Genomic DNA, 130583 nt, shown 5'->3' on the forward strand with positions numbered 1-130583 from the left:
TGGTACAGTATACTACATTATACTGGTATAGTATACTACATTACGCTACATTATACTGGTATAGTATACTACATTATACTGGTACAGTATACTACATTATACTGGTACAGTATACTACATTATACTGGTACAGTATACTACATTATACTACATTATACTGGTACAGTATACTACATTATACTGGTACAGTATACTACATTATACTGGTACAGTATACTACATTATACTGGTACAGAAACCTACATTATACTTGTACAGTATAGTACATTATACTACATTATACTGGTACAGTATACTACATTATACTGGTACAGTATACTACATTATACTGGTACAGTATACTACATTATACTGGTAGAGTATACTGCATTATATTGGTACAGTATACTACATTACATTTGTCTAGTATACTACATTATACTGGTATACTATACTACATTATAGTACATTATAATGGCACAGTATACTACATTATACTACATTATATTGGTACAGTATACTACATTATACTGGTATAGTACACTACATTATACTACATTATAATGGTACAGTATACTACATTATACAGGTACAGTATACTACATTACACTACATTATAATGGTACAGTATACTACATTATACTTGTACAGTATACTACATTATATTGGTACAGTATACTACATCGTACTGGTATAGTATACTACATTACACTGGTACAGTATACTACATTATACTACATTATACTGGTACAGTATACCAAATTATACTACATTATACTGGTACATTATACTACATTACACTACATTATAATGGTACAGTATACTACATCATACTGGTACATTATACTACATTATAATGGTACAGTATACTACATTATACTTGTACAGTACACTACATTATATTGGTACAGTATACTACATTACATTGGTACAGTATACAACATTATACTACATTACATTGGTACAGTATACTACATTATACTGGTATACTATACTACATTATAGTACATTATAATGGCACAGTATACTACATTATATTGGTACAGTATACTACATTACACTACATTATGTTGGTACAGTATACTACATTATACTGGTATAGTATACTACATTATACTACATTATAATGGTACAGTATACTACATCATACTGGTACAGTATACTACATTATACTGGTATAGTATACTACATTCTACTGGTACAGTATACTACATTATACTGGTATAGTATACTACATTATACTGGTATAGTATACTACATTATACTGGTACATTATACTACATTACACTACATTATACTGATATAGTATACTACATTACACTACATTATACTGGTACAGTATACTACATTACACTACATTATACTGGTATATTATACTACAGTATACCACAGTATACTGGTACAGTATACCACATTATACTGGTGCAGTATACTACATTACACTACATTATACTGGTATAGTATACTACATTACATTGGTACAGTATACTACATTATACTGGTATAGTATACTACATTATACTGGTACAGTATACTACATTATACTACATTATACTGGTATAGTATACTACATTATACTACATTAAACTGGAACAGTATACTACAGTATACTACATTATACTGGTACAGTATACTACATTAGACTACATTATACTGGTATAGTATACTACATTACACTATATTATATTGGTACAGAATACTACATTATACTGGTACAGTATACTACATTACACTACATTATACTGGTATAGTATACTACATTATACTGGTACAGTATACTACATTATACTGGTACAGTATACTACATTACACTACATTATACTGGTATAGTATACTACATTATACTGGTACAGTATACTACATTACATTGGTATAGTATACTACATTATAGTACATTATAATGGTACAGTATACTACATTACACTACATTATACTGGTACAGTATACTACATTATACTGGTATAGTATACTACATTATACTGGTATAGTATACTACATTATACTGGTATATTATACTACATTATACTGGTACAGTATACTACATTATACTGGTACAGTATACTACATTATACTGGTACAGTATACTACATTATACTGGTACAGTATACTACATTATACTGGTACAGTATACTATATTACACTGGTATAGTATACTACATTATATTGGTACAGTATACTACATTACACTACATTATACTGGTATAGTATACTACATTACACTACATTATACTGGTACAGTATACTACATTACACTACATTATACTGGTATATTATACTACAGTATACTACATTATACTGGTACAGTATACTACATTATACTGGTATAGTATACTACATTATACTGGTATAGTATACTACATTATACTGGTACAGTATACTACATTATACTGGTACAGTATACTACATTATACTACATTATACTGGTACAGTATACTACACTATACTACATTATACTGGTACAGTATACTACAGTATACTACATTATACTGGTACAGTATACTACATTATACTGGTACAGTAAACTACATTATACTACATTATACTGGTACAGTATACTACAGTATACAGAATCATAAAACACGGGACGAGATGTTGAAACTGTCCATTGTGCCAATAGATGGTATGCACTCACTTGAGATTTGCCGTGATGTTGACAGAGTGGCATGGGAGGTCTATTTCTTAGACAGGGTTAAGATGTCAATTTTGGGACACATCCTCAGTAGTGTGCCTTCGAATCAGTGTGTGTTTCAGCCTTTAATCACTAAACACCCTCATCCAAGGTGGCCAGCTAAAGGGTGGTCAAGCCTTAGCTTGTGTCCCATGCCCAATTAAGATTTCCCACGGGACTATGCAAGGCAGGGGCATCCTCTTCCCTGAGCCAGCCCTACAGCTGACCGCATACCTACATTATACTGGTACAGTATACTACAGTATACTACATTATAATGGTACAGTACACTACATTATACTGGTACAGTACACTACATTATACTACATTATACTGGTATAGTATACCACATTATACTGGTACAGTATACTACATTATACTACATTATACTGGTACAGTATACTACATTATACTGGTACAGTATACTACATTACACTACATTATACTGGTACAGTATACTACATTATACTACATTATACTGGTATAGTATACTACAGTATACCACATTATACTGGTACAGTACACTACATTATACTACATTATACTGGTATAGTATACCACATTATACTGGTACAGTATACTACATTATACTGGTACAGTATACTACATTACACAACATTATACTGGTACAGTATACTACAGTATACTACATTATACTGGTACAGTATACTACAGTATATCACATCATACTGGTACAGTATACTACATTATACTGCTACAGTATACTACAGTATACCACATTATACTGGTACAGTATACTACATTACACTACATTATACTGGTACAGTATACTACAGTATACTACATTATACTGGTACAGTATACCACATTATACTGGTACAGTATACCACATTATACTACATTATATTGGTCTGGCCTGGTGGAGGTGGGGAGGAGGGGGGGGTAACAGGCCAAGACATTAACATTACCCTGGCCTGGTGGAGGAGGGGGGAGGGGGGGGTAACAGGCCAAGACATTAACATTACCCTGGCCTGGTGGAGGTGGGGGGAGGGGGGGGGTAACAGGCCAAGACATTAACATTACCCTGGCCTGGTGGAGGTGGGGGGAGGGGGGGGGGTAACAGGCCAAGACATTAACATTACCCTGGCCTGGTGGAGGTGGGGAGGGGGGGGGGGGGGAACAGGCCAAGACATTAACATTACCCTGGCCTGGTGGAGGTGTGGAGGGGGGAGGGGGGTAACAGGCCAAGACATTAACATTACCCTGGCCTGGTGGAGGTGGGGAGGGGGGGGGGGTAACATGCCAAGACATTAACATTACCCTGGCCTGGTGGAGGTGGGGAGGGGGAGGGGGGGTTAACAGGCCAAGACATTAACATTACCCTGGCCTGGTGAGGGTGGGGGGGGGGGTAACAGGCCAAGACATTAACATTACCCTGGCCTGGTGGAGGTGGGGAGGGGGGGGGGGAGGGAACAGGCCAAGACATTAACATTACCCTGGCCTGGTGGAGGTGTGGAGGGGGGAGGGGGTAACAGGCCAAGACATTAACATTACCCTGGCCTGGTGGAGGTGGGGAGGGGGGGGGGGGGGAACAGGCCAAGACATTAACATTACCCTGGCCTGGTGGAGGTGTGGAGGGGGGAGGGGGTAACAGGCCAAGACATTAACATTACTATGCTCTGGTGGAGGTGGGGAGGGGGGGGGGGGGGTAACAGGCCAAGACATTAACATTACCCTGGCCTGGTGGAGGTGGGGAGGAGGGGGCGGGTAACAGGCCAAGACATAACATTACCCTGGCCTGGTGGAGGTGGGGAGGGGGGGGTAACAGGCCAAGACATTAACATTACCCTGGTCGGGTGGAGGTGGGGAGAGGGGGGCGGGTAACAGGCCAAGACATTAACATTACCCTGGCCTGGTGGAGGTGGGGAGGGGGAGGCGGGGTAACAGGCCAAGACATTAACATTACCCTGGCCTGGTGGAGGTGGGGAGTGGGAGGGGCGGTAACAGGCCAAGACATTAACATTACCCTGGCCTGGTGGGGGTGGGGAGGAGGGGGGGAGGGGGTAACAGGCCAAGACATTAACATTACCCTGGTCGGGTGGAGGTGGGGAAAGGGGGGCGGGTAACAGGCCAAGACATTAACATTACCCTGGCCTGGTGGGGGTGGGGAGGGGGAGGGGGTAACAGGCCAAGACATTAACATTACCCTGGCCTGGTGGAGGTGGGGAGGGGTAACAGGCCAAGACATTAACATTACCCTGGCCTGGTGGTGGTGGGGAGGGGGGGGGGGGGGTAACAGGCCAAGACATAAACATTACCCTGGCCTGGTGGAGGTGGGGAGGGGGAGGGGGGAGGGGGGGGTAACAGGCCAAGACATTAACATTACCCTGGTCTGGTGGAGGGGGAGGGGGTAACAGGCCAAGACATTAACATTACCCTGGCCTGGTGGAGGTGGGGGGGGTGGTAACAGGCCAAGACATTAACATTCCCTGGCCTGGTGGTGGGGAGGGGGGGGGGGGGTGGTAACAGGCCAAGACATTAACATTACCCTGATCTGGTGGGGGGGGGGGGGGGGGTGTAACAGGCCAAGACATTAACATTACCCTGGCATGGTGGAGGTGGGGAGGGGGGGGTAACAGGCCAAGACATTAACATTACCCTGGCCTGGTGGAGGTGGGGAGGGGGAGGGGGTAACTTGCCAAGACATTAACATTACCCTGGCCTGGTGGAGGGGGGGGGGGGGGGGGGGGGGGTAACAGGCCAAGACATTAACATTACCCTGTCCTGGTGGAGGTGGGGAGGGGGTAACAGGCCAAGACATTAACATTACCCTGGCCTGGTGGTGGTGGGGAGGGGGGTAACAGGCCAAGACATTAACATTACCCTGGCATGGTGTAGGTGGGGAGGGGGTAACAGGCCAAGACATTAACATTACCCTGGCCTGGTGGAGGTGGGGAGGGGAGGGGGGGTAACAGGCCAAGACATTAACATTACCCTGGCCTGGTGGAGGTGGGGAGGGGGAGGGGGGGGGGGTAACAGGCCAAGACATTAACATTACCCTGGTCTGGTGGGGGGGGCGGGGGGTGTAACAGGCCAAGACATTAACATTACCCTGGCCTGGTGGGGGGGGGGGGAACAGGCCAAGACATTAACATTACCCTGGCCTGGTGGAGGTGGGGAGGGGGAGGGGGTAACAGGCCAAGACATTAACATTACAATGGCCTGGTGGAGGTGGGGGGGGAGGGTAACAGGCCAAGACATTAACATTACCCTGGCCTGGTGGGGGTGGGGAGGGTAACAGGCCAAGACATTAACATTACCCATGGCCTGGTGGAGGTGGGGAGGAGGGGGGGGAGGGGTAACAGGCCAAGACATTAACATTACCCTGGCCTGGTGGGGGGGGGGGGGGGGGGGTAACAGGCCAAGACATTAACAATACCCTGGTCTGGTGGAGGTGGGGAGGGGGGGGTAACAGGCCAAGACATTAACATTACCCTGGTCTGGTGGAGGTGGGGAGGGGAGAGGGAGGGTAACAGGCCAAGACATTAACATTTCCCTGGTCTGGTGGAGGTGGGGAGGGGGGAGGTGGTAACAGGCCAAGACATTAACATTACCCTGGCCTGGTGGGGGTGGGGAGGGGGGGGGGCGGGGGTAACAGGCCAAGACATTAACATTACCCTGGCCTGGTGGAGGTGGGGAGGGGGTAACAGGCCAAGACATTAACATTACCCTGGCCTGGTGGAGGTGGGGAGGGGGAGGGGGTAACAGGCCAATACATTAACATTACCCTGGTCTGGTGGAGGTGGGGGGGGGGGGTAACAGGCCAAGACATTAACATTACCCTGGCCTGGTGGGGGTGGGGAGGGGGGGGGGGCGGGGGTAACAGGCCAAGACATTAACATTACCCTGGCCTGGTGGAGGTGGGGAGGGGGGGGGTGGTAACAGGCCAAGACATTAACATTACCCTGGCCTGGTGGAGGTGGGGAGGAGGGCGGGGGGGCTAACAGGCCAAGACATTAACATTACCCTGGCCTGGTGGAGGTGGGGAGGGGAGGGGAGGTAACAGGCCAAGACATTAACATTACCCTGGTCTGGTGGAGGTGGGGAGGGGGGGGGGGTAACAGGCCAAGACATTAACATTACCCTGGCCTGGTGGAGGTGGGGAGGGGGAGGGGGCAACTTGCCAAGACATTAACATTACCCTGGCCTGGTGGAGGGGGGGGGGGGGGTAACAGGCCAAGACATTAACATTACCCTGTCCTGGTGGAGGTGGGGAGGGGGAGGGGGCAACTTGCCAAGACATTAACATTACCCTGGCATGGTGGAGGTGGGGAGGGGGTAACAGGCCAAGACATTAACATTACTCTGGCATGGTGTAGGTGGGGAGGGGGGTAACAGGCCAAGACATTAACATTACCCTGGCCTGGTGGAGGGGGGGGGGGGGTAACAGGCCAAGACATTAACATTACCCTGGCCTGGTGGAGGGGGGGGGGGGGTAACAGGCCAAGACATTAACATTACCCTGGCATGGTGGAGGTGGGGAGGGGGTAACAGGCCAAGACATTAACATTACCCTGGCATGGTGGAGGTGGGGAGGGGGTAACAGGCCAAGACATTAACATTACTCTGGCATGGTGTAGGTGGGGAGGGGGTAACAGGCCAAGACATTAACATTACCCTGGCCTGGTGGAGGGGGGGGGGGGGGGTAACAGGCCAAGACATTAACATTACCCTGGCCTGGTGGAGGGGGGGGGGGGGTAACAGGCCAAGACATTAACATTACCCTGGCCTGGTGGAGGGGGGGGGGGTAACAGGCCAAGACATTAACATTACCCTGGTCTGGTGGAGGTGGGGAGGGGGGGTAACAGGCCAAGACATTAACATTACCCTGGTCGGGTGGAGGTGGGGAGAGGGGGGCGGGTAACAGGCCAAGACATTAACATTACCCTGGCCTGGTGGAGGTGGGGAGGGGGAGGGGGGGTAACAGGCCAAGACATTAACATTACCCTGGCCTGGTGGGGAGGGGGAGGGGCGGTAACAGGCCAAGACATTAACATTACCCTGGCCTGGTGGGGGTGGGGAGGGGGTAACAGGCCAAGACATTAACATTGCCCTGGCCTGGTGGAGGTGGGGAGGGGTAACAGGCCAAGACATTAACATTACCCTGGCCTGGTGGCGGTGGGGAGGGGGGGTAACAGGCCAAGACATTAACATTACCCTGGCCTGGTGGAGGTGGGGAGGGGGAGGGGGGAGGGGGGGTAACAGGCCAAGACATTAACATTACCCTGGTCTGGTGGAGGTGGGGAGGGGGAGGGGGTAACAGGCCAAGACATTAACATTACCCTGGCCTGGTGGAGGTGGGGGGGGGGGGGTAACAGGCCAAGACATTAACATTACCCTGGTCTGGTGGAGGGGGGGAAGGGGGAGGAGGGGGGGTAACAGGCCAAGACATTAACATTACCCTGGCCTGGTGGAGGTGGGGAGGGGGGGGGGGTGGTAACAGGCCAAGACATTAACATTACCCTGGCCTGGTGGAGGTGGGGAGGAGGGCGGGGGGGGGGTAACAGGCCAGGACATTAACATTACCCTGGCCTGGTGGAGGTGGGGAGGGGAGGGGGGGTAACAGGCCAAGACATTAACATTACTCTGGTCTGGTGGAGGTGGGGAGGGGGAGGGGGTAACTTGCCAAGACATTAACATTACCCTGGCCTGGTGGAGGTGGGGAGGGGTAACAGGCCAAGACATTAACATTACCCTGGCCTGGTGGAGGTGGGGAGGGGGAGGAACAGGCCAAGACATTAACATTACCCTGATCTGGTGGAGGTGGGGAGGGGGAGGGGGTAACTTGCCAAGACATTAACATTACCCTGGCCTGGTAGAGGGGGGGGTAACAGGCCAAGACATTAACATTACCCTGGCCTGGTGGAGGGGGGGAGGGGGTAACAGGCCAAGACATTAACATTACCCTGGCATGGTGTAGGTGGGGAGGGGGTAACAGGCCAAGACATTAACATTACCCTGGCCTGGTGGAGGTGGGGAGGGGAGGGGGGGTAACAGGCCAAGACATTAACATTACCCTGGCCTGGTGGAGGTGGGGAGGGGGAGGAACAGGCCAAGACATTAACATTACCCTGATCTGGTGGGGGGGGGGGGGGGGGTGTAACAGGCCAAGACATTAACATTACCCTGGTCTGGTGGAGGTGGGGAGGGGGGGGGGTAACAGGCCAAGACATTAACATTACCCTGGCCTGGTGGAGGTGGGGAGGGGGAGGGGGTAACTTGCCAAGACATTAACATTACCCTGGCCTGGTGGAGGGGGGGGGGGGGGGGTAACAGGCCAAGACATTAACATTACCCTGGTCTGGTGGAGGTGGGGAGGGGGGTAACAGGCCAAGACATTAACATTACCCTGGCATGGTGGAGGTGGGGAGGGGGTAACAGGCCAAGACATTAACATTACCCTGGCATGGTGTAGGTGGGGAGGGGGTAACAGGCCAAGACATTAACATTACCCTGGCCTGGTGGAGGTGGGGAGGGGGGGTAACAGGCCAAGACATTAACATTACCCTGGTCTGGTGGAGGTGGGGAGGGGAGGGGGAGGGTAACAGGCCAAGACATTAACATTTCCCTGGTCTGGTGGAGGTGGGGAGGGGGGAGGTGGTAACAGGCCAAGACATTAACATTACCCTGGCCTGGTGGGGGTGGGGAGGGGGGGGGGGGGGGCGGGGGTAACAGGCCAAGACATTAACATTACCCTGGCCTGGTGGAGGTGGGGAGGGGGTAACAGGCCAAGACATTAACATTACCCTGGCCTGGTGGAGGTGGGGAGGGGGAGGGGGTAACAGGCCAATACATTAACATTACCCTGGTCTGGTGGAGGTGGGGGGGGGGTAACAGGCCAAGACATTAACATTACCCTGGCCTGGTGGGGGTGGAGGAGGGGGGGGGGGGCGGGGGTAACAGGCCAAGACATTAACATTACCCTGGCCTGGTGGAGGTGGGGAGGGGGGGGGGTAACAGGCCAAGACATTAACATTACCCTGGCCTGGTGGAGGTGGGGGGGGGTAACAGGCCAAGACATTAACATTACCCTGGCCTGGTGGGGAGGGGGAGGGTAACAGGCCAAGACATTAACATTACCCTAGCCTGGTGGAAGTGGGGAGGGGGGGTAACAGGCCAAGACATTAACATTACCCTGGCCTGGTGGAGGTGGGAGGGGGGAGGAGGGGGGGGTAACAGGCCAAGACATTCACATTCCCCTGGCCTGGTGGGGGTGGGGAGGGGGAGGGGGGTAACAGGCCAAGACATTAACATTACCCTGGCCTGGTGGAGGTGGGGAGGGGTAACAGGCCAAGACATTAACATTACCCTGGCCTGGTGGCAGTGGGGAGGGGGGGGGGGTAACAGGCCAAGACATTAACATTACCCTGGCCTGGTGGAGGTGGGGAGGGGGGAGGGGGGGGTAACAGGCCAAGGCATTAACATTACCCTGGTCTGGTGGAGGTGGGGAGGGGGGGGGGGTAACAGGCCAAGACATTAACATTACCCTGGCCTGGTGGAGGTGGGGGGGGGGGGGGGGTAACAGGCCAAGACATTAACATTACCCTGGCCTGGTGGGGAGGGGGAGGGTAACAGGCCAAGACATTAACATTACCCTAGCCTGGTGGAAGTGGGGAGGGGGGGGTAACAGGCCAAGACATTAACATTACCCTGGCCTGGTGGAGGTGGGAGGGGGGAGGAGGGGGGGTAACAGGCCAAGACATTCACATTCCCCTGGCCTGGTGGGGGTGGGGAGGGGGAGGGGGTAACAGGCCAAGACATTAACATTACCCTGGCCTGGTGGAGGTGGGGAGGGGTAACAGGCCAAGACATTAACATTACCCTGGCCTGGTGGCGGTGGGGAGGGGGGGGGGGGGTAACAGGCCAAGACATTAACATTACCCTGGCCTGGTGGAGGTGGGGAGGGGGAGGGGGGAGGGGGGGGTAACAGGCCAAGGCATTAACATTACCCTGGTCTGGTGGAGGTGGGGAGGGGGAGGGGGTAACAGGCCAAGACATTAACATTACCCTGGCCTGGTGGAGGTGGGGGGGGGGGGGGTAACAGGCCAAGACATTAACATTACCCTGGTCTGGTGGAGGGGGGGGAAGGGGGAGGAGGGGGGGTAACAGGCCAAGACATTAACATTACCCTGGCCTGGTGGAGGTGGGGAGGGGGGGGGGGGGTGGTAACAGGCCAAGACATTAACATTACACTGGCCTGGTGGAGGTGGGGAGGGGGGGGGGGGGTGGTAACAGGCCAAGACATTAACATTACCCTGGCCTGGTGGAGGTGGGGAGGAGGGCGGGGGGGGTAACAGGCCAAGACATTAACATTACCCTGGCCTGGTGGAGGTGGGGAGGGGAGGGGGGGTAACAGGCCAAGACATTAACATTACTCTGGTCTGGTGGAGGTGGGGAGGGGGGGGGGGGGGTAACAGGCCAAGACATTAACATTACCCTGGCCTGGTGGAGGTGGGGAGGGGGAGGGGGTAACTTGCCAAGACATTAACATTACCCTGGCCTGGTAGAGGGGGGGGGGGGGGTAACAGGCCAAGACATTAACATTACCCTGGCCTGGTGGAGGGGGGGAGGGGGTAACAGGCCAAGACATTAACATTACCCTGGCATGGTGGAGGTGGGGAGGGGTAACAGGCCAAGACATTAACATTACCCTGGCATGGTGGAGGGGGGGGGGGGGGGGGTGGTAACAGGCCAAGACATTAACATTACCCTGGCCTGGTGGAGGTGGGGAGGGGGGGGGGGTGGTAACAGGCCAAGACATTAACATTACCCTGGCCTGGTGGTGTGGAGGTGGGGAGGAGGGCGGGGGGGGTAACAGGCCAAGACATTAACATTACCCTGGCCTGGTGGAGGTGGGGAGGGGAGGGGAGGTAACAGGCCAAGACATTAACATTACCCTGGTCTGGTGGAGGTGGGGAGGGGGGGGGGTAACAGGCCAAGACATTAACATTACCCTGGCCTGGTGGAGGTGGGGAGGGGGAGGGGGTAACTTGCCAAGACATTAACATTACCCTGGCCTGGTGGAGGGGGGGGGGGGGGGTAACAGGCCAAGACATTAACATTACCCTGGCCTGGTGGAGGTGGGGAGGGGGTAACAGGCCAAGACATTAACATTACCCTGGCATGGTTGAAGTGGGGAGGGGGTAACAGGCCAAGACATTAACATTACTCTGGCATGGTGTAGGTGGGGAGGGGGTAACAGGCCAAGACATTAACATTACCCTGGCCTGGTGGAGGTGGGGAGGGGGTAACAGGCCAAGACATTAACATTACCCTGGCATGGTGGAGGTGGGGAGGGGGTAACAGGCCAAGACATTAACATTACTCTGGCATGGTGTAGGTGGGGAGGGGGTAACAGGCCAAGACCTTAACATTACCCTGGTCTGGTGGGGGGGGGGGGGGGGGGTGTAACAGGCCAAGACATTAACATTACCCTGGTCTGGTGGAGGTGGGGAGGGGGGGGGGGGTAACAGGCCAAGACATTAACAATACCCTGGCCTGGTGGAGGTGGGGAGGGGGTAACAGGCCAAGACATTAACATTACCCTGGCATGGTGGAGGTGGGGAGGGGGTAACAGGCCAAGACATTAACATTACCCTGGCCTGGTGGAGGTGGGGAGGGGAGGGGGGGTAACAGGCCAAGACATTAACATTACCCTGGCCTGGTGGAGGTGGGGAGGGGGAGGGGGGGGGGGTAACAGGCCAAGACATTAACATTACCCTGGTCTGGTGGGGGGGGGGGGGGGGTGTAACAGGCCAAGACATTAACATTACCCTGGCCTGGTGGAGGTGGGGAGGGGGAGGGGGTAACAGGCCAAGACATTAACATTACAATGGCCTGGTGGAGGTGGGGGGGGGAGGGTAACAGGCCAAGACATTAACATTACCCTGGCCTGGTGGGGGTGGGGAGGGTAACAGGCCAAGACATTAACATTACCCTGGCCTGGTGGAGGTGGGGAGGAGGGGGGGGAGGGGTAACAGGCCAAGACATTAACATTACCCTGGCCTGGTGGGGGGGGGGGGGGTAACAGGCCAAGACATTAACAATACCCTGGTCTGGTGGAGGTGGGGAGGGGGGGTAACAGGCCAAGACATTAACATTACCCTGGCCTGGTGGAGGTGGGGAGGGGAGGGGGAGGGTAACAGGCCAAGACATTAACATTTCCCTGGTCTGGTGGAGGTGGGGAGGGGGGAGGTGGTAACAGGCCAAGACATTAACATTACCCTGGTCTGGTGGGGGTGGGGAGGGGGGGGGGGGGCGGGGGTAACAGGCCAAGACATTAACATTACCCTGGCCTGGTGGAGGTGGGGAGGGGGGAGGTGGTAACAGGCCAAGACATTAACATTACCCTGGCCTGGTGGGGGTGGGGAGGGGGGAGGGGGCGGGGGTAACAGGCCAAGACATTAACATTACCCTGGCCTGGTGGAGGTGGGGAGGGGGAGGGGGTAACAGGCCAAGACATTAACATTACCCTGGCCTTGTGGATTTGGGGAGGGGGTAACAGGCCAATACATTAACATTACCCTGGTCTGGTGGAGGTGGGGGGGGGGGTAACAGGCCAAGACATTAACATTACCCTGGCCTGGTGGGGGTGGGGAGGGGGGGGGGGCGGGGGTAACAGGCCAAGACATTAACATTACCCTGGCCTGGTGGAGGTGGGGAGGGGGGGGGGGGGGTAACAGGCCAAGACATTAACATTACCCTGGCCTGGTGGAGGTGGGGAGGGGGAGGGTAACAGGCCAAGACATTAACATTACCCTGGCCTGGTGGGGGTGGGGAGGGGGAGGGTAACAGGCCAAGACATTAACATTACCCTAGCCTGGTGGAAGTGGGGAGGGGGGGTAACAGGCCAAGACATTAACATTACCCTGGCCTGGTGGAGGTGGGAGGGGGGAGGAGGGGGGGGTAACAGGCCAAGACATTCACATTACCCTGGCCTGGTGGAGGTGGGGAGGGGGGGGGGGGTGGTAACAGGCCAAGACATTAACATTACCCTGGCCTGGTGGAGGTGGGGGGGGGGGGGGTAACAGGCCAAGACATTAACATTACCCTGGCCTGGTGGAGGTGGGGAGGAGGGCGGGGGGGGTAACAGGCCAAGACATTAACATTACCCTGGCCTGGTGGAGGTGGGGAGGGGAGGGGGGGGTAACAGGCCAAGACATTAACAATACCCTGGTCTGGTGGAGGTGGGGAGGGGGGGGGGGGTAACAGGCCAAGACATTAACATTACCCTGGCCTGGTGGAGGTGGGGAGGGGGAGGGGGGGTAACAGGCCAAGACATTAACATTACCCTGGCCTGGTGGAGGGGGGGGGGGGGGGTAACAGGCCAAGACATCAACATTACCCTGGCCTGGTGGAGGGGGGGAGGGGGTAACAGGCCAAGACATTAACATTACCCTGGCCTGGTGGAGGTGGGGAGGGGAGGGGGGGTAACAGGCCAAGACATTAACATTACCCTGGCCTGGTGGAGGTGGGGAGGGGAGGGGGGGGGGTAACAGGCCAAGACATTAACATTACCCTGGTCTGGTGGGGGGGGGGGGGGGTGTAACAGGCCAAGACATTAACATTACCCAGGCCTGGTGGGGGGGGGGGGGGGGAACAGGCCAAGACATTAACATTACCCTGGCCTGGTGGAGGTGGGGAGGGGGAGGGGGTAACAGGCCAAGACATTAACATTACCCTGGCCTGGTGGAGGTGGGGGGGGGAGGGTAACAGGCCAAGACATTAACATTACCCTGGCCTGGTGGGGGTGGGGAGGGTAACAGGCCAAGACATTAACATTACCCTGGCCTGGTGGAGGTGGGGAGGAGGGGGGGGAGGGGTAACAGGCCAAGACATTAACATTACCCTGGCCTGGTGGGGGGGGGGGGGGGGTAACAGGCCAAGACATTAACAATACCCTGGTCTGGTGGAGGTGGGGAGGGGGGGGGGATGGTAACAGGCCAAGACATTAACATTACCCTGGTCTGGTGGAGGTGGGGGGGGGTAACAGGCCAAGACATTAACATTACCCTGGCCTGGTGGGGGTGGGGAGGGGGGGGGGGCGGGGGTAACAGGCCAAGACATTAACATTACCCTGGCCTGGTGGAGGTGGGGAGGGGGGGGGGGGGGTAATAGGCCAAGACATTAACATTACCCTGGCCTGGTGGAGGTGGGGAGGGGGAGGGTAACAGGCCAAGACATTAACATTACCCTGGCCTGGTGGGGGTGGGGAGGGGGAGGGTAACAGGCCAAGACATTAACATTACCCTAGCCTGGTGGAAGTGGGGAGGGGGGGTAACAGGCCAAGACATTAACATTACCCTGGCGTGGGGGAGGGGGGAGGAGGGGGGGGTAACAGGCCAAGACATTCACATTACCCTGGCCTGGTGGAGGTGGGGAGGGGGAGGGTAACAGGCCAAGACATTAACATTACCCTGGCCTGGTGGGGGTGGGGAGGGGGAGGGTAACAGGCCAAGACATTAACATTACCCTGGCCTGGTGGAGGTGGGGAGGGGGGGGGGGGGGGGTAACAGGCCAAGACATTAACATTACCCTGGCCTGGTGGAGGTGGGGAGGGGGGGTAACAGGCCAAGACATTAACATTACCCTGGCCTGGTGGAGGTGGGGAGGGGGGGTGGGGTAACAGGCCAAGACATTAACATTACCCTGGCCTGGTGGAGGTGGGGAGGAGAGGGGGGGTAACAGGCCAAGACATTAACATTACCCTGGCCTGGTGAGGTGAGGAGGGGGGGTGAGGGGGCGTTGGGAACAAAGGGCAGACAAACTGGTGATAAATAATGCCTGAATCATTTATGGGAAGTCCTGCTCCTCACACGATGTGTCAGATGCCACGTGCCCATCTCCTCTGCTCAGCCCTTGGAGGTTTCCCTGCTAAATGTATGTGCATATCTTTTCATAGTAAGTCGTATTAGAATTTCCTCCCCATCCAGGCAGGGAACATGAAAGGACTTGAGAGAGCATCAATGCTGCAGAGTGATCAACCCCTCAGAGGCCTGGGGGTCCCGGGGACACAGTAATGAGGACAGCTTGGTGAAGTACTACTAGTCCACTACTACTAGCTAGTAGTCTTTAATAATCTCTCTTAAGGAACGAGAAGCTGTCTGCTCCTCCAGTACTCCAGTACTACTAGTCCTCTACTACTAGCTAGTACCCTTTAATAATCTCTCTACTCATCTAGCTGCTACAGTAGTCCAGTACTACTAGTCCAGTACTACTAGCTAGTACTCTTTAATATTCTCTCTACTCATCTAGCTGCTACAGTAGTCCAGTACTACTAGTCCACTACTACTAGCTAGTACTCTTTAATATTCTCTCTGTCCCTTTATGGAGGGAGCAGCTGTCTGCTCATCTAGTACTCCACTACTACTAGTCCACTACTACTAGCTAGTACCCTTTAATAATCTCTCTTAAGGAACGAGCAGCTGTCTGCTCCTCCAGTACTCCAGTACTACTAGCTAGTACTCTTTAATATTCTCTCTAAGGAGCGAGCAGCTGTCTGGTCCTCCAGTACTCCACTACTACTAGCTAGTACTCTTTAATATTCTCTCTTACCCCTTTATGGAGCGAGCAGCTGTCTGCTCATCTAGTACTGCTAGTCCACTACTACTAGCTAGTACTCTTTAATATTCTCTCTACTCATCTAGCTGCTACAGTAGTCCAGTACTACTAGTCCACTACTACTAGCTAGTACTCTTTAATATTCTCTCTACTCATCTAGCTGCTACAGTAGTCCAGTACTACTAGTCCACTACTACTAGCTAGTACTCTTTAATATTCTCTCTGTCCCTTTATGGAGCGAGCAGCTGTCTGCTCATCCAGTACTCCACTACTACTAGCTAGTACTCTTTAATATTCTCTCTTACCCCTTTATGGAGCGAGCAGCTGTCTGCTCATCCAGTACTCCACTACTACTAGCTAGTACCCTTTAATATTCTCTCTACTCATCTAGCTGCTACAGTAGTCCAGTACTACTAGTCCACTACTACTAGCTAGTACTCTTTAATATTCTCTCTAACCCCTTTATGGAGGGAGCAGCTGTCTGCTCATCTAGTACTGCTAGTCCACTACTACTAGCTAGTACTCTTTAATATTCTCTCTAAGGAGCGAGCAGCTGTCTGGTCCTCCAGTACTCCACTACTACTAGCTAGTACTCTTTAATATTCTCTCTAAGGAGCGAGCAGCTGTCTGGTCCTCCAGTACTCCACTACTACTAGCTAGTACTCTTTAATATTCTCTCTAACCCCTTTATGGAGGGAGCAGCTGTCTGCAGTACTACTAGCTAGTACTCTGGCCTTCTCTACCACAGAGACCTCTCTACCACAGAGACCTCTCTACCACAGAGACCTCTCTACCACAGAGACCTCTCTACCACAGAGACCTCTCTACCACAGAGTCCTCTCTACCACAGAGTCCTCTCTACCACAGAGACCTCTCTGCCACAGAGTCCTCTCTACCACAGAGACCTCTCTACCACAGAGTCCTCTCTACCACAGAGACCTCTCTGCCACAGAGTCCTCTCTGCCACAGAGTCCTTTCTACCACAGAGACCTCTCTACCACAGAGACCTCTCTACCACAGAGACCTCTCTACCACAGAGACCTCTCTACCACAGAGACCTCTCTACCAGAGTCCTCTCTACCACAGAGTCCTCTCTACCACAGAGACCTCTCTGCCAGAGAGACCTCTCTACCACAGAGACCTCTCTACCACAGAGACCTCTCTACCACAGAGACCTCTCTACCACAGAGACCTCTCTACCACAGAGACCTCTCTACTACAGAGACCTCTCTACTACAGAGACCTCTCTACCACAGAGACCTCTCTACCAGAGAGACTTCTCTACCACAGAGACCTCTCTACCACAGAGACCTCTCTACCACAGAGACCTCTCTACCACAGAGACCTCTCTACCACAGAGACCTCTCTACCACAGAGACCTCTCTACCACAAAGACCTCTCTACCACAAAGACCTCTCTACCACAGAGACCTCTCTACCACAGAGACCTATCAATGGCCTTCTCTACCACAGACACCTCTCTACCACAGACACCTCTCTCAACACTTCACCTCTGTCAAACACTATCACAGACTGACTGGCTTAATTAATGACTGTCCTCTGCAATAACACTGATAATGGGATTTCCTACCACTAGAGGGTGTAGTGATGCTGTTGATGAACACACTACCATAAACCTACCACTAGAGGGTGTAATGATGCTGATGAACAGACAATACCATAAACCTACCACTAGAGGGAGTAATGCTGCTGATGATGAACAGACACAACCATAAACCTACCACTAGAGGGTGTAGTGATGCTGTTGAACAGACACTACCATAAACCTACCACTAGAGGGTGTAATGATGCTGATGATGAACAGACACTACCATAAACCTACCACTAGAGGGTGTAGTGATGCTGTTGAACAGACAATACCATAAACCTACCACTAGAGGGTGTAGTGATGCTGTTGAACAGACACTACCATAAACCTACCACTAGAGGGTGTAGTGATGGTGTTGATGGACAGACACTACCATAAACCTACCACTAGAGGGTGTAATGATGCTGCTGATGAACACACTACCATAAACCTACCACTAGAGGGTGTAATGATGCTGTTGATGGACAGACACTACCATAAACCTATCACTAGAGGGTGTAATGATGCTGATGATGAACACACTACCATAAACCTACCACTAGAGGGTGTAATGATGCTGTTGAACAGACACTACCATAAACCTACCACTAGAGGGTGTAGTGATGCTGTTGAACAGACACTACCATAAACCTACCACTAGAGGGTGTAATGATGCTGATAAAGGACAGACACTACCATAAACCTACCACTAGAGGGTGTAATGATGCTGTTGAACAGACACTACCATAAACCTACCACTAGAGGGTGTAATGATGCTGTTGATGAACACACTACCATAAACCTACCACTAGAGGGTGTAATGATGCTGTTGAACAGACACTACCATAAACCTACCACTAGAGGGTGTAGTGATGCTGTTGAACAGACACTACCATAAACCTACCACTAGAGGGTGTAGTGATGCTGTTGATGGACAGACAATACCATAAACCTACCACTAGAGGGTGTAGTGATGCTGTTGAATAGACACTACCATAAACCTACCACTAGAGGGTGTAATGATGCTGTTGATGAACACACTACCATAAACCTACCACTAGAGGGTGTAATGATGCTGTTGAACAGACAATACCATAAACCTACCACTAGAGGGTGTAATGATGCTGTTGAAAAGACACTACCATAAACCTGCCACTAGAGGGTGTAATGATGCTGTTGAAAAGACACTACCATAAACCTGCCACTAGAGGGTGTAATGATGCTGTTAATGAAGACACTACCATAAACCTACCACTAGAGGGTGTAATGATGCTGTTAATGAAGACACTAACATAAACCTACCACTAGAGGGTGTAGTGATGCTGTTGATGAACACACTACCATAAACCTACCACTAGAGGGAGTAATGATGCTGTTGATGGACAGACACTACCATAAACCTACCACTAGGGGTCCTGGGTTGGTTCTGAGTTAGGAGGGGTCCTGGGTTGGTTCTGAGTTAGGAGGGGTCCTGGGTTGGTTCTGAGTTAGGAGGGTCCTGGGTTGGTTCTGAGTTAGGAGGGGTCCTGGGCTGGTTCTGAGTTAGGAGGGTCCTGGGTTGGTTCTGAGGTAGGAGGGGTCCTGGGTTGGTTCTGAGATATGAGGGGTCCTGGGTTGGTTCTGAGGTAGGAGGGTCCTGGGTTAGTTCTGAGATAGGAGGGTCCTGGGTTGGTTCTGAGGTAGGAGGGGTCCTGGGTTGGTTCTGAGTTAGGAGGGGTCCTGGGCTGGTTCTGAGTTAGGAGGGGTCCTGGGCTGGTTTTGAGTTAGGAGGGGTCCTGGGTTGGTTCTGAGATAGGAGGGGTCCTGGGTTGGTTCTGAGGTAGGGGGGTCCTGGGCTGGTTCTGAGTTAGGAGGGTCCTGGGTTGGTTCTGAGGTAGGAGGGGTCCTGGGCTGGTTCTGAGTTAGGAAGGGTCCTGGGTTGGTTCTGAGGTAGGAGGGGTCCTGGGTTGGTTCTGAGTTAGGAGGGGTCCTGGGTTGGTTCTGAGGTAGGAGGGTCCCGGGTTGGTTCTGAGGTACGAGGGGTCCTGGGCTGGTTCTGAGGTAGGAGGGGTCATGGGTTGGTTCTGAGGTAGGAGGGGTCCTGGGTTGGAGGGCCCTGGGCTGGTTCTGAGTTAGGAGGGGTCCTAGGTTGGTTCTGAGTTAGGAGGGTCCTGGGTTGGTTCTGAGATAGGAGGGTCCTGGGCTGGTTCTGAGTTAGGAGGGTCCTGGATTGGTTCTGAGGTAGGAGGGGTCCTGGGCTGGTTCTGAGTTAGGAGGGGTCCTGGGTTGGTTCTGAGTTAGGAGGGGTCCTGGGTTGGAGGGCCCTGGGTTGGTTCTGAGGTAGGAGGGGTCCTGGGTTGGTTCTGAGTTAGGAGGGTTCTGGGTTGGTTCTGAGTTAGGAGGGGTCCTGGGCTGGTTATGAGGTAGGAGGGTCCTGGGCTGGTTCTGAGTTAGGAAGGTCCTGGGTTGGTTCTGAGTTAGGAGGGGTCCTGGGTTGGTTCTGAGTTAGGAGGGGTCCTGGGTTGGTTCTGAGATATGAGGGGTCCTGGGCTGGTTCTGAGGTAGGAGGGTCCTGGGTTGGTTCTGAGATATGAGGGGTCCTGGGCTGGTTCTGAGGTAGGAGGGTCCTGGGTTGGTTCTGAGGTAGGAGGGGTCCTGGGTTGGTTCTGAGATATGAGGGGTCCTGGGTTGGTTCTGAGGTAGGAGGGGTCCTGGGTTAGTTCTGAGATAGGAGGGTCCTGGGTTGGTTCTGAGGTAGGAGGGTCTTGGGTTGGTTCTGAGGTAGGAGGGGTCCTGGGTTGGTTCTGAGTTAGGAGGGGTCCTGGGCTGGTTCTGAGTTAGGAGGGGTCCTGGGCTGGTTCTGAGGTAGGAGGGTCGTGGGTTGGTTCTGAGATAGGAGGGTCCTGGGCTGGTTCTGAGGTAGGAGGCTAATCTCTTAGGAGGAAAACATCACCACATTCACTGAGAATACAGAGCATAGATAAAGAATACTACAAGCCACAGCTTCATACTACATGTCAAACAGAGAAAACTGATACTGTACACTGGGGTGGGCTTAGTTTGGGGGTTTGGGGTGGGCTTAGTGTGGGGGTTTGGGGTGGGCTTAGTGTGGGGGTTTGGGGTGGGCCTAGTGTGGGGGTTTGGGGTGGGCTTAGTGTGGGGGGTTGGGTTGGGCTTAATGTGGGGGTTTGGGGTGGGCTTAATGTGAGGGTTTGGGGTGGGCTTAATGTGGGGGTTTGGGGTGGGCTTAATGTGAGCTTTTGGGGTGGGCTTAGTGTGGGGGTTTGCTTAATGTGGGGGTTTGGGTGGGCTTAGTGTGGGGGTTTGGGGTGGGGCTTTGGGGTTTGCTTAATGTGGGGGTTTGGGTGGGCTTAGTGTGGTGGTTTGGGGTGGGCCTAATGTGGGGTGAGGCGTGGGCTTAATGTGGGGGTTTGGGGTGGGCTTAGTGTGGGGGTTTGGGGTGGGCTTAATGTGGGGGTTTGGGTGGGCTTAGTGTGGGGGTTTGGGGTGGGCTTAGTGTGGGGGTTTGGGGTGGACCTAGTGTGGGGGTTTGGGGTGGACCTAGTGTGGGGGTTTGGGGTGGACCTAGTGTGGGGGTTTGGGGTGGGCTTAATGTGGGGGTTTAGGGTGGGCTTAGTGTGGGGGTTTGTGGTGGTCTTAATGTGGGGGTTTGGGTGGGCTTAGTGTGGGGGTTTGGGGTGGGCTTAGTGTGGGGGTTTGGGGTGGGCTTAGTGTGAGGGTTTGGGGTGGGCTTAATGTGGGGGGTTTGGGGTGGGCTTAATGTGAGGGTTTGGGGTGGACCTAGTGTGAGGGTTTGGGGTGGGCCTAGTGTGAGGGTTTGGGGTGGGCTTAATGTGGGGGTTTGGTGTGGGCTTAATGTGGGGGTTTGGGGTGGGCCTAGTGTGGGGGGTTTGGGGTGGGCTTAGTGTGGGGGTTTGGGGTGGGCCTAGTGTGTGGGTTTGGGGTGGGCTTAATGTGGGGGTTTGGTGTGGGCTTAATGTGGGGGTTTGGGGTGGGCCTAGTGTGGGGGGTTTGGGGTGGGCTTAATGTGGGGGTTTGGGGTGGGCCTAGTGTGGGGGTTTGGGGTGGGCCTAGTGTGGGGGTTTGGGGTGGGCTTAGTGTGGGGTTTGGAGTGGGCTTAATGTGGGGGTTTGGGGTGGGCTTAATGTGAGGGTTTGGGGTGGGCCTAGTGTGAGGGTTTGGGGTGGGCTTAATGTGAGGATTTGGGGTGGACCTAGTGTGAGGGTTTGGGGTGGGCTTAATCAATCAATCAATTTTATTTTATATAGCCCTTCGTACATCAGATAATATCTCGAAGTGCTGTACAGAAACCCAGCCTAAAACCCCAAACAGCTAGTAATGCAGGTGTAGAAGCCCGTGTGAGGGTGAGGGTTTGGGGTGGGCTTAGTGTGGGGGTTTGGGGTGGGCTTAATGTGGGGTTTGGGGGTGGGCCTAGTGTGGGGGGGTTTGGGGTGGGCCTAGTGTGGAGGGGTTTGGGGTGGGCTTAGTGTGGGGGTTTGGGGTGGGCCTAGTGTGGGGGGGTTTGGGGTGGGCCTAGTGTGGGGGGGTTTGGGGTGGGCCTAGTGTGGGGGGGTTTGGGGTGGGCTTAATGTGGGGGTTTGGGGTGGGCTTAGTGTGGGGGTTTGGGGTGGGCTTAGTGTGGGGGTTTGGGGTGGGCTTAGTGTGGGGGTTTGGGGTGGGCCTAGTGTGGGGGGGTTTGGGGTGGGCTTAGTGTGGGGGTTTGGGGTGGGCTTAGTGTGGGGGTTTGGGGTGGGCTTAGTGTGGGGGTTTGGGGTGGGCCTAGTGTGGGGGGGTTTGGGGTGGGCCTAGTGTGAGGGTTTGGGGTGGGCTTAGTGTGGGGGTTTGGGGTGGGCTTAGTGTGGGGGTTTGGGGTGGGCCTAGTGTGGGGGGGTTTGGGGTGGGCTTAGTGTGAGGGTTTGGGGTGGGCTTAGTGTGGGGGTTTGGGGTGGGCTTAGTGTGGGGGTTTGGGGTGGGCTTAGTGTGGGGGTTTGGGGTGGGCTTAGTGTGAGGGTTTGGGGTGGGCTTAGTGTGGGGGTTTGGGGTGGGCTTAGTGTGGGGGTTTGGGGTGGGCTTAGTGTGGGGGGGTTTGGGGTGGGCTTAGTGTGGGGGTTTGGGGTGGGCTTAGTGTGGGGGTTTGGGGTGGGCCTAGTGTGGGGGGGTTTGGGGTGGGCTTAGTGTGGGGGTTTGGGGTGGGCCTAGTGTGGGGGTTTGGGGTGGGCCTAGTGTGGGGGGGTTTGGGGTGGGCTTAGTGTGGGGGTTTGGGGTGGGCTTAGTGTGGGGGTTTGGGGTGGGCTTAGTGTGGGGGTTTGGGGTGGGCTTAGTGTGGGGGTTTGGGGTGGGCTTAGTGTGGGGGTTTGGGGTGGGCTTAGTGTGGGGGGGTTTGGGGTGGGCTTAGTGTGAGGGTTTGGGGTGGGCTTAATGTGGGGGGGTTTGGGGTGGGCTTAGTGTGGGGGTTTGGGGTGGGCTTAGTGTGGGGGGGTTTGGGGTGGGCTTAGTGTGGGGGTTTGGGGTGGGCTTAGTGTGGGGGGGTTTGGGGTGGGCTTAGTGTGGGGGTTTGGGGTGGGCTTAGTGTGGGGGGGTTTGGGGTGGGCTTAGTGTGGGGGGGTTTGGGGTGGGCCTAGTGTGAGGGTTTGGGGTGGGCTTAGTGTGGGGGTTTGGGGTGGGCTTAGTGTGGGGGTTTGGGGTGGGCCTAGTGTGGGGGGGTTTGGGGTGGGCTTAGTGTGAGGGTTTGGGGTGGGCTTAGTGTGGGGGTTTGGGGTGGGCTTAGTGTGGGGGTTTGGGGTGGGCTTAGTGTGGGGGTTTGGGGTGGGCTTAGTGTGAGGGTTTGGGGTGGGCTTAGTGTGGGGGTTTGGGGTGGGCTTAGTGTGGGGGTTTGGGGTGGGCCTAGTGTGGGGGGGTTTGGGGTGGGCTTAGTGTGGGGGTTTGGGGTGGGCTTAGTGTGGGGGTTTGGGGTGGGCCTAGTGTGGGGGGGTTTGGGGTGGGCTTAGTGTGGGGGTTTGGGGTGGGCCTAGTGTGGGGGGGTTTGGGGTGGGCTTAGTGTGGGGGTTTGGGGTGGGCTTAGTGTGGGGGTTTGGGGTGGGCTTAGTGTGGGGGGGTTTGGGGTGGGCTTAGTGTGAGGGTTTGGGGTGGGCTTAATGTGGGGGGGTTTGGGGTGGGCTTAGTGTGGGGGTTTGGGGTGGGCTTAGTGTGGGGGGGTTTGGGGTGGGCTTAGTGTGGGGTTTTGGGGTGGGCTTAGTGTGGGGGGGTTTGGGGTGGGCTTAGTGTGGGGGTTTGGGGTGGGCTTAGTGTGGGGGGGTTTGGGGTGGGCTTATTGTGGGGGGGTTTGGGGTGGGCTTAGTGTGGGGGTTTGGGGTGGGCTTAGTGTGGGGGTTTGGGGTGGGCCTAGTTTGGGGGTTTGGGGTGGGCCTAGTTTGGGGGTTTGGGGTGGGCCTAGTTTGGGGGTTTTGACCATTTGTTTGGATTCCTCACATATTTGTCATTGTTAAGAAGAGGTCTGGTCCAAATTGGATGTTGTTACTCCCAAGTTCCCCAATGTACCACAAAATAGAGAAACATCCCCAAAGCAACATTAAGCAGATTACAGTATTTAAACAACATAATTTATTCTCAAGTTAAAGTAAAATAGGCAGAATAGTTAGATCCCCAATCATTGTAGATTAGGTTAGCAACATTAAGCAGATGTGACAATAACAGATGATAGTATATGAACAAGATGTTTAACTCTCAATAACAGATGACAGTATTGGAACAAGAGGTTTAACTCTCAACAACAGATGACAGTATTGGAACAAGAGGTTTAACTCTCAATAACAGATGACAGTATATGAACAAGATGTTTAACTCTCAATAACAGATGACAGTATTGGAACAAGAGGTTTAACTCTCAACAACAGATGACAGTATTGGAACAAGAGGTTTAACTCTCAATAACAGATGACAGTATATGAACAAGATGTTTAACTCTCAATAACAGATGGCAGTATTGGAGCAAGATGTTTAACTCTCAACAACAGATGACAGTATTGGAACAAGATGTTTAACTCTCAACAACAGATGACAGTATTGGAACAAGATGTTTAACTCTCAATAACAGATGACAGTATTGGAACAAGAGGTTTAACTCTCAATAACAGATGACAGTATTGGAACAAGATGTTTAACTCTCAATAACAGATGACAGTATTGGAACAAGATGTTTAACTCTCAATAACAGATGACAGTATTGGAACAAGATGTTTAACTCTCAACAACAGTATTGGAACAAGATGTTTTACTCTCAATAACAGTATTGGAACAAGATGTTTAACTCTCAACAACAGATGACAGTATTGGAACAAGATGTTTAACTCTCAATAACAGATGACAGTATTGGAACAAGATGTTTAACTCTCAACAACAGTATTGGAACAAGAGGTTTAACTCTCAATAACAGATGACAGTATTGGAACAAGAGGTTTAACTCTCAATAACAGATGACAGTATTGGAACAAGAGGTTTAACTCTCAATAACAGATGACAGTATTGGAACAAGATGTTTAACTCTCAATAACAGATGACAGTATTGGAACAAGATGTTTAACTCTCAATAACAGATGACAGTATTGGAACAAGAGGTTTAACTCTCAATAACAGTATTGGAACAAGATGTTTAACTCTCAATAACAGATGACAGTATTGGAACAAGAGGTTTAACTCTCAATAACAGATGACAGTATTGGAACAAGAGGTTTAACTCTCAATAACAGATGACAGTATTGGAACAAGAGGTTTAACTCTCAATAACAGATGACAGTATTGGAACAAGAGGTTTAACTCTCAACAACAGATGACAGTATTGGAACAAGAGGTTTAACTCTCAATAACAGATGACAGTATTGGAACAAGAGGTTTAACTCTCAATAACAGATGACAGTATTGGAACAAGATGTTTAACTCTCAATAACAGATGACAGTATATGAACAAGATGTTTAACTCTCAATAACAGATGACAGTATTGGAACAAGATGTTTTACTGTCAACAACAGATGACAGTATTGGAACAAGATATTTTATTGTCAACAACAGATGACAGTACATGAACAAAATCTATAGGATTGCAGGATATTAGCTTGAAAACTGGTCATTTCTATCTGTGATGCCTTTAAAATGTTCCTTCCTAGGGACTTGGTTTGTCCGGCAATGCACTGCCAAAGTCACAGTAAATTTACTCACACCAAAAGGGGTCCCAGGCCCCAAACAGTCTGAGAACCCCTGTTCTAACTAATGATCAGGGACTTCTGCTGCTCAGAAGATACGCTCTACTATCATCTCTGTTAAATCTGAAGTCCAGCAGTTCAGTCTTATTCACCAAGAAGTCTCCTCTTACAGGTGTGAAGCTAGTGTCTCTCTCCTCTATGTCTTACGTCAGGGCTCGTCATCGCTGTCTCTCTCCTCTGTGTCTTACGTCAGTGCTCGTCATGTCATCGCTCTCTCTCTGTGTGTGTCTTACGTCAGGGCTCGTCATGTCATCGCTGTCTCTCTGTGTCTTACGTCAGGGCTCGTCATGTCATCTCTGTCTCTGTGTGTGTCTTACGTCAGGGCTCGTCATGTCATCGCAGTCTCTCTGTGTGTGTCTTATGTCAGGGCTCGTCATGTCATCGCTGTCTCTCTGTGTGTGTCTTACGTCAGGGCTCGTCATGTCATCGCAGTCTCTCTGTGTGTGTCTTATGTCAGGGCTCGTCATGTCATCGCTGTCTCTCTGTGTGTGTCTTACGTCAGGGCTCGTCATGTCATCGCTGTCTCTCTGTGTGTGTCTTACGTCAGGGCTCGTCATGTCATCGCTGTCTCTCTGTGTGTGTCTTACGTCAGGGCTCGTCATGTCATCGCTGTCTCTCTGTGTGTGTCTTACGTCAGGGCTCGTCATGTCATCGCTGTCTCTGTGTGTGTCTTACGTCAGGGCTCGTCATGTCATCGCTGTCTCTCTGTGTGTGTCTTACGTCAGGGCTCGTCATGTCATCGCTGTCTCTCTGTGTGTGTCTTACGTCAGGGCTCGTCATGTCATCGCTGTCTCTCTCTGTGTGTGTCTTACGTCAGGGCTCGTCATGTCATCTCTGTCTCTCTGTGTGTGTCTTATGTCAGGGCTCGTCATGTCATCGCTGTCTCTCTCTGTGTGTGTCTTACGTCAGGGCTCGTCATGTCATCACTGTCTCTCTGTGTGTGTCTTACGTCAGGGCTCGTCATGTCATCGCTGTCTCTGTGTGTCTTACGCCAGGGCTCGTCATGTCATCGCTGTCTCTGTGTGTGTGTCTTACATCAGGGCTCGTCATGCCATCACTGTCTCTCTGTGTGTGTGTGTCTTACGTCAGGGCTCGTCATGTCATCGCTGTCTCTCTGTGTGTGTCTTACGTCAGGGCTCGTCATGTCATCGCTGTCTCTCCTCTGTGTCTTACATCAGGGCTCGTCATGTCATCGCTGTCTCTCTGTGTGTCTTACGTCAGGGCTCGTCATGTCATCTCTGTCTCTCTGTGTGTGTCTTACGTCAGGGCCCGTCATGTCATCTCTGTCTCTCTGTGTACTCTAATGTGTGTTTCAAGGCCTGCATGTTTTTATAGCTGTTGCTCATGACAGAAGAACATTTCTCCCTGCATGTGAACAGCGATCTGATGTCTCCTCAGCCTGACCATGGTGATGAATCCTTTCTGACAGTCAGGACAGTGGTAAGGTCTCTCCCCTGTGTGGATCATCATGTGCTGCGTCAGGTTGCAGCTCACACTAAACCCTTTACCGCAGACAGTACAGTGGTAGGGCTTCTCCCCCGTGTGGCTCCTCATGTGTGTCTGGAGATGACCCAGGACAGAGAAACACCTTCCGCACTCAGTACAGCGGTGGGGTTTATACCCCGTGTGGATCCTCATGTGATTGGTTAGATTGGTTGCTCCTGCGAACCCTCTGCAGCAGACAGTACACTGGTAGGGCTTCTCTCCTGTGTGGCTCCTCATGTGTAACCTCAGAGCATTACTCTTAGTGAAACATTTACTGCAGAACTGACAAGTAAACTGAGCATCAATGTGAGCTTGGACGTGATCTTTTATAGCCTCTAACTCAACCTGTTTTCCACACACCCCACAGACACGTTCTCTCATCTTGGTGTGCATTGTCACGTGTTTAAAGAAATAGCTTTTCATCAGAAACGTTTTCCCGCACACCTTACAGCGACTCTTAGAGGGAGAACTAGGACGGATGGACTTCACTGCAGAGACGGGCTGAGAAGCCCTGGGTGTCTCTAATAGTTGATGCTCTTCTCTAGTTTCTCTTTTCAACGGTTCATACGAGGTGCTGGTACTCTGTGTCTGGTAGAGATGTGAGGGCTGAGGTCGGTCCTGATTACAGTCACTTTGCACACAAGCAGAAGTGAATATGAACTCTGTGGTGTCAGACTCCTGACCTTTCCCCAGACTGGTCCAAAGTTCCTGCTGTTCCTCTTTAATGTGGACGGGCTGTGGATCCTCCTGGCCCAGACTGTGGATCCTCCTGGCCCAGACTGTGGATCCTCCTGGCCCAGACTGTGGATCCTCCTGGCCCAGACTGCGGATCCACTCCTGCTGCTCAGAGGGAACCTGTTCTTCACAGGCTGGCAGCTGCTGGGTGTCTGGAAGGAAGGAAACACATGAGACAGAGACCAGAACATACACTAGGCCAGGTATTCCCAAACTGAGATACGCCAACTCAAAATATGTGATTCACATTTTCAAACAGTCCATTTTTATTTTCCAATGGGGCTATACATTTGGTTGAGTTTTTTCCCCCACTCGCCTGAGTCGCCTCGTTTCACTGCCAAAAATAAAATGAAACCATCTAGTGTTCCCGTGAAATAACAACACAATGTCAAATACAGGAAGCCTCGTCAAATAATTATCATCCAATCACATTAACCGTTACTCTCTCGTGGGAATTCCACTAACGGTCCGTTCTGGACACTACAGTGAAAATGGTTAACTTGGTTAAAGCAAGGCCCCTGAACTCTCGTGTATTTTCTGCACTGTGCAATGATATGGGCAGCGACCATGTAACACTTTTACAACATATAGAAGTGCGTTGGTTATCAAGGGGCAAAGTATTTACAGGTTTTTTAAAAAATTGTGCGATGAGCTTAAAGTTTTCTTTACTGACCATCATTTTCACTTGTTTGACCGCTTGCATGATGACGAGTTTCTCACACGACTGGCCTGTCTGGGTGAGGTTTTTTCTCTCCTGAATCATCTGAATCAAGGCTTACAGGGACTCTCCGCAACTATATTCAATGTGCAGGACAAAACTGAGGCTGATTAAGAAGTTGGAGCTTTTCTCTGTCTGCATTAACAAGGACAAGAGACAGGTCTTTCCATCATTGTATGATTTCATGTGCAAATTAACTCAAGCTAACGGACAATGTCAAATGTGATCTATCGAAGCGCCTGAGTTGGGTGCGCAATTTCGCAGGTACTTTCCCGAAACAGACGACACAAACTGGATTCGTTATCCCTTTCATGCCCTGCCTCCAGTCCACTTTCCGATATCTGAACAAGAGAGCCTCATTGAAATAGCAACAAGCGGTTCTGTGAAAATGTAATTTAATCAGAAGTCAGATTTCTGGATCGGGCTGCGCTCAGAGTATCCTGCCTTGGCAAATCGAGCTGTTACCTCACTGATGCCCTTCGCAACCACGTACCTATGTGAGAGTGGATTCTCAGCCCTCACTAGCATGAAAACTAAATACAGGCACAGACTGTGTGTGGAAAATGATTTAAGACTGAGACTCTCTCCAATACAACCCAACATTGCAGAGTTATGTGCATCCTGTCAAGCACACCCTTCTCATTAAGCTGTGGTGAGTTATTCACAATTTGATGAACAAATAAGGTTTTATATGTAAGATGGTTAAATAAAGAGCAAAATTATTGACTATTATTATATTATTATTTGTGCCCTGGTCCTATAAGAGCTCTGTCACTTCCCACGAGCCGGGTTGTGAGAAAAACTCACACTCATTCTTCTGTTTAATAAATGTATCGTAGTGTGTGTGTGGCAGGCTTACAATGATGGCAAAAAACTACATTTGAGAGTCCGCTGACCCTGGTGCTAGAGGGGGTACAGCTGGAGTGTGCTGACCCTGGTGCTAGAGGGGGTACAGCTGGAGTGTGCTGACCCTGGTGCTAGAGGGGGTACAGCTGGAGTGTGCTGACCCTGGTGCTAGAGGGGGTACAACTGGAGTGTGCTGACCCTGGTGCTAGAGGGGTTACAGCTGGAGTGCGCTGACCCTGGTGCTAGAGGGGGTACAGCTGGAGTGCGCTGACCCTGGTGCTAGAGGGGGTACAGCTGGAGTGCGCTGACCCTGGTGCTAGAGGGGGTACAGCTGGAGTGCGCTGACCCTGGTGCTAGAGGGGGTACAGCTGGAGTGCGCTGACCCTGGTGCTAGAGGGGGTACAGCTGGAGTGCGCTGACCCTGGTGCTAGAGGGGGTACAGCTGGAGTAAGCTGACCCTGGTGCTAGAGGGGGTACAGCTGGAGTAAGCTGACCCTGGTGCTAGAGGGGGTACAGCTGGAGTGCGCTGACCCTGGTGCTAGAGGGGGTACACAGCTGGAGTGCACTGACCCTGGTGCTAGAGGGGGTACAGCTGGAGGTTGAATGTTTGAAGGGGTACGGGACTATAAACAGGAACCAATGCACTAGGCCAACAATGTACTCTAAAGGAGTGTAGGCCAGCCTACCAGTACTTCTTAAGGGCCAAGGACCTGGTTAGTGGTACTCTAAAGGAGTGTAGGCCAGCCTACCAGTACTTCTTAAGGGCCAAGGACCTGGTTAGTGGTACTCTAAAGGAGTGTAGGCCAGCCTACCAGTACTTCTTAAGGGCCAAGGACCTGGTTAGTGTCAGAAGTAGACAGGCTCTGGCAGACAAAACAGACAAATACTCCATCCATATGGTTCTAAATACATAGCCCTTTCATATCACATCAAAACCCATTCACAAAGATATACACCTACTGGTCACTGTTTTAACAGCTTTATCAGTTGCAGCTGGCAGTATTTTTCAATTACATGTTTCTGACAGCGTTCCGTTACATACAGTCACTCAGAGCATCCTAGACAGGTAGTTAGTTCCATTACAGTCACTCAGAGCATGCTAGACAGGTAGTTAGTTCCATTACAGTCACTCAGAGCATGCTAGACAGGTAGTTAGTTCCATTACAGTCACTCAGAGCATCCTAGACAGGTAGTTAGTTCCATTAGTCACTCAGAGCATCCTAGACAGGTAGTTAGTTCCATTACAGTCACTCAGAGCATGCTAGACAGGTAGTTAGTTCCATTACAGTCACTCAGAGCATCCTAGACAGGTAGTTAGTTCCATTACAGTCACTCAGAGCATGCTAGACAGGTAGTTAGTTCCATTACAGTCACTCAGAGCATGCTAGACAGGTAGTTAGTTCCATTACAGTCACTCAGAGCATGCTAGACAGGTAGTTAGTTCCATTACAGTCACTCAGAGCATGCTAGACAGGTAGTTAGTTCCATTACAGTCACTCAGAGCATGCTAGACAGGTAGTTAGTTCCATTACAGTCACTCAGAGCATGCTAGACAGGTAGTAAGTTCCATTACAGTCACTCAGAGCATGCTAGACAGGTAGTTAGTTCCATTACAGTCACTCAGAGCTTGCTAGACAGGTAGTTAGTTCCATTACAGTCACTCAGAGCATGCTAGACAGGTAGTTAGTTCCATTACAGTCACTCAGAGCATGCTAGACAGGTAGTTAGCACAGGTGGTCTCCTCTGTCTAATGTAAACACCAGCTGTAACATGGAGATATGGCGGTGTGGGAACACTTACCTTATAAAAAGTGTGTGGTAATAGAGCTCCACAGTGGAGGTGTCATAATACCCATAAAACCTAGCGGTCAAACATGGGAAATTTCATTTTACTACCATTCATTTTTCCCCCATAGGGGATTTTTTTTAAACACTTAAAATGAGGGCTGTGTTTCGTGTGTCCTTACCCTGGCTTGACGTTCTGATGACCGTGTAAATCGCTCTCGGAAGAGGTGACTCTTATCAATATATTCAGCTCTATTTACTCTCACATTCTAAAACGCTAATTAGCGTCAAAGTAGACATCATTGAAGACTACAAATCCCTGCAGGTCATCTCTAGCTGACACCTAACAGGTATTGTGTCCATTTAAAACTTGCACAAGACAATTCACAGGATTGTCACTTGAAAAGAAATGTAGGTAATTTATTCACTACTACATTTAGCCAACATTAGAAGGTTAATGATTGTGGACGACAGGAAAAGGAGGAACGAGCACGCCCCCATTCTCATGGACGGGGCTGTAGTGGAGCAGGTTGAGAGATTCAAGTTCCTTGATGTCCACATCAACAACAAACTAACATGGTCCAAACACACCAAGACAGTCGTGAAGGGGGCACGACAAAGACAATTCCCCCTTAGGAGACTAAAAAGATTTGGCATGGGTCCTGAGATCCTCAAAAGGTTCTACAGCTGCACCATCGAGAGCATCCTGACTGGTTGCATCCTTGCCTGGTACGGCAACTGCTCGGTCTCTGACCGCAAGGCACTACAGAGGGTAGCGCGTACGGCCCAGTACATCACTGGGGCTAAGCTGCCTGCCATCCAGGACCTCTACACCAGGCGGTGTCAGAGGAAGGCCCTAGAAATTGGCAAAGACCCCAGCCTCCCCAGTCATAGACTGTTCTCTCTACTACCGCATGGCAAGCGGTACCGAAGTGCCAAATCTAGGACAAAAAGGCTTCTCAACAGTTTTTACCCCCAAGCCATTAGACTCCTGAACAGGTAATCAAATGGCTACCCGGACTATTTGCATTGTGTCCCACCCACCAACCCCTCTTTACTTTACTGCTACTCTGTTCATCATATATGCAAAGTCACTTTAACCATATCTATATGTACATACTACCTCAATCAGCCTGACTAACAGGTATCTGTATGTAGCCTCACTACTGTTATTTTTCACTGTCTTTTTACTGTTGTTTTATTTCTCTACTTACCTATTGTTCACCTAAAACATGTTTTGCACTGTTGGTTAGAGCCTATAAGTAAGCATTTCACTGTAAGGTCTACTACACCTGTTGTATTCGTGGGACGTGACAAATAAACTGTGATTTAATCAAGAAATTCTTGCCTTTGCCTGGATTAAACAGTCTCGTCGAGATCATCAAGGCATTTGTGCTTCTTAATGATAGCCACATTATCAGCTAATTAGCGTTTCATTTGGTGGGGGGGGGGGTAGATAAAGACAAGTCACATTGTCTTAGAGATTGACACTTATCAAAATGTTACCCCGGGGTAAGCCTACACGACACACAGCCCTTATTTTAAATGTTTCTAAAAATCCACTATGGGGAAAAACTTGTGGAAAAACGATTATGACTCATACTGTGGTAATCTATTTAACCTTTTGCTTTTTGAATAGGTATATATTGCTGATATAAAATATAAATTCCTCGTTTCCAAACCGTATCACAAGCAATGCTTGTTGTCGTTCAGACCGAGCAACAAAATTCACCGGGAAGATGATACATCCATCAATAGGCGCTGAAGGTAACTAGCGTCTATGAACGGAGTAACGCTACATTAGCTCTGGACACATATACACGAAGCATCACAGAGTAGCAGTGTCTATGAACGGAGTAACGCTACATTAGCTCTGGACACATATACACGAAGCATCACAGAGTAGCAGTGCTAGGTTCTGTCGATATAATCTTATAACACAACTGATCCTAGATCAGAACCTCTACTCTAAGATGCTTTGTGGATAAGGGCCCTGGTCCACTGCACAAGACGCGGTCAAACGAAGAGACGACGTCCTGGACCAGCGCTAGAAGCGAACTAAAACAGCTAAATACTTAGCTAACTCTCAAACTTAGCTACCTACTAACAATGCAAACATATCTAGTAAATCATTCACAAACCTGCTCTATACAACTTTATTTCTGGTTTAATGGTGATATCAAGCAGCTTCTGTAGCCGGCTGTTCTTCTCTTCCGAGCGGGACATTTCGTCCTGATACTCTGCTATCGTTTTTTCCACGACCCCGAATATCTCTTCGGCAGCAGCTGCTAATCTCTGGTTGAAAAACGACCTTAAGAGTTGTATTCTAGACATTTTAAACTTCGTAGTGAACAGCTAAAGAAAGCTTTTAAACTAGCAGTGTATTCTATGCGTTTAGAAAACAGGACGTAGAGTCAACGTCACTTCCGGTTTTGGGCTTCAAAATAAAAGCACTCATCGGAAAATTATGTAAAATAGAGACAGTAATGTCAAATTATAAGCAATGGCTGATATTATTATATAATACGCAATTAAAATAGATTAAATAATTATTTTAACACTAACATTTCAGTACAATTGACTGTTATTAGCTGTCACACAATACAAGTGGAGTGATTGGCAAGGTGGTCTAAGTATCTCAATCCTGTGACTTTGAGTGGGGAAATGTTTTATAGTAGTAAAGATGGCAGCTACTTTCTGTGCACGGTGGTTGTATTGACATTTAGACGCTTCATTAAGTGTACAGAGAAGGACGCAGCAAGGAAGTATAGAGAGCTGTGGCCAAGCCCTCGGTGGAGCTGCAGAGAGGCTGTGGTCTGTCAGACTGCCCCCTGAGAGGGTTAAAATAGTGGATTAAGGTCTGTCCTTTCAGGTCGTTGGCCTGGGGTAGGATCAGATGGGGTTAAAGTAGTGGAATAAGGTCTGTCCTCTAGTGGAATAAGGTCTGTCCTCTCAGGTCGTTGGCCTGGGGTACGATCAGTTGGGGTTAAAGTAGTGGAATAAGGTCTGTCCTCTCTAGTGGGATAAGGTCTGTCCTCTAGTGGAATAAGGTCTGTCCTCTCAGGTCGTTGGCCTGGGGTAGGATCAGATAGGGTTAAAGTAGTGGAATAAGGTCCGTCCTCTAGTGGAATAAGGTCTGTCCTCTCAGGTCGTTGGCCTGGGGTAGGATCAGATAGGCTTAAAGTAGTGGAATAAGGTCTGTCCTCTAGTGGAATAAGATCTGTCCTCTCTAGTGGAATAAGATCTGTCCTCTCTAGTGGAATAAGGTTTGTCCTCTCTAGTGGAATAAGGTTTGTCCTCTCTAGTGGAATAAGGGCTGTCCTCTCTAGTGGAATAAGGTTTGTCCTCTCTAGTGGAATAAGGGCTGTCCTCTCTAGTGGAATAAGGGCTGTCCTCTCTAGTGGAATAAGGTCTGTCCTCTTTGGTGGAATAAGGTCTGTCCTCTCAGGTCGTTGGCCTGGGGTAGGATCAGTTGGGGTTAAAGTAGTGGAATAAGGTCTGTCCTCTCTAGTGGAATAAGGTCTGTCCTCTAGTGGAATAAGGTCTGTCCTCAGGTCGTTGGCCTGGGGTAGGATCAGATAGGCTTACAGTAGTGAAATAAGGTCTGTCCTCTAGTGGAATAAGATATGTCCTCTCTAGTGGAATAAGATCTGTCCTCTCTAGTGGAATAAGGTTTGTCCTCTCTAGTGGAATAAGGTTTGTCCTCTCTAGTGGAATAAGGGCTGTCCTCTCTAGTGGAATAAGGTTTGTCCTCTCTAGTGGAATAAGGGCTGTCCTCTCTAGTGGAATAAGGTCTGTCCTCTTTGGTGGAATAAGGTCTGTCCTCTCAGGTCGTTGGCCTGGGGTAGGATCAGTTGGGGTTAAAGTAGTGGAATAAGGTCTGTCCTCTCTAGTGGAATAAGGTCTGTCCTCTCAGGTCGTTGGCCTGGGGTAGGATCAGATGGGGTTAAATTAGTGGAATAAGGTGGTGGGTTTAATGAGGGTTAGTTGGTACCATCATGGCCACCTAATCATCCCCAACTTCCAATTGGCTCATTCCTCCCCCCCTCCTCTCACCTGTAACTATTCCCCAGGTCGTTGCTGTAAATGAGAATGTGTTCTCAGTCAACTTACCTGGTAAAATAAGGGTTAATTAAACAATTTAAATATATATTCTATTTTTCCCGTTTCCCCTTTTTCCGTCACACAGTTGAATGGATTTACACTGTAGTCCAGTTGGTGGCGGTAACGCAACATATTTGATGCCAACCGCCGTTAAACTCCACCGAAGAAGAAGAACATCCTGCTTGGTCTTCTCTGACAGGAAGAGGCGACGCTGGGCTCAAAATCTGTCTTCTCCAGTAGGTGGCGTTTTTTCCGCTCACCAAGCGAGGAGTTTTTGTATGGAAATCAAAAATGTACTGGCTTATTTGCTACGTGTGGCTTATTTAATCGAATAGACGTATCGTAATGATTAGGTTGCTATGCGTGTACTGATATAAGTAGGACACGTGACATCCCGTTAACTTTGAGGGAAAAAAACACTTGATATCGAAGTTGTGCCTGCTCGTCCCTAGTTACCACAGCCACAAAGTCATAAACCTCACTGATCAATATAATGGATAATATAATGGATAATATGTGGTCTACCTCCCAAGTGTTCACACAAGTCTCGCAATGTAGGGTTTAGAAACTGATTTTAAAAATGCAAAGGTCTGGCGGTTACGAAACATTGTGAAGCGCAAGGTCTTATTTTTATTTGCTAATGTAACAGTATAACTTTAAACCGTCCCCTCGCCCGACACGGGGTGACGTAACTGATTGAAACGCTACTAGCGCGTACCCGCTAACTAGCTAGCCATTTCACATCCGTTACACTAAACTAAGAAAAAATATTCTTTTTTTTTAGGAGTCGCGTTCAATTTCTGCTGATTATAACTACTGGAAGTCCCATGGCTCTGAACGCTCCGCTGGGGTCATTACAATGACAAATACCTGTGGTGGTAATATTCTACACTCGGACTGTGACACCTTTGGTCACTTTATTTATCTTGTGATCAGTTACAATGACATTACGCTCATTACTGTCAACTTCTAGGGGTACAACACCAAACATGAGAATGATGAGTTGCTTGAATCTGTACAGAAACATATACTTCATTGGTTATCAGAATGTCCCAATTAGTTATTATTGATAGGAGGGGACTTTAACATTACTATAGATAATTCATCTGATAGATGGCCCCCAGGAAGGCCAACCAATCAGAATTTGGGTTTAATACTTTTTATGGAAAGAATTTGATCTTACTGATATATGGAGAGAGAGGTTTCCGGCTGACAGATCATTCACTTGGAGTAACAAACCAGGTTCCAGACATTATAATGACTTCAAGATATTAGCCTTACTACTTGCACAAATAATTAAAGAAGTCCTGGATGCAATCATTGCTGAAACACAGTCTGGCTTTATGAGGAACAGACATACTTCTAACAATATCAGACTAGTATTAGACAAGCTTGACTAGTCAGACCTAATAACAGAGGATAGCTTCGTATTATCTTTATTGACTACTCAGACCTGATAACAATCAATTTCAATCAATCAATTTTATTTTATATAGCCCTTCGTACATCAGATAATATCTCGAAGTGCTGTACAGAAACCCAGCCTAAAACCCCAAACAGCTAGAATGCGGGTGTAGAAGCACGGTGGCTAGGAAAAACTCCCTAGAAAGGCCAAAACCTAGGAAGAAACCTAGAGAGGAACCAGGCTATGAGGGGTGGCCAGTCCTCTTCTGGCTGTGCCGGGTGGAGATTATAACAGAACTATGCCAAGATGTTCAAAAATGTTCATAAGTGACAAGCATGGTCAAATAATAATCATGAATAATTTTCAGTTGGCTTTTCATAGCTGATCATTAAGAGTTGAAAAACAACAGGTCTGGGACAGGTGGCGGTTCCATAACCGCAGGCAGAACAGCTGAAACTGGAATAGCAGCAAGGCCAGGCGGACTGGGGACAGCAAGGAGTCACCACGGGCGGCAGTCCCGACGCATGGTCCTAGGGCCCAGGTCCTCCGAGGGAAAGAAAGAGAGAAGGAGAAAATTAGAGAGAGCCAAGATTTTCAAAATGTTCATAAATGACAAGCATGGTCAAATAATAATCAGGAATAAATCTCAGTTGGCTTTTCATAGCCGATCATTAAGAGTTGAAAACAGCAGGTCTGGGACAGGTAGGGGTTCCATAACCGCAGGCAGAAGAGTTGAAACTGGAATAGCAGCAAGGCCAGGCGGACTGGGGGCAGCAAGGAGTCACCACGGCCGGTAGTCCCGACGTATGGTCCTAGGGCTCAGGTCCTCCGAGAGAAAGAGAGAAGGAGAAAATTAGAAAGAGCCAAGATTTTCAAAATGTTCATAAATGACAAGCATGGTCAAATAATAATCAGGAATAAATCTCAGTTGGCTTTTCATAGCCGATCATTAAGAGTTGAAAACAGCAGGTCTGGGACAGGTAGGGGTTTCGTAACCGCAGGCAGAAACAGTTGAAACTGGAATAGCAGCAAGGCCGGGCGGACTGGGGACAGCAAGGTGTCAGCATGCCCGGTAGTCCTGACGTATGGTCCTAGGGCTCAGGTTCTCAGAGAGAAAGAGAGAACGAGAGAATTAGAGAGAGCATACTTAAATTCACACATGACACTGGATAAGACAGGAGAAGTACTCCAGGTATAACCAACTGACCCTAGCCCCCCGACACATAAACTACTGCAGCATAAATACTGGAGGCTGAGACAGGAGCGGTCAGGAGACACTGTGGCCCCATCCGAAGAAACCCCCGGACAGGGCCAAACAGGAAGGATATAACCCCACCCACTCTGCCAAAGCACAGCCCCCACACCACTAGAGGGATATCCTCAACCACCAACTTACAATCCTGAGACAAGGCCGAGTATAGCCCACAAAGGTCTCCACCACAGCACAACCAAGGGGGGGCGCCAACCCAGACAGGAAGTTCACGTCAGTAACTCAACCCACTCAAGTGGGGGCAGCAAAGGTCCCCACCCCTCCTAGGGACGGCATGAAAGAGCACCAGCAAGCCAGTGACTCAGCCCCAGTAACAGGGTTAGAGGCAGAGAATCCCAGTGGAGAGAGGGGAACCGGCCCTGGAGAGACAGCAATAACAGAGGATAGCTTCGTATTATCTTTATTGACTAGTCAGACCTGATAACAGAGGATAGCTTCGTATTATCTTTATTGACTATTCAGACCTGATAACAGAGGATAGCTTCGTATTATCTTTATTGACTATTCAGACCTGATAACAGAGGATAGCTTCGTATTATCTTTATTGACTATTCAGACCTGATAACAGAGGATAGCTTCGAATTATCTTTATTGACTAGTCAGACCTGATAACAGAGGATAGCTTCGTATTATCTTTATTGACTATTCAGACCTGATAACAGAGGATAGCTTCGAATTATCTTTATTGACTAGTCAGACCTAATAACAGAGGATGGCTTCGTATTATCTTTATTGACTACTCATACCTGATAACAGAGGATAGCTTTGTATTATTTTTATTGACTATTCAGACCTGATAACAGAGGATAACTTCGTATTATCTTTATTGACTATTCAGACCTGATAACAGAGGATAGCTTCGTATTATCTTTATTGACTATTCAGACCTGATAACAGAGGATAGCTTCGTATTATCTTTATTGACTACTCAGACCTGATAACAGAGGATAACTTCGTATTATCTTTATTGACTACTCAGACCTGATAACAGAGGATAGCTTCGTATTATCTTTATTGACTACTCAGACCTGATAACAGAGGATAGCTTCGTATTATCTTTATTGACTACTCAGACCTGATAACAGAGGATAGCTTCGTATAATTATTTTTGTTTTTAGAATATTGGTTCTGAAATAATATCCTATTGGTGAGCCAACTTGTAAATGCAGAGGGTCTTTTACTTCATTAGAAGGAATTCTTATCAATTTACAAGATCCCTGTATCACCTAAAAATGTTGCAATTGTTTTAGATGCCATTCCCTCATGTGTTGCTTTATTATTCAGGAACGTGTCAAGACCTGACCCTCAGAACATACCTTAGTAAGAAAGATGAGTTTTTATTTGGTCCATTCAACAACAACAGAGCGATACGAACCTTGTTTCAACAGGATGTTGTCATTATGTCATGTTGGTCCATTCAACAACAGAGCGATACGGACCTTGTTTCAACAGGATGTTGTATCTATACCTTATCATACCTTATTGGAATGGTTTTATTGATAATGTCTTTTGGAAAAAAGTGTGGATGTTGCCACCCACATACCTACTTGTTAACAAAATTAAGGAAGTTTCTTTTAAAATTATTCATAAATATTATCCTGCCAACCACGATATTATGAAAAAGTTAATAAAAACGAAATCAAATTGTACCTTTTGTAATGACCACCCAGAAACAGTGCATTGTATGTATGTATTCATGGCATTGTATTCATGTAAGGAATCTGGCAAGACATCAGTAGATTTATAATCGAACACATTTATGAAGATTTTACACTATTATGGAGACATGTACTGCTTGGATTCTTTACCTACAATAGAAATAAGCTGAAACAGTTAATTTCTTTTGGCCAAATTTCATATTCACAAATGTGAATTTACAAACAAAACACCACATTTTCTTACATTACAAAAATAAATGGAACTTTATTTTAAGACAATTAAATACAACAAAAAAGCTGTTAGAATGATAAATGTGTATATGCCCCTTAATTAAGGTCCTTGTGTAATGTGATAATTGTACCCCCTAGTCCAATTGTCCTTTGCATATTCTTTATATATGAATGTGTTCCCCCATGTACTTTTTGTATTGATTTGTTGTTTATAATAATAATAATACAAAAATGTAATAAATAAAAAATCTGAAAAATATAACGCGATGGTCTGACATTTTCAGACCGGCATTTCTATAGACAACCCCGGCTATATTTTTGGGTCCTGAGTCAACGTGGGACAGTGCGTTTGTGTCATGCCGAATTTGTCGTCAGGTGTCTTGTGTTTTTAATGTCTGTAGTTCTATTTGGACATATTTTTGCATGACTAGTTTGGGATATTGGACAGTAACTGACTACTTCTCATGATGCCGGGGGAGAATCATTCCAAACTCGCGTCAGGAGCAACTACCGGAGCTTGTCACAACTGCACAGTGCTTCACCAGGTGAGTTGAGAAAGGCTCTACTGTTGTATACTTGCTTCAGACCTGGAGAAAAGATAGTTAGATCATATTTCACCAAACTATACTGACGGACAATCCATCCTCTCTCATTGTAGAACCTAAACGAATATGTTGCAGCTCTGCTGGTTTTGAAACAGAGAAGTATTGACTCCGAGTAAGTAACTAACGTTATTAGACTTGTGTGATGAGATGATACTGTACAGGTCCCCAAAACACAGCTAGCTACACACGTACATATATACTCAGAGAGGGGGGGGGGGCTATTCAATCAAACAGCTAACTACACGACGTTAAAGCCATATGCCTGTATGTTACAGGTCACAGAGCAGCAGCCGTGTTGTCATTGACCTGATGGCTGGTTTGACTGAATATGACCCCTAGACTCTATCTAGACTCATCTGATGTAGCTTGGTTTGACTGATTATGACCCATAGACTCTACCTAGACTGAATATGACCCCTAGACTCATCTGATGTAGCCTGGTTTGACTGAATATGACCCATAGACTCCACCTAGACTGAATATGACCCCTAGACTCATCTGATGTAGCTTGGTTTGACTGAATATGACCCCTAGACTCATCTGATGTAGCCTGATTTGACTGAATATGACCCCTAGACTCTACCTAGACTCATCTGATGTAGCTTGGTTTGACTGAATATGACCCATAGACTCATCTGATGTAGCTTGGTTTGACTGAATATGACCCATAGACTCTACCTAGACTCATCTGATGTAGCTTGGTTTGACTGAATATGACCCATAGACTCCACCTAGACTGAATATGACCCCTAGACTCTACCTAGACTCATCTGATGTAGCTTGGTTTGACTGAATATGACCCATAGACTCATCTGATGTAGCTTGGTTTGACTGAATATGACCCCTAGACTCTACCTAGACTGAATATGACCCCTAGACTCATCTGATGTAGCTTGGTTTGACTGAATATGACCCATAGACTCTATCTAGACTCATCTGATGTAGCTTGGTTTGACTGAATATGACCCATAGACTCTACCTAGACTCATCTGATGTAGCTTGGTTTGACTGAATATGACCCCTAGACTCTACCTAGCCTCATCTGATGTAGCTTGGTTTGACTGAATATGACCCCTAGACTCCACCTAGACTGAATATGACCCCTAGACTCCACCTAGACTGAATATGACCCCTAGACTCATCTGATGTAGCTTGGTTTGACTGAATATGACCCATAGACTCCACCTAGACTCATCTGATGTAGCTTGGTTTGACTGAATATGACCCATAGACTCATCTGATGTAGCTTGGTTTGACTGAATATGACCCATAGACTCATCTGATGTAGCTTGGTTTGACTGAATATGACCCCTAGACTCATCTGATGTAGCCTGGTTTGACTGAATATGACCCATAGACTCATCTGATGTAGCTTGGTTTGACTGAATATGACCCCTAGACTCCACCTAGACTGAATATGACCCCTAGACTCCACCTAGACTGAATATGACCCCTAGACTCTACCTAGACTCATCTGATGTAGCTTGGTTTGACTGAATATGACCCCTAGACTCCACCTAGACTGAATATGACCCCTAGACTCTACATAGACTCATCTGATGTAGCTTGGTTTGACTGAATATGACCCCTAGACTCTACCTAGACTGAATATGACCCCTAGACTCTACATAGACTCATCTGATGTAGCTTGGTTTGACTGAATATGACCCCTAGACTCCACCTAGACTGAATATGACCCCTAGACTCTACCTAGACTGAATATGACCCCTAGACTCATCTGATGTAGCTTGGTTTGACTGAATATGACCCATAGACTCTATCTAGACCAGGGGTGTCAAACTCATTTCGCATCGTGGGCCACATACGGCCTAGGGAGATGTCAAGTGGGCCGGACCATTAAAATTATACCATACTCTGCTATAAATAACCAAAATATCATGTCTTTCCTTTGTTTTGGTGTAAAGAAGCACAAGAACATTAGGAAAATATTGAAATTTAATGAACTATCCTTTTACAAAACATTTCATGAAACACCTCATATTTCCTTAGACAAATGTGCAATTTACTTTTATCATTCACAAATATGCATTGCAACTGATCCCACTGATTGTACAAAGGCACAAAACTTTAATTGGTGCTGAAAAATATAGTAATGCACTTTAAGATTAAATGAGACTTTTAAAGAAAGGAATTTTTAAACCACTTACACATACGCATATAAAATCTAAATGTAATCCCTGCGTACACCTTACAAACTAAGGAGAGTGATTTTAAATGTGTAATGAAGAAAGTGTTCGCCTGTAAATCTGTAAACTTCATACATGAAACATGTTGCAAACACAACAAGCACGAAGGTTTTCCGTGCATCTCTGTAAATAAAATAGGACGTGGTCCATTTTTCTTTGAAAATTCTACACTCCTTATCTACTTTTCTCCGTTTTGGATAACGACATTTTGGCTAATGAGGGTGTAGCGGAGAGGTAGAGACCAAGGTATTAACAACGTCGTAACAAGCAGCAGATGGCGCATTGATACCGTCTGCTGTTTTCAGTCTGTCTCAGTGATGCGGCTTGTCTTCTACTCTGATGGAAAGAGTGCGCCCCTTAGCGGATAATCCATGAATTGCAGCGAATTAAAAATATTAATTCCATGTCTTTTATGCATTTTTTCCACTTTCAAATTATCCTGCGGGCCTGATCGAACCTCCTTGGGGGCCGGTTCCGGCCCGCGGGCCGTATGTTTGACACCCCTGATCTAGACTCATCTGATGTAGCCTGGTTTGACTGAATATGACCCCTAGACTCCACCTAGACTGAATATGACCCATAGACTCTACCTAGACTGAATATGACCCCTAGACTCATCTGATGTAGCCTGGTTTGACTGAATATGACCCATAGACTCATCTGATGTAGCCTGGTTTGACTGAATATGACCCATAGACTCATCTGATGTAGCCTGGTTTGACTGAATATGACCCATAGACTCATCTGATGTAGCCTGGTTTGACTGAATATGACCCATAGACTCTACCTAGACTCATCTGATGTAGCTTGGTTTGACTGAATATGACCCATAGACTCCACCTAGACTGAATATGACCCATAGACTCTACCTAGACTGAATATGACCCCTAGACTCATCTGATGTAGCCTGGTTTGACTGAATATGACCCATAGACTCATCTGATGTAGCCTGGTTTGACTGAATATGACCCCTAGACTCATCTGATGTAGCCTGGTTTGACTGAATATGACCCCTAGACTCTACCTAGACTGAATATGACCCCTAGACTCATCTGATGTAGCTTGGTTTGACTGAATATGACCCATAGACTCTACCTAGACTCATCTGATGTAGCTTGGTTTGACTGAATATGACCCCTAGACTCATCTGATGTAGCTTGGTTTGACTGAATATGACCCCTAGACTCTACCTAGACTGAATATGACCCCTAGACTCTATCTAGCCTCATCTGATGTAGCATGGTTTGACTGAATATGACCCCTAGACTCTACCTAGACTGAATATGACCCCTAGACTCTATCTAGCCTCATCTGATGTAGCTTGGTTTGACTGAATATGACCCATAGACTCTACCTAGACTCATCTGATGTAGCTTGGTTTGACTGAATATGACCCATAGACTCTATCTAGACTCATCTGATGTAGCTTGGTTTGACTGAATATGACCCATAGACTCTACCTAGACTCATCTGATGTAGCTTGGTTTGACTGAATATGACCCCTAGACTCTACCTAGACTCATCTGATGTAGCTTGGTTTGACTGAATATGACCCATAGACTCATCTGATGTAGCTTGGTTTGACTGAATATGACCCCTAGACTCCACCTAGACTGAATATGACCCCTAGACTCCACCTAGACTGAATATGACCCCTAGACTCCACCTAGACTGAATATGACCCCTAGACTCCACCTAGACTGAATATGACCTCTAGACTCCACCTAGACTGAATATGACCTCTAGACTCTACCTAGACTGAATATGACCTCTAGACTCCACCTAGACTGAATATGACCTCTAGACTCATCTGATGTAGCTTGGTTTGACTGAATATGACCCCTAGACTCATCTGATGTAGCTTGGTTTGACTGAATATGACCCCTAGACTCATCTGATGTAGCTTGGTTTGACTGAATATGACCCCTAGACTCATCTGATGTAGCTTGGTTTGACTGAATATGACCCCTAGACTCATCTGATGTAGCTTGGTTTGACTGAATATGACCCCTAGACTCCACCTAGACTCATCTGATGTAGCTTGGTTTGACTGAATATGACCCATAGACTCCACCTAGACTCATCTGATGTAGCTTGGTTTGACTGAATATGACCCCTAGACTCCACCTAGACTCATCTGATGTAGCTTGGTTTGACTGAATATGACCCCTAGACTCCACCTAGACTCATCTGATGTAGCTTGGTTTGACTGAATATGACCCATAGACTCCACCTAGACTGAATATGACCCCTAGACTCTACCTAGACTCATCTGATGTAGCTTGGTTTGACTGAATATGACCCATAGACTCCACCTAGACTCATCTGATGTAGCTTGGTTTGACTGAATATGACCCCTAGACTCTACCTAGACTCATCTGATGTAGCTTGGTTTGACTGAATATGACCCATAGACTCCACCTAGACTCATCTGATGTAGCTTGGTTTGACTGAATATGACCCCTAGACTCCACCTAGACTCATCTGATGTAGCTTGGTTTGACTGAATATGACCCATAGACTCCACCTAGACTGAATATGACCCCTAGACTCTACCTAGACTCATCTGATGTAGCTTGGTTTGACTGAATATGACCCCTAGACTCCACCTAGACTCATCTGATGTAGCTTGGTTTGACTGAATATGACCCCTAGACTCTACCTAGACTCATCTGATGTAGCTTGGTTTGACTGAATATGACCCATAGACTCATCTGATGTAGCTTGGTTTGACTGAATATGACCCCTAGACTCATCTGATGTAGCTTGGTTTGACTGAATATGACCCCTAGACTCATCTGATGTAGCTTGGTTTGACTGAATATGACCCCTAGACTCCACCTAGACTCATCTGATGTAGCTTGGTTTGACTGAATATGACCCATAGACTCCACCTAGACTCATCTGATGTAGCTTGGTTTGACTGAATATGACCCCTAGACTCCACCTAGACTCATCTGATGTAGCTTGGTTTGACTGAATATGACCCATAGACTCCACCTAGACTGAATATGACCCCTAGACTCTACCTAGACTCATCTGATGTAGCTTGGTTTGACTGAATATGACCCATAGACTCCACCTAGACTCATCTGATGTAGCTTGGTTTGACTGAATATGACCCCTAGACTCCACCTAGACTGAATATGACCCCTAGACTCTACCTAGACTCCTCTGATGTAGCCTGGTTTGACTGAATATGACCCATAGACTCTACCTAGACTCCTCTGATGTAGCCTGGTTTGACTGAATATGACCCATAGACTCTACCTAGCCTCCTCTGATGTAGCTAGCTGTGTGTTGGAACTGTAAATGACAAGGTAAAACATATATCTAGCTAGGCCTACCATGTTTAATGTAACAGGAGGAGTGAATGACTAGTCTGTTTGAGAAACGGTAGACTACTAATGTAATCTGTTTAACTGTCTTTCAGTCACCTGCTGAGGGAATATCAAGGAAAGTGTGAAGATATCCTTTCAAAAGTCCATTCACTCTCTTCACTTATTAGGTCTCAGCCATTCACTCTCTTCACTTAGGTCTCAGTCATTCCCTCTCTTCACTTAGGTCTCAGTCATTCCCTCTCTTCAATTAGGTCTCAGCCATTCCCTCTCTTCACTTAGGTCTCAGCCATTCCCTCTCTTCACTTAGGTCTCAGCCATTCACTCTCTTCACTTAGGTCTCAGCCATTCACTCTCTTCACTTAGGTCTCAGTCATTCACTCTCTTCACTTAGGTCTCAGTCATTCACTCTCTTCACTTAGGTCTCAGTCATTCACTCTCTTCACTTAGGTCTCAGCCATTCACTCTCTTCACTTAGGTCTCAGCCATTCACTCTCTTCACTTAGGTCTCAGTCATTCACTCTCTTCACTTAGGTCTCAGTCATTCCCTCTCTTCACTTAGTTCTCAGTCATTCCCTCTCTTCACTTAGGTCTCAGTCATTCCCTCTCTTCACTTAGGTCTCAGCCATTCCCTCTCTTCACTTAGGTCTCAGTCATTCCCTCTCTTCACTTAGGTCTCAGTCATTCACCACCTTCACTTAGGTCTCAGTCATTCACTCTCTTCACTTAGGTCTCAGTCATTCCCTCTCTTCACTTAGGTCTCAGTCATTCCCTCTCTTCACTTAGGTCTCAGTCATTCCCTCTCTTCACTTAGGTCTCAGTCATTCACTCTCTTCACTTAGGTCTCAGTCATTCACTCTCTTCACTTAGGTCTCAGTCATTCACTCTCTTCACTTAGGTCTCAGTCATTCCCTCTCTTCACTTAGGTCTCAGCCATTCCCTCTCTTCACTTAGGTCTCAGCCATTCCCTCTCTTCACTTAGGTCTCAGCCATTCCCTCTCTTCACTTAGGTCTCAGCCATTCCCTCTCTTCACTTAGGTCTCAGCCATTCACTCTCTTCACTTAGGTCTCAGCCATTCACTCTCTTCACTTAGGTCTCAGCCATTCACTCTCTTCACTTAGGTCTCAGCCATTCACTCTCTTCACTTAGGTCTCAGTCATTCACTCTCTTCACTTAGGTCTCAGCCATTCACTCTCTTCACTGAGGTCTCAGCCATTCACTCTCTTCACTGAGGTCTCAGTCATTCACTCTCTTCACTTAGGTCTCAGTCATTCACTCTCTTCACTTAGGTCTCAGTCATTCACTCTCTTCACTGAGGTCTCAGCCATTCACTCTCTTCACTTAGGTCTCAGCCATTCCCTGTCTTCACTTAGGTCTCAGCCATTCCCTCTCTTCACTTAGGTCTCAGCCATTCACTCTCTTCACTTAGGTCTCAGCCATTCACTCTCTTCACTTAGGTCTCAGCCATTCACTCTCTTCACTTAGGTCTCAGTCATTCACTCTCTTCACTTAGGTCTCAGCCATTCACTCTCTTCACTGAGGTCTCAGCCATTCACTCTCTTCACTGAGGTCTCAGTCATTCACTCTCTTCACTTAGGTCTCAGTCATTCACTCTCTTCACTTAGGTCTCAGTCATTCACTCTCTTCACTGAGGTCTCAGCCATTCCCTCTCTTCACTTAGGTCTCAGCCATTCACTCTCTTCACTTAGGTCTCAGCCATTCATGCCCTTCAGCCTCTCTTCAGTTATTAGGTCTCAGTGCCTCCCTTGGAATGAACAGAACAGAAAACTGTTCTTTATTTTATTTATTTATTTTACCGTTATTTTACCAGGTAAGTTGACTGAGAACACGTTCTCATTTGCAGCAACGACCTGGGGAATAGTTACAGGGGAGAGGAGGGGGATGAATGAGCCAATTGTAAACTGGGGATTATTAGGTGACCATGATGGTTTGAGGGCCAGATTGGGAATTTAGCCAGGACACCGGGGTTAACACCCCTACTCTTACGATAAGTGCCATGGGATCTTTAATGACCTCAGAGAGTCAGGACACCCGTTTAACGTCCCATCCGAAAGACGGCACCCTACACAGGGCAGTGTCCCCAATCACTGCCCTGGGGCATTGGGATATTGTTTAGACCAGAGGAAAGAGTGCCTCCTACTGGCCCTCCAACACCACTTCCAGCAGCATCTGGTCTCCCATCCAGGGACTGACCAGGACCAACCCTGCTTAGCTTCAGAAGCAAGCCAGCAGTGGTATGCAGGGTGGTATGTTTAAAAGGAGTCAACAACTAAAGGATCTGAATCAGCAGTGGTATGCAGGGTGGTATGCTGCTGGTAATTGGCTCTGGTGCTGATTTAACTTCACTTTACACTTTACACTTTACACTTTACAATATAACACCATCATTACAATATAACACCATCATTACACTATAACACCATCATTACACTATAACACCATCATTACACTATAACACCATCATTACACTATAACACCATCATTACAATATAACACCATCATTACACTATAACACCACCATTACACTATAACACCACCATTACACTATAACACCACCATTACACTATAACACCACCATTACACTATAACACCACCATTACAATATAACACCATCATTACACTATAACACCATCATTACAATATAACACCATCATTACAATATAACACCATCATTACAATATAACACCATCATTACACTATAACACCACCATTACACTATAACACCACCATTACACTATAACACCACCATTACACTATAACACCACCATTACACTATAACACCATTACACTATAACACCATCATTACACTATAACACCATCATTACAATATAACACCACTATAACACCATCATTACACTATAACACCACCATTACACTATAACACCACCATTACACTATAACACCACTATAACACCATCATTACACTATAACACCATCATTACACTATAACACCATCATTACACTATAACACCACCATTACACTATAACGCCACCATTACACTATAACGCCACCATTACACTATAACACCATCATTACACTATAACACCACCATTACACTATAACACCACCATTACACTATAACACCATCATTACACTATAACACCATCATTACACTATAACACCACCATTACACTATAACACCATCATTACACTATAACACCATCATTACACTATAACACCATCATTACAATATAACACCATCATTACACTATAACACCATCATTACAATATAACACCACCATTACACTATAACACCATCATTACACTATAACACCACCATTACACTATAACACCATCATTACACTATAACACCATCATTACACTATAACACCATCATTACACTATAACACCATCATTACACTATAACACCACCATTACACTATAACACCATCATTACACTATAACACCATCATTACAATATAACACCATCATTACAATATAACACCATCATTACAACACCATCATTACACTATAACACCATCATTACAATATAACACCACTATAACACCATCATTACACTATAACACCACCATTACACTATAACACCACCATTACACTATAACACCACTATAACACCATCATTACACTATAACACCATCATTACACTATAACACCATCATTACACTATAACACCACCATTACACTATAACACCATCATTACACTATAACACCATCATTACACTATAACACCACCATTACACTATAACACCATCATTACACTATAACACCATCATTACACTATAACACCATCATTACACTATAACACCATCATTACACTATAACACCATCATTACAATATAACACCACCATTACACTATAACGCCACCATTACACTATAACACCATCATTACACTATAACACCATCATTACACTATAACACCATCATTACACTATAACACCATCATTACACTATAACACCACCATTACACTATAACACCACCATTACAATATAACACCACCATTACACTATAACACCACCATTACAATATAACACCACCATTACACTATAACACCACCATTACACTATAACACCACCATTACACTATAACACCATCATTACACTATAACACCATCATTACACTATAACACCACCATTACACTATAACACCACCATTACAATATAACACCACCATTACACTATAACACCATCATTACAATATAACACCATCATTACAACACCATCATTACACTATAACACCATCATTACACTATAACACCACCATTACACTATAACACCATCATTACACTATAACACCATCATTACACTATAACACCACCATTACACTATAACACCATCATTACACTATAACACCATCATTACACTATAACACCACCATTACACTATAACACCATCATTACACTATAACACCATCATTACACTATAACACCATCATTACACTATAACACCATCATTACACTATAACACCACCATTACACTATAACACCACCATTACAATATAACACCACCATTACACTATAACACCACCATTACAATATAACACCACCATTACACTATAACACCACCATTACACTATAACACCACCATTACACTATAACACCATCATTACACTATAACACCATCATTACACTATAACACCACCATTACACTATAACACCACCATTACAATATAACACCACCATTACACTATAACACCATCATTACAATATAACACCATCATTACAACACCATCATTACACTATAACACCATCATTACACTATAACACCACCATTACACTATAACACCATCATTACACTATAACACCATCATTACACTATAACACCACCATTACACTATAACACCATCATTACACTATAACACCATCATTACACTATAACACCACCATTACACTATAACACCATCATTACACTATAACACCATCATTACACTATAACACCACCATTACACTATAACACCATCATTACACTATAACACCATCATTACACTATAACACCATCATTACACTATAACACCACCATTACACTATAACACCACCATTACAATATAACACCACCATTACAATATAACACCACCATTACAATATAACACCACCGTTACACTATAACACCATCGTTACACTATAACACCACCGTTACACTATAACACCATCGTTACAATATAACACCACCATTACACTATAACACCATCATTACACTATAACACCATCATTACACTATAACACCACCATTACACTATAACACCATCATTACACTATAACACCATCATTACACTATAACACCATCATTACACTATAACACCACCATTACACTATAACACCATCATTACACTATAACACCACCATTACACTATAACACCACCATTACACTATAACACCATCATTACACTATAACACCATCATTACACTATAACACCATCATTACACTATAACACCATCATTACACTATAACACCATCATTACAATATAACACCATCATTACACTATAACACCATCATTACACTATAACACCACCATTACACTATAACACCATCATTACACTATAACACCATCATTACACTATAACACCACCATTACACTATAACACCACCATTACACTATAACACCATCATTACAATATAACACCACCATTACACTATAACACCACCATTACACTATAACACCACCATTACACTATAACACCACCATTACAAGAGTTCATTTTGTTAACTTCACTGGTTACAGTGGGATGAATGGTTAAAGGTGATTATGTATTGTACTGACCTCATCCTTAGTGGGAGTCACCATTTAGAATTCTATGGGAGTCACCATTTAGAATTCTATGGGAGTCACCATTTAGAATTCTATGGGAGTGACCATTTAGAATTCTATGGGAGTGACCTTTTAGAAATCTGTGGGAGTGACCATTTAGAAATCTGTGGGAGTGACCATTTAGAATTCTATGGGAGTGACCATTTAGAATTCTATGGGAGTGACCTTTAGAATTCTATGGGAGTGACCATTTAGAATTCTATGGGAGTGACCATTTAGAATTCTATGGGAGTGACCATTTAGAATTCTATGGGAGTGACCATTAGAATTCTATGGGAGTGACCATTAGAATTCTATGGGAGTGACCATTAGAATTCTATGGGAGTGACCATTAGAATTCTATGGGAGTGACCATTAGAATTCTATGGGAGTGACCATTAGAATTCTATGGGAGTGACCATTAGAATTCTATGGGAGTGACCATTAGAATTCTATGGGAGTGACCATTAGAATTCTATGGGAGTGACCATTAGAATTCTATGGGAGTGACCATTAGAATTCTATGGGAGTGACCATTAGAATTCTATGGGAGTGACCATTAGAATTCTATGGGAGTGACCATTAGAATTCTATGGGAGTGACCATTAGAATTCTATGGGAGTGACCATTTAGAATTCTATGGGAGTGACCATTTAGAATTCTATGGGAGTGACCATTTAGAATTCTATGGGTGTGACCATTTAGAATTCTATGGGTGTGACCATTTAGAATTCTATGGGAGTGACCATTTAGAATTCTGTGGGAGTGACCATTTAGAATTCTGTGGGAGTGACCATTTAGAATTCTGTGGGAGTGACCATTTAGAATTCTGTGGGAGTGACCATTTAGAATTCTGTGGGAGTGACCATTTAGAATTCTGTGGGAGTGACCATTTAGAATTCTGTGGGAGTGACCATTAGAATTCTGTGGGAGTGACCATTAGAATTCTATGGGAGTGACCATTAGAATTCTATGGGAGTGACCATTAGAATTCTATGGGAGTGACCATTAGAATTCTATGGGAGTGACCATTAGAATTCTATGGGAGTGACCATTAGAATTCTATGGGAGTGACCATTAGAATTCTATGGGAGTGACCATTAGAATTCTATGGGAGTGACCATTAGAATTCTATGGGAGTGACCATTTAGAATTCTATGGGAGTGACCATTTAGAATTCTATGGGAGTGACCATTTAGAATTCTATGGGAGTGACCATTTAGAATTCTATGGGAGTGACCATTTAGAATTCTATGGGAGTGACCATTTAGAATTCTATGGGAGTGACCATTTAGAATTCTGTGGGAGTCACCATTTAGAATTCTATGGGAGTGACCATTTAGAATTCTGTGGGAGTCACCATTTAGAATTCTATGGGAGTCACCATTTAGAATTCTATGGGAGTGACCATTTAGAATTCTATGGGAGTGACCATTTAGAATTCTGTGGGAGTCACCATTTAGAATTCTATGGGAGTCACCATTTAGAATTCTATGGGAGTCACCATTTAGAATTCTCTGGGAGTCACCATTTAGAATTCTATGGGAGTGACCTTACTGAGGTAAAGTATTTGTCATTATTACATTTTTGCGAATCACGTGACTGCGAGGCGTGTCTCCACACGGGGAAAGGTGCTGTGGCAGATGATTGGTTGGTAGATTAAGCCAATGCCGATGCGCAGGGAGTTTCTCCTGGCCTTTCTATTTGCTAACGAAGTCCTAGTTTGACACATTGGTCGACCGGACTCTTGGCTCATTTGGGCTGACGTGTCTGGGAAGGAGGTTCTGGGAACAACAAGGTTCTGGGAACAACGAGTGACTGGGAACAACGAGTGACTGGGAACAACGAGGTTCTGGGAACAACGAGGTTCTGGGAACAACGAGGTTCTGGGAACAACGAGGTTCTGGGAACGAGGTTCTGGGAACAACGAGTGACTGGGAACAACGAGTGACTGGGAACAACGAGGTTCTACGAGGTTCTGGGAAGGAGGTTCTGGGAACAACGAGTGACTGGGAACAACGAGTGACTGGGAACAACGAGGTTCTGGGAACAACGAGGTTCTGGGAACAACGAGTGACTGGGAAGGAGGTTATGGGAACAACGAGGTTCTGGGAAGGAGGTTCTGGGAACAACGAGGTTCTGTGAACGAGGTTCTGCATTGTATCTGGTGATGTGGTTTCAGTGTTAAACGGTCTGTCTGGTCGTGTATTAGAGAGAAGAGGAGATACCTGGTCAGTTACACAACTGAATGTATTCAACCCAGATGTGGCTTCTGCATTTAACCCAGAGTTGGGGGGGGGGGGGGGCTGCCTTAGTCAACATCCACGTCATCGGCGCCCGGGGAGCATTTAGTGTTGAGGGGTTAAATGCCTTGCTCAAGGGCAGAACGACACATTTATTTTTCCACCTTGCCGGCTCGGGGATTCGAACGAGCGACCTTTCAGATACTGGCCCCAACAGCCTTATCCACAAGGCTACCTGCCACCCCCTTTGGCCCAACAGCCTTCCCCACAAGGCTACCTGCCACCCCCATTGGCCCAACAGCCTTATCCACAAGGCTACCTGCCACCCCCATTGGCCCCAACAGCCATATCCACAAGGCTACCTGCCACCCCCATTGGCCCAACAGCCTTATCCACAAGGCTACCTGCCACCCCCATTGGCCCCAACAGCCATATCCACAAGGCTACCTGCCACCCCCATTGGCCCAACAGCCTTATCCACAAGGCTACCTGCCACCCCCATTGGCCCAACAGCCTTCCCCACAAGGCTACCTGCCACCCCCATTGGCCCCAGCAGCCTTATCCACAAGGCTACCTGCCACCCCCATTGGCCCCAACAGCCTTATCCACAATGCTACCTGCCACCCCCATTGGCCCCAACAGCCTTATCCACAAGGCTACCTGCCACCCCCATTGGCCCCAACAGCCTTATCCACAAGGCTACCTGCCACCCCCATTGGCCCAACAGCCTTATCCACAAGGCTACCTGCCACCCCCATTGGCCCAACAGCCTTATCCACAAGGCTACCTGCCACCCCCATTGGCCCCAACAGCCTTCCCCACAAGGCTACCTGCCACCCCCATTGGCCCCAACAGCCTTATCCACAAGGCTACCTGCCACCCCCATTGCCCCAACAGCCTGCCCCACAAGGCTACCTGCCACCCCCATTGGCCCCAACAGCCTTCCCCACAAGGCTACCTGCCACCCCCATTGGCCCCAACAGCCTTATCCACAAGGCTACCTGCCACCCCCATTGGCCCCAACAGCCTTATCCACAAGGCTACCTGCCACCCCCATTGGCCCCAACAGCCTTATCCACAAGGCTACCTGCCACCCCCATTGGCCCAACAGCCTTATCCACAAGGCTACCTGCCACCCCCATTGGCCCAACAGCCTTATCCACAAGGCTACCTGCCACCCCCATTGGCCCAACAGCCTTCCCCACAAGGCTACCTGCCACCCCCATTGGCCCAACAGCCTTATCCACAAGGCTACCTGCCACCCCCATTGGCCCCAACAGCCTTATCCACAAGGCTACCTGCCACCCCCATTGGCCCCAACAGCCTTCCCCACAAGGCTACCTGCCACCCCCATTGGCCCCAACAGCCTTCCCCACAAGGCTACCTGCCACCCCCATTGGCCCCAACAGCCTTATCCACAAGGCTACCTGCCACCCCCATTGGCCCCAACAGCCTTCCCCACAAGGCTACCGGCCACCCCCATTGGCCCAACAGCCTTATCCACAAGGCTACCTGCCACCCCCATTGGCCCAACAGCCTTATCCACAAGGCTACCTGCCACCCCCATTGGCCCCAACAGCCTTATCCACAAGGCTACCTGCCACCCCCATTGGCCCCAACAGCCTTCCCCACAATGCTACCTGCCACCCCCATTGGCCCAACAGCCTTATCCACAAGGCTACCTGCCACCCCCTTTGCGCTACTGTCATTGTTGTTAGAAGTGGTCGTCCAGCTCAGTTGATAGAGCGTAGCGCTGCCAATGCTAGGATGGTGTGTTCGATTCCCAGGACCCCCCCCCCCGTACGTAAAATGTATGCACGCATGAATGCTTTGGATAAAAGGCTTAATTCATTATTATGAAGTGTTTTCCTTGACAGTTTGTTTACAGCTCCAGAGATCCCAGAGGTATGACATTTCAGTTCTCTAATTCTCTCTTTACTAAATGCTCTTTTATGTCTTTGTAAGTATTTGACATGTGTTTGGAAACGTATATGGTTTGGCAACATAAAGTTGTTGATTATTTCTGTCACACAACATTGTTCCAGGGAGACCAATAAGCTGCGTATACAACTTGATGATCTGCAGTTGAAAGTAGCTTCTCTGGAAAAGCAACATGCAGGGTACGAAGCCATGCGGGCAGAGCTGGAGGCTAAGCAGGTAAGAGATGTGAAATGCTTCATTCTACTCATCATGACCGTGTTTTGTCCTGGAGAGCTCTAACAGAGTTGTGTCCTATTGTCCTGGAGAGCTCTAACAGAGTTGTGTCCTATTGTCCTGGAGAGCTCTAACAGAGTTGTGTCCTATTGTCCTGGAGAGAGCTCTAACAGAGTTGTGTCCTATTGTCCTGGAGAGCTCTAACAGAGTTGTGTCCTATTGTCCTGGAGAGCTCTAACAGAGTTGTGTCCTATTGTCCTGGAGAGAGCTCTAACAGAGTTGTGTCCTATTGTCCTGGAGAGCTCTAACAGAGTTGTGTCCTATTGTCCTGGAGAGCTCTAACAGAGTTGTGTCCTATTGTCCTGGAGAGCTCTAACAGAGTTGTGTCCTATTGGCCTGGAGAGCTCTAACAGTGTTGTGTCCTATTGTCCTGGAGAGCTCTAACAGAGTTGTGTCCTATTGTCCTGGAGAGCTCTAACAGTGTTGTGTCCTATTGTCCTGGAGAGAGCTCTAACAGAGTTGTGTCCTATTGTCCTGGAGAGCTCTAACAGAGTTGTGTCCTATTGTCCTGGAGAGCTCTAACAGAGTTGTGTCCTATTGTCCTGGAGAGCTCTAACAGAGTTGTGTCCTATTGGCCTGGAGAGCTCTAACAGTGTTGTGTCCTATTGTCCTGGAGAGCTCTAACAGAGTTGTGTCCTATTGTCCTGGAGAGCTCTAACAGTGTTGTGTCCTATTGTCCTGGAGAGAGCTCTAACAGAGTGGTGTCCTATTGTCCTGGAGAGAGCTCTAACAGAGTTGTGTCCTGGAGAGCTCTAACAGTGTTGTGTCCTATTGTCCTGGAGAGAGCTCTAACAGAGTTGTGTCCTATTGTCCTGGAGAGCTCTAACAGTGTTGTGTCCTATTGTCCTGGAGAGAGCTCTAACAGAGTGGTGTCCTATTGTCCTGGAGAGAGCTCTAACAGAGTTGTGTCCTGGAGAGCTCTAACAGAGTTGTGTCCTATGGTCCTGGAGAGAGCTCTAACAGTGTTGTGTCCTATGGTCCTGGAGAGAGCTCTAACAGAGTGGTGTCCTATTGTCCTGGAGAGAGCTCTAACAGAGTTGTGTCCTGGAGAGCTCTAACAGAGTTGTGTCCTATGGTCCTGGAGAGAGCTCTAACAGTGTTGTGTCCTATGGTCCTGGAGAGCTCTAACAGAGTTGTGTCCTATTGTCCTGGAGAGCTCTAACAGAGTTGTGTCCTATTGTCCTGGAGAGCTCTAACAGAGTTGTGTCCTATGGTCCTGGAGAGCTCTAACAGAGTTGTGTCCTATGGTCCTGGAGAGAGCTCTAACAGAGTTATGTCCTATGGTCCTGGAGAGAGCTCTAACAGAGTTGTGTCCTATTGTCCTGGAGAGAGCTCTAACAGAGTTGTGTCCTATTGTCCTGGAGAGAGCTCTAACAGAGTTGTGTCCTATTGTCCTGGAGAGCTCTAACAGTGTTGTGTCCTATTGTCCTGGAGAGCTCTAACAGAGTTGTGTCCTATGGTCCTGGAGAGCTCTAACAGAGTTGTGTCCTATTGTCCTGGAGAGCTCTAACAGAGTTGTGTCCTATGGTCCTGGAGAGCTCTAACAGAGTTGTGTCCTATGGTCCTGGAGAGAGCTCTAACAGAGTTGTGTCCTATGGTCCTGGAGAGAGCTCTAACAGAGTTGTGTCCTATTGTCCCGGAGAGCTCTAACAGAGTTGTGTCCTGGAGAGCTCTAACAGAGTTGTGTCCTATTGTCCCGGAGAGCTCTAACAGAGTCGTGTCCTATTGTCCTGGAGAGAGCTCTAACAGAGTTGTGTCCTATTGTCCCGGAGAGCTCTAACAGAGTTGTGTTTCTGTCCTGTAGAGCGCTGAGAAGTTGTCCCAGCAGCTTCTTGAGGAAGTGGAGAGGCTGAAGGAGCAGAACAACAACACAGAGACTCTGTAAGACTCATCAAGAACATTTACAGCATTTAGTTTGGTTCTTGTTCCACTGACATCTTCTCTCTGTTCTCCAGAAAGAAGAGACTTGAGGGTTCTTGTTCCACTGACATCTCTGTTCTCTCTCTGTTCTCCAGAAAGAAGAGACTTGAGGGTTCTTGTTCCGCTGACATCTTCTCTCTGTTCTCCAGAAATAAGAGACTTGAGGGTTCTTGTTCCACTGACATCTCTGTTCTCTCTCTGTTCTCCAGAAAGAAGAGACTTGAGGGTTCTTGTTCCACTGACATCTCTGTTCTCTCTCTGTTCTCCAGAAATAAGAGACTTGAGGGTTCTTGTTCCACTGACATCTCTGTTCTCTCTCTGTTCTCCAGAAAGAAGAGACTTGAGGACCAGCTGAAGATGGTAGCAGGTATTGTCTCTGGTTATAATTCTACCTTCTGTAAACCCTTCAACCGCTGATATACCCACATTGTAATAGTCTACTGTCTGATGTATGTAAACTCAAGTCTTTCCTGTGGAACTGTTTATTATGAAGAGACAACAGAGAAGCAGTGTGTGGATAATGTCCAGCTGAGACGGGAGAAGACGGCGCTGGAGAAAGACCTGCTGAAAACACAGGTAACAGTATTATCTAACGGGACAACAAATCCTCATTCTTGTCTGCCTGGTTTCAACCCACTCAACTAAAACCATTTTGAAGTATTGGTGTCAAAGTGTTTTTAGTACGGTGATGATTTGACGTGTGTTTATCTTCTCAGGCGTCGTTGAAGACATGTCAGAAGGTAGCAGAGGAAGTGCAGCAGTTGAAAGAGGACAACGCCAGGACATCCGTTCTGTAAGGGTTTCCCCGAGCACTAAAACAACAAGTGGATGGTATAAGTCACGGTGTTACCTGTACTCATGTTTCTACTTTCTGATTTCACCCAACAGGAAACACAACCTGGAAAAACAACTTGGACTGTTTCAAGGTTACTATTATTATCTGCTAGTCTGTGAGGAACATCATTTACATGACCTATAAAACAACACTAGTCCTATTGTGATATGTCACACAGCCTGACCTGCCTCGTCTTACTGGCGATGTGCCTGGGTTATTCTGTTTTAGATTCTAAACTCAAGCAAGAGCGTGACGTAACCGGGCTGAAAACAGAGAAGATTCTACTGGAGAACAAGCTTCTACATCTTCAGGTTTGCATGTTCTCCCTACTTCCACTCACGCTACAACCTTCTCCCTACTTCCACTCACGCTACAACCTGCACTGCTGCGTGTTCTCCCTACTTCCACTCACGCTACAACCTTCTCCCTACTTCCACTCACGCTACAACCTGCACTGCTGCGTGTTCTCCCTACTTCCACTCACGCTACAACCTTCTCCCTACTTCCACTCACGCTACAACCTGCACTGCTGCGTGTTCTCCCTACTTCCACTCACGCTACAACCTTCTCCCTACTTCCACTCACGCTACAACCTGCACTGCTGCGTGTTCTCCCTACTTCCACTCACGCTACAACCTTCTCCCTACTTCCACTCACGCTACAACCTGCACTGCTGCTAAATGTTTCCCCTTAAACTTCTCTGGAATATGTGGGATGCTAGCGTCCCAACTTTATGTCCAAAAACCTCATTTGAAATTGGTGCGTTATGTTAGGAAATGCATTGTCTCAAACAAACATCCGGTGAAAGTGCAGAGAGCCACATCAAATTACAGAAATACTCATCATAAACATTGATAAAAGATACAAGTGTTAAACATACGATTAAAGATAAACTTCTCCTTAATGCAACCGCTGTGTCAGATTTCAAAAAGGCTTTACGGTGAAAGCACACTTTGCGATTATGTTAGGTCAGCGCCTAGTCACAGAAAACCATACAGCCATTTTCCAAAGAAGGAGAGGTGTCACAAAAGACAGAAATAGCGTTAAAATGATTCACTTACCTTTGATCTTCACCGGATGGCACTCCCAGGTCTCCATGTTTTGACAATAAATGTTTGTTTTGTTCGATAAAGTTCATCTTTATGTCCAAATACCTCCTTTTTGTCCAGTAATCCAAATGCACAAGGTGCGATCACTAAGTCCAGACGAAAAGTCAAAAAAGTTATATTACAGTTTGTAGAAACATGTCAAACGATGTATAGAATCAATCTGTAGGATGTTATTATCATAAATCTTGTATAATATTCCAACCGGACAATTCCTTTGTCTTTAGAAATGAAAGGGAACAGAGTTCGCACGTGACTAAACTGAAGGCTTTCAGCCTGACCACTGATTCAAACAGCTCTTATTCGCTCCCCCTTCACAGTAGAAGCCTGAAACAACATTCTAAAGACTGTTGACATCTAGTGCAATCTGACCACATAGACGCTGTATATTGGATAGGCAATCACTTTAAAAAAAATTACAAACCTCGGATTTCCCACTTCCTGGTTGGATTTTTCTCAGGTTTTTGCCTACCATATGAGTTCTGTTATACTCAGACATTATTTTAACAGTTTTGGAAACTTTAGTGTGTTTTCTATCCAAATCTACTAATTATATGCATATTTTAGCTTCTGGGCCTGAGTAGCAGGCAGTTTACTCTGGGCACCTTATTCATCCAAACTACTCAATACTGCCCCCTGTTCCCAAAGAAGTTAAACCACTCGAGTGTTGCTTTAGCAGTATGCTTAGGGTCATTGTCCTGCTGGAAGGTGAACCTCCTTCCCAGTCTCAAATCTCTGGAAGACTGAAACAGGTTTAGTACAATTTCCCTGTATTTAGCGCCATCCATCATTCTTTCAATTCTGACCAGTTTCCCAGTCCCTGCCGATGGAAAAACATTCCCACCTCATGATGCTGCCACCACCATGCTTCACTGTGGGGATGGTGTCCTCGGGGTGAGGTGTTGGGTTTACACCAGACATAGAGTTTTCCTTGATGGCCAAAAAGCTACATTTTAGTCTCATCTGACCAGAGTACCTTCTTCCATATGTTTGGGGAGTCTCCCACATGCCTTTTGGCGAAAACCAAACGTGTTTGCTTATTTTGTTCTTTAAGCAATGGCTTTTTCTGGCCACTCTTCCGTAAAGCCCAGCTCTGTGGAGTGTACAGCTTAAAGTGGTCCTATGGACAGATACTCCAATCTCCACTGTGGAGCTTTGCAGCTCCTTCAGGGTTATCTTTGGTCTCTTTGTTGCCTCTGATCAATGCCCTCCTTGCCTGGTCTGTGAGTTTTGGTGGGCGGCCCTCTCTTGACAGGTTTGTTGTGGTGCCATATTCTTTACATTTTTTAATAATGGATTTAATGGTGCTCTGTGGGATGTTCAAAGTTTGATTTTTTTTTTATAACCCAACCCTGATCTGTACTTCTCCACAACTTTGTCCCTGACCTGTTTGGAGAGCTCCTTGGTCTTCATGGTGCCGCTTGCTTGGTGGTGCCCCTTGCTTAGTGGTGTTGCAGACTCTGGGGCCTTTCAGAACAGGTGTAAATATACTGAGATCATGTGACAGATCATGTGACACTTAGAGTGCACACAGGTGGAATTTATTTAACTAATTATGTGACTTCTGAAGGTAATTGATTGCACCAGATCTTATTTAGGGGCTTCATAGCAAAGAGGGTGAATACATACAGTGGGGAGAACAAGTATTTGATACACTGCCGATTTTGCAGGTTTTCCTACTTACAAAGCATGTCTGTAATTTTTTATCATAGGTATACTTCAACTGTGAGAGACGGAATCTAAAACAAAAATCCAGAAAATCACATTGTATGATTTTTAAGTAATTACAATTCACTTCACTAATTTGGACTATTTTGTGTATGTCCATTTACATGAAATCCAAATAAAAATCCATTTAAATTACAGGTTGTAAAGCAACAAAATAGGAAAAACGCCAAGGGGGATGAATACTTTTGCAAGGCACTGTATAATGTATTGGGCCTATAGCCTACTGCTCAAAACTCATTGCTACAGAACTGTTTTTAATTGGTTACGTTTTCTTAAGTCTTGTTTAAAAATAATCCGAGCGGTAGATCTCAGCTTGCATTTTGACTCAGTGATCTTGACTCAGAAAAGGTTGGTGACCACTGTTGTAGAGTGTTAGAGACCGTCTCATTGGCTGTAGTATCAACTGTAAAGTGTTTTGAAACAGTCTGATTGGACCCTCTTTCTATTCCAGGAACGACTAGAGAAACTGGAGACGGAGAAGAATAAAGGTAGCAGTAGCAGTAGTAGTAGTAGTAGTTGTAGTAGTAGTTGTAGTAGTAGTTGTAGTAGTAGTTGTAGTAGTAGTTATAGTAGCAGTAGTAATAGTAGTAGTAGCAGTAGTAGTTATAGTAGTAGTAGCAGCAGCAGTAGTAGTAGTAGCAGTAGTAGTAGCAGCAGTAGTAGTATCAGTAGTAGCTGTAGTAGTAGTAGTGCCTGTAGTAACTGTAGTAGTAGTAGTAGTAGTAGTAGACATAGTAGTAGCATTATCAGTAGTAGTTATAGTAGTAGCAGTAGCAGCAGTACTTATAGTAGCAGTAGTACTAGCAGTAGTAGTTATAGTAGTAGCATTATCAGTAGTAGTTGTAGTAGGAGCAGTAGTAGCAGCAGTTGTAGTAGTAGTGCCTGTAGTAACTGTAGTAGTAGTAGTAGTAGCAGTAGTAGTTATAGTAGTAGCATTATCAGTAGTAGTTATAGTAGTAGCAGTAGCAGCAGTACTTATAGTAGCAGTAGTACTAGCAGTAGTAGTTATAGTAGTAGCATTATCAGTAGTAGTTGTAGTAGGAGCAGTAGTAGCAGCAGTTGTAGTAGCAGTAGTAGTAGTAGTAGCAGTAGTAGCAGTAGTAGTAGTATCAGTAGCAGTAGTAGTAGTAGTAGCAGTAGTAGTAGTAGTAGCAGTAGTATCAGTAGCAGTTGCAGTAGTAGTAGTATCAGCAGTAGTAGTAGCAGCAGTAATAGCAGCAGTAGTAGTAGTAGCAGCAGTAGTATCAGTAGTAGTAGCAGCAGTAGTAGCAGCAGTAGCAGTAGTAATAGTAGCAGCAGTAGCAGCAGCAGCAGTAGTAGTAGTAGTATCAGCAGCAGTAGTAGTAGCAGTAGTAGCAGCAGTTGTAGTAGTATCAGCAGTAGACAGTAGTAGCAGTAGTAGTAGTAGTAGTAGTAGCAGCAGTAGTAGCAGCAGCAGTAGTAGTAGTAGCAGTAGTAGTAGTAGCAGCAGCATCAGTAGTAGTAGTAGCAGCAGCAGCAGCAGTAGTAGTAGTAGTATCAGCAGCAGTAGTAGTAGTAGTATCAGCAGCAGTAGCAGTAGTAGTAGTAGTAGTAGCAGCAGTAGTAGTATCAGTAGTAGCAGCAGTAGTAGTAGCAGTAGTAGTAGTAGCAGCAGCAGCAGTAGTAGTAGTAGTATCAGCAGCAGTAGCAGTAGTAGTAGTAGTAGTAGTATCACAGCGTTTGTTAATTAAGTTCCATCATGTCTTTGTTCAGTATTAAAGAGCACATCAACTCAAGCAACGGCACCTGAAGAAACAACGGTGGATAAAGGTAGGTTTTTACAGCACTATAACCCAAGTTCATACCACACACTAGTACCTTTGTGGCGGCAGTAGGTACTACACCCCACCGTGACGACTGTAGGTACTACATATTTACTGTGTAGTACCTACAGTCGTCACGGCGGGGTGTAGTACCTACAGTCGTCACGGCGGGGTGTAGTACCTACAGTCGTCACGGCGGGGTGTAGTACCTACAGTCGTCACGGCGGGGTGTAGTACCTACAGTCGTCACGGCGCGGTGTAGTACCTACAGTCGTCACGGCGGGGTGTAGTACCTACAGTCGTCACGGCGGGGTGTAGTACCTACAGTCGTCACGGTGTTGATACGGTGGGGTGTAGAACCTACAGTCGTCACGGCGGGGTGTAGTACCTACAGTCGTCACGGCGGGGTGTAGTACCTACAGTCGTCACGGTGTTGATACGGTGGGGTGTAGTACCTACAGTCATCACGGTGGGGTGTAGTACCTACAGTCATCACGGTGGGGTGTAGTACCTACAGTCATCACGGTGGGGGTGTAGTACCTACAGTCATCACGGTGTTGAAAGGGCGGGGTGTAGTACCTACAGTCATCACGGTGTTGATACGGTGGGGTGTAGTACCTACAGTCGTCACGGTGGGGTGTAGTACCTACAGTCATCACGGTGTTGATACGGTGGGGTGTAGTACCTACAGTCGTCACGGTGGGGTGTAGTACCTACAGTCGTCACGGCGGGGTGTAGTACCTACAGTCGTCACGGCGGGGTGTAGTACCTACAGTCGTCACGGCGGGGTGTAGTACCTACAGTCGTCACGGCGGGGTGTAGTACCTACAGTCGTCACGGCGGGGTGTAGTACCTACAGTCGTCACGGCGGGGTGTAGTACCTACAGTCGTCACGGCGGGGTGTAGTACCTACAGTCGTCACGGCGGGGTGTAGTACCTACAGTCGTCACGGCGGGGTGTAGTACCTACAGTCGTCACGGCGGGGTGTAGTACCTACAGTCGTCACGGCGGGGTGTAGTACCTACAGTCGTCACGGAGGGGTGTAGTACCTACAGTCGTCACGGCGGGGTGTAGTACCTACAGTCGTCACGGAGGGGTGTAGTACCTACAGTCGTCACGGAGGGGTGTAGTACCTACAGTCGTCACGGAGGGGTGTAGTACCTACAGTCGTCACGGTGTTGATACGGTGGGGTGTAGTACCTACCGTCATCACGGAGGGGTGTAGTACCTACAGTCGTCACGGTGGGGTGTAGTACCTACAGTCGTCACGGCGGGTGTAGTACCTACAGTCGTCACGGCGGGGTGTAGTACCTACAGTCGTCACGGCGGGTGTAGTACCTACAGTCGTCACGGCGGGTGTAGTACCTACAGTCGTCACGGCGGGTGTAGTACCTACAGTCGTCACGGAGGGGTGTAGTACCTACAGTCGTCACGGAGGGGTGTAGTACCTACAGTCGTCCCGGTGTTGCGTAGTACCTACAGTCGTCCCGGTGTTGCGTAGTACCTACAGTCGTCACGGTGTTGCGTAGTACCTACAGTCGTCACGGTGTTGATCTGGTGGGGTGTAGTACCTACAGTCGTCACGGCGGGGTGTGGTACCTACAGTCGTCACGGAGGGGTGTGGTACCTACAGTCGTCACGGAGGGGTGTGGTACCTACAGTCGTCACGGAGGGGTGTGGTACCTACAGTCGTCACGGAGGGGTGTGGTACCTACAGTCGTCACGGAGGGGTGTGGTACCTACAGTCGTCACGGAGGGGTGTGGTACCTACAGTCGTCACGGAGGGGTGTGGTACCTACAGTCGTCACGGAGGGGTGTGGTACCTACAGTCGTCACGGCGGGGTGTGGTACCTACAGTCGTCACGGCGGGGTGTGGTACCTACAGTCGTCACGGCGGGGTGTGGTACCTACAGTCGTCACGGCGGGGTGTGGTACCTACAGTCGTCACGGCGGGGTGTGGTACCTACAGTCGTCACGGCGGGGTGTGGTACCTACAGTCGTCACGGCGGGGTGTGGTACCTACAGTCGTCACGGCGGGGTGTGGTACCTACAGTCGTCACGGCGGGGTGTGGTACCTACAGTCGTCACGGCGGGGTGTGGTACCTACAGTCGTCACGGCGGGGTGTGGTACCTACAGTCGTCACGGTGTTGAAAGGGCGGGGTGTGGTACCTACAGTCGTCACGGTGTTGAAAGGGCGGGGTGTGGTACCTACAGTCGTCACGGCGGGGTGTAGTACCTACAGTCGTCACGACGGGGTGTAGTACCTACAGTCGTCACGGTGTTGATACGGTGGGGTGTAGTACCTACAGTCATCACGGAGGGGTGTGGTACCTACAGTCGTCACGGCGGGGTGTAGTACCTACAGTCGTCACGACGGGGTGTAGTACCTACAGTCGTCACGGTGTTGATACGGTGGGTGTAGTACCTACAGTCGTCACGGTGGGGTGTAGTACCTACAGTCTTCACGGCGGGGTGTAGTACCTACAGTCGTCACGACGGGGTGTAGTACCTACAGTCGTCACGGCGGGGTGTAGTACCTACAGTCGTCACGGCGGGGTGTAGTACCTACAGTCGTCACGGCGGGGTGTAGTACCTACAGTCGTCACGGCGGGGTGTAGTACCTACAGTCGTCACGGCGGGGTGTAGTACCTACAGTCGTCACTGTGTTGATACGGTGGGGTGTAGTACCTACAGTCGTCACGGAGGGGTGTGGTACCTACAGTCGTCACGGCGGGGTGTGGTACCTACAGTCGTCACGGGGGGGTGTGGTACCTACAGTCGTCACGGTGGGGGTGTGGTACCTACAGTCGTCACGGTGTTGAAAGGGCGGGGTGTGGTACCTACAGTCGTCACGGTGTTGAAAGGGCGGGGTGTAGTACCTACAGTCGTCACGGTGTTGATACGGTGGGGTGTAGTACCTACAGTCATCACGGTGGGGTGTAGTACCTACAGTCGTCACGGTGGGGTGTAGTACCTACAGTCTTCACGGCGGGGTGTAGTACCTACAGTCGTCACGACGGGGTGTAGTACCTACAGTCGTCACGGTGTTGATACGGTGGGGTGTAGTACCTACAGTCGTCACGGTGGGGTTTAGTACCTACAGTCGTCACGGTGGGGTGTAGTACCTACAGTCTTCACGGCGGGGTGTAGTACCTACAGTCGTCACGACGGGGTGTAGTACCTACAGTCGTCACGGTGGGGTGTAGTACCTACAGTCGTCACGGCGGGGTGTAGTACCTACAGTCGTCACGGTGGGGTGTAGTACCTACAGTCGTCACGGCGGGGTGTAGTACCTACAGTCGTCACTGTGTTGATACGGTGGGGTGTAGTACCTACAGTCGTCACGGCGGGGTGTAGTACCTACAGTCGTCACGGAGGGGTGTAGTACCTACAGTCGTCACGGCGGGGTGTAGTACCTACAGTCGTCACGGCGGGGTGTAGTACCTACAGTCGTCACGGCGGGGTGTAGTACCTACAGTCGTCACGGCGGGGTGTAGTACCTACAGTCGTCACGGAGGGGTGTAGTACCTACAGTCGTCACGGAGGGGTGTAGTACCTACAGTCGTCACGGAGGGGTGTAGTACCTACAGTCGTCACGGTGTTGATACGGTGGGGTGTAGTACCTACCGTCATCACGGAGGGGTGTAGTACCTACAGTCGTCACGGTGGGGTGTAGTACCTACAGTCGTCACGGCGGGTGTAGTACCTACAGTCGTCACGGCGGGGTGTAGTACCTACAGTCGTCACGGCGGGTGTAGTACCTACAGTCGTCACGGCGGGTGTAGTACCTACAGTCGTCACGGCGGGTGTAGTACCTACAGTCGTCACGGAGGGGTGTAGTACCTACAGTCGTCACGGAGGGGTGTAGTACCTACAGTCGTCCCGGTGTTGCGTAGTACCTACAGTCGTCCCGGTGTTGCGTAGTACCTACAGTCGTCACGGTGTTGCGTAGTACCTACAGTCGTCACGGTGTTGATCTGGTGGGGTGTAGTACCTACAGTCGTCACGGCGGGGTGTGGTACCTACAGTCGTCACGGAGGGGTGTGGTACCTACAGTCGTCACGGAGGGGTGTGGTACCTACAGTCGTCACGGAGGGGTGTGGTACCTACAGTCGTCACGGAGGGGTGTGGTACCTACAGTCGTCACGGAGGGGTGTGGTACCTACAGTCGTCACGGAGGGGTGTGGTACCTACAGTCGTCACGGAGGGGTGTGGTACCTACAGTCGTCACGGAGGGGTGTGGTACCTACAGTCGTCACGGCGGGGTGTGGTACCTACAGTCGTCACGGCGGGGTGTGGTACCTACAGTCGTCACGGCGGGGTGTGGTACCTACAGTCGTCACGGCGGGGTGTGGTACCTACAGTCGTCACGGCGGGGTGTGGTACCTACAGTCGTCACGGCGGGGTGTGGTACCTACAGTCGTCACGGCGGGGTGTGGTACCTACAGTCGTCACGGCGGGGTGTGGTACCTACAGTCGTCACGGCGGGGTGTGGTACCTACAGTCGTCACGGCGGGGTGTGGTACCTACAGTCGTCACGGCGGGGTGTGGTACCTACAGTCGTCACGGTGTTGAAAGGGCGGGGTGTGGTACCTACAGTCGTCACGGTGTTGAAAGGGCGGGGTGTGGTACCTACAGTCGTCACGGCGGGGTGTAGTACCTACAGTCGTCACGACGGGGTGTAGTACCTACAGTCGTCACGGTGTTGATACGGTGGGGTGTAGTACCTACAGTCATCACGGAGGGGTGTGGTACCTACAGTCGTCACGGCGGGGTGTAGTACCTACAGTCGTCACGACGGGGTGTAGTACCTACAGTCGTCACGGTGTTGATACGGTGGGTGTAGTACCTACAGTCGTCACGGTGGGGTGTAGTACCTACAGTCTTCACGGCGGGGTGTAGTACCTACAGTCGTCACGACGGGGTGTAGTACCTACAGTCGTCACGGCGGGGTGTAGTACCTACAGTCGTCACGGCGGGGTGTAGTACCTACAGTCGTCACGGCGGGGTGTAGTACCTACAGTCGTCACGGCGGGGTGTAGTACCTACAGTCGTCACGGCGGGGTGTAGTACCTACAGTCGTCACTGTGTTGATACGGTGGGGTGTAGTACCTACAGTCGTCACGGAGGGGTGTGGTACCTACAGTCGTCACGGCGGGGTGTGGTACCTACAGTCGTCACGGGGGGGTGTGGTACCTACAGTCGTCACGGTGGGGGTGTGGTACCTACAGTCGTCACGGTGTTGAAAGGGCGGGGTGTGGTACCTACAGTCGTCACGGTGTTGAAAGGGCGGGGTGTAGTACCTACAGTCGTCACGGTGTTGATACGGTGGGGTGTAGTACCTACAGTCATCACGGTGGGGTGTAGTACCTACAGTCGTCACGGTGGGGTGTAGTACCTACAGTCTTCACGGCGGGGTGTAGTACCTACAGTCGTCACGACGGGGTGTAGTACCTACAGTCGTCACGGTGTTGATACGGTGGGGTGTAGTACCTACAGTCGTCACGGTGGGGTTTAGTACCTACAGTCGTCACGGTGGGGTGTAGTACCTACAGTCTTCACGGCGGGGTGTAGTACCTACAGTCGTCACGACGGGGTGTAGTACCTACAGTCGTCACGGTGGGGTGTAGTACCTACAGTCGTCACGGCGGGGTGTAGTACCTACAGTCGTCACGGTGGGGTGTAGTACCTACAGTCGTCACGGCGGGGTGTAGTACCTACAGTCGTCACTGTGTTGATACGGTGGGGTGTAGTACCTACAGTCGTCACGGCGGGGTGTAGTACCTACAGTCGTCACGGAGGGGTGTAGTACCTACAGTCGTCACGGCGGGGTGTAGTACCTACAGTCGTCACGGCGGGGTGTAGTACCTACAGTCGTCACGGCGGGGTGTAGTACCTACAGTCGTCACGGCGGGGTGTAGTACCTACAGTCGTCACGGCGGGGTGTGGTACCTACAGTCGTCACGGTGGGGGTGTGGTACCTACAGTCGTCACGGTGGGGGTGTGGTACCTACAGTCGTCACGGTGTTGAAAGGGCGGGGTGTAGTACCTACAGTCGTCACGGCGGGGTGTAGTACCTACAGTCGTCACAGTGTTGATACGGTGGGGTGTAGTACCTACAGTCATCACGGTGGGGTGTAGTACCTACAGTCGTCACGGCGGGGTGTAGTACCTACAGTCGTCACGGTGTTGATACGGTGGGGTGTAGTACCTACAGTCATCACGGTGGGGTGTAGTACCTACAGTCATCACGGTGGGGTGTAGTACCTACAGTCGTCACGACGGGGTGTAGTACCTACAGTCGTCACGGTGGGGTGTAGTACCTACAGTCGTCACGGTGGGGTGTAGTACCTACAGTCGTCACGGTGGGGTGTAGTACCTACAGTCGTCACGGCGGGGTGTAGTACCTACAGTCGTCACGGTGGGGTGTAGTACCTACAGTCGTCACGGCGGGGTGTAGTACCTACAGTCGTCACGGCGGGGTGTAGTACCTACAGTCGTCACGGCGGGGTGTAGTACCTACAGTCGTCACTGTGTTGATACGGTGGGGTGCAGTACCTACAGTCGTCACGGAGGGGTGCAGTACCTACAGTCGTCACGGCGGGGTGTAGTACCTACAGTCGTCACTGTGTTGATACGGTGGGGTGCAGTACCTACAGTCGTCACGGCGGGGTGTAGTACCTACAGTCGTCACGGCGGGGTGTAGTACCTACAGTCGTCACGGCGGGGTGTAGTACCTACAGTCGTCACGGCGGGGTGTAGTACCTACAGTCGTCACGGCGGGGTGTAGTACCTACAGTCGTCACGGCGGGGTGTAGTACCTACAGTCGTCACGGTGGGGTGTAGTACCTACAGTCGTCACGGAGGGGTGCAGTACCTACAGTCGTCACGGCGGGGTGTAGTACCTACAGTCGTCACGGCGGGGTGTAGTACCTACAGTCGTCACGGCGGGGTGTAGTACCTACAGTCGTCACGGCGGGGTGTAGTACCTACAGTCGTCACGGCGGGGTGTAGTACCTACAGTCGTCACGGCGGGGTGTAGTACCTACAGTCGTCACGGCGGGGTGTAGTACCTACAGTCGTCACGGCGGGGTGTAGTACCTACAGTCGTCACGGCGGGGTGTAGTACCTACAGTCGTCACGGCGGGGTGTAGTACCTACAGTCGTCACGGCGGGGTGTAGTACCTACAGTCGTCACGGCGGGGTGTAGTACCTACAGTCGTCACGGCGGGGTGTAGTACCTACAGTCGTCACGGCGGGGTGTAGTACCTACAGTCGTCACTGTGTTGATACGGTGGGGTGTAGTACCTACAGTCGTCACGGAGGGGTGTGGTACCTACAGTCGTCACGGCGGGGTGTGGTACCTACAGTCGTCACGGGGGGGTGTGGTACCTACAGTCGTCACGGTGGGGGTGTGGTACCTACAGTCGTCACGGTGTTGAAAGGGCGGGGTGTGGTACCTACAGTCGTCACGGTGTTGAAAGGGCGGGGTGTAGTACCTACAGTCGTCACGGTGTTGATACGGTGGGGTGTAGTACCTACAGTCATCACGGTGGGGTGTAGTACCTACAGTCGTCACGGTGGGGTGTAGTACCTACAGTCTTCACGGCGGGGTGTAGTACCTACAGTCGTCACGACGGGGTGTAGTACCTACAGTCGTCACGGTGTTGATACGGTGGGGTGTAGTACCTACAGTCATCACGGTGGGGTGTAGTACCTACAGTCGTCACGGTGGGGTGTAGTACCTACAGTCTTCACGGCGGGGTGTAGTACCTACAGTCGTCACGACGGGGTGTAGTACCTACAGTCGTCACGGTGGGGTGTAGTACCTACAGTCGTCACGGCGGGGTGTAGTACCTACAGTCGTCACGGTGGGGTGTAGTACCTACAGTCGTCACGGCGGGGTGTAGTACCTACAGTCGTCACTGTGTTGATACGGTGGGGTGTAGTACCTACAGTCGTCACGGAGGGGTGTAGTACCTACAGTCGTCACGGAGGGGTGTAGTACCTACAGTCGTCACGGAGGGGTGTAGTACCTACAGTCGTCACGGCGGGGTGTAGTACCTACAGTCGTCACGGCGGGGTGTAGTACCTACAGTCGTCACGGCGGGGTGTAGTACCTACAGTCGTCACGGCGGGGTGTGGTACCTACAGTCGTCACGGCGGGGTGTGGTACCTACAGTCGTCACGGTGGGGGTGTGGTACCTACAGTCGTCACGGTGGGGGTGTGGTACCTACAGTCGTCACGGTGTTGAAAGGGCGGGGTGTAGTACCTACAGTCGTCACGGCGGGGTGTAGTACCTACAGTCGTCACAGTGTTGATACGGTGTGGTGTAGTACCTACAGTCATCACGGTGGGGTGTAGTACCTACAGTCGTCACGGCGGGGTGTAGTACCTACAGTCGTCACGGTGTTGATACGGTGGGGTGTAGTACCTACAGTCATCACGGTGGGGTGTAGTACCTACAGTCGTCACGACGGGGTGTAGTACCTACAGTCGTCACGGTGGGGTGTAGTACCTACAGTCGTCACGGTGGGGTGTAGTACCTACAGTCGTCACGGTGGGGTGTAGTACCTACAGTCGTCACGGCGGGGTGTAGTACCTACAGTCGTCACGGCGGGGTGTAGTACCTACAGTCGTCACGGCGGGGTGTAGTACCTACAGTCGTCACGGCGGGGTGTAGTACCTACAGTCGTCACGGCGGGGTGTAGTACCTACAGTCGTCACGGCGGGGTGTAGTACCTACAGTCGTCACGGCGGGGTGTAGTACCTACAGTCGTCACGGCGGGGTGTAGTACCTACAGTCGTCACGGCGGGGTGTAGTACCTACAGTCGTCACGGCGTGGTGTAGTACCTACAGTCGTCACGGCGGGGTGTAGTACCTACAGTCGTCACGGCGGGGTGTAGTACCTACAGTCGTCACGGCGGGGTGTAGTACCTACAGTCGTCACGGAGGGGTGTAGTACCTACAGTCGTCACGGAGGGGTGTAGTACCTACAGTCGTCACGGAGGGGTGTAGTACCTACAGTCGTCACGGCGGGGTGTAGTACCTACAGTCGTCACGGAGGGGTGTAGTACCTACAGTCGTCACGGAGGGGTGTAGTACCTACAGTCGTCACGGAGGGGTGTAGTACCTACAGTCGTCACGGAGGGGTGTAGTACCTACAGTCGTCACGGAGGGGTGTAGTACCTACAGTCGTCACGGAGGGGTGTAGTACCTACAGTCGTCCCGGTGTTGCGTAGTACCTACAGTCGTCACGGTGTTGCGTAGTACCTACAGTCGTCACGGTGTTGATCTGGTGGGGTGTGGTACCTACAGTCGTCACGGCGGGGTGTGGTACCTACAGTCGTCACGGAGGGGTGTGGTACCTACAGTCGTCACGGAGGGGTGTGGTACCTACAGTCGTCACGGAGGGGTGTGGTACCTACAGTCGTCACGGAGGGGTGGGGTACCTACAGTCGTCACGGAGGGGTGGGGTACCTACAGTCGTCACGGAGGGGTGGGGTACCTACAGTCGTCACGGAGGGGTGTGGTACCTACAGTCGTCACGGAGGGGTGTGGTACCTACAGTCGTCACGGAGGGGTGTGGTACCTACAGTCGTCACGGAGGGGTGTGGTACCTACAGTCGTCACGGAGGGGTGTGGTACCTACAGTCGTCACGGAGGGGTGTGGTACCTACAGTCGTCACGGCGGGGTGTGGTACCTACAGTCGTCACGGCGGGGTGTGGTACCTACAGTCGTCACGGCGGGGTGTGGTACCTACAGTCGTCACGGCGGGGTGTGGTACCTACAGTCGTCACGGCGGGGTGTGGTACCTACAGTCGTCACGGCGGGGTGTGGTACCTACAGTCGTCACGGCGGGGTGTGGTACCTACAGTCGTCACGGCGGGGTGTGGTACCTACAGTCGTCACGGCGGGGTGTGGTACCTACAGTCGTCACGGCGGGGTGTGGTACCTACAGTCGTCACGGCGGGGTGTGGTACCTACAGTCGTCACGGCGGGGTGTGGTACCTACAGTCGTCACGGCGGGGTGTGGTACCTACAGTCGTCACGGCGGGGTGTGGTACCTACAGTCGTCACGGCGGGGTGTGGTACCTACAGTCGTCACGGCGGGGTGTGGTACCTACAGTCGTCACGGCGGGGTGTGGTACCTACAGTCGTCACGGCGGGGTGTGGTACCTACAGTCGTCACGGCGGGGTGTGGTACCTACAGTCGTCACGGCGGGGTGTGGTACCTACAGTCGTCACGGCGGGGTGTGGTACCTACAGTCGTCACGGCGGGGTGTGGTACCTACAGTCGTCACGGCGGGGTGTGGTACCTACAGTCGTCACGGCGGGGTGTGGTACCTACAGTCGTCACGGCGGGGTGTGGTACCTACAGTCGTCACGGCGGGGTGTGGTACCTACAGTCGTCACGGCGGGGTGTGGTACCTACAGTCGTCACGGCGGGGTGTGGTACCTACAGTCGTCACGGCGGGGTGTGGTACCTACAGTCGTCACGGCGGGGTGTGGTACCTACAGTCGTCACGGCGGGGTGTGGTACCTACAGTCGTCACGGCGGGGTGTGGTACCTACAGTCGTCACGGCGGGGTGTGGTACCTACAGTCGTCACGGCGGGGTGTGGTACCTACAGTCGTCACGGCGGGGTGTGGTACCTACAGTCGTCACGGCGGGGTGTGGTACCTACAGTCGTCACGGCGGGGTGTGGTACCTACAGTCGTCACGGCGGGGTGTGGTACCTACAGTCGTCACGGCGGGGTGTGGTACCTACAGTCGTCACGGCGGGGTGTGGTACCTACAGTCGTCACGGCGGGGTGTGGTACCTACAGTCGTCACGGCGGGGTGTGGTACCTACAGTCGTCACGGCGGGGTGTGGTACCTACAGTCGTCACGGCGGGGTGTGGTACCTACAGTCGTCACGGCGGGGTGTGGTACCTACAGTCGTCACGGCGGGGTGTGGTACCTACAGTCGTCACGGCGGGGTGTGGTACCTACAGTCGTCACGGCGGGGTGTGGTACCTACAGTCGTCACGGCGGGGTGTGGTACCTACAGTCGTCACGGCGGGGTGTGGTACCTACAGTCGTCACGGCGGGGTGTGGTACCTACAGTCGTCACGGCGGGGTGTGGTACCTACTGTCGTCACGGCGGGGTGTGGTACCTACTGTCGTCACGGCGGGGTGTGGTACCTACTGTCGTCACGGCGGGGTGTGGTACCTACTGTCGTCACGGCGGGGTGTGGTACCTACAGTCGTCACGGCGGGGTGTGGTACCTACAGTCGTCACGGCGGGGTGTGGTACCTACAGTCGTCACGGTGGGGGTGTGGTACCTACAGTCGTCACGGTGTTGAAAGGGCGGGGTGTAGTACCTACAGTCGTCACGGTGTTGAAAGGGCGGGGTGTAGTACCTACAGTCGTCACGGCGGGGTGTAGTACCTACATTCGTCACGGCGGGGTGTAGTACCTACAGTCGTCACGGTGTTGATACGGTGGGGTGTAGTACCTACAGTCATCACGGTGGGGTGTAGTACCTACAGTCGTCACGGCGGGGTGTAGTACATACAGTCGTCACGGCGGGGTGTAGTACCTACAGTCGTCACGGCGGGGTGTAGTACCTACAGTCGTCACGGCGGGGTGTGGTACCTACAGTCGTCACGGTGGGGGTGTGGTACCTACAGTCGTCACGGTGGGGGTGTGGTACCTACAGTCGTCACGGTGGGGGTGTGGTACCTACAGTCGTCACGGTGTTGAAAGGGCGGGGTGTAGTACCTACAGTCGTCACGGCGGGGTGTAGTACCTACAGTCGTCACAGTGTTGATACGGTGGGGTGTAGTACCTACAGTCATCACGGTGGGGTGTAGTACCTACAGTCGTCACGGCGGGGTGTAGTACCTACAGTCGTCACGGTGTTGATACGGTGGGGTGTAGTACCTACAGTCGTCACGGTGGGGTGTAGTACCTACAGTCGTCACGACGGGGTGTAGTACCTACAGTCGTCACGGCGGGGTGTAGTACCTACAGTCGTCACGGCGGGGTGTAGTACCTACAGTCGTCACGGCGGGGTGTAGTACCTACAGTCGTCACGGTGGGGTGTAGTACCTACAGTCGTCACGGTGGGGTGTAGTACCTACAGTCGTCACGGCGGGGTGTAGTACCTACAGTCGTCACGGCGGGGTGTAGTACCTACAGTCGTCACGGCGGGGTGTAGTACCTACAGTCGTCACGGCGGGGTGTAGTACCTACAGTCGTCACGGCGGGGTGTAGTACCTACAGTCGTCACGGCGGGGTGTAGTACCTACAGTCGTCACGGCGGGGTGTAGTACCTACAGTCGTCACGGCGGGGTGTAGTACCTACAGTCGTCACGGCGGGGTGTAGTACCTACAGTCGTCACGGCGGGGTGTAGTACCTACAGTCGTCACGGCGGGGTGTAGTACCTACAGTCGTCACGGCGGGGTGTAGTACCTACAGTCGTCACGGCGGGGTGTAGTACCTACAGTCGTCACGGCGGGGTGTAGTACCTACAGTCGTCACGGCGGGGTGTAGAACCTACAGTCGTCACAGTGTTGATACGGTGGGGTGTAGTACCTACAGTCATCACGGCGGGGTGTAGTACCTACAGTCGTCACGGCGGGGTGTAGTACCTACAGTCGTCACGGCGGGGTGTAGTACCTACAGTCGTCACGGCGGGGTGTAGTACCTACAGTCGTCACGGCGGGGTGTAGTACCTACAGTCGTCACGGCGGGGTGTAGTACCTACAGTCGTCACGGCGGGGTGTAGTACCTACAGTCGTCACGGTGTTGATACGGTGGGGTGTAGTACCTACAGTCATCACGGTGGGGTGTAGTACCTACAGTCGTCACGGTGGGGTGTAGTACCTACAGTCTTCACGGCGGGGTGTAGTACCTACAGTCGTCACGACGGGGTGTAGTACCTACAGTCGTCACGGCAGGGTGTAGTACCTACAGTCGTCACGGCGGGGTGTAGTACCTACAGTCGTCACGGTGGGGTGTAGTACCTACAGTCGTCACGGCGGGGTGTAGTACCTACAGTCGTCACTGTGTTGATACGGTGGGGTGTAGTACCTACAGTCGTCACGGAGGGGTGCAGTACCTACAGTCGTCACGGAGGGGTGTGGTACCTACAGTCGTCACGGAGGGGTGTAGTACCTACAGTCGTCACGGCGGGGTGTAGTACCTACAGTCGTCACGGCGGGGTGTAGTACCTACAGTCGTCACGGCGGGGTGTGGTACCTACAGTCGTCACGGCGGGGTGTGGTACCTACAGTCGTCACGGTGGGGGTGTGGTACCTACAGTCGTCACGGTGGGGGTGTGGTACCTACAGTCGTCACGGTGTTGAAAGGGCGGGGTGTAGTACCTACAGTCGTCACGGCGGGGTGTAGTACCTACAGTCGTCACAGTGTTGATACGGTGGGGTGTAGTACCTACAGTCATCACGGTGGGGTGTAGTACCTACAGTCGTCACGGCGGGGTGTAGTACCTACAGTCGTCACGGTGTTGATACGGTGGGGTGTAGTACCTACAGTCATCACGGTGGGGTGTAGTACCTACAGTCGTCACGACGGGGTGTAGTACCTACAGTCGTCACGGTGGGGTGTAGTACCTACAGTCGTCACGGTGGGGTGTAGTACCTACAGTCGTCACGGTGGGGTGTAGTACCTACAGTCGTCACGGTGGGGTGTAGTACCTACAGTCGTCACGGCGGGGTGTAGTACCTACAGTCGTCACGGTGGGGTGTAGTACCTACAGTCGTCACGGCGGGGTGTAGTACCTACAGTCGTCACGGTGGGGTGTAGTACCTACAGTCGTCACGGCGGGGTGTAGTACCTACAGTCGTCACGGCGGGGTGTAGTACCTACAGTCGTCACGGCGGGGTGTAGTACCTACAGTCGTCACGGCGGGGTGTAGTACCTACAGTCGTCACGGCGGGGTGTAGTACCTACAGTCGTCACTGTGTTGATACGGTGGGGTGCAGTACCTACAGTCGTCACGGAGGGGTGCAGTACCTACAGTCGTCACGGCGGGGTGTAGTACCTACAGTCGTCACGGCGGGGTGTAGTACCTACAGTCGTCACGGCGGGGTGTAGTACCTACAGTCGTCACGGCGGGGTGTAGTACCTACAGTCGTCACGGCGGGGTGTAGTACCTACAGTCGTCACGGCGGGGTGTAGTACCTACAGTCGTCACGGCGGGGTGTAGTACCTACAGTCGTCACGGCGGGGTGTAGTACCTACAGTCGTCACGGCGGGGTGTAGTACCTACAGTCGTCACGGCGGGGTGTAGTACCTACAGTCGTCACGGCGGGGTGTAGTACCTACAGTCGTCACTGCGGGGTGTAGTACCTACAGTCGTCACGGCGGGGTGTAGTACCTACAGTCGTCACGGCGGGGTGTAGTACCTACAGTCGTCACGGCGGGGTGTAGTACCTACAGTCGTCACGGCGGGGTGTAGTACCTACAGTCGTCACGGCGGGGTGTAGTACCTACAGTCGTCACGGCGGGGTGTAGTACCTACAGTCGTCACGGCGGGGTGTAGTACCTACAGTCGTCACGGCGGGGTGTAGTACCTACAGTCGTCACGGCGGGGTGTAGTACCTACAGTCGTCACGGCGGGGTGTAGTACCTACAGTCGTCACGGCGGGGTGTAGTACCTACAGTCGTCACGGCGGGGTGTAGTACCTACAGTCGTCACGGCGGGGTGTAGTACCTACAGTCGTCACGGCGGGGTGTAGTACCTACAGTCGTCACGGCGGGGTGTAGTACCTACAGTCGTCACGGTGTTGATACGGCGGGGTGTAGTACCTACAGTCGTCACGGTGTTGATACGGCGGGGTGTAGTACCTACAGTCGTCACGGCGGGGTGTAGTACCTACAGTCGTCACGGCGGGGTGTAGTACCTACAGTCGTCACGGCGGGGTGTAGTACCTACAGTCGTCACGGTGTTGTATAGTAACTACAGTCGTCATGGTGTTGATACGGTGGTGTGTTTTACAGAGAAGATCCAGAGGCTGCTGGAGGATCTGTGGGTGTGTGTAGCTCCTCCCTCATCACACCTCCCTGGTATGTATTCAGGACGCATTGTAATGATGTCATATGATTTAATGGACCTCCCCTTGTTACAACAGACCAGAACATCATTATATCTCTGTATCTCTCTCTCACTCACAGCCAGGAGGAAACAGCAGTTCAAGGAGCACCTACAGGACAGCAGCACAGTTGAACCCCACAGACCTGACGGTGACCCGCCAGGCCACGGACCCAGCAGGAACGGTGACCCGCCAGGCCACGGACCCAGCAGAAACGGTGACCCGCCAGGCCACGGACCCAGCAGGAACAGTGACCCGCCAGGCCACGGACCCAGCAGGAACAGTGACCCGCCAGGCCACGGACCCAGCAGGAACGGTGACCCGCCAGGCCACGGACCCAGCAGAAACAGTGACCCGCTAGGCCACGGACCCAGCAGGAACAGTGACCCCCCAGGCCACGGACCCAGCAGGAACAGTGACCCGCCAGGCCACGGACCCGGCAGGAACAGTGACCCGGCAGGCCACGGACCCGGCAGGAACAGTGACCCGGCAGGCCACGGACCCGGCAGGAACAGTGACCCGGCAGGCCACGGACCCGGCAGGAACAGTGACCCGGCAGGCCACGGACCCGGCAGGAACAGTGACCCGGCAGGCCACGGACCCAGCAGGAACAGTGACCCGGCAGGCCACGGACCCAGCAGGAACAGTGACCCGCTAGGCCACGGACCCAGCAGGAACAGTGACCCGCCAGGCCACGGACCCAGCAGAAACAGTGACCCGGCAGGCCAGGGACCCAGCAGAAACAGTGACCCGGCAGGCCACGGACCCAGCAGGAACAGTGACCCGGCAGGCCACGGACCCAGCAGGAACAATAACCCGGCAGGCCAGGGACCCAGCAGGAACAGTGACCCGCCAGGCCACGGACCCAGCAGAAACAGTGACCCGCCAGGCCATAAACATAGTAGATCAGTCGAGGAGATCCTGGACTGGTTCAAGCCGCTGCCCCCTGTCCTCTCCCCCTTACCCTGCTCCTCAGCTCAGGAGAGTTTGGATGAGGTCTTGGAGTCAGGAGCTGGAGAGACCAGATCTCCTCTAGAGAACAGAAACCACCCTGTCTACGCTACAGGACCAGCCAATCAGACAGCAGGACAGCAACCTGGACCAGCCAATCAGATGGCCCTTGTGTTGGCAGGACAACAACCTGCAGACTCCTCAGTGGAACTACCATCAGACAGAATTCATTCTACTCCGAGAGAAAGCCCTGATCTGGCCACAGGGACCTCGGGAGAGAAAGAGAGGAACCGTGTGGCTGTCTGTGAACAGGAAGACATGCAGGTCGAAGCAGCTGCTGAAACCATCCGGTCCCCATCAGGAGAGGCTCAAACCTCCTCTAGTGATCTACCTTCCTTTACCAAAGCCACGGAGGGTCTCCCAAACTCAGTCGAGCCTCCAGGCAACCTCTCTGTCCATCCTGGGAGCGTTCAGACCTCACTCCCCCAGACACAAGGAGGACGAGTGCAGGACTCCTCACCGGACGTGACAGAGATGGAGGTTGAGACGAACCCGTGTTATAAGGGCTGTGTCTCGCAGGGTCAGAGTATCAACCGTGGGGACTCAGAGAAAATAGAGAGCGTTAGAGATCGGTCAGGAGACGCCAGCGTGTCTCAAACTCCCACCACTAAACAGCTGGATCCCAGTCCTCTGGTTGAGTGTTCTGCTGAGACAGTGACGGGTCCAGATCAACTGACTGAATGGGCTCCTAACACTCAATGTAACACAAGTGATCAGAAACGAGCTCCTCAAGCATGTCCCCATAAACAAGACAAGTTGTTTACAGGCCAGGAATCAGATAAAGACGATGAAGGGGGTTTCTCTTGGAAACAGGTTGGGGATGTACTGGTCTCTTCAATTCATCCTACGGAAGGACTGGTCTCCCCCAGTCATCCTACAGAAGGACTGGTCTCCCCCAGTCATCCTACAGAAGGACTGGTCTCCCCTAGTCATCCTACAGAAGGACTGGCCTCCCCCAGTCATCCTACAGAAGGAAAGGCTTCCCCCAGTCATCCTACAGAAGGACTGGCCTCCCCCAGTCATCCTACAGAAGGACTGGCCTCCCCCAGTCAGCCTACAGAAGGACTGGCCTCCCCCAGTCATCCTACGGAAAGACTGACCTCCCCCAGTCATCCTACGGAAGGACTGACCTCCCCCAGTCATCCTACGGAAGGACTGGCCTCCCCCAGTCATCCTACAGAAAGACTGGCCTCCCCCAGTCATCCTACAGAAGGACTGGTCTCCCCCAGTCATCCTACAGAAGGACTGGTCTCCCCCAGTCATCCTACAGAAGGACTGGCCTCCCCCAGTCATCCTACAGAAGGACTGGCCTCCCCCAGTCATCCTACAGAAGGACTGGCCTCCCCCAGTCATCCTACAGAAGGACTGGCCTCCCCCAGTCATCCTACAGAAGGACTGGCCTCCCCCAGTCATCCTACAGAAGGACTGGCCTCCCCCAGTCATCCTACAGAAGGACTGGCCTCCCCCAGTCATCCTACAGAAGGACTGGTCTCACCCAGTCATCCTACAGAAGGACTGGTCTCACCCAGTCATCCTACGGTGCATTCCTCTGGGGCAGAGGAATCATCATTTGAACAGAAGTCTCTGGCACCTCTGCTAAAATCTGGTGTCCACATCTCTCCTGCCAGTTTAATGATCTCTGTAAAGAACTCTGAACTCCATGACGACATCCAGGCAACGAAACACAACGCTCAGAGTAGCAGAAACCATACAGTATGCAAGAGGTTACATAGTACCATGTGTCTTTCCCCTGTGGTGAACGTGAAGCTCCTGAGATCTGGTACACAACCGAAGAGGATGAATGGAAAGAAAGATGCTGAAGACCCAGGGTCTGACGTGAGGAGTCCACCGTCTCCTACAGACTTACAGAGTGACGAGCCTTTGAACAACGGGATGCTGAAAGATTGTGATCGCCCAGTCCATGTTCTACAACACCAGGATATGAAAGCTGAGCGTAAGCATCCTACAACCACCGACTGCATCTCTGAGTCAAGCTCTGAGTCCCAGCTGACAGATGAAGGGTCTGAGAAACTAGGTGGAAACGCCCAGACTGAGATGATCAGTACTAGAAGTAGGCGTGTCAGGAAGAGTCTTGTTAGATCAAACACAGTCCAAACCAGCTCAGTGAAAGATGGCGTGGCTCCCAGGGACGGCCAGCAAACGGCCACCGTTTCATGTAAAGTTATTATTGAAAGACTCAGCCCTGACATGAGGGAAGAGATCAGGCCAGTAGCCTTGCCTGTGGGCCACTCCCCAGAACCCACAGGGAAAGTTCCTATTGCGAAGGTTCGCTTTGAAATGGGTCCTCCACTACCTCCTCTTCTGATGCCTCTCACTGTAACTCCTCCGAGACCGGTAAAACCTGGCAATCCAAGACAGGGGATTGGTAAACTGTCCTTTCCCTCACCAATGGAAGGACCTCTTTCCCCTGTGGGGTCTCAAACAGCACCTGATGGTCAGATGTTGAGCTCCCCGTCTCGAACCACCCCTTCCTCACCACTACAGTTTGGTTCAGCCACTCCTAAACACGCTGTACCTGTTCCAGGGAGACTTCCTGCCTTCAGCCCCTCCTCTTCCTCCACTAGTCCCGCCCAGGAGAACTCCATGAGGATTCTAGACAGCAGGTATCCAGAACTGTCTGCCCGTGCCAGGACTCTCAGTATCCTCCGAGGAAACCTCTGTATGTCTGCCGCTGAGACGAGGACAACACCCTGCAGCTCTGTCAGTCAGATATCTGGCTTCAAAACCATCAACTCCTCGTCCACGGCTTTCACCAAAACAGAGCAAAGAGGGAAGCGAAGTGGAGTCAACATGCTTCTACCAAAGAGTGCCAAAAGACTAAGGCTGGATAACTGCTCCCCGGGCCCTGCTGGAGTGACGGCCGGCCCTGCTACTAAGGAGATATCTTCCATGACATCAGCCAGTCCGGACCGACTACTCAGGACACCTCAACATGGGAGTTCTTCACAGCCTACAGAGAAGGAGAAACTGGTTGGGAAACCAGCAGGCGAAGCCTCCGTATCCCAGGCCTTAGAGAAGATAGCAGCCCAGTGTTTTGACCTGTTGCCTGTCATCAAGAGTCACCTGTTTGTTGGGAATCTGTCTAGGAAGCCTGTATTACGGGATGAGGAGAAGGCGGTCCTCTCTGAGTTCTCAAACAATCAGGTTAGTCACGTACAGCTTTGCCTCGGCTACATAGCATATTTACCTTAGGATCTTTTAAAGGTATGCTTCTGGATTTTGGCAATGAGACCCTTTATTTACATCCCCAGAGTAGTTTGAACGTAGTTGCTAACTAGCTCTAGCACAATTGCTAACTAGCGTTAGCACAATGACTAGAAGTCTATGGTATCTGCTAGCAGAGATCCTAAAGTATCCTTTTAACCTTTCTAGGACACACGTTCCGCTGAAAAGGCAGCGCGGGAAATTCAAAAATATTTTGGGGAAATATGTAACTTTCACACATTAACAAGTCCAATACAGCAAATGACGGATAAACATCTTGTTAATCTACCCATCGTGTCTGATTTAAAAAAATAAAATAAAAAATGTTTTACAGCGAAAACACAAGATCACCGCCCAGTCAAAAAAACACAGCCATTTTCCCAGCCAGAGAGGAGTCACAAAAAGCAGAAATAGAGATAAAATGAATCGCTAACCTTTGATGATCTTCATCAGATGACACTCATAGGACATCATGTTACACAATACACGTATGTTTTGTTCGATAATGTGCATATTTATATCCACAAACCTCAGTTTACATTGGCGCCATGTTCAGAAATGCCTCCAAAATATCCAGAGAAATTGCAGAGAGCCACATCTAATAACAGACATACTCATCATAAACTTTGCTGAAAGATACATGTTTTACATAGAATTAAAGATACACTTGTTCTTAATGCAACCGCTGTGTCAGATTTCAAAAAAACTTTACGTAAAAAGCACACCATGCAATAATCTGAGACTGCGCTCAGATTTAACAACATTTCTCCGCCATGTTGGAGGCAACAGAAATACGAAATTACATCATAAATATTCCCTTACCTTTGATCATCTTCATCAGAATGCACTCCCAGGAATCCTAGTTCCACAATAAATTGTTGTTTTGTTCGATAATATCCATTATTTATGTCCAAGTAGCTACTTTTGTTAGGACGTTTAGTACACATTTCCAAACGCTCGCACAGATCCAGGCGAACTTCGGATGAAAACTTCCAAAAAGTTATATTACAGGTCGAATAAACTTGTCAAACTAAGTAGAGAATCAATCTTTAGGATGTTGTTATCATAAGTATTCAATAACGTTCCAACCGGAGAATTCCTTTGTGTCTCTAGAAGTATTGGAACGCAAGTCGGTATCATGTGGAATGCGCACTCTGGCAGACCACTGACTCAAACAGCTCCCATCTGGCTCAACATCACAGTAGAGGCTTCATTCAACGTTCTACAGACTGTTGACATCTAGTGGAATGAGTAGGAAGTGCAAACAGATCCATATCCCACTGGGATTTCAATAGGCAATGAGTTGAAAATCGACCAGCCTCAGAATTCTCACTTCCTGTTTGGATTTCTTCTCAGGTTTTTGCCTGCCATATGAGTTCTGTTATACTCACAGACATCATTCAAACAGTTTTAGAAACTTCAAAGTGTTTTATATCCAATAATAATAATAATATGCATATATTAGCATCTGGGACAGAGTAGGAGGCAGTTCACTCTGGGCACGCTATTCATCCAAAGTGAAAATGCTGCCCCCTATCCCTAAAAAGTTAATTTGTAGACGTAAACACCTCTTACATGGTTGTCCTGTGACTTGTCAGCCTCTGGCAGATGATCTGATGTCGGTGATGCTGACGAAGCTGAAGACTGAGAGGACTGAGCTGCCTGGGCCTCACCTCCAGGCTCTGGTTAGAGTCTACACTGCTCTGTGCCGACAGAGGAGGGACTGGGACAGAGCACATATCCTGGCCTACAGCATCCTTAGAGAAGGTAACACATCCTGGGTTACGGTGTCCTTAGAGAAGGTAACACATCCTGGCCTACAGCGTCCTTAGAGAAGGTAACACATCCTGGCCTACAGCGTCCTTAGAGAAGGTAACACATCCTGGCCTACAGCGTACTTAGAGAAGGTAACACATCCTGGCCTACAGCGTCCTTAGAGAAGGTAACACATCCTGACCTACGGTGTCCTTAGAGAAGGTAACACATCCTGGCCTACGGCGTCCTTAGAGAAGGTAACACATCCTGGGTTACGGCGTCCTTAGAGAAGGTAACACATCCTGGCCTACAGCGTCCTTAGAGAAGGTAACACATCCTGGGTTAAGACGTCCTTAGAGAAGGTAACACATCCTGGCCTACAGCGTCCTTAGAGAAGGTAACACATCCTGGCCTACGGTGTCCTTAGAGAAGGTAACACATCCTGGCCTACAGCGTCCTTAGAGAAGGTAACACATCCTGGCCTACGGTGTCCTTAGAGAAGGTAACACATCCTGGCCTACGGTGTCCTTAGAGAAGGTAACACATCCTGGCCTACAGCGTCCTTAGAGAAGGTAACACATCCTGGCCTACGGTGTCCTTAGAGAAGGTAACACATCCTGGCCTACAGCGTACTTAGAGAAGGTAACACATCCTGGCCTACAGCATCCTTAGAGAAGGTAACACATCCTGGCCTACGGTGTCCTTAGAGAAGGTAACACATCCTGGCCTACAGCGTACTTAGAGAAGGTAACACATCCTGGCCTACAGCATCCTTAGAGAAGGTAACACATCCTGACCTACGGTGTCCTTAGAGAAGGTAACACATCCTGACCTACGGTCCTCCCGGGTGGCGCAGTTGTCTAAGGCACTGCATCGCAGTGCTAGCTGTGCCACCAGAGATTCTGGGTTCGAGCCCAGGCTCTGTCGCAGCCGGCCGCGACCGGGAGGTCCATGGGGCGGCGCACAATTGTCCCAGCTTCGTCCGGGTTAGGGGAGGGTTTGGCCGGCAGGGATATCCTTGTCTCATCGCGCACTAGCGACTCCTGTGGCGGGCCGGGCACAGTGCACGCTGACCAGGTGCACGGTGTTTCCTCCGACACATTGGTGCGGCTGGCTTCCGGGTTGGATGCGCGCTGTGTTAGGAAGCAGTGCGGCTTGGTTGGCTTGTGTTTCGGAGGACGCATGGCTCTCGACCTTCGCCTCTCCCGAGTCCGTACGGAAGTTGCAGTGATGAGACAAGACTGACCCTACTACCAATTGGATACCACGAAATTGGGGAGAAAAAAGGGGTTACATTTTTTTATTTTTTTATAAACACATCCTGGCCTACGGTGTCCTTAGAGAAGGTAACATGGCTTCATTGAATAGCTTGAGTTGACTGACGTTTACAGCTGCTTACAGCCCGAGTTGACTGACGTGACTCCACAGCCCGAGTCGACTGACGTGACTCCACAGCCCGAGTTGACTTTGTTTCTGTTCTTGTCCCCCCCCCCCCCCAGATTTGCCCGAGTCAGCCAAGCTGGTTCTGTTCATGGTGACCACGTGGCCCAATGTGTTCTCCTGCAGGACTGTAGTGTGCCAGGCCATCCACACGGTCACCAAGGTCAAAGCTCAAGGAGAGGTGCTCCACTGCCTAACTGCTTACCTGGGATGGGAGAAGGTATGGCATCTCTATACGCTTGGCCTGTGGTCATGAACAGGTTATGGATCTATTGGTCTCCACCTTTTGATCAATTAACAGAGGGAAGAGTTGTCAGTATTCTGTCACTGAGAAGGCCATTTCCTGTTTGTGTATTGTGAGTTTTGACTTCCTGCCATGTCTGTGTCCCCAGAGTCCTCCTAGTGACGTTGATCAGTTGGTGTCCCGTACGTTGACGTCCGTCAGAGATGCAGCTGAGATGACCTTCCAGAAACACCCGCGACAGGGAGAGGACCTGAACCCTGTTGCCTGGCAACACATCTTCGCCCTGGAGCTGCTCTGCTCTCAAACACACTGGCAGTGGACCCATGACAACCTACTGAGGTAGAAAGCAGGCCTGCTATTGGTTGTTGTTGACTGCCACAGCTGGACTGAAATTCACCGGCTAACAAAACAATGAAGACGAAACCAGACGCATACATTTAGTAAACTCTTTAATGTCATTATGACCATCCAGATAAATATTAATCTAGCTAGACAGCATATGGGGGGGGGGGGGGGGAACCTAAAAATGATTTTGTGAACCGTTGAAGATGGTTAGATAATTTATGTAGCCAACTCAGGCAGTTAGCTCCATTTGACTTAGACTGCAGATGTCACTTTTTAGGTGACCTCACCAAATTCACATAGAAATGTGAGTTATAGATCTGTCGTTCTCATTGAAAGCCAGTCTAAGAAGAGGTAGATCTGTTCTATGTCACGATTTCTATGCTTCCGGGCTTAAGTAAAATTTTTGCGTCTTTTTACTTTCGGTTTTGTACACCAGCTGTAAACAGTTATGGAAAATATGGTTCTAGAAAAGAAACAGCGATTTAGATGGTACAATGATTCTCTACACTGTACAGGCTTTATTTGGTCACAAAAACAATCAAACTTAGAATTTTAGCAACCAGAAAATGGCGGAGAGATTTCTGCATAGTACATCTTTAACATAGGCTTCGATTAGCATGGCTAGCGATTAGCATGGCTAGCACACTGCAGTGGACATGGAGACAACATGACAGACTGTAGACAGTAGATACAGTATGATGGGTAGTGCAGTGGATATAGAGACATGACAGACTGTAGACAGTAGATACAGTATGATGGGTAGTGCAGTGAATAGAGACATGACAGACTGTAGACAGTAGATACAGTATGATGGGTAGTGCAGTGGATATAGAGACAACATGACAGACTGTAGACAGTAGATACAGTATGATGGGTAGTGCAGTGGATATAGAGACATGACAGACTGTAGACAGTAGATACAGTATGATGGGTAGTGCAGTGAATAGAGACATGACAGACTGTAGACAGTAGATACAGTATGATGGGTAGTGCAGTGGATATAGAGACATGACAGACTGTAGACAGTAGATACAGTATGATGGGTAGTGCAGTGAATAGAGACATGACAGACTGTAGACAGTAGATACAGTATGATGGGTAGTGCAGTGGATATAGAGACAACATGACAGACTGTAGACAGTAGATACAGTATGATGGGTAGTGCAGTGGATATAGAGACATGACAGACTGTAGACAGTAGATACAGTATGATGGGTAGTGCAGTGAATAGAGACATGACAGACTGTAGACAGTAGATACAGTATGATGGGTAGTGCAGTGGATATAGAGACATGACAGACTGTAGACAGTAGATACAGTATGATGGGTAGTGCAGTGGATATAGAGACAACATGACAGACTGTAGACAGTAGATACAGTATGATGGGTAGTGCAGTGGATATAGAGACATCATGACAGCCTGTTCTGTGTCTTCCTGTCTATAGTAAAGAGCTGTGGCCGGTAATGAACTCCTGGGTGACCCAGCCCAGATCCAGACAAACTCCCATCCAGGATGTCACTGTGGCTGCAGTCCTCAGACTCATAGGTGGGTGGACTTTGTTCTGTGGAGAATTGTTTCATCAAACACTTAAAAAAAAATATATATATATATATAATTTGTACTGACCAATGAGGCGTAACCCTGAGAACCACCTCGTTAGGGCGCCTTGGGCAGCTGGGGATAAAGGAGCGATGTGGCTCGTCTGTGAAGAACATCGCCAGAGTCATCAACACGTTCGCCAGGCATGGACGGTCAGAAGGTAATCTACTGGGAAGCTTCTGAAATGGTTCCTCGATATATCATCAGTCGTTCTGCTCAGACGGACTAACGCCAGTCATTCTGCTCAGACGGACTGACGCCAGTCGTTCCGCTCAGACGGACTGACGCCAGTCGTTCCGCTCAGACGGACTGACGCCAGTCGTTCCGCTCAGACGGACTGACGCCAGTCGTTCCGCTCAGACGGACTGACGCCAGTCGTTCCGCTCAGACGGACTGACGCCAGTCGTTCCGCTCAGACGGACTGACGCCAGTCGTTCCGCTCAGACGGACTGACGCCAGTCGTTCCGCTCAGACGGACTGACGCCAGTCGTTCCGCTCAGACGGACTGACGCCAGTCGTTCCGCTCAGACGGACTGACGCCAGTCGTTCCGCTCAGACGGACTGACGCCAGTCGTTCCGCTCAGACGGACTGACGCCAGTCGTTCCGCTCAGACGGACTGACGCCAGTCGTTCCGCTCAGACGGACTGACGCCAGTCGTTCCGCTCAGACGGACTGACGCCAGTCGTTCCGCTCAGACGGACTGACGCCAGTCGTTCCGCTCAGACGGACTGACGCCAGTCGTTCCGCTCAGACGGACTGACGCCAGTCGCTCTGCTCAGACGGACTAACGTCCCCGTCGCTTTAACCTGCAGAATATCTATCGTTTTTTTCTTTGTTTTTCTCCCCAATTTCGTAGTATCCAATCGCTAGTAATTACTACCTTGTCTCATCGCTACAACTCCCGTACGGGCTCGGGAGAGGCGAAGGTCGAGAGCAATGCGTCCTCCGAAACACAACCCAACCAAGCCGCACTGCTTCTTAACACAGCACGCATCCAACCCGGAAGCCAGCCGCACCAATGTGTCGGAGGAAACACCGTGCACCTGGCGACCTTGGTCAGTGTGCACTGCGCCCAGCCCGCCACAGGAGTCGCTAACCCAGACAACGCTGGGCCAATTGTGCCCCCTGAGCCTCCCGGTCGCGGCCGGCTGCGACAGAGCCTGGGCTCGAACCCAGAGTCTGTGGAGGCACAGCTAGCACTGCGATGCAGTGCCTTAGACCACTGCGCCACCCGGGAGGCCTCGGCAGAATATCTATTGGCAGGATGAATATACTGCCAGGGCTGAATGTGTGTAGTTTAATGCTTCCCTTGTCAGGGTGAATATACTGCCAGGGCTGAATGTGTGTAGTTTAATGCTTCCCTTGTCAGGATGAATATACTGCCAGGGCCGAATGTGTGTAGTTTAATGCTTCCCTTGTCAGGGTGAATATACTGCCAGGGCCGAATGTGTGTAGTTTAATGCTTCCCTTGTCAGGGTGAATATACTGCCAGGGCTGAATGTGTGTAGTTTAATGCTTCCCTTGTCAGGGTGAATATACTGCCAGGGCTGAGTGTGTGTAGTTTAATGCTTCCCTTGTCAGGATGAATATACTGCCAGGGCTGAATGTGTGTAGTTTAATGCTTCCCTTGTCAGGATGAATATACTGCCAGGGCCGAATGTGTGTAGTTTAATGCTTCCCTTGTCAGGGTGAATATACTGCCAGGGCCGAATGTGTGTAGTTTAATGCTTCCCTTGTCAGGATGAATATACTGCCAGGGCCGAATGTGTGTAGTTTAATGCTTCCCTTGTCAGGGTGAATATACTGCCAGGGCTGAATGTGTGTAGTTTAATGCTTCCCTTGTCAGGATGAATATACTGCCAGGGCTGAATAATTTAATGCTTCCCTTGTCAGGATGAATATACTGCCGGGGCTGAATAATTTAATGCTTCCTTTGTCAGGATGAATATACTGCCAGGGCTGAGTGTGTGTAATTTAATGCTTCCCTTGTCAGGATGAATATACTGCCAGGGCTGAATGTGTGTAGTTTAATGCTTCCCTTGTCAGGGTGAATATACTGCCAGGGCTGAATGTGTGTAGTTTAATGCTTCCCTTGTCAGGGTGAATATACTGCCAGGGCTGAATGTGTGTAGTTTAATGCTTCCCTTGTCAGGATGAATATACTGCCAGGGCTGAATAATTTAATGCTTCCCTTGTCAGGGTGAATATACTGCCAGGGCTGAATGTGTGTAGTTTAATGCTTCCCTTGTCAGGATGAATATACTGCCGGGGCTGAATAATTTAATGCTTCCCTTGTCAGGATGAATATACTGCCAGGGCTGAGTGTGTGTAATTTAATGCTTCCCTTGTCTCTCCCTTCTGGCTATTTAGAATGAAATTCATAGTGTGATTTCTAAATGTATATGACGAGGTAAACGATCCCGGATAAAATGAATACACTTAAAAAGAGGGACAGAAGTAGAGGGGCTCTCCGTACCAAACTTTACATTTACAGGCACTAGCATTTCGCCCCGTCTTAAATTGGTTTACACATGATTGGTCTGCCCCCTGGCGGAGTATAGAGAGAAATATGTGACCGACCGCCTCGACTCGGTCTTATGAAGCAACATTTGAAATAGTGTTTTTTTTTTTTTACATTGGATGAAAGGAGAGACTCAGAGCTAGAAAATGGTATATCATACACTACAGTTCAGGAACCATTTTGTTTTTAGACATGTGGCTAGCTAGCTAAACTATGACCCGGGATAATCCCAACTCATACTACTACCAATACAAACATTGTCATAGCTGTAGTATGAATCTGCAGGTAGCTAAAGCTAACAGGCTAGGGTCAACGTTAGCTAGCTAACGTTAGGCTAGAACTAGAAATGCAAAGGGATTTCTGATTCAAATATTATTACTACAAAGATCATACACGTAGCGTTAGCTAGCGAGCCAGCAAGCTAACGTTTGCTAGCTAACAGTACACTTTAGCGTGCAATAAAAACACATTTCTGACTAAATTAGAAACTTATATCTGAAATTGTATACATGGACCTATGTACCTGTAACCCTAACTCTTCTGCTAAAAACAAAAAGTAATTCTGCTCAGATGAGACTGGGCAGGCGGGACGGGGCAGGCGGGACGGGGCAGGCGGGACTGGGCAGGCGGGACTGGGCAGGCGGGACTGGGCAGGCGGGACTGGGCAGGAGGGACTGGGCAGGCGGGACTGGGCAGGCGGGACGGGGCAGGCGGGACTGGGCAGGCGGGACTGGGCAGGCGGGACGGGGCAGGCGGGACGGGGCAGGCGGGACGGGGCAGACGGGACGGGGCAGGAGGGACGGGGCAGACGGGACGGGGCAGGCGGGACGGGGCAGACGGGACGGGGCAGGCGGGACGGGGCAGGAGGGACGGGGCAGGAGGGACGGGGCAGGAGGGACGGGGCAGGCGGGACTGGGCAGGCGGGACTGGGCAGGAGGGACGGGGCAGGTGGGACGGGGCAGGCGGGACTGGGCAGGCGGGACGGGGCAGGAGGGACGGGGCAGGAGGGACTGGGCAGGAGGGACGGGGCAGGAGGGACTGGGCAGGCGGGACTGGGCAGGCGGGACTGGGCAGGCGGGACTGGGCAGGCGGGACGGGGCAGGCGGAAATGGGCAGGCGGGACTGGGCAGACGGGACTGGGCAGACGGGACTGGGCAGGCGGGACTGGGCAGGCGGAACTGGGCAGGCGGGACTGGGCAGGCGGGACGGGGCAGGAGGGACGGGGCAGGAGGGAGGGACTGGGCAGGAGGGAGGGACGGGGCAGGAGGGAGGGACTGGGCAGGAGGGAGGGACTGGGCAGGAGGGAGGGACTGGGCAGGAGGGAGGGACTGGGCAGGAGGGAGGGACTGGGCAGGAGGGAGGGACTGGGCAGGAGGGAGGGACTGGGCAGGAGGGAGGGACTGGGCAGGCGGGACGGGGCAGGCGGGACGGGGCAGGCGGGACGGGGCAGGCGGGACTGGGCAGGCGGGACGGGGCAGGAGGGACTGGGCAGGAGGGACGGGGCAGGCGGGACTGGGCAGGCGGGACTGGGCAGGCGGGACGGGGCAGACATCTGTCCAGTCTCATCTGAGCAGAATCACTTTTTGTTTTGTTTTTACAGATGAAACTGGACAAATCTGTGTGTCCGTATTGGACAGTTGGCCAACCAATGAGTCTCTGTGATGTCATTTCCAGGTGTTCCCTGGGAGGTCCAGCTGGCAGCTGTCTACACCGTCTATGACCTGTCGCCTAGCAACCCCAAGGAGGCTCTGGCTGCGCTGGCGTCATGGCGAGGAGAGACCACCCAGCCCGTCCCCCCCGCTGTCACCAGCTGCATCACACAGATCGCCTCGCTCTGCCGACACATCAAACCCTAGTCCCTTAAACCTAGCTCCTAATCCCTAGTCCTTAACAGCTACACACTCCTAACCTCTAGCTCCTAATCCCTAGTCCTTAACCCCTCCACACTCCTAATCCCTAGCTCCTAATTCCTAGCTCCTAATCCCTAGCTCTTAACCCCTAGTCCTTAACCCCTAGCTCCTGATCCCTAGCTCCTAATCCCTAGCTCTTAACCCCTCCACACCCCTAACCCCTAGTCCTTAACCCCTAGTTCTTAACCCCTAGCTCCTAATCCCTAGCTCCTAATCCCTAGTCCTTAACCCCTCACACACCTAATCCCTAGCTCCTAACCCCTATTTCCTAACCCCTAGCCCTTAACACCTCCACACCCCTAACCCCTAGCTCCTAACCCCTATTCCTAACCCCTAGCTCCTAACCCCTAGTCCTTAACACCTCCACACCCCTATTTCCTAACCCCTATTTCCTAACCCCTAGCTCCTAACCCCTAGTCCTTAACACCTCCACACCCCTAACCCCTAGCTCCTAACCCCTAGGTACATTGCCACTTGTACAGATCTGAAAGGATTTCCTAGGTCCAAGAATTTTGCCTATCAGAGGGCAAGGTGAAGCAGCATCCATTTTGCTGTTACCTATCCATACCTTTTAGATCTGACACCTTGAACCCTGCTGTGGACTGAACTTCTGGGACTCGTTTAGCCCCTAGCTCCTAGCCCCTAACCCCTAACCCCTAGGTCCTTTTAGATCTGACACCTTGAACCCTGCTATGGACTGAACGTCTGGGACTCGTTTAGCCCCTAGCTCCTAGCCCCTAACCCCTAGGTCCTTTTAGATCTGACACCTTGAACCCTGCTGTGGACTGAACTTCTCGTTTAGCCCCTAGCTCCTAGCCCCTAACCCCTAGGTCCTTTTAGATCTGACACCTTGAACCCTGCTCTGGACTGAACGTCTGGGACTCGTTTAGCCCCTAGCTCCTAGCCCCTAACCCCTAGGTCCTTTTAGATCTGACACCTTGAACCCTGCTGTGGACTGAACTTCTCGTTTAGCCCCTAGCTCCTAGCCCCTAACCCCTAGGTCCTTTTAGATCTGACACCTTGAACCCTGCTGTGGACTGAACTTGTGGGACTCGTTTTAATGTCCGTGTTATTGATCTGTTGGTTAACTCATTACGTTCCCCTTGATGCTCTGTTTTCTGTTCTATATGTGAAGCATGACTTTGTAAATATAATGTTCAGATTCTGTTTTGTGACGCTCGTTGTGTACAATATAAATGTCCCTGCTTCTGTAAATGTTTTGTAAATGTTCACTGTTACAGAGCCTATTTCTATTTAATTTGACAAATTAAAATCTAACTGGTAAGCATTGTTTAATAATATGATCCAATTATTGTCTCATGGAGGACTGCTCTCATTCTCCACATTGATCATCCATCCAGCATCCAGCATTCATCATCCATCCAGCATTCATCATCCATCCACCATTCATCCAGCATTCATCATCCATCCACCATTCATCCAGCATTCATCATCCATCCACCATTCATCATCCATCCAGCATTCATCATCCATCCACCATTCATCCAGCATTCATCATCCATCCACCATTCATCCAGCATTCATCATCCATCCACCATTCATCATCCATCCACCATTCATCATCCATCCAGCATTCATCATCCATCCAGCATTCATCATCCATCCACCATTCATCATCCATCCACCATTCATCATCCATCCAGCATTCATCATCCATCCACCATTCATCATCCATCCACCATTCATCATCCATCCACCATTCATCCAGCATTCATCATCCATTCAGCATTCATCATTCATCATCCATCCAGCGTTTATCCATCCAGCATTCATCATCCATCCACCACTCATCCATCATCCTTCCATGCCACTGCTCTGTCTTGACCTTTTAAAAGGTTATTATTACTGACCAGTCAAACTAAATGGGGATAGTGGGGAAAAGCCTGTCCATTAAAAAAAGCTAACGTATTCTTTTCAGAATCACCTTTATTTACCAAGTACATTTATACATACTCAGAATGTTACCTGGTGATATGGTGCTGCTAGTGATAGACAACATACTCAGAATGTTACCTGGTGATATGGTGCTGCTAGTGATAGACAACACACTCAGAATGTTACCTGGTGATATGGTGCTGCTAGACAACACACTCAGAATGTTACCTGGTGATATGGTGCTGCTAGACAACATACTCAGAATGTTACCTGGTGATATGGTGCTGCTAGACAACATACTCAGAATGTTACCTGGTGATATGGTGCTGCTAGTGATAGACAACATACTCAGAATGTTACCTGGTGATATGGTGCTGCTAGACAACATACTCAGAATGTTACCTGGTGATATGGTGCTGCTAGTGATAGACAACATACTCAGAATGTTACCTGGTGATATGGTGCTGCTAGTGATAAACAACATACTCAGAATGTTACCTGGTGATATGGTGCTGCTAGACAACATACTCAGAATGTTACCTGGTGATATGGTGCTGCTAGACAACATACTCAGAATGTTACCTGGTGATATGGTGCTGCTAGACAACATACTCAGAATGTTACCTGGTGATATGGTGCTGCTAGTGATAGACAACATACTCAGAATGTTACCTGGTGATATGGTGCTGCTAGACAACATACTCAGAATGTTACCTGGTGATATGGTGCTGCTAGACAACATACTCAGAATGTTACCTGGTGATATGGTGCTGTTAGTGATAGACAACATACTCAGAATGTTACCAGGTGATATGGTGCTGCTAGTGATAGACAACATACTCAGAATGTTACCTGGTGATATGGTGCTGCTAGACAACATACTCAGAATGTTACCTGGTGATATGGTGCTGCTAGACAACATACTCAGAATGTTACCTGGTGATATGGTGCTGTTAGTGATAGACAACATACTCAGAATGTTACCTGGTGATATGGTGCTGCTAGACAACATACTCAGAATGTTACCTGGTGATATGGTGCTGCTAGACAACATACTCAGAATGTTACCTGGTGATATGGTGCTGTTAGACAACATACTCAGAATGTTACCTGGTGATATGGTGCTGCTAGACAACATACTCAGAATGTTACCTGGTGATATGGTGCTGTTAGTGATAGACAACATACTCAGAATGTTACCTGGTGATATGGTGCTGTTAGTGATAGACAACACACTCAGAATGTTACCTGGTGATATGGTGCTGCTAGACAACATACTCAGAATGTTACCTGATGATATGGTGCTGATAGACAACATACTCAGAATGTTACCTGGTGATATGGTGCTGCTAGTGATAGACGACATACTCAGAATGTTACCTGGTGATATGGTGCTGTTAGTGATAGACAACATACTCAGAATGTTACCTGGTGATATGGTGCTGCTAGACAACATACTCAGAATGTTACCTGGTGATATGGTGCTGATAGACAACATACTCAGAATGTTACCTGGTGATATGGTGCTGCTAGACAACATACTCAGAATGTTACCTGGTGATATGGTGCTGCTAGACAACATACTCAGGATGTTACCTGGTGATATGGTGCTGTTAGACAACATACTCAGAATGTTACCTGGTGATATGGTGCTGCTAGACAACATACTCAGAATGTTACCTGGTGATATGGTGCTGTTAGTGATAGACAACATACTCAGAATGTTACCTGGTGACATGGTGCTGATAGACAACATACTCAGAATGTTACCTGGTGATATGGTGCTGCTAGACAACATACTCAGAATGTTACCTGGTGATATGGTGCTGCTAGACAACATACTCAGAATGTTACCTGGTGATATGGTGCTGTTAGACAACATACTCAGAATGTTACCTGGTGATATGGTGCTGTTAGGCAACATACTCAGAATGTTACCTGGTGATATGGTGCTGTTAGTGCTAGACAACATACTCAGAATGTTACCTGGTGATATGGTGCTGCTAGACAACATACTCAGAATGTTACCTGGTGACATGGTGCTGATAGACAACATACTCAGAATGTTACCTGGTGATATGGTGCTGCTAGTGATAGACAACATACTCAGAATGTTACCTGGTGACATGGTGCTGCTAGACAACATACTCAGAATGTTACCTGGTGATATGGTGCTGCTAGTGATAGACAACATACTCAGAATGTTACCTGGTGATATGGTGCTGCTAGACAACATACTCAGAATGTTACCTGGTGATATGGTGCTGTTAGTGATAGACAACATACTCAGAATGTTACCTGGTGATATGGTGCTGTTAGACAACATCCTCAGAATGTTACCTGGTGATATGGTGCTGCTAGACAACATACTCAGAATGTTACCTGGTGATATGGTGCTGCTAGTGATAGACAACATACTCAGAATGTTACCTGGTGATATGGTGCTGATAGACAACATACTCAGAATGTTACCTGGTGATATGGTGCTGCTAGACAACATCCTCAGAATGTTACCTGATGATATGGTGCTGATAGACAACATACTCAGAATGTTACCTGGTGATATGGTGCTGCTAGTGATAGACGACATACTCAGATTGTTACCTGGTGATATGGTGCTGCTAGTGATAGACAACATACTCAGAATGTTACCTGGTGATATGGTGCTGTTAGTGATAGACAACATACTCAGAATGTTACCTGGTGATATGGTGCTGCTAGACAACATACTCAGAATGTTACCTGGTGATATGGTGCTGTTAGACAACATACTCAGAATGTTACCTGGTGATATGGTGCTGCTAGACAACATACTCAGAATGTTACCTGGTGATATGGTGCTGCTAGTGATAGACAACATACTCAGAATGTTACCTGGTGATATGGTGCTGTTAGTGTTAGACAACATACTCAGAATGTTACCTGATGATATGGTGCTGTTAGTGATAGACAACATACTCAGAATGTTACCTGGTGATATGGTGCTGCTAGACAACATACTCAGAATGTTACCTGGTGATATGGTGCTGTTAGTAATAGACAACATACTCAGAATGTTACCTGGTGATATGGTGCTGCTAGACAACATACTCAGAATGTTACCTGGTGATATGGTGCTGCTAGACAACATACTCAGAATGTTACCTGGTGATATGGTGCTGCTAGACAACATACTCAGAATGTTACCTGGTGATATGGTGCTGTTAGACAACATACTCAGAATGTTACCTGGTGATATGGTGCTGCTAGACAACATACTCAGAATGTTACCTGGTGATATGGTGCTGTTAGTGATAGACAACATACTCAGAATGTTACCTGGTGATATGGTGCTGTTAGTAATAGACAACATACTCAGAATGTTACCTGGTGATATGGTGCTGCTAGACAACATACTCAGAATGTTACCTGGTGATATGGTGCTGTTAGTAATAGACAACATACTCAGAATGTTACCTGGTGATATGGTGCTGCTAGACAACATACTCAGAATGTTACCTGGTGATATGGTGCTGCTAGACAACATACTCAGAATGTTACCTGGTGATATGGTGCTGATAGACAACATACTCAGAATGTTACCTGGTGATATGGTGCTGCTAGACAACATCCTCAGAATGTTACCTGGTGATATGGTGCTGTTAGACAACATACTCAGAATGTTACCTGGTGATATGGTGCTGCTAGTGATAGACAACATACTCAGAATGTTACCTGGTGATATGGTGCTGCTAGACAACATACTCAGAATGTTACCTGGTGATATGGTGCTGCTAGTGATAGACAACATACTCAGAATGTTACCTGGTGATATGGTGCTGCTAGTGATAGACAACATACTCAGAATGTTACCTGGTGATATGGTGCTGATAGACAACATACTCAGAATGTTACCTGGTGATATGGTGCTGCTAGTGATAGACAACATACTCAGAATGTTACCTGGTGATATGGTGCTGATAGACAACATACTCAGAATGTTACCTGGTGATATGGTGCTGTTAGACAACATACTCAGAATGTTACCTGGTGATATGGTGCTGCTAGACAACATACTCAGAATGTTACCTGGTGATATGGTGCTGCTAGTGATAGACAACATACTCAGTTATGGTATACTGTTGGTATCCACTGGGTCCTGGTATTGTATGCTGTTGGTATGCACTGGGTCCTGGTATGTATTTCTAATATATTTAATTTAGATAATAAATAATAATTGTCAGAGCTTTTCTGTAGGTGAAAAACTCATGTCTTTCAATGTCAGAAAACATTTCATTTGCTTCAGCTTCTGGGTTTAGGGTTGTTGTTGAAAAACGTGTCTTCTGCTTCTCAGAGGACCTTGTGAAACAGCAGAGAAAACATGAGACGGCCTGATAACATCTCTGTCACCCTCGGCCATGACATCATCCAAGGGTACAATAACAGAGTAATGTTCCTCACAGGGCTGCCAAATGACAACCTGTTCCCTATGTAGTGCACTACTTTAGACCAGAGCCCTATGGCACCCTGTTCCCTATGTAGTGCACTACTTTAGACCAGAGCCCTATAGCACCCTGTTCCCTATGTAGTGCACTACTTTAGACCAGAGCCCTATAGCACCCTGTTCCCTATGTAGTGCACTACTTTAGACCAGAGCCCTATAGCACCCTGTTCCCTATGTAGTGCACTACTTTAGACCAGAGCCCTATAGCACCCTGTTCCCTATGTAGTGCACTACTTTAGACCAGAGCCCTATAGCACCCTGTTCCCTATATAGTGCACTACTTTAGACCAGGGCCCACAGGGCACTATGTAGGGAATAGGGTGCCATTTGGTACATATTCTCAGTCTCCTACTGCAGGAAGTGTACAGTTCCACTCTCCTACAGAGCTCTGTATTGAGACCGACAGGACAATGATTGGACAACACAGCAGCCTGTAAGAGTCAAAGGTAAGGATTTTAAACAGCCCTGAAGACTCTAGTCAACAGGTTGGAGAGCGTTTGGAGGGAGATCGTCATGCTGATCAGATTTATCAATAGGGCGGTGGGTTCCTCTAACGTGAGCTGTACACTACAGGCTAGTCTTGTGTTGTGATTTCATATGGTGCTTCATTTCCCCTTGATAGATCTAGGACATGGTGGATACGGTGCAGCTTTGATAGATCTAGGACATGGTGGATACGGACATGGTGGATACGGTGCAGCTTTGATAGATCTAGGACATGGTGGATACGGACATGGTGGATACGGTGCAGCTTTGATAGATCTGGGACAGGGTGGATACGGTTCAGCTTTGATAGATCTAGGACATGGTGGATACGGACATGGTGGATACAGTTCAGCTTTGATAGATCTAGGACATGGTGGATACGGTTCATTCAACTTTGATAGATCTAGGACATGGTGGATACGGACATGGTGGATACGGTTCAGCTTTGATAGATCTGGGACATGGTGGATACGGTTCAGCTTTGATAGATCTGGGACATGGTGGATACGGACATGGTGGATACGGTTTAGCTTTGATAGATCTAGGACACGGTGGATACGGACATGGTGGATACGGTTTAGCTTTGATAGATCTAGGACATGGTGGATACGGTTCAGCTTTGATAGATCTAGGACATGGTGGATACGGTTCAGCTTTGATAGATCTGGGACATGGTGGATACGGACATGGTGGATACAGTTCAGCTTTGATAAATCTGGGACATGGTGGATACGGTTCAGCTTTGATAGATCTGGGACATGGTGGATACGGTTCATCTTTGATAGATCTGGGACATGGTGGATACGGTTCAGCTTTGATAGATCTGGGACATGGTGGATACGGTTCAGCTTTGATAGATCTAGGACATGGTGGATACGGTTCAGCTTTGATAGATCTAGGACATGGTGGATACGGTTCAGCTTTGATAGATCTAGGACATGGTGGATACGGACATGGTGGATACGGTTCAGCTTTGATAGATCTGGGACATGGTGGATACGGTTCAGCTTTGATAGATCTGGGACATGGTGGATACGGTTCAGCTTTGATAGATCTAGGACATGGTGGATACGGTTCAGCTTTGATAGATCTGGGACATGGTGGATACGGTTCAGCTTTGATAGATCTAGGACATGGTGGATACGGTTCAGCTTTGATAGATCTAGGACATGGTGGATACGGTTCAGCTTTGATAGATCTAGGACATGGTGGATACGGTTCAGCTTTGATAGATCTAGGACATGGTGGATACGGTTCAGCTTTGATAGATCTAGGACATGGTGGATACGGTTCAGCTTTGATAGATCTGGGACATGGTGGATACGGTTCAGCTTTGATAGATCTGGGACATGGTGGATACGGTTCAGCTTTGATAGATCTGGGACATGGTGGATACGGACATGGTGGATACGGTTCAGCTTTGATAGATCTAGGACATGGTGGATACTGTTCAGCTTTGATAGATCTAGGACATGGTGGATACGGACATGGTGGATACAGTTCAGCTTTGATAGATCTGGGACATGGTGGATACGGTTCAGCTTTGATAGATCTGGGACATGGTGGATACGGACATGGTGGATACGGTTCAGCTTTGATAGATCTGGGACACGGTGGATACGGACATGGTGGATACGGTTCAGCTTTGATAGATCTGGGACACGGTGGATACGGACATGGTGGATACGGTTCAGCTTTGATAGATCTAGGACATGGTGGATACAGTACAGCTTTGATAGATCTAGGACATGGTGGATACGGTTCAGCTTTGATAGATCTGGGACATGGTGGATACGGACATGGTGGATACGGTTCAGCTTTGATAGATCTGGGACATGGTGGATACGGTTCAGCTTTGATAGATCTGGGACATGGTGGATACGGACATGGTGGATACGGTTCAGCTTTGATAGATCTGGGACATGGTGGATACGGTTCAGCTTTGATAAATCTAGGACATGGTGGATACGGTTCAGCTTTGATAGATCTAGGACATGGTGGATACGGTTCAGCTTTGATAGATCTAGGACATGGTGGATACGGACAAGGTGGATACGGTTCAGCTTTGATAGATCTAGGACATGGTGGATACGGACATGGTGGATACGGTTCAGCTTTGATAGATCTAGGACATGGTGGATACGGACATGGTGGATACGGTTTAGCTTTGATAGATCTAGGACATGGTGGATACGGTTCAGCTTTGATAGATCTAGGACATGGTGGATACGGTTCAGCTTTGATAGATCTAGGACATGGTGGATACGATTCAGCTTTGATAGATCTGGGACATGGTGGATACGGTTCAGCTTTGATAGATCTAGGACATGGTGGATACGGTTCAGCTTTGATAGATCTAGGACATGGTGGATACGGACATGGTGGATACAGTTCAGCTTTGATAGATCTAGGACATGGTGGATACGGACATGGTGGATACAGTTCAGCTTTGATAGATCTAGGACATGGTGGATACGGACATGGTGGATACGGTTCAGCTTTGATAGATCTAGGACATGGTGGATACGGTTCAGCTTTGTTAGATCTGAGACATGGTGGATACGGTTCAGCTTTGATAGATCTAGGACATGGTGGATACGGTTCAGCTTTGATAGATCTGGACCATGGTGGATACGGTTCAGCTTTGATAGATCTAGGACATGGTGGATACGGTTCAGCTTTGATAGATCTAGGACATGGTGGATACGTTCAGCTTTGATAGATCTGGGACATGGTGGATACGGTTCAGCTTTGATAGATCTGGGACATGGTGGATACGGACATGGTGGATACGGTTCAGCTTTGATAGATCTGGGACATGGTGGATACGGTTCAGCTTTGATAGATCTGGGACATGGTGGATACGGACATGGTGGATACGGTTCAGCTTTGATAGATCTAGGACATGGTGGATACGGATCAGCTTTGATAGATCTAGGACATGGTGGATACGGTTCAGCTTTGATAGATCTGGGACACGGTGGATACGGACATGGTGGATACAGTGGAGCTTTGATAGATCTGGGACATGGTGGATACGGTTCAGCTTTGATAGGTCTAGGACATGGTGGATACGGTTCAGCTTTGATAGATCTAGGACATGGTGGATACAGACATGGTGGATACGGTTCATCTTTGATAGATCTAGGACATGGTGGATACGGTTCAACTTTGATAGATCTAGGACATGGTGGATACGGTTCATCTTTGATAGATCTAGGACATGGTGGATACGGACATGGTGGATACAGTTCAGCTTTGATAGATCTAGGACATGGTGGATACGGACATGGTGGATACAGTTCAGCTTTGATAGATCTGGGACACGGTGGATACGGACACGGTGGATACAGTTCAGCTTTGATAGATCTGGGACATGGTGGATACGGTTCAGCTTTGATAGATCTAGGACATGGTGGATACGGTTCATCTTTGATAGATCTGGGACATGGTGGATACGGTTCAGCTTTGATAGATCTAGGACATGGTGGATACGGACATGGTGGATACGATTCAGCTTTGATAGATCTAGGACATGGTGGATACGGACATGGTGGATACGGTTCAGCTTTGATAGATCTGGGACATGGTGGATACGGTTCAGCTTTGATAGATCTGGGACATGGTGGATACGGTTCAGCTTTGATAGATCTAGGACATGGTGGATACGGTTCAGCTTTGATAGATCTGGGACATGGTGGATACGGTTCAGCTTTGATAGATCTAGGACATGGTGGATACGGTTCAGCTTTGATAGATCTGGGACATGGTGGATACGGTTCAGCTTTGATAGATCTAGGACATGGTGGATACGGTTCAGCTTTGATAGATCTGGGACATGGTGGATACGGTTCAGCTTTGATAGATCTAGGACATGGTGGATACGGACACGGTGGATACGGTTCAGCTTTGATAGATCTGGGACATGGTGGATACGGTTCAGCTTTGATAGATCTGGGACATGGTGGATACGGACATGGTGGATACGGTTCAGCTTTGATAGATCTGGGACATGGTGGATACGGTTCAGCTTTGATAGATCTGGGACATGGTGGATACGGACATGGTGGATACGGTTCAGCTTTGATAGATCTAGGACATGGTGGATACGGATCAGCTTTGATAGATCTAGGACATGGTGGATACGGTTCAGCTTTGATAGATCTGGGACACGGTGGATACGGACATGGTGGATACAGTGGAGCTTTGATAGATCTGGGACATGGTGGATACGGTTCAGCTTTGATAGGTCTAGGACATGGTGGATACGGTTCAGCTTTGATAGATCTAGGACATGGTGGATACAGACATGGTGGATACGGTTCATCTTTGATAGATCTAGGACATGGTGGATACGATTCAGCTTTGATAGATCTGGGACATGGTGGATACGGTTCAGCTTTGATAGATCTAGGACATGGTGGATACGGTTCAGCTTTGATAGATCTAGGACATGGTGGATACGGACATGGTGGATACAGTTCAGCTTTGATAGATCTAGGACATGGTGGATACGGACATGGTGGATACAGTTCAGCTTTGATAGATCTAGGACATGGTGGATACGGACATGGTGGATACGGTTCAGCTTTGTTAGATCTGAGACATGGTGGATACGGTTCAGCTTTGATAGATCTAGGACATGGTGGATACGGTTCAGCTTTGATAGATCTGGACCATGGTGGATACGGTTCAGCTTTGATAGATCTAGGACATGGTGGATACGGTTCAGCTTTGATAGATCTAGGACATGGTGGATACGTTCAGCTTTGATAGATCTGGGACATGGTGGATACGGTTCAGCTTTGATAGATCTGGGACATGGTGGATACGGACATGGTGGATACGGTTCAGCTTTGATAGATCTGGGACATGGTGGATACGGTTCAGCTTTGATAGATCTGGGACATGGTGGATACGGACATGGTGGATACGGTTCAGCTTTGATAGATCTAGGACATGGTGGATACGGTTCAGCTTTGATAGATCTAGGACATGGTGGATACGGATCAGCTTTGATAGATCTAGGACATGGTGGATACGGTTCAGCTTTGATAGATCTGGGACACGGTGGATACGGACATGGTGGATACAGTGGAGCTTTGATAGATCTGGGACATGGTGGATACGGTTCAGCTTTGATAGGTCTAGGACATGGTGGATACGGTTCAGCTTTGATAGATCTAGGACATGGTGGATACAGACATGGTGGATACGGTTCATCTTTGATAGATCTAGGACATGGTGGATACGGTTCAACTTTGATAGATCTAGGACATGGTGGATACGGTTCATCTTTGATAGATCTAGGACATGGTGGATACGGACATGGTGGATACAGTTCAGCTTTGATAGATCTAGGACATGGTGGATACGGACATGGTGGATACAGTTCAGCTTTGATAGATCTGGGACACGGTGGATACGGACACGGTGGATACAGTTCAGCTTTGATAGATCTGGGACATGGTGGATACGGTTCAGCTTTGATAGATCTAGGACATGGTGGATACGGTTCATCTTTGATAGATCTGGGACATGGTGGATACGGTTCAGCTTTGATAGATCTAGGACATGGTGGATACGGACATGGTGGATACGGTTCAGCTTTGATAGATCTAGGACATGGTGGATACGGACATGGTGGATACGGTTCAGCTTTGATAGATCTGGGACATGGTGGATACGGTTCAGCTTTGATAGATCTGGGACATGGTGGATACGGTTCAGCTTTGATAGATCTAGGACATGGTGGATACGGTTCAGCTTTGATAGATCTGGGACATGGTGGATACGGTTCAGCTTTGATAGATCTAGGACATGGTGGATACGGTTCAGCTTTGATAGATCTGGGACATGGTGGATACGGTTCAGCTTTGATAGATCTAGGACATGGTGGATACGGTTCAGCTTTGATAGATCTGGGACATGGTGGATACGGTTCAGCTTTGATAGATCTAGGACATGGTGGATACGGTTCAGCTTTGATAGATCTGGGACATGGTGGATACGGTTCAGCTTTGATAGATCTAGGACATGGTGGATACGGACACGGTGGATACGGTTCAGCTTTGATAGATCTGGGACATGGTGGATACGGTTCAGCTTTGATAGATCTAGGACATGGTGACATGGTGGTAGACTATCACCTACACTTTGACATGTAGACCGTAGTTAATGGACTGTAGTCAATATCACAGACTACCAACTACACTTAGACATGTAGACAAATTATTTATGTACATTTACATAAACGTATGTTTTTCTTATCAGAATAGCTCATGTTTTTCAGTTTTCAAATCAGTATAATTGTCTGTTTTGGTCAATGGCCTTGGTGCCCTAGCAGATGGCCTCGGTGCCCTATCAGATGGCCTCGGTGCCCTATCAGATGGCCTCGGTGCCCTATCAGATGGCCTCGGTGCCCTGGCAGATGGCCTTGGTGCCCTATCAGATGGCCTTGGTGCCTTATAAGATGGCCTTGGTGCCCTATCAGATGGCCTTGGTTCCCTGGCAGATGGCCTTGGTTCCCTGGCAGATGGCCTTGGTGCCCTATCAGATGGCCTTGGTGCCCTGGCAGATGGCCTTGGTTCCCTGGCAGATGGCCTTGGTGCCTTGGCAGATGGCCTTGGTGCCTTGGCAGGTGGCCTTGGTGCCCTGGCAGGTGGCCTTGGTGCCCTGGCAGGTGGCCTTGGTGCCCTGGCAGATGGCCTTGGTGCCTTGGCAGGTGGCCTTGGTGCCCTGACAGGTGGCCTTGGTGCCCTGGCAGGTGGCCTTGGTGCCCTGGCAGGTGGCCTTGGTGCCCTAGCAGATGGCCTTGGTGCCCTGGCAGATGGCCTTGGTACCTTGGCAGGTGGCCTTGGTGCCCTGACAGGTGGCCTTGGTGCCCTGGCAGGTGGCCTTGGTGCCCTAGCAGATGGCCTTGGTGCCTTGGCAGATGGCCTTGTTGCCCTGGCACATGGTTTCCCAGCCTCGGTCCTGGGTGCATGTTTAGTTGTTTTCCCTAGCTCTACACAGCTGATTCAAATCATCAAAGCTTGATGATGAGTTAGTGCCCTATCAGAGGCCTTAGGCCTATATATCACAATGTCAAGGCCTTAGGTCTATATATCACAATGGCAAGGCCTTAGGCCTATGTATCACAATGTCAAGGCCTATAGATCACAGTGTCAAGGCCTTAGGCCTATATATCACGGTGTCAAGGCCTTAGGCCTATATATCACGGTGTCAAGGCCTTAGGCCTATATATCACGGTGTCAAGGCCTTAGGCCTATATATCCCAATGTCAAGGCCTTAGGCCTATATATCCCAATGTCAAGGCCTTAGGCCTATATATCCCAATGTCAAGGCCTTAGGCCTATATATCCCAATGTCAAGGCCTTAGGCCTATATATCACAATGTCAAGGCCTTCGGCCTATATATCCCAATGTCAAGGCCTTAGGCCCATATATCCCGATGTCAAGGCCTTAGGCCCATATATCCCAATGTCAAGGCCTTAGGCCTATATATCACAATGTCAAGGCCTTAGGCCTATATATCCCAATGTCAAGGCCTTAGGCCTATATATCACAAGGCCTTAGGCCTATATATCCCAATGTCAAGGCCTTAGGCCTATATATCCCAATGTCAAGGCCTTAGGCCTATATATCACAAGGCCTTAGGCCTATTTATCCCAATGTCAAGGCCTTCGGCCTATATATCCCAATGTCAAGGCCTTAGGCCTATATATCACAATGTCAAGGTCTTAGGCCTATATATCCCAATGTCAAGGCCTTAGGCCTATATATCACAATGTCAAGGCCTTAGGCCTACATATCACAATGTCAAGGCCTTAGGCCTACATATCACAATGTCAAGGCCTTAGGCCTATATATCACAATGTCAAGGCCTTAGGCCTATATATCCCAATGTCAAGGCCTTAGGCCTATATATCACAAGGCCTTAGGCCTATATATCCCAATGTCAAGGCCTTAGGCCTATATATCCCAATGTCAAGGCCTTAGGCCTATATATCACAAGGCCTTAGGCCTATATATCCCAATGTCAAGGCCTTCGGCCTATATATCCCAATGTCAAGGCCTTAGGCCTATATATCACAATGTCAAGGTCTTAGGCCTATATATCCCAATGTCAAGGCCTTAGGCCTATATATCACAATGTCAAGGCCTTAGGCCTATATATCACAATGTCAAGGCCTTAGGCCTACATATCACAAGGCCTTAGGCCTACATATCACAAGGCCTTAGGCCTATATATCACAAGGCCTTAGGCCTATATATCACAAGGCCTTAAGCCTATATATCACAAGGCCAATATATCACAAGGCCTTAGGCCTATATATCACAAGGCCTTAGGCCTATCTATCACAAGGCCTTAGGCCTATCTATCACAAGGCCTTAGGCCTATCTATCACAAGGCCTTAGGCCTATCTATCACAAGGCCTTAGGCCTATCTATCACAAGGCCTTAGGCCTATCTATCACAAGGCCTTACGCCTATATATCACGATGTCAAGGCCTTAGGCCTATATATCACAATGTCAAGGCCTTAGGCCTACATATCACAAGGCCTTAGGCCTATAAATCACAAGGCCTTAGGCCTATATATCACAAGGCCTTAGGCCTATATATCACAAGGCCTTAGGCCTATATATCACAAGGCCTTAGGCCTATATATCACAAGGCCTTAGGCCTATATATCACAAGGCCTTAGGCCTATATATCACAAGGCCTTAGGCCTATCTATCACAAGGCCTTAGGCCTATATATCACAATGTCAAGGCCTTAGGCCTATATATCACAATGTCAAGGCCTTAGGCCTACATATCACAAGGCCTTAGGCCTACATATCACAAGGCCTTAGGCCTATCTATCACAAGGCCTTAGGCCTATCTATCACAATGCCTTAGGCCTATATATCACAATGTCAAAGCCTTAGGCCTATATATCACAATGTCAAGGCCTTAGGCCTACATATCACAAGGCCTTAGGCCTATATATCACAAGGCCTTAGGCCTATATATCACAAGGCCTTAGGCCTATATATCACAAGGCCTTAGGCCTATCTATCACAAGGCCTTAGGCCTATCTATCACAATGTCAAGGCCTTAGGCCTATATATCACAATGTCAAGGCCTTAGGCCTATATATCACAAGGCCTTAGGCCTATCTATCACAAGGCCTTAGGCCTATATATCACAATGTCAAGGCCTTAGGCCTATCTATCACAAGGCCTTAGGCCTACATATCACGATGTCAAGGCCTTAGGCCTATCTATCACAAGGCCTTAGGCCTACATATCACGATGTCAAGGCATATGAACTAACAGGTTATAGAGCAAATAATGCAATTGTCACAATACATAGGTTGTAATATGGTATTTTTGGGGGGTGGGAAGGCTTGGCTTCCCCACACGTGCACATACACTACATACACACACACATATAACAAACACACACGTGCACACACACACATACACACTATCACACTCATCACATGTTCAATTAAATGTGATGTAATTTCTTTCATGTTTTTGTTCTCTTTCCACAGGTGGGTGTCATCTCTAGAATCATCTCCTCTCCAGAATCATCTCCTCTCCAGAATCGTCTCCTCTCCAGAATCATTTCCTCTCTAGAATCATCTCCTCTCTAGAATCGTCTCCTCTCCAGAATCGTCTCCTCTCCAGAATCGTCTCCTCTCCAGAATCGTCTCCTCTCCAGAATCGTCTCCTCTCCAGAATCGTCTCCTCTCCAGAATCGTCTCCTCTCCAGAATCAACTCCTCTCTACAGTACCTGGTCTACTAAGGTGATCCATCACAACCAACCACCACCCAGCAGGTCCATGCAGTGTCATCACACTGAGGAGACAGTACAGCCAACTGTCTGAACCAAACCTCACTAGACATTTCAGCCAACTGTCTGAACCAAAGCTGAAACATTTCAGCTAACTGTCTGAACCAAAGCTGAAACATTTCAGCTAACTGTCTGAACCAAAGCTGAAACATTTCAGCTAACTGTCTGAACCAAAGCTGAAACATTTCAGCTAACTGTCTGAACCAAAGCTGAAACATTTCAGCTAACTGTCTGAACCAAAGCTGAAACATTTCAGCTAACTGTCTGAACCAAAGCTGAAACATTTCAGCTAACTGTCTGAACCAAAGCTGAATCATTTCAGCTAACTGTCTGAACCAAAGCTGAAACATTTCAGCTAACTGTCTGAACCAAAGCTGAAACATTTCAGCTAACTGTCTGAACCAAAGCTCTGACACTGCTCCTGATCTATTCTGAAACACCCTGTTCTGATCTGATCGACTGTGGACGTTGCTCTGACACTGTCTGTGGTCTCCATAATGAATGATGGCTCAGCTCTCCCCTCCAACCACACAGACTGTCAGGTGGTGAAGGTCCCCCACCTGGCGTTCTTCGTGTTGGGTATGGTGTCTCTCAGTGAGAACCTGTTGGTGGTGGCGGCCGTGGTGCGCAACAAGAACCTCCACTCCCCGATGTACATGTTTATCTGTAGCCTGGCCACGTTCAACACCATCTCCTCCCTCTCCAAGACCTGGGAGACCGTGATGATGGTGTTCAGCGACGTCGGACACCTGGACTCCCGAGGGGACTCCGTCCGGAGGGTGGACGACGTCATAGACGCACTGCTCTGCATGTCCTTTATCGGTTGTATCTGTAGCTTCCTGGCCATCGCCGTGGACCGCTACGTCACCATCTTCCACGCGCTGCGCTACCACAACATCATGACCATGAGGCGAGCCGCCGCCGCCCTGGCGGGGATCTGGGCGCTGTGCGGCGTCGCCGGGACGGTCATGGTGGCGTTCTGTGACGCCATGGTCATCAAGATCCTTTTCATCGTGCTCTTCCTCGTCTCGTTGCTCCTCATCCTCTTCCTCTACGTCCACATGTTCCTGCTGGCTCGGTCCCACGCCAGGAAGATTGCGGCGCTGCCTGGGAGTGCCATGCCGCACCGCAGCCTCCGGGGGGCGCTCACGCTCACCATGCTGTTCGGGGTGTTTGTGGTGTGCTGGGCGCCTTTCTTCCTCCATCTCCTCCTCCTCATGGTGTGTGTTGAGAACCCTTACTGTGAGTGCTACCGTTCTCTGTTCCAGCTGAATTTGGTTCTGCTGATGAGTCACGCCGTGATAGACCCAGCCATCTACGCCTTCCGCAGCGCAGAGCTACGACACACCTTCAGGAAGATGCTGCTCTGCTCAGACTCACCACTCTGCTACGAGGTCAAAGCTCTGTTCCACTGAGGGGCTTTGGCTGCACCACTCTGCTACGAGGTCAAAGCTCTGTTCCACTGAGGGGCTTTGGCTGCACCACTCTGCTACGAGGTCAAAGCTCTGTTCCACTGAGGGGCTTTGGCTGCACCACTCTGCTACGAGGTCAAAGCTCTGTTCCACTGAGGGGCTTTGGCTGCACCACTCTGCTACGAGGTCAAAGCTCTGTTCCACTGAGGGGCTTTGGCTGCACCACTCTGCTACGAGGTCAAAGCTCTGTTCCACTGAGGGGCTTTGGCTGCACCACTCTGCTACGAGGTCAAAGCTCTGTTCCACTGAGGGGCTTTGGCTGCACCACTCTGCTACGAGGTCAAAGCTCTGTTCCACTGAGGGGCTTTGGCTGCACCACTCTGCTACGAGGTCAAAGCTCTGTTCCACTGAGGGGCTTTGGCTGCACCACTCTGCTACGAGGTCAAAGCTCTGTTCCACTGAGGGGCTTTGGCTGCACCACTCTGCTACGAGGTCAAAGCTCTGTTCCACTGAGGGGCTTTGGCTGTACCACTCTGCTACGAGGTCAAAGCTCTGTTCCACTGAGGGGCTTTGGCTGCACCACTCTGCTACGAGGTCAAAGCTCTGTTCCACTGAGGGGCTTTGGCTGCACCACTCTGCTACGAGGTCAAAGCTCTGTTCCACTGAGGGGCTTTGGCTGCACCACTCTGCTACGAGGTCAAAGCTCTGTTCCACTGAGGGGCTTTGGCTGCACCACTCTGCTACGAGGTCAAAGCTCTGTTCCACTGAGGGGCTTTGGCTGCACCACTCTGCTACGAGGTCAAAGCTCTGTTCCACTGAGGGGCTTTGGCTGCACCACTCTGCTACGAGGTCAAAGCTCTGTTCCACTGAGGGGCTTTGGCTGCACCACTCTGCTACGAGGTCAAAGCTCTGTTCCACTGAGGGGCTTTGGCTGCACCACTCTGCTACGAGGTCAAAGCTCTGTTCCACTGAGGGGCTTTGGCTGCACCACTCTGCTACGAGGTCAATGCTCTGTTCCACTGAGGGGCTTTGGCTGTACCCTATTCCCTAGATAATGCACAACTTTCCACCTTGACCCCGTGGGCCTTGGTTAAAGGTAGGGCACTATATGGGGAATAGGGCCTTGGTTAAAGGTAGAGCACTATATGGGGAATAGGGCTTTGGTTAAAGGTAGAGCACTATATGGGGAATAGGGCCTTGGCTAAAGGTAGAGCACTGTATGGGGAATAGGGCCTTGGCTAAAGGTATGGCACTATATGGGGAATAGGGCCTTGGTTAAAGGTAGGGCACTATATGGGGAATAGGGCCTTGGTTAAAGGTAGGGCCCTATATGGGGAATAGGGCCTTGGTTAAAGGTAGTTCCCTATTAGGGGGATAGGGCCTTGGTTAAAGGTAGAGCACTATATGGGGAATAGGGCCTTGGTTAAAGGTAGGGCACTATATGGGGAATAGGGCCTTGGTTAAAGGTAGGGCCCTATATGGGGAATAGGGCCTTGGTTAAAGGTAGGACACTATATGGGGAATAGGGCCTTGGTTAAAGGTAGGGCACTATATGGGGAATAGGGCCTTGGTTAAAGGTAGGGCCCTATATGGGGAATAGGGCCTTGGTTAAAGGTAGTTCCCTATATGGGGAATAGGGCCTTGGTTAAAGGTAGGGCGCTATATGGGGAACAGGGCCTTGGTTAAAAGTAGGGCCCTATATGGGTTTTATTGACACCCTGCACTGTTTGTCTTTCATGTTGACATCTCAGCCATGCTGCTTGACAGCTTTCGGGTCTGTTACAACAATCAGATCCCAGCTCATCTCAGATATCAGAGTTGATTCAAACAAGAGACACCTGGGCATTTTCAGATGGATCACAAGTGCTTATATAAATAAATACATGTTAAACTTGGACAATAAGGCATTTTATTTACATGTGCAGAGAACATCGGTACTGAAGTCCACAGTACATACAGGAAACATTATATTCCATGGAGATCATCATGTCAACAATAATTTCCATAAAGTCCACAATTTGTAAATCACACTGTCTGTATGGGAACTGAGGATGATCTGTCAACCGTACATGTAAATCACACTGTCTGTATGGGAACTGAGGATGATCTGTCAACCGTACATGTAAATCACACTGTCTGTATGGGAACTGAGGATGATCTGTCAACCGTACATGTAAATCACACTGTCTGTATGGGAACTGAGGATGATCTGTCAACCGTACATTTAAATCACACTGTCTGTATGGGAACTGAGGATGATCTGTCAACCGTACATTTAAATCACACTGTCTGTATGGGAACTGAGGATGATCTGTCAACCGTACATGTAAATCACACTGTCTGTATGGGAACTGAGGATGATCTGTCAACCGTACATTTAAATCACACTGTCTGTATGGGAACTGAGGATGATCTGTCAACCGTACATTTAAATCACACTGTCTGTATGGGAACTGAGGATGATCTGTCAACCGTACATTTAAATCACACTGTCTGTATGGGAACTGAGGATGATCTGTCAACCGTACATTTAAATCACACTGTCTGTATGGGAACTGAGGATGATCTGTCAACCGTACATTTAAAACACACTGTCTGTATGGGAACTGAGGATGATCTGTCAACCGTACATTTAACTCACACTGTCTGTATGGGAACTGAGGATGATCTGTCAACCGTACATTTAACTCACACTGTCTGTATGGGAACTGAGGATGATCTGTCAACCGTACATTTAAATCACACTGTCTGTATGGGAACTGAGGATGATCTGTCAACCGTACATTTAAATCACACTGTCTGTATGGGAACTGAGGATGATCTGTCAACCGTACATTTAACTATATACAGAATAGATAACTACTGTATATTATACTTTACATTTAACTATATACAGAATAGATAACTACTGTATATTATACTGTACATTTAACTATATACAGAATAGATAACTACTGTATATTATACAGAATAGATAAGTACTGTATATTATACAGTATGTATAACGATATACAGAATAGATAACTACTGTATATTATACAGTATGTATAACGATATACAGAATAGATAACTACTGTATATTATACAGTATGTATAACTATATACAGAATAGATAACTACTGTATATTATACAGTATGTATAACTATATACAGAATAGATAACTACTGTATATTATACAGTATGTATAACTATATACAGAATAGATAACTACTGTATATTATACTGTATGTATAACTATATACAGACTAGATAACTACTGTATATTATACTGTATGTATAACTATATACAGAATAGATAACTACTGTATATTATACTGTATGTTTACTACAGTACATTCGGAAAGTATTCAGACCCCTTCCCTTTTGACACATTTTGTTACATTACAGCATTATTCTAAAATTGATTAAATTATTTTTTTCCTTATCAATCTACACACATTACCCCATAATGCAAAACAGGTTTTTTGAAATGTTTGCACATTTATAACAAATAAAAAAATAATTATCTGGTGTTTGGCCATTGTCTGGTGTTAAGCCATTGTCTGGTGTTAAGCCATTGTCTGGTGTTAAGCCATTGTCTGGTGTTTGACCAGTGTCTGGTGTTTGACCAGTGTCTGGTGTTTGACCAGTGTCTGGTGTTTGACCAGTGTCTGGTGTTAAGCCATTGTCTGGTGTTAAGCCATTGTCTGGTGTTTGACCATTGTCTGGTGTTTGGCCATTGTCTGGTGTTTGACCATTGTCTGGTGTTTGGCCATTGTCTGGTGTTTGACCATTGTCTGGTGTTTGGCCATTGTCTGGTGTTTGGCCATTGTCTGGTGTTTGACCATTGTCTGGTGTTTGGCCATTGTCTGGTGTTTGACCATTGTCTGGTGTTTGACCATTGTCAACCCTGTTACCCATAGATGGACAGGCCAGAAATGTTTTAACAATGTATTTTTTGGGGGGTGAAGCTTGCATTCAGTTGCCCCCTCCCTGTTGCACACAACAAACCTCCATTCCCCCTGTCACAAGGGGATGCATGACTGATTTAACATGAAACCATCAACCCTGAAAACCTGCTTTTTATTCAGGGAAGAACATGTGCTCTTTATAACAGAATATTAGGTGAAATACTTGACATTTTATTTTTACCAAGTTAAACTTCTCAAAAGCCACAAATCGCTGGAACAACCCATCAATATAAAAGTGGATCACTTATGATCATTCTGTTGCCACTGTCTATATTCTTTAACTGGTTGAGCTTCGCCACCCCAGCCCTGCCTCAGCCCTGCCCCAGCCCTACCTCAGCCCTGCCTCAGCCCTACCTCAGCCCTGCCCCAGCCCTGCCTCAGCCCTACCCCAGTCCTGCCCCAGCCCTGCCTCAGCCCTACCCCAGCCCTGCCTCAGCCCTACCCCAGCCCTACCCCCTTGTGGTTGGACGTGGTGAAGTTGGATTGGTTATTTATTAAGGACTTGTGGTAAAGTTGGATTGGTTATTTATTAAGGACTAGTGGTTGGACGTGGTAAAGTTGGTGTGTGGTTCTGCAACAGGGCAGACGTGATAAGCAGGTTGCAGGTAAAGGTGACAAGGATAAATCTATTAAACCAATACATCTCAAATAAGGAAAATAAGGAAATGACGTGACATCTCAACGTAATTAACTAAAATATACATGGAAAATAGGAAACAAACGACCTCTTAACTTGGAAGCAAACAACAAAGACTTACAAAACTATCGCTACACCACTGAGTATAACAGGGTATATCTGCAACTATAGCTACACATCTTCCTTTAGACTTGTCCTTTGTCTAATGGCTGGAAGGTCTCATCATACATAGTATTTAGTGGGTTACCTGTCTCTCTGCTGGACATAATACATTCCAATGGGATTTTCACTCGCCACAGCCAGAAGAGGACTGGCCACCCCTCATAGCCTGGTTCCTCTCTAGGTTTCTTCCTAGGTTCTGGCCTTTTCTAGGGAGTTTTTCCTAGCTACTGTGCTTCTACACCTGCATTGCTTGCTGTTGGGGGTTTTAGGCTGGGTTTCTGTACAGCACTTTGAGATATCAGCTGATGTAAGAAGGGCTATATAAATACATTTGATTTGATCTGACCTAAAGTGACGTGTACAGGGCAGGTTTCCTGTAATTTGTCTTAAAATTTACACAAAAAAATATATCATTATATGTCATTGCAATCTGTAAACTTCAGGGAACACCTATATATATATATATATTACTCTTTAGAGTTTTTACGTGTAAACTATTGGAACTAGCCACAAAAACATTTACAAAAGCAGTAATTTGGCACTCGATTTCACCATTTTCTACTAAACGTTTAAAGGATATGTATATATGGCATTTTGGGGCCATTTGATATTTTTTTTTTACTAGACCCCCTCAAACATTTTAAGTCATCATTGGGCTGTATGTACCAATTATGTGTGGAGATATGGCCAAGTAAATCTAGTCCAATATGACTCCCTGCAGCTGAAATGGCCGCCATATTGGAAATGGCCGCCATATTGGAAATGGCCGCCATATTGGAAATGGCCGCCATATTGGAAATGGCCGCCATATTGGAAATGGCCGCCATATTGGAAATTGCCGCCATATTGGAAATGGCCGCCATGGGGGTAATGGACTAAATCTGTGATGGCACTACAGCCAAAAAATACTTCCTTTAGACATGCCCTAAGCTGTGTGTGAAATGTGGTGGCTCTATCAGAAAGTCCACAATTCTTTTCCGTAGCTGCTAGACCATGGTCAAAATGACCTCAAAATGACCCCCGTAAGGTCTTCCCAGACAGCACACATACATCTCGCCGACGTCGGCTCGATGCATACATTATACATTGGGCTGATGTAGTATGGAGAGCTTTGGCAAGATGACGTCACCATGTTTGCCCTTCAGCCGCTGTTTGGTCGACGCACGTCAAAATACTGGCAAAAATAATAAAAAATCAATATGCTTTACATTCAGCAGACACCACTTACATTAGTGACTGCATACATGTATGTACTTTTTATTTGTTCATACTTCACCCCCGTGGGAATCAAACCCACAACCCTGGTATTACAAGCACCATGAGCTACCACCTGAGATACAGGGCACTATACCTAGACTATAAGTGATTTTGTTTGTGGGTAAAATCAAGAGAGACAATTCAAGTTAATGTCAAGTTTATTAGGCTTTTGCTATACCATCAAGTTGTTAAAAGATCTGCAGCACAGAGACGAGAGGAACAAGGAACAGAGAAACATCACATTGAATGTAAGAGAGAATGTGCAGTTAGTTCCATAAAGACGGATTTAAGGTTTTATTACAGACTAAGTGCAGTGAATATGTGATGACTATATTTACAAAATAAAAAGGTAAGATTTGATTGTTAGTGTACCAAGTTTGATACTTGCAACATAAAGTGGAACGATCTTTGGGTATATTGGTTGTTATCCGCTGGACTAGAGGTTTGTATCTCTTTCATATAAATGGAAATCCTGAACGAAAGGTTTTAGGCATTTCGGGAAGTGCTGTTTTTACGCAGTTTACAGACACCAAATCTCGTGACAAATGAACTCGGAATCCCATGATGCATTGCGCGGCCCGAGGACACGCGGATCCCCTCTATCTCTGCTGTAAGGTCTTCTACTGACAGGACGGTCATTCTATGTACTTATGGCTCATACAACTACAGAAAACACTTTTGACTGGATCAAACACCTCTTGAATTTCAATGTATGTATTCCGTTACGTGTGAGCTTTGTCACGTAGTTTTACAACTTCCCGAGAAATATAAACAACTACTTTGCCAAGTGTCGGCTAGCTAACTTAGCTAGCAAGCAAAAACAACCCGAGTTGGCTTTCTGTCAGAATCAGGCATTAGCCAGACAACTAACGTTAGCTAAGCATATCTAAAACTGGCCCGCGTTTACACTGGGTTGTTCTGGAAGCTTTATAAGTGAAGGAAGTTTGCCGTCCTCCAGACTCCCCCCCCCAATGTCAACCACACAGAAGCCACTGCGTATGTGACAGCTAGCTAGCTCTAGAAAGATAACTTTAGATGTTTTGCAAGTTCTGTAGCTAACCTTTGCACATGTAACTTGGCTAGATAGCCACTTAGCTAGCTGACTAGCTACTTACTATAGTTGGCTTGCTAGCAATTATTTATTTTTTTGCCTTGTTAGCTATATATCCGACCATGGCTGTGTGTAGCTAGTAAACGTAGTTTAAACCAGACCTTTGGTTGTTTTGCTGAGAATCATCCACAGTAGTGGCCACTGGATTAGTCTGTTGTGGCTAACTTCTGTGCTTAGATTGTGTTTATCATATTTCTATTTGGACGTTTTCAGGTGCTGGATTAATGGTTGTCCTACTCTAGTTGGAGGTATGTTTTGGTATTATGTCTTATCAGATACGTTTTTTCACTCTGATTATAACGTTTCCTAACTTAATATATACTTATCAACATAAATGATTACTCCTCTTGTAATTGATAGTCATTTGTAAACTCTGATGTGTGCTCTCTGCAGGCTCTGGTCAAACGTCTCAGGGAGGAGGAGATGCATCGTGTTCTGTCCCAGGGTGCATTGCGGCAGATGGCCTACGTGCGGTCCGTGGTCGTGGGCCTGTCGGTGTGTGAGGCTCGCCTGGCCGTGTCGGTGTGTATTGTAGGCCGCCTGCCCACCGGGCCCGGCCAGCGCTGGGTCAGTACCTCAGCCTTTAACAGGGCAGTGGAACGGCCCAAGCTCCAACCGGAGGACCAGGACCCACTCGGCCTGGCTGGAACAGAGCCCGTCTACGGGGCAGAGTCCTCCAAGCTGCCTGTGGAGGCCCCGCCGGAGGCCCCAGAGATAGACCCTCTGCAGGACAAGTCCATTGGTCTGGTCCAGAGATTCAAGAAGACCTTTAAGCAGTACGGGAAGGTGATGATACCTGTCCATCTCCTGACCTCCAGCGTCTGGTTCGGGACCTTCTACTACGCTGCTATGCAGTGAGTCACCTGTCTGGTCTAATCTCCCTGGGGATTCCATTATATGTGGGGCTAGGACAGTCAATTAGTCTGACATAATGTGGGGCTAGGACAGTCAATTAGTCTGACATAATGTGGGGCTAGGACAGTCAATTAGTCTGACATGATGTGGGGCTAGGACAGTCAATTAGTCTGACATAATGTGGGGCTAGGACAGTCAATTAGTCTGACATGATGTGGGGCTAGGACAGTCAATTAGTCTGACATAATGTGGGGCTAGGACAGTCAATTAGTCTGACATAATGTGGGGCTAGGACAGTCAATTAGTCTGACATAATGTGGGGCTAGGACAGTCAATTAGTCTGACATAATGTGGGGCTAGGACAGTCAATTAGTCTGACATGATGTGGGGCTAGGACAGTCAATTAGTCTGACATGATGTGGGGCTAGGACAGTCAATTAGTCTGACATAATGTGGGGCTAGGACAGTCAATTAGTCTGACATAATGTGGGGCTAGGACAGTCAATTAGTCTGACATAATGTGGGGCTAGGACAGTCAATTAGTCTGACATAATGTGGGGCTAGGACAGTCAATTAGTCTGACATAATGTGGGGCGATGACAGTCAATTAGTCTGACAATGTGGGGCTAGGACCTAATAAACTGGCCACTTATTGTTTCATGTGAAGGCGCAGTATCTGGCATTAGTTAATAACCTCACTGTGTATTTCACAGGGGGGTGAATGTGGTGCCTTTTCTGGAGTTTATTGGTTTACCAGAGAAGATTGTTGGTCTGCTGAATCACTCTTCTGGCGGCTACGCCCTCACTGCCTACGCCATGTACAAGGTAAGATAACTCACTGCCTACGCCTTGTACGAGGTAAGATAACTCATTGCCTACGTCATGTACGAGGTAAGATAACTCACTGCCTACGCCATGTACGAGGTAAGAGTACCCACGGACTACGCCATGTACAAGGTAAGAGTACCCACGGACTACGCCATGTACAAGGTAAGAGTACCCACGGACTACGCCATGTACAAGGTAAGAGTACCCACGGACTACGCCATGTACAAGGTAAGAGTACCCACGGACTACGACTTGTACAAGGTAAGAGTACCCACGGACTACGACTTGTACAAGGTAAGAGTACCCACGGACTATGACAAGGTAAGAGTACCCACGGACTATGACTTGTACCAAGGTAAGAGTACCCACGGACTACGACTTGTACAAGGTAAGAGTACCCACGGACTACGACTTGTACAAGGTAAGAGTACCCACGGACTATGACAAGGTAAGAGTACCCACGGACTATGACTTGTACCAAGGTAAGAGTACCCACGGACTATGACTTGTACCAAGGTAAGAGTACCCACGGACTATGACTTGTACCAAGGTAAGAGTACCCACGGACTATGACAAGGTAAGAGTACCCACGGACTATGACTTGTACCAAGGTAAGAGTACCCACGGACTATGACTTGTACCAAGGTAAGAGTACCCACGGACTATGACTTGTACCAAGGTAAGAGTACCCACGGACTATGACAAGGTAAGAGTACCCACGGACTATGACTTGTACCAAGGTAAGAGTACCCACGGACTATGACAAGGTAAGAGTACTCACGGACTATCACTTGTACAAGGTAAGAGGACTTGTACATACGACGCCCTGTTCAGGGTGAGCAGAAATACTCAGATTGCAACATCAGCTTCAATTCACTTGTTCTACTGAACTTAATGGCTTTCTTTGTCCTGATTCCCTTCAGATTGCAACACCTGCCAGATACACGGTGACTCTGGGTGGGACGTCCTTCTCAGTGCAGTACCTCCGTAAACACGGCTACTTCTCTACCCCGCCGCCCGTCAAAGACTACCTGCAGGACCGGATGGAAGAGACCAGGGAGAAACTCACAGAGAAAATGGAGGAGACTAAGGAACTGTTCTCTGAAAAAATGGAGGAAACCAAAGAACTACTCTCGGGGAAAATGGAAGATACGAAAGAACGATTGTCTGGTATTTCCGAAAAGATGGAGGAGACGAAAGAACGTTTCTCTGGAAAGATGGAGGAGACGAAAGAACGTTTCTCTGGAAAGATGGAGGAGACGAAAGAACGTTTCTCTGGAAAGATGGAGGAGACGAAAGAACGTTTCTCTGGAAAGATGGAGGAGACGAAAGAACGTTTCTCTGGAAAGATCGGGGAAACGAAAGACATGCTCTCTGATAAACTACAGGAAACCAAAGACAAAGTGTCTTACCGAAAGAAGCTAGATTAGTCTTGTTTACAAGTGGTTGTGAATAAACACACGTTTGGTGTCTTCAATGTGGTTGGGGTCAAAGACAGAATTAAGGCCATGTATTATGAACCTGTTGAGAGACGAATGAGTCCCAGACGCTGTCCTTCTGCCATCCTGACTGCCCCAGCTAGTACCATTTATACCTGCTACAAGGAGGAGGCGTTTCTCAGTTCTATTAGAATACACTGAGGATCATTATGATTTCTGGGTATGAAACAATAAACTTCTTGTTTAATTCAACATCGTCCATCAAAGCCTCATTGAGGCTGTAACTGCTTGTTTGTCTTTCAATCACGTTTTCTAATGTCTTTTTTTTTATCCAATACCCAAAGTTTAATATATTGTGTATTATTTTTGTGTTCCTAATGTCTAATCAACTGAGAATTGTGCCTATAATAGGAAGTGTGATTAGAGAAGTCGGGTTGATTGGTTCCTTAAAGGGATTCTTCTGGATGTTGGCAATGAGGCCCTTTTATCTACTTTCACAGAGTCAGATGAACTCATGGCCAAAATCCAGAAGTATCCTTTTAAGTTGCTCCGTGGATATTACAGAAATATAAAGCCAAAATGCAATAAAATGAAACCCCCCAGTCTGAACAGAGGGGTGTTGGGTACTGTAGTACCAGTTATTGGACTGTTAGTGTCATTTAAAATCATGTCTGGTATGATCGCAATTTACAATAAAGCAGAATATTAAAGCTTCTAAACATCGTTCAGGTTCCTGTGTTCTGAGTACGTAACTATGGAACGGTTCACTACAAAATCGTGTATGGAATTGAAAGCCCAACAACTGATTACCAGCAGCCTTGATAAAGGCTAAAGCTGTCGCTTTCAAGGAGAGAGACACTAATCCCAGACGCTTATTAGAAATCCTGCTACGACCTCCAACGAGCCATCAAACAATACAGGACGAAGATCGAATTATGCTCTGACGCTCGTCGGATGTGGCAGGGCTTACAAACTATCACAGATTACAGAGGGAAACAGAGCTGCGAGCTGCCCAGTGACGCGAGCCTACCATACGAGCTAAATCCGCATCGAGGAAAGCAACACTGAACCATACATGAGAGCACCAGCTGTTCCGAACGACTGTGTGATCTTGCTCACCATAGCCAATGTGAGTAAGACCTTGGAACAGGTTAACATTCACAAGGCCGCGCTAACATCTGGGCAAGTGTCTTCACTGACATTTTCGACCTCTCCCTGACCCAGTCTGTAATACATACGTTTCAAGCAGACCACCATAGTACCTGTGCCCAAGAACGCCAAGGTAACCTGTCTAAATGACTTTCGCCCTGTAGCACTCACATCTGTAGCCATAAAATGCTCTGAAAGGCTGGTCATGGCTCACATCCACACCATCAGCCCAGACACCCCGGACGCAATCCAATTTGCATACCGCCCCAAACAGATCCACATAGGATGCAGTCTATTGCTGTCCACACGGCCCTTTTCCAGCTGGACAAGAGGAACCCCTACGAGAGAATGCTGTTCATCGACAACAGCTCAGCGTTCAACACCATAGTGCCCTCCAAGCTCATTACTAAGCTCAGGACCCTGGGACTAAACACCTCCTCTCTGCAGCTGGACTTCCTGACAGACCGCCCTCAGGTGGTGAGGGCGGGGGTACAAACACATCCGTCACGCTGACCCTCGACACGGGGGTGTGTGCTTAGTCCCCTCCTGTACTCCCTGTTCACCCTTGACTGCGTGGCCGCGCACAACTCCAACATCATTATTACGTTTGCAGACGACACGACGGTGGTTGGCCTGATCACCGACAACGAGGAGACAGCCTATAGGGAGGAGGTCAGAGACCTGACAACGAGGAGACAGCCTATAGGGAGGAGGTCAGAGACCTGACAACGATGAGACGGCCTATAGGGAGGAGGTCAGAGACCTGACAACGATGAGACGGCCTATAGGGAGGAGGTCAGAGACCTGACAACGATGAGACAGCCTATAGGGAGGAGGTCAGAGACCTGACAACGATGAGACAGCCTATAGGGAGGAGGTCAGAGACCTGACAACGATGAGACAGCCTATAGGGAGGAGGTCAGAGACCTGACAACGATGAGACAGCCTATAGGGAGGAGGTCAGAGACCTGACAACGATGAGACAGCCTATAGGGAGGAGGTCAGAGACCTGACAACGATGAGACAGCCTATAGGGAGGAGGTCAGAGACCTGACAACGATGAGACAGCCTATAGGGAGGAGGTCAGAGACCTGACAACGATGAGACAGCCTATAGGGAGGAGGTCAGAGACCTGACAACGAGGAGACAGCCTATAGGGAGGAGGTCAGAGACCTGACAACGATGAGACAGCCTATAGGGAGGAGGTCAGAGACCTGACAACGATGAGACAGCCTATAGGGAGGAGGTCAGAGACAACGATGAGACAGCTTATAGGGAGGAGGTCAGAGACCTGGCAACGATGAGACAGCCTATAGGGAGGAGGTCAGAGACCTGGCAGTGTGGTGCCAGGACAACAACCTCTTCCTCGACGTCAGCAAGACAAAGAAGCTGACTGTGGACTACAGGAAATGGAAGGCCAAGTCCGCCCCCATCCACATCGACAGGGCTGTAGTAGAGCGGGTCGAGAGCTTCAAGTGTATATAGCCATGTTATTACCTGGTACCCCTGCACATTGACTCAGTACTGGTACCCAGTGTATATAGCCATGTTATTACCTGGTACCCCTGCACATTGACTCAGTACTGGTACCCAGTGTATATAGCCATGTTATTACCTCGTACCCCTGCACATAGACTCAGTACTGGCACCCAGTGTATATAGACTCAGTACTGGTACCCAGTGTATATAGACTCAGTACTGGTACCCCCTGTATATAGCCATGTTATTACCTGGTACCCCTGCACATTGACTCAGTACTGGTACCCAGTGTATATAGCCAAGTTATTACCTCGTACCCCTGCACATTGACTCAGTACTGGTACCCAGTGTATATTGACTCAGTACTGGTACCCCCTGTATATAGCCATGTTATTACCTGGTACCCCTGCACATTGACTCAGTACTGGTACCCAGTGTATATAGCCAAGTTATTACCTCATACCCCTGCACATTGACTCAGTACTGGTACCCAGTGTATATAGCCAAGTTATTACCTCGTACCCCTGCACATTGACTCAGTACTGGTACCCCTGCACATTGACTCAGTACTGGTACCCAGTGTATATAGACTCAGTACTGGTACCCAGTGTATATAGACTCAGTACTGGTACCCAGTGTATATAGCCAAGTTATTACCTCGTACCCCTGCACATTGACTCAGTACTGGTACCCCCTGCACATTGACTCAGTACTGGTACCCCCTGTATATAGACTCAGTACTGGTACCCAGTGTATATAGCCAAGTTAGTACCTCGTACCCCTGCACATTGACTCAGTACTGGTACCCCTGCACATTGACTCAGTACTGGTACCCCCTGTATATAGACTCAGTACTGGTACCCAGTGTATATAGCCAAGTTATTACCTCGTACCCCTGCACATTGACTCAGTACTGGTACCCAGTGTATATAGCCAAGTTATTACCTCGTACCCCTGCACATTGACTCAGTACTGGTACCCCTGCACATTGACTCAGTACTGGTACCCCTGCACATTGACTCAGTACTGGTACCCCTGCACATTGACTCAGTACTGGTACCCCTGCACATTGACTCAGTACTGGTACCCAGTGTATATAGCCATGTTATTACCTGGTACCCCTGCACATTGACTCAATACTGGTACCCAGTGTATATTGACTCAGTACTGGTACCCCCTGTATATAGCCATGTTATTACCTGGTACCCCTGCACATTGACTCAGTACTGGTACTGTGCGGTAGTGGGACCGATAGATACTAGGCTGGGTTCTACAGGGTAGTTGGTTACTGTGTGGTAGTGGGACTGATAGATACTAGGCTGGGTTCTACAGGGTAGCTGGTTACTGTGTGGTAGTGGGACTGATAGATACTAGGCTGGTTACTGTGTGGTAGTGGGACTGATAGATACTAGGCTGGGTTCTACAGGGTAGTTGGTTACTGTGTGGTAGTGGGACTGATAGATACTAGGCTGGGTTCTACAGGGTAGTTGGTTACTATGTGGTAGTGGGACTGATAGATACAAGGCTGGGTTCTACAGGGTAGTTGGTTACTGTGTGGTAGTGGGACTGATAGATACTAGGCTGGGTTCTACAGGGTAGCTGGTTACTGTGTGGTAGTGGGACTGATAGATACTAGGCTGGTTACTGTGTGGTAGTGGGACTGATAGATACAAGGCTGGGTTCTACAGGGTAGTTGGTTACTGTGTGGTAGTGGGACTAATAGATACTAGGCTGGGTTCTACAGGGTAGCTGGTTACTGTGTGGTAGTGGGACTGATAGATACTAGGCTGGGTTCTACAGGGTAGCTGGTTACTGTGTGGTAGTGGGACTGATAGATACTAGGCTGGGTTCTACAGGGTAGTTGGTTACTGTGTGGTAGTGGGACTGATAGATACTAGGCTGGGTTCTACAGGGTAGCTGGTTACTGTGTGGTAGTGGGACTAATAGATACTAGGCTGGTTACTGTGTGGTAGTGGGACTGATAGATACTAGGCTGGGTTCTACAGAGTAGTTGGTTACTGTGTGGTAGTGGGACTGATAGATACTAGGCTGGGTTCTACAGGGTAGTTGGTTACTGTGTGGTAGTGGGACTGATAGATACTAGGCTGGGTTCTACAGGGTAGTTGGTTACTGTGTGGTAGTGGGACTAATAGATGCTAGGCTGGGTTCTACAGGGTAGTTGGTTGCTGTGTGGTAGTGGGACTAATAGATACTAGGCTGGGTTCTACAGTGTAGTTGGTTACTGTGTGGTTGTGGGACTGATAGATACTAGGCTGGGTTCTACAGGGTAGCTGGTTACTGTGTGGTAGTGGGACTGATAGATACTAGGCTGGGTTCTACAGGGTAGTTGGTTACTGTGTGGTAGTGGGACTGATAGATACTAGGCTGGGTTCTACAGGGTAGTTGGTTACTGTGTGGTAGTGGGACTGATAGATACTAGGCTGGGTTCTACAGGGTAGTTGGTTACTGTGTGGTAGTGGGACTGATAGATACTAGGCTGGTTACTGTGTGGTAGTGGGACTGATAGATACTAGGCTGGTTACTGTGTGGTAGTGGGACTGATAGATACTAGGCTGGTTACTGTGTGGTAGTGGGAGTGATAGATACTAGGCTGGTTACTGTGTGGTAGTGGGACTGATAGATACTAGGCTGGGTTCTACAGGGTAGTTGGTTGCTGTGTGGTAGTGGGACTGATAGATACTAGGCTGGGTTCTACAGGGTAGTTGGTTACTGTGTGGTAGTGGGACTGATAGATACTAGGCTGGGTTCTACAGGGTAGTTGGTTACTGTGTGGTAGTGGGACTGATAGATACTAGGCTGGGTTCTACAGGGTAGTTGGTTACTGTGTGGTAGTGGGACTGATAGATACTAGGCTGGGTTCTACAGGGTAGTTGGTTACTGTGTGGTAGTGGGACTGATAGATACTAGGCTGGGTTCTACAGGGTAGCTGGTTACTGTGTGGTAGTGGGACTGATAGATACTAGGCTGGGTTCTACAGGGTAGTTGGTTACTGTGTGGTAGTGGGACTGATAGATACTAGGCTGGGTTCTACAGGGTAGTTGGTTACTGTGTGGTAGTGGGACTGATAGATACTAGGCTGGGTTCTACAGGGTAGTTGGTTACTGTGTGGTAGTGGGACTGATAGATACCAGGCTGGGTTCTACAGGGTAGCTGGTTACTGTGTGGTAGTGGGACTGATAGATACCAGGCTGGGTTCTACAGGGTAGCTGGTTACTGTGTGGTAGTGGGACTGATAGATACTAGGCTGGGTTCTACAGGGTAGTTGGTTACTGTGTGGTAGTGGGACTGATTGATACTAGGCTGGGTTCTACAGGGTAGCTGGTTACTGTGTGGTAGTGGGACTGATAGATACTAGGCTGGGTTCTACAGGGTAGCTGGTTACTGTGTGGTAGTGGGACTGGTAGATACTAGGCTGGGTTCTACAGGGTAGTTGGTTACTGTGTGGTAGTGGGACTGATAGATACTAGGCTGGGTTCTACAGGGTAGTTGGTTACTGTGTGGTAGTGGGACTGATAGATACTAGGCTGGGTTCTACAGGGTAGCTGGTTACTGTGTGGTAGTGGGACTGATAGATACCAGGCTGGGTTCTACAGGGTAGCTGGTTACTGTGTGGTAGTGGGACTGATAGATACTAGGCTGGGTTCTACAGGGTAGTTGGTTACTGTGTGGTAGTGGGACTGATAGATACTAGGCTGGGTTCTACAGGGCAGCTGGTTACTGTGTGGTAGTGGGACGGATAGATACTAGGCTGGGTTCTACAGGGTAGCTGGTTACTGTGTGGTAGTGGGACTGATAGACACTAGGCTGGGTTCTACAGGGTAGCTGGTTACTGTGTGGTAGTGGGACTGATAGATACTAGGCTGGGTTCTACAGGGTAGTTGGTTACTGTGTGGTAGTGGGACTGATAGATACTAGGCTGGGTTCTACAGGGTAGTTGGTTACTGTGTGGTAGTGGGACTGATAGATACTGGGTTCTACAGGGTAGTTGGTTACTGTGTGGTAGTGGGACTGATAGATACTAGGCTGGGTTCTACAGGGTAGTTGGTTACTGTGTGGTAGTGGGACTGATATATACTAGGCTGGGTTCTACAGGGTAGTTGGTTACTGTGTGGTAGTGGGACTGATAGATAGTAGGCTGGGTTCTACAGGGTAGTTGGTTACTGTGTGGTAGTGGGACTGATATATACTAGGCTGGGTTCTACAGGGTAGTTGGTTACTGTGTGGTAGTGGGACTGATATATACTAGGCTGGGTTCTACAGGGTAGTTGGTTACTGTGTGGTAGTGGGACTGATAGATACTAGGCTGGGTTCTACAGGGTAGTTCGTTACTGTGTGGTAGTGGGACTGATAGATACTAGGCTGGGTTCTACAGGGTAGTTGGTTACTGTGTGGTAGTGGGACTGATAGATACTAGGCTGGGTTCTACAGGGTAGTTGGTTACTGTGTGGTAGTGGGAGTGATAGATACTAGGCTGAGTTCTACAGGGTAGCTGGTTACTGTGTGGTAGTGGGACTGATAGATACTAGGCTGGGTTCTACAGGGTAGTTGGTTACTGTGTGGTAGTGGGACTGATAGATACTAGGCTGGGTTCTACAGGGTAGTTGGTTACTGTGTGGTAGTGGGACTGATAGATACTAGGCTGGGTTCTACAGGGTAGCTGGTTACTGTGTGGTAGTGGGACTGATAGATACTAGGCTGGGTTCTACAGGGTAGCTGGTTACTGTGTGGTAGTGGGAATGATAGATACTAGGCTGGGTTCTACAGGGTAGCTGGTTACTGTGTGGTAGTGGGACTGATAGATACTAGGCTGGGTTCTACAGGGTAGTTGGTTACTGTGTGGTAGTGGGACTGATAGATACTAGGCTGGGTTCTACAGGGTAGCTGGTTACTGTGTGGTAGTGGGACTGATAGATACTAGGCTGGGTTCTACAGGGTAGCTGGTTACTGTGTGGTAGTGGGACTGATAGATACTAGGCTGGGTTCTACAGGGTAGTTGGTTACTGTGTGGTAGTGGGACTGATAGATACTAGGCTGGGTTCTACAGGGTAGTTGGTTACTGTGTGGTAGTGGGACTGATAGATACTAGGCTGGTTACTGTGTGGTAGTGGGACTGATAGATACTAGGCTGGGTTCTACAGGGTAGTTGGTTACTGTGTGGTAGTGGGACTGATAGATACTAGGCTGGGTCCTACAGGGTAGTTGGTTACTGTGTGGTAGTGGGACTGATAGATACTAGGCTGGGTTCTACAGGGTAGTTGGTTACTGTGTGGAATTGGGACTGATAGATACTAGGCTGGGTTCTACAGGGTAGTTGGTTACTGTGTGGTAGTGGGACTGATAGATACTAGGCTGGGTTCTACAGGGTAGTTGGTTACTGTGTGGTAGTGGGACTGATAGATACTAGGCTGGGTTCTACAGGGTAGTTGGTTACTGTGTGGTAGTGGGACTGATAGATACTAGGCTGGGTTCTACAGGGTAGTTGGTTACTGTGTGGTAGTGGAACTGATAGTTACTAGGCTGGGTTCTACAGGGTAGTTGGTTACTGTGTGGTAGTGGGACTGATAGATACTAGGCTGGGTTCTACAGGGTAGTTGGTTACTGTGTGGTAGTGGGACTGATAGATACTAGGCTGGGTCCTACAGGGTAGCTGGTTACTGTGTGGTAGTGGGACTGATAGATACTAGGCTGGGTTCTACAGGGTAGTTGGTTACTGTGTGGTAGTGGGACTGATAGATACTAGGCTGGGTTCTACAGGGTAGTTGGTTACTGTGTGGTAGTGGGACTGATAGATACTAGGCTGGGTTCTACAGGGTAGTTGGTTACTGTGTGGTAGTGGGACTGATAGATACTAGGCTGGGTTCTACAGGGTAGCTGGTTACTGTGTGGTAGTGGGACTGATAGATACTAGGCTGGGTTCTACAGGGTATTTGGTTACTGTGTGGTAGTGGGACTGATAGATACTAGGCTGGGTTCTACAGGGTAGCTGGTTACTGTGTGGTAGTGGGACTGATAGATACTAGGCTGGGTTCTACAGGGTAGCTGGTTACTGTGTGGTAGTGGGACTGATAGATACTAGGCTGGGTTCTACAGGGTAGTTGGTTACTGTGTGGTAGTGGGACTGATAGATACTAGGCTGGGTTCTACAGGGTAGCTGGTTACTGTGTGGTAGTGGGACTGATAGATGCTAGGCTGGGTTCTACAGGGTAGTTGGTTACTGTGTGGTAGTGGGACTGATAGATACTAGGCTGGGTTCTACAGGGTAGTTGGTTACTGTGTGGTAGTGGGACTGATAGATACTAGGCTGGGTTCTACAGGGTAGTTGGTTACTGTGTGGTAGTGGGACTGATAGATACTA

The 130583-nt window shown here is 48.8% G+C and overlaps 4 protein-coding genes and 1 long non-coding RNA gene across 7 annotated transcripts; 3 read left to right on the forward strand and 2 right to left on the reverse strand.

Moving 5' to 3' along the window:
- Positions 1 to 24392: 24392 nt before the first annotated feature.
- Positions 24393 to 34079, reverse strand: LOC129837413 (zinc finger protein 32-like). The gene is made up of 2 exons (XM_055903562.1): positions 33781 to 34079; positions 24393 to 28443 (listed from the first exon to the last, which is right to left on the reverse strand). Exons 1-2 carry the CDS (start codon positions 33971 to 33973, stop codon positions 27401 to 27403), a joined length of 1236 nt encoding a protein of 411 aa, XP_055759537.1. The 5' UTR covers positions 33974 to 34079; the 3' UTR covers positions 24393 to 27400.
- A 3084-nt stretch (positions 34080 to 37163) lies between these two features.
- Positions 37164 to 39898, reverse strand: LOC129838166 (uncharacterized). 2 transcript variants are annotated; one of them, XR_008756826.1, is made up of 3 exons: positions 39735 to 39898; positions 38545 to 38777; positions 37164 to 38253 (listed from the first exon to the last, which is right to left on the reverse strand). It is a non-coding gene; the product is annotated as an uncharacterized LOC129838166 (long non-coding RNA). The 2 variants fall into 2 exon arrangements; XR_008756827.1 differs by having other exon boundaries at positions 39794 to 39897.
- Positions 39899 to 40615: 717 nt separating this feature from the next.
- Positions 40616 to 94499, forward strand: ice1 (KIAA0947-like (H. sapiens)). Of its 2 annotated transcripts, none has more exons than XM_055904935.1 (21): positions 40616 to 40852; positions 40966 to 41024; positions 46553 to 46587; positions 56355 to 56373; positions 56514 to 56625; positions 58487 to 58563; positions 58752 to 58969; positions 59096 to 59178; positions 59319 to 59395; positions 59491 to 59528; positions 59666 to 59748; positions 62723 to 62759; positions 64006 to 64062; positions 79071 to 79136; positions 79245 to 83338; positions 84997 to 85165; positions 86653 to 86813; positions 86986 to 87176; positions 88628 to 88728; positions 88844 to 88942; positions 92979 to 94499. In XM_055904935.1, exons 1-21 carry the CDS (start codon positions 40772 to 40774, stop codon positions 93158 to 93160), a joined length of 6039 nt encoding a protein of 2012 aa, XP_055760910.1. In that variant the 5' UTR covers positions 40616 to 40771; the 3' UTR covers positions 93161 to 94499. The 2 variants fall into 2 exon arrangements, with proteins under 2 accessions (XP_055760910.1, XP_055760911.1); XM_055904936.1 differs by having other exon boundaries at positions 58932 to 58969.
- A 14251-nt stretch (positions 94500 to 108750) lies between these two features.
- LOC129837838 (adrenocorticotropic hormone receptor-like) lies at positions 108751 to 114844 on the forward strand. The gene has a single exon (XM_055904300.1). It carries the CDS (start codon positions 110425 to 110427, stop codon positions 111340 to 111342), a length of 918 nt encoding a protein of 305 aa, XP_055760275.1. The 5' UTR covers positions 108751 to 110424; the 3' UTR covers positions 111343 to 114844.
- Positions 114845 to 117914: 3070 nt separating this feature from the next.
- Positions 117915 to 122302, forward strand: LOC129837438 (uncharacterized protein C18orf19 homolog B-like). The gene is made up of 5 exons (XM_055903591.1): positions 117915 to 118056; positions 118671 to 118705; positions 118851 to 119311; positions 120026 to 120137; positions 121064 to 122302. The coding sequence occupies exons 3-5, from the start codon at positions 118881 to 118883 to the stop codon at positions 121568 to 121570; spliced, it is 1050 nt and encodes a 349-aa protein (XP_055759566.1). The 5' UTR covers positions 117915 to 118056; positions 118671 to 118705; positions 118851 to 118880; the 3' UTR covers positions 121571 to 122302.
- The last annotated feature ends 8281 nt before the right edge of the window (positions 122303 to 130583 follow it).

The sequence above is a fragment of the Salvelinus fontinalis genome, chromosome 38 (genome assembly GCF_029448725.1).
Source record: "Salvelinus fontinalis isolate EN_2023a chromosome 38, ASM2944872v1, whole genome shotgun sequence".
Taxonomy (NCBI): domain Eukaryota; kingdom Metazoa; phylum Chordata; class Actinopteri; order Salmoniformes; family Salmonidae; genus Salvelinus; species Salvelinus fontinalis.

Coding starts and splice junctions, on each gene's coding strand:
- LOC129837413 (XM_055903562.1), bottom strand. CDS start 33,973: ATGTCTAGAATACAACTCTTAAGGTCGTTTTTCAACCAGAGATTAGCA. Junction 28,444..33,780: donor AATAAAGTTGTATAGAGCAG/GTTTGTGAATGA, acceptor CCTTCCTTCCAG/ACACCCAGCAGCTGCCAGCC.
- ice1 (XM_055904935.1), top strand. CDS start 40,772: ATGATGCCGGGGGAGAATCATTCCAAACTCGCGTCAGGAGCAACTACC. Junction 58,564..58,751: donor AACAACAACACAGAGACTCT/GTAAGACTCATC, acceptor TCTGTTCTCCAG/AAATAAGAGACTTGAGGGTT. Junction 59,749..62,722: donor ACAAGCTTCTACATCTTCAG/GTTTGCATGTTC, acceptor TTTCTATTCCAG/GAACGACTAGAGAAACTGGA.
- LOC129837838 (XM_055904300.1), top strand. CDS start 110,425: ATGAATGATGGCTCAGCTCTCCCCTCCAACCACACAGACTGTCAGGTG.
- LOC129837438 (XM_055903591.1), top strand. CDS start 118,881: ATGCATCGTGTTCTGTCCCAGGGTGCATTGCGGCAGATGGCCTACGTG. Junction 119,312..120,025: donor TTCTACTACGCTGCTATGCA/GTGAGTCACCTG, acceptor TGTATTTCACAG/GGGGGTGAATGTGGTGCCTT. Junction 120,138..121,063: donor CTGCCTACGCCATGTACAAG/GTAAGATAACTC, acceptor GATTCCCTTCAG/ATTGCAACACCTGCCAGATA.